Raw genomic sequence first — 127611 nt, forward strand, 5'->3', positions numbered from 1 at the left:
CAATCTTCATATTGTATGATATTTAATAGTTTTCTGTTATTGTCATCGTTGTCATGATAATCTTCGTCGTCGCTGTTGTTGTTCTTCTGGTCTTCACTCCGAAGACTGGTTTGATGCAGCTCTCCACGATAATCTATTATGGACAAGCCTCTTCATCATCGAATAACAACTGCATTCTACATGCTATTGAACCTGCTTACTGTGTGTTCGTCTCTTTGTCTCCCTCCTCAGTTTTTACCTCCTACCCACCCCCAACACATGCTTACCCCCATTACTAAATTCATGACTCCTTGATATCCCAGAATGTGTCGTATCAATTGGTTCCTTGTTTTAATAAAATTATGCTATAACTTTTACTCCCCCAGTTCTATTCACTACTTCACCATAAGTTACTCAATATACCCATTTAGTATTCATCGATCTTATACAGTACTACATTTCATACGCTTCTTTTGTTTTCTTGTCTGGACTGATTATCATTTACTTTCTACTTCCGTATATTGCTACACTCCAGACCAATATCCTCTGAAAGACTTCCTAACATTTGAATTCATATTCGATATTAACAGCTTCTCTTCTACAGAATCGCATTTCTTGCCACTGCTAATTTATATTTTGCACACTGTGTACTTCTGGCATCATCTGCTATTTTACTGCCCATATAACCAAATTCATTTCCTAAGCGAATTCCCTCAGCAACATCTGATTTTATTAAACTACTTTCCATTACGCATGTTTGCTTTTGTTAATGTTTCTCCTTTGAAGAAACTGTCCATTCCGTTCAACTGCCCTTCCAAGTACTTTGTCGTCCCTAACAGGATTAAAATGTTATCGTTGATTTACAAGGTTTTTTCCTTCTCCCTGAACTTTAATTCCTTTCCCAATTTTTGTTTGTTTTCCTTTACTGTTTGCTCTTGTCCTCGGCATGGGAAGCGCATAAAAGGCGCAAGTATCAGCCATGATCAGTAGCATGTGGATATTGAAGACAATAGACACCACTGCATTAATGACATATGATGTGTGTCCACAGGACATGCGACGTGTAATTTGGAAAGTGCCATCATCATACCTCCATTGGTAAAAAATTCCGGATTAGTTCGCATTCGGTTCTCTGGGAGTGGACTGCCAAGGGGGAGGTGATCATGAGAAAAAGGCTGAATAAGCATCGAAAGCATAACGTTATACGAATCGGTGTTTGGAAAGTCAGAAGTTGGAACGTAGTAGAGAAACTAAAAAAACTGAAAAGGGAAACGCAAATGCTTAGTGCACATATTGTGAGGGTCAGTGAAGTGAAATGGAAAGAAAGTAAGGATTTATGGTGAGAAGAATATAGGGTAATATAAACAATAGCAGCAAATAATTTAACGTTGTGGGATTCGTTATGACTATGAAAGTAGGCCAGAGTGTGAGTTACTATGAACAGTTCAGTGACAGGGTTGTTCTCATTAGATTCGACGGAAAACCAACGGCGGCAACTATAGTTCAGTTATACATGCCAACGTCCAAAGCTGAAGGTTAAGGGATAGAGAAAGTATATGAGGATATCGAATGGGCGATACAGTATAGAGGTATATGAAAATCTAATAATCAAGAGGGACTGAAACGTCGTCGTAAGGGAAGGAACAGGAGAAGGGGTTACGGAGAATATTGGTTTTTCAGTAGGAATGCAAGAGTGAAGCCTGGCGAGCATTCATTGATGATCTGGGCACCCGTATCGTAATACTCCGTGGGGCTCCTGGTTACTCTGTAAGGCAAAATTCCTGCCAAGGATTATGTAACCATTTCGGCTGATTAGATCCATTTGATCCATTTGATGGTATCGTAATACTCCGTGGGGCTCATGGTTACTCTGTAAGGCAAAATTCCTGCCAAGGATTATGTAACCATTTCGGCTGATTAGATCCATTTGATCCATTTGATGGTATCGTAATACTCCGTGGGGCTCATGGTTACTCTGTAAGGCAAAATTCCTGCCAAGGATTATGTAACCATTTCGGCTGATTAGATCCATTTGATGGTATAATGTTTGTTCTCCAATGGTGATTCTATCTTACAAGATGGACGGGTCCTGTTCACACAGTTCGCATCCTCCTGTACCGAAAGGATGAGTTGTCGTAACTTCCCTGCGCACCACAGCCACCAGAACTGAATATTATTGAGCGTTTGTGGTCTGCTTGGAGAGAAGGGTGCGCGGTCGCTATTCACATTAATAATCGTTACCCGAATATGGCACAGGACCTGTATTTATTTATACTGAGACGACAGGAAGCTGCTTTGAATGCCAACGGGTTTCTTAACCTTATTAGGCGTGGTAATGTATTCTGTTTGTAGTGTTTCCATACTTTTGTCGGGACTCTTTAACTGTTTCCGATCAATATGTCAAACATCCACCTCAGTTGCGAAATGTTACTGCTCTTTACCCAGGTTTCAGCAAGAGTAATCTAGCCTTCTTCAGAAGCGTAAAATAAACTAATACATGCCAGAATAAGGCACGGTCAAGCATAAAAAGGTAAAGCACCGTGGTATCATGTCAAGCTATGTTACTTAGCTGAGTAACAGCCCCGGCACCGTGGAAAGCGGTAGGTTAGCCACGGATGCTACGTTGGGGCTGACTGTGGCACGCGGATATGTACCAAGCAAGACGGTGGATCTCGCGCCTGCGCGCACGGAAGGTGCCTGCCATTGGCTGTCTTTATGGTATGTACTGGAAATTACCTCTAACGTTAAACCGTAATTTGTGTGAGAACAAGGGACTAAGTAGATAGACTCCCAATGAGCATTAGCTGTAAAACGAGATCTTATTAACTGATAAGAAATTTACTTAGACGTTCAGTTCAGCTTGTTAGATTATGATTGTATGGTACCGCACGATCTCATGAGGAGATGTTTGACCGTGCCTTATTCTGTGATGTATTAGTTTATTTTATGCTTCTGAAGAAGACTAGATTACTCTAGCTGAAACCTGGGTAAAGACCAGTAACATTTCGCAACTTAAGCGGATTTTTGACCGTAATTTATCACAGTTGCTGACAGGGCTGCAACGTGTCAAAAATTCTTATGCTTCCGATTAGGCTGGTAAACCTATCTCTCCCTCATATTATTTTAGTTATTTATTATTAGATGAGTCTTTTTACTGCGGAATTGTCATGGGTGAGAACAAAACGTGTCCCATAATTCTGCAACGTAGTGACATATGTTTGTTGTTTTGGTCTTCAGTCCTCAGACTGGTTTGGTGCAGCTCACCATGCTACCCTATCCTGCGCAAGCTTCTTCATCTCCCAGTACTTACTGCAACCCACATCCGTCTGAATCTGCTTAGTGTATTCATCTCTTGGTCTCCCTCTACGATTTTTACCCTCAACGCTGCCCTCCAATGCTAAATTTGAGATCCCTTGATGCCTCTGACATGTCGTGTTAACCGGTCCCTTCTTTTTGTCAAGTTGTGCCACATACTCCTCTTCTCCCCAATTCTATTCAGTACTTCATCATTAGTTATATGATCTAACCATCTAATCTTCAGCATTCTTATGCAGCACCACATTTCGAAAGCTTCTATTCTCTTCCTGTTCAAAGTATTAATCGTCCATGTTTCACTTCCATACATGGCTACACACCATACGAATCCTTTCAGAAACGACTTCCTGACACTTAAATCTATACTCGATGTTAACAAATTAAGAGTATTTGTGAAGCTGTAGTTGTCACCTCTAAAAATGTATGTTACGTAATTAAATCTTTGTTTGCGAGCTGTTTTTAAGATATCCCTTCCGCTCAAGCCACATTTTATCTCCTTATTTTCAGTTTTATAACTTAGTATCGTGTCCGCTGTTATCATGTAGCATTCAGTGACTCAAGCGGTACTGCAGAACGCACACAGTCGGGAATGAGATTTTAGATTCCATGCTGGCAGAAGGAGCCGGTGGACCTATGGGGTCCTGTACACTCGTCTCTCATAGGGTGCCTGAAGGACGCTGCTCTCACGGATAGCTACACAAGAATTCAAGAAAATCACATTAATGATTTTTATTACAATAAAGTAGACTGGCAGTACTTAATTTTGGTTTACAAGAACGGGCCGCAAGCAATTGGCGACATGCAAATAATCAATGTATTTCGCCATTTACGATGTCCATGCAAGTAGTGGATACGTATCACAAGTCCGGGTGTCCGTCTTCTACTGCCCGGCCGAAGCTGGCAGGAGCTGCGCTCATATTCCCTTCGGCTAGACGCCGCTCCTGTATTGGTGCAGATCTAGCCAGCGAATCATTGGCTGACATTATCTCACAACCTGCTCCGCTCTTGCGTTCTCGATCTTCGTGCCGGCGCTTGTCGTTATTGCGGAACAGGACCACTTGGCGTTTCCAGTGGAAGGTGGCGTGAGCCGCTGTGGCTAGACATGTTACGTCAGCAGCGAGGTACGCAGCAAAAGCGCAGGTATTCTTCCGCGAAGCAAGTAATTTTGCTTGATAAAAATATGCTAATAAAAGCCAATTAGGAGAAGCCAGTACTATCTTACAAGAATATTACAACGCCAGAAATCGATCATCGTAATAAATTAATAATGTTTACGATAGCTAAAATGTACGAGCGGCTAGCAATACCACGAGTGTAAGTACGAGGTATAGGCTGCGCGCAGTAGCCGCCAGTCGCCGATAGTTCTGACGTGAGACTATACTTCCAGGAAGCTGTTTGTTTTCAGTTAATCACTATTAATTGTGTCGATATTATCAGTTTATAGTGTTAGGTAAATAACTACATTATAACGACATCTCTTTTGAGGCATTAAAATTGCTACACCACGAAGATCACGTGCTACATACGCGAAATTTAACCAACTGGAAGAATATGGTGTGATATGTAAATGATTAGCTTTTGAGAGAATTCGCTCAAGGTTGGCGCAGGTGGCGACACCTACAACGTGCTGACATGAGGAAAGTTTCCAACCGATTTCTCATACACAAACAGCAGTTGACAGGCGTTGCCTGGTGAAACGTTGATGTGATGCCTCGTGTAAGGAGAAGAAACGTGTACCATCACGTTTCCGATAAAGGTCGGATTGTAGCCTATCGCGATTGCGTTTTATCGTATCGCGACATTGCTACTCGCGTTGGTCGAGATATGGAATCGGTGGGTTCAGGAGGGTAATACGGCACGCCGGGCTGGATCCCAACGGCATCGTATCACTAGCAGTCAACATGACAGGCATTTTATCCGCCTGACTGTAACGGCTCGTGCAGCCACGTCCCTGAGTCAACAGATTGGGACGTTCGCAAGACAACAACCATCTGCACGAACAGTTCGATGACGTTTGCAGCAGCATGGACTATCAGCTCGGAGACCATGGCTGCGGTTACCCTTGACGCTGCATCACAGACAGGAGCGCCTGGTCAACGACGAACCTGGGTAACGAATGGCAAAACGTCATATTTTCGGATGAATCAGGTTATGTTTACAGCATCATGACGGTCGCATCCGTGTTTGGTGGCATCGTGGTGAACGCACATTGGGAACGTGTGTTCGTCATCGCCATACTGGCGTATCACCCGGTATGATGGTGTGGGGTACCATTGGTTACACGTCTAGGTCACCTCTTGTTCACATTGACGGCACTTTGAGCAGTGGATGTTACATTTCAGATGTGTTACCACCCGTGGCTCTACCCTTCATTCGCATACCTCGCTAAACCCTACATTTCAGCAGGATACTGCACGACTGAATGTTGCAGGTCCTGTACGGGCCTTTCTGGCTACAGAAAATGTTCGACTGCTGCCCTGGCCAGCACGTTCTCAGATCTATCATCAACTGAAAACGTGTGGTCAATGGTGGCCAAGCAACTGGCTCGTCACAATACACCAGTCACTACTCTTGATGAACTGTGGTATCGTGTTGAAGCTGCATGGGCAGCTGTACCTGTACACGCCATCCAAGCTCTGTTTGTGTCAATGTCCAGGCGTATCAAGGCCATTATTACGACCAGAGGTGGTTGTTCTGGGTACTGATTTCTCAGGATCTGTGCACCCAAATTGCGTGAAAATGTAATTACACGTTAGTTCTAGTATAATATATTTGTCCAATGAATACCCGTTTATCATCAGCATTTGTTCTTGGTGTAGAAATTTTAATAGCCAGTAGTGTAATTATACAGCTTCCCGCCTCGCCACTAAGAATCGTAAGAAATAGACTTGCCCTTTACAGAGAACCCTACGGCGCTGATACTGCTTCTGCGAGTGACATAAACTTCGAGAGCTTGTCTGCAAAATAGGTAGAAAGAATCCTAGGTGACGACTCACTAAAGTAGTCCAAGGACGGATTGTCCTTATCTCCGCAAAACTCTGATGGAAAGCACGGCCTCTCATAATGTACTCCTCTTATTACCATCCTCTATGGACTCATTGGTCAAGCTGAGAGATTTCTGGAGGTTTAGAAAACGTGGGGGTTGCACTTGACATTCCTTGCGTGGGATAAGCAGGTAGCATTTGGATAAGTTGCAGTGGATGTATCAGGCATCTTTCGAGTATGAAATGCGATGACAACTGGATAACTTGCGATGGATGAAATTTTCGTGAAGAACAGGACGTGCAATAGCACGGCAAGTGCACCGGAAAAGTAACCGGGAAGTGAACAATGGTAAAAAGTAAATGAAATTGGTGATCTGTGGGCAGCAACATTAAACGAATTGCGTAATGCAGGTGTGTCGCATATCGTAATAAGTTAGCGTAGCGGAAATTACAGTAACGTCCAACGATCACCAACCTTTCGCGAGTGAATATTAACGAACGATCGTTGACAAGGAGTCGTGGTGGAAAAAAAGAGAAGATAGCGACGTCCAGCGTGGCAAGGCAAACCGCGAAACCAGAGGAAATAGCGCGACGCAACAGCGTCGCGGGAGAAGCAGTTGTAACACAGCACAGCGGCAAAGAAAGGGTTCTCTGCAGACGCGCGCGGAGTTCAACGCACGGCGAGATAATGGAGCGATACGTGCCCCAAAGGAGTACTGAAACTTACCCGAAGTAAGTTTAAATACAGTCCGATAAACTCTATCTAATGTTGATTAACGTTACTTAAAAGCGGTAGAGTAAGTCAAAAAATTAATGTGAATGACGTAAATGTAGAACCAAATACGGCGCGCGAAAACTTAGGTTTGTCAGAGAATGATGATACGTTTCCGCTTGCAAAATCTAGGGAAGGACTATTAATAAGAAAGAATGGCACTGTAGGAAACTGGGAGCAGCAAAGGCCACTAGATAGTTTATAGGCAACAGAAAACATGGCTCAGTCAAACACTCAGGCAATTGTCAGTGAGTGCAGCACTACAGAAAGTTAAGCTAACGAAAATAAAGGCATAAAATTTGATATGCAAGAAACGTTTGCAGCTTTAATGAGTAAATAGAAGCGACTAACAACAAAATAGAAGAAACTACTAGGGAGACCGAACAACAGGTAGTTGGGACTAACCAACGACTACGTACGACTAACAATAAAATAAAATAAATTCATTATAATAGTAACACTGCAAACATATTAAGAGAAACATTAGGTCTATGAAATCTGAAATGACGTGTGTTCAGTCCTTGTTAATATTCATTATGCTGCAGGGGCTGGAAATACTGCGCGAGAACCTTGTCAGGCGTGTTGTGACGTCGGAGAAAAGGTTTAAAGAACCGGTGCAGACGATGCAATGCTAATGGCCTCTGATCGGCACAGTTGACTCAGCTGGCTGAATGCCTGAATGGACGCCGGCGTGACGCAGCCAAGGAAGCGTCTCAATACATCTGTTAGTAAACAGATGAGGTGACAGGTACGGAACCCAATGAAGGGATATACACAAAATTTGTAAACACAGCTGTTTCATGTAGGAGATTAATAGTTACTGTTAAGTGATCAATTAAAGAGTAATGTAATGAAATCAGTATCCAACAGACTGGACAATAATTCTACGGAAATAGAGAAAATAGTAGTACTTCATTTAATGAATTAGTTGTTATTCACGGACTAATCAAATGAAAAAATATTTAAACACAAAGAATTTACAAATTGATGCTACTAGTACTTTGAAAAGTTTTATGAATCTTCCAGTTGGGCAGAATAAGAATTATCTTGATTATTCTTTGTATGGGAAATGTAAATTATTGTTCTTATATGGTTTTTAAAATATGTGTTTTTGTTGCACGTACTCATACTAAATGTAACGATAGGTGGAAAGATCGGAAAATTTGGAGCACACATAACCAGGTGACGTACACTGAGGGCCAAACAAGATAAAGAATCAGCAACAAGAGACGCGGTTGGTGGATCTGCGATCAGCAACTTCAACCGACCAATAACGCCGTTTGACGCAAAATAATTGTGTCATTGCCATGAGTTCTCGAAGAACGACCTTGAGTCGTAAATGCTTCTTAAAAAACTGACGAGCAGTAATGCTCCATAGGAGGGCAAAGTCAGATAAATTTCCTGTGTGCATCCTATGTAATGCGTTTGTGTATTCTGTCCATATTGTAACTGCGAAAAAATAGTCCGATGATTATTGTTTGGAACCGCCAACTAGCTACTGTAAAATGCGAGCGAAATATTTTTTATTATTCTGCTAAGAACATGTAAAAACAAACAATATTTTGCTGATGTGCTGAGATGGTTGGATGGCTCTAAGCACTGTGGGCCTCAACATCTGAGGTCATCACTTCTCCAGACTTAGAACTACTTAGACCTAACTAACCTAAGAACATCACACACATCCATGCCTGAGGCAGGATTCGAACCTGCGACCGGAGCAGCAGCGCGGTTCCGGACTGAAGCGCCTAGAACCGCTCGGGCACAGCGGCTGTCGATGTGCTGAGAAAATTTTATGCAGCTAACCAATATTCTCAAATTTATGTTGGTTTCTTTGATGTTGTATTTGAAGTGTTATGTTTGAGATGTTATTAGTGTTCAATGATTTTCTATCTGAAAGGAAAATGGTATTTGATTTTGCGAGAGCATGGGAATTGAAAGGTTAATACAATTAATTGGAAATCTTACAAAAGTTGTTTATGATCCGCAAATGGTTCAAACGGCTCTGAGCACTAGGGACTTAACATCTGAGGTCATTAGTCCCCTAGAACTTAGAACTACTTAAACCTAACTAACCTAAGGACATCACACACATCTATGCCCGAGGCAGAATTCGAACCTGCGACCGTAGCGGTCGCGCAGTTCCGGACTGAAACGCCTAGAACCGCTCGGCCACCGCGGCCGGCGATCTGTAAATGTGACAGTAGCGCATGAACAACTAATGTTTGTTTTTAAAACATCTCATAATGAAATACTAAAATTAATTTGGTGAAAAAATATAAATACATGAAACAAATGGCATAAAAGAATGAACTTATCGAAATTGTACAGGCTGCTCCTAAGGGCTGATAGATCTCATTCCAGTTGCTTTCTAAATTACCATTTTGTTTTAAAAATATCAGAGTTATGAAAACCGAACGTCATGTGTAAGGTACTCCTTTCGTTTAAGCAACATTTGCCTGCCTTGTTTTCCAGTTTTAAAATTTTCTACAGCGTCTGCAGATGTCATGTAGCATTCTATGAGTCAAGCGGCGCTGCATAACGCACGCAGTCGGGAGTAAGGTTTCAGACCCCAGACATGAAGGAGTCGATGGATCACACGACATTGCCAGTGGACGTTGGTGTGTGGCGCTGTGCCCATACAGGAAAACGCCTGTTAAGTCAGAAGCGAGGTATGTAGGGAAAGCAGTTATTCCGGCGTGAAGCATGTTAACTTGCTTAATAATTATTCGCATTTTCCAATACATATATTAGGGGAACTTTCTTACAACAATATTATAGCACCAAAAATCCACCATATTACTAAATAAATGAATGACGTTTAAGATAATGAAAATGAGCGAATAGTTACGAAATATTACGAGTGTAAGTACGAGATACCGGCAGCGCCCCATAGTCGCCAGTCGCCGACTAGATGCCTTGCGATATAGTTAGGTCGTAAGACCATGATCTCAGGAAATTGTTAGTTTTAGTCGTTATTAATTGTGTAGATATGATCCGCTTATGGTGTTTAGCAAATAAAAAAATGGCGTCCCTCTTGAACGTTATTCCCTCTCTGGGCTCGTGACCATATTGATTAGGCTTTAGACGACTGTAAAACCGTGACCTGGTAAAATGAGTCCCGACTTTAGACGGTAAGAGATGATAGTAGGACTTGACGTCACCTGGCCGCAATTGTTCACGATTGGACTGAAGAACGTTCTGGACAATTCAAGCGAATGACTTAGCCACCCAGATCATCAATCCCATCAACCCAATATAATGTCTATGGAACGTTACCGAAAGGTCAGTTTGTGCAAAAACAATGGAACTTTCACAATTATGGACAGCTGTAGAGGCAGCAAGGCTCAATATTTCTTTAGGGGCCCTCTAAGAACTTGTTGAGTTCATTCCACGTCGTGTTGCTGCTCTACGACGCGCGAAAGAATACCCAACATGATATTGGTAGGTATCCCATGACCTCAAAGGTTCAAATGGCTCTAAGAACTACGGCGCTTAACATCTGATGTCATAAGTCCACTAGACATAGAACTACTCAAACCTAACTAACCTAAGGACATCACACACATCCATGCCCGAGTCAGGATTCGAACCTCCGACCGTAGCAGCAGCGCGGTTCTGGACTGAGCCGCCTAGAACCGCTCGGCAGCTAAACTGTCATTCATAGAAGTTTAGTACAAGTGAGACTTCTTGCGAGGTATGTGTCTCTGTTCGTGGTACGCATTCCCATCCCTGTGTCACAGTACCGTAGAAGGGTGATAGAGGAAGAAAATAGCGCGACTACTTCGTAAAGTGGAGATGTTTTGCACCATTCTTTGGTGCCGTTTCTAGTGGCGTGCAACAATAATGTCACACGGGGAATTTATTGTTTTAGATAGTCACTTAGTTGCACATTCCAGAGGTAATTTGAAGTACTTTTTATCGAAAGTATATAGAAGGTGCCAGTCCACAGGATATAAAAGGTACAATAAAAAGTTAGTGCCGAACCCTCAAGCGACATTCTTCACACGTAGAGGAAGAGACTATGTTATATGGACATGGGTCTGGGAAAGTTTAATTTACATGTTACAGCTCAACTCAAGACATTAATCACGAGAAACGCACGGGAGATGTAGGTATCAGTGCAGTATGGAACGCTTTCCTAAACGCAACGTTCCAAATACTTTCGGTTCATACAACTATGAACCCGTCATCGCAAGGAACCATTATCCCGCTGGTGTGTATGTGTCGAAATGCATATTGTTTCACAGCCTGCGGTAACAGGGGCAAGAAGACTGTACATATTGTAGCGGCGTTTCATAAAGATGAGCTCTGAAATGACCTCACAAATAAAATTCTAATGCTGTGGACGTCAAATTTTTGTGCTCAAGAGCCAGATTGATATTGTGGATGACACCTTGGGCTGCAGAGGCATGGGATGCGAGGGGATGGGGAAGGGGAGGGGGGGGATAGCCCACTCAAACGGAAGTACGCTTTTCACCAAACCATAGCTTTTGATAGAAGCTTACCACTTACACATTTTGAATCTACGTATTAAAGGGTATCAGACCAAATATTTTTGGGGGAAAATCAGAATAATTTATCGGATCCCTTGCATTTTTGAAGGCTTACTTTCTGTTTTCCGTATCTAAATGGATAATGCGACCAATGACGTCACAACAACGTCCTACGTTCGTTTTTCAGTTTTTCGAGCCTATGTTACAGGCATCTTCACGCCTTACTGTTTGAAAAAATACCAGATGCCTGCAGCAGACCGTATTCAGTCCGACTTTTGTATTAGGCCACCTGACACGGTTCTAAATAAAACGAGATAATCAGTTGAAAATTGCCACGAAGAGATAGAATAGTGGATGATAACTTCGTATAAAAAAGGGTTTAGAAGTCAGTTTTGTCTGCTGTATTATTCGTGTTTTTTGGAAGTAGCTAACGGTTGTTTGCATAACTGGTAGTGTTACCACTTTTTCCGATCCGACGCCATGTTGACATAAATGATCCACAGAAGATCGTAACAAACTGAAGAAACAGCAAGGAACTGCGTTTGTGGACCAAAAGACGTTGTTCAAACATTGATGTTATAAAAAATTATTACTCTCCATACAAGTGAGATAATGACATACGAGTATTTTACATCGGACGATTCAAAATAAATAAAAGTCTTTGCTAAAAAATAACGAAGCATACTTCCTCTATCAATCTCACTGACAACAATGGCGATGTTTATTACAACTAGAGTACTAATTCTCGGCAGGCAGCAGCGCTTTTGAGGGTGAATAGTTATACAGTCACAGTCCTGGTGAATGTACCACACCTTCTGCTATAAGTATGTTATATTAATTATTAATAGTAAGTGAGCTACGAAACACGACCACAAATGCTTTCTCGTTTGAGCTCGAGTAGGTGAATATGTGGCCCTAGCAAAAACAGTCACTGATAATGACGGCCCAAAACCTGTCACAAAATGTATATTGATGACGTGATCGCACAATTTTGTGACGATTCTCGACAGCCCATGACGCAGAATAGAATTGGATCCAAAATTGAACCCTGTGGGACTCCCTTCGTGATTATCACTTGTCACTAAAATTTTTTCCATTCCAACATTGTTTGAATTACTCAGTAAACTTTTTGCCTACTGTTGGTTAAGGAAGATACAAACCAGTTTTGTTTCCCATTATTACTGTGATCATAAAACAAAGCCGAAAATGTGCTATAACTTGGAAGTAGTGTGTCTATGGGTGGGGAATGTTTCCTGAAAGTTTGGCGATACCACTAATAACTATGGCTGTAGGGACATGCCTGTTCCAGGCGTGACCAAATATGGAGGCAGCCCCGTGTGTTGGGATGAGATCGTGATTCTATGAAGAGAAAGACTGAATGTTATGTAAGAATGAATAGTGATGAGCGCTTCCTGTTGTGGTTAACATGCACCTGTTAATCATAGGACAAGGATTTGTTTCAAGACATACAAAAAAATTTTTTTTATTTGTTAGTTTTATATCCTGTTCTCAGAAGTAGTATATACACTCCTGGAAATTGAAATAAGAACACCGTGAATTCATTGTCCCAGGAAGGGGAAACTTTATTGACACATTCCTGGGGTCAGATACATCACATGATCACACTGACATGACCACAGGCAACAGAGCATGCACAATGTCGGCACTAGTACAGTGTATATCCACCTTTCGCAGCAATGCAGGCTGCTATTCTCCCATGGAGACGATCGTAGAGATACTGGATGTAGTCCTGTGGAACGGCTTGCCATGCCATTTCCACCTGGCGTCTCAGTTGGACCAGCGTTCGTGCTGGACGTGCAGACCGCGTGAGACGACGTTTCATCCAGTCCCAAACATGCTCAATGGGGGACAGATCCGGAGATCTTGCTGGCCAGGGTAGTTGACTTACATCTTCTAGAGCACGTTGGGTGGCACGGGATACATGCGGACGTGCATTGTCATGTTGGAACAGCAAGTTCCCTTGCCGGTCTAGGAATGGTAGAACGATGGGTTCGATGACGATGACGATGTACCGTGCACTATTCAGTGTCCCCTCGACGATCACCAGAGGTGTACGGCCAGTGTAGGAGATCGCTCCCCACACCATGATGCCGGCTGTTGGCCCTGTGTGCCTCGGTCGTATGCAGTCCTGATTGTGGCGCTCACCTGCACGGCGCCAAACACGCATACGACCATCATTGGCACCAAGGCAGAAGCGACTCTCATCGCTGAAGACGACACGTCTCCATTCGTCCCTCCATTCACGCCTGTCGCCACACCACTGGCGGCGGGCTGCACGATGTTGGGGAGTGAGCGGAAGACGGCCTAACGGTGTGCGGGACCGTAGCCCAGCTTCATGGAGACGGTTGCGAATGGTCCTCGCCGATACCCCAGGAGCAACTGTGTCCCTAATTTGTGGGAAGTGGCGGTGCGGTCCCTTACGGCACTGCGTGGGATCCTATGGTTTGGCGTGCATCCGTGCGTCGCTGCGGTCCGGTCCCAGGTCGTCTGGCACGTGCACCTTCCGCCGACCACTGGCGACAACATCGATGTACTGTGGAGACCTCACGCCCCACGTGTTGAGCAATTCGGCGGTACGTCCACCCGGCCTCCCGCATGCCCACTATACGCCCTCGCTCAAAGTCCGTCAACTGCACATACGGTTCACGTCCACACTGCCGCGGCATGCTACCAGTGTTAAAGACTGCGATGGAGCTCCGTATGCCACGGCAAACTGGCTGACACTGACGGCGGCGGTGCACAAATGCTGCGCAGCTAGCGCCATTCGACGGCCAACACCCTGGTTCCTGGTGTGTCCGCTGTGCCGTGCGTGTGATCATTGCTTGTACAGCCCTCTCGCAGTGTCCGGAGCAAGTATGGTGGGTCTGACACACCGGTGTCAATGTGTTCTTTTTTCCATTTCCAGGTGTGTACATAGGTAAGTGATCGGCAAATTACATTTTGGTTAAATTCTTTCATTTAATAAATCGTCATGTAGCACGTCAAAAAGCTTGGAACCACGGATACCCCACATACCACGGAAAGGATTGTATGAAAGTTGTTTGGCGACCGAATAGGTCCTGGGCACATCATTTCTAAAGCAGCGGCAGGAAAGGTGAGATTCGCGTGGTCCTTGCGTTAGCTGCCGTACTTAAAGAGTCAATATGACTTGCCCATGTCTTGTGAGTTATTCGCTGACTAGGGTCCAACGACACAACGACATGTACGAACTTGTGACGTCACACTGGTCGGCTTGCCCGCCACACTTCGCGAGTGTTGTGCTGCATGCAGAGCCTACGAGAAATCAATATCTAATTGAAAATGGACCCACTAAAGGTCTTAACATTATCATGTGCTGTTCAGAACTTGCATGAATTTGAACACGCAGTCAAGAATTACTAAACTCATCTGAAACAGGCACACGCTCCCCGTCGGAGACGGGTGTAACCCGTAGTTACAACGTGCTGTAACGTACCCGCCGTCACCTGTCTTTCTCGTGGGCCTCGGCTGACCAAACAGAGCGGAATGATTCACAAGATGGTGTCAACAAGAACACACCAAGCACCACTATAGACTGGAATAAAAACCAAACTAAGAGCAGTTAAATAAATAAAACCCAACCCGAATGATCACAGTTACCAATAACGTACGCTCACAGCGCAGCACATACAACCACGACTTTCCCGCTCATTTTTATTACATACTAAAATGTTTCACCACATTTACCTTATTTCTTTGCCTAGGGACCCTGGGGGCTATGGGGTTGGATTGTTGTGGGGGAGGAGACCAGACAGAGACCAGACAGCGAGGTCATCGGTCTCATCGAATTACGGAAGGACGGGGAAGGACGTCGGCCGTGCCCTTTCAAAGGAACCATCCCGGCATCTGCCTGGAGCGATTTAGGGAAATCACGGAAAACCTAAATCAGGATGGATGGACCCGGGATTGAACCTTCGTCCTCTCGAATGCGAGTCGAGTGTGCTAACCACTGCGCCACCTCGCTCGGTGGCGACGAGGGGGGGGGGGGGGGGGGGGTATGAAACGTACTTCACAGGACAATTTATTTACTAATCTCTTGCAACGTACAGATATTTGCTGAAGAATGGCGTTTTTATTTAAGAACAAATAATGGGTAGCAGTATGACCTATAGCAGTATGGGTAGCAGTACGACCTATACACACTGCAAAGTGAAGTTCGTTTGCTACGCTTCCAGCCAAATGAATTAATGTGGAATGTAGGAAAGTTGTAATGGAATGCAAAACCTAGATTACTTAAAGTACCAAATAAGCCGCAGTAACTGTATCTGAAGAGAAAACTACACAGACATAAAAACAAAAAGTCAAAAGCAAGACAAAACAATTTCGCAGCACAGAAGAAACCAATTCTGCAATTACTGGTAACTCTGAGCCACAAGCAGTAGGAATCTTCAAGACAGTCTTATTTTAGATAAAATGTGATTACACCAACAAAAATATTCCTGTATTGGAAATTCGAATGAAGTGCAAGAAACTGCGCATAAATAGACTCCATTGTGTGTCGGTGAAAATGGTTACAATTATAAGAACAGACAGCAGCAGAAATACATGTTTCTCATATATGAAATACTGACATTATTCACTGATCAGCCAGAACATTATGACCACCTGCCTAACAGCCATTATGTCCGCTGCGACTCATCGTGGCATGGAAGAAATGAGTCCTTGGTAGGTCGCTGGAGTGGAGTAGTTGGCACGACATCTGCACACATACACACACACAAATTACCTAATTCCCTTAAATTCACAGGTTCCGTCATATCCGAGACGCGTTCGATCGGGTTCAGATCTGGCGAGTTGGGAGACCAGAACTTGTTTTTCTCGAACCACTCCATCACACTCCTGGCCCTGTGACATTACGCATTGTCTTGTTGAAACATGCCACTACCGTCGGGAAAAATGACAGCCACGAAGGAGTGTACGTGGTCTGCAACCAATGGACTATACTCCTTGGAGGTCATGGTGTCTTGAGCGACCTCCGCTGGACCAATGTATGCCCACCTGTTACCCAAAGCGTAATGGAACCGCCGCCAGTTCGTATCTGTCCTGCAGTACAGGTGTCAACGATCTGTTCCCCTGGAAGACGACGGATTCACGGTCTCTATCGGCATAGTGAAGAAGGTATTGAGATTCAACAGCCCTTGTAACGCTCTGCCACTGCGACAACGCCCAGTGCCAATCGTCACGTGCCGATTTCAGTCTTAGTCACCGATGTTGTGGTGTTACCATTGGCATATGCATGGGTCGTTGGCAGCAGATGCCCATCGTTAGGAGTCTACGGTGCACTGCATGGTTAGACACATTTGTACTCCGCCCGGCATTAAGTCTGATGTTAGTTCCGTCACAGTTTGCGGCCTGTCCTGATTTACTAGTCTGCCTGGCATACGACGCTCAACATCTGTAATGACGGGTATCCGCCCGACCCCACGACGCCTGGACGCGGTTCCACCTTGATATCGAGCCTCTTGGCCATCACAACCTGCTTCGATCAAACTCAGGTAGATTGCGCGCCTTCCCCAATGCATACACGGACAGCACCCTCGCTGATACTATGTACACCGTGCGTGTGTCTGACTTGCGGTTATTCTTCGACAGGTGACGTTACTATTACCTGGACGGGTTGTTAGCTGGTCGGTGTGGCCGAGTGGGTCTAGACGCTACAGTCTGGTACCGCGGACCGCTACTGCCTCGGACATGGATGTGTGTGATGTCCTTAGTTAGGTTTAAGTAGTAGTTCTATGGGAGTTATGGCCTCAGATGTTAAGTCCTATAATGCTCAGAGCCATTTGAACCGTCTGAACGGGTTTATAACTATTGTAGGTCGGTGGTCATAATATTCTGGCTGATCAGTGTATTCTTTTGCTTTCAGTGGAGTAAGCTGCAGTCATACACATACTCGAAAGTTTTTCTTCATGACTGAGCCACTTATGCCACCGAGTGAGTGAGATTTAGGCCTTTTTTAATTTATTTCACCACCGTTAATGTCTCTTGATAATTTATTATCGCTTGGGATGCAGAAATGTAAAAACGTTTTCTTTAATTAAGAAGAAATGTAATTAAAAACAAACGTAATGTTACAGCTGGCTTTCTCTCTGCTAGGGGTGCTAGTGTAGTTCCGACTGTCACACTATAACATCTTCCACGGGTATGAGTGTCACGGCTGTATATCTTAGATTTTGGTACGATCTTGGTTTACTGACAAAGAAACGTAATGGTACAATGTAGAATATCTGCGAACATACTGTTTCAGTCATCCACTTTTCGTTGTCTGCCAACGATATTATTCAATGTTCTACATCTACGACGTAAAGGAGAACCAGTATCAAATGGTTCAAATGGCTCTGAGCACTATGGGACTAAACTGCTGTGGTCATCAGTCCCCTAGAACTTAGAACTACTTAAACCTAACTAACCTAAGGACATCACACACATCCATGTCCGAGGCAGGATTCGAACCTGCGACCGTAGCAGTCGCAAGGTTCCGGACTGCGCGCCTAGAACCGCGAGACCACCGCGGCCGGCCGAACCAGTTTCAAGGTAAGCCACACTACAGACCGGTTCGCATTATTTCCCTATCCGCCACACGTTGTTACCGTGTTACATCAATGCAGCTGGATATATACTTAATCAGAGTAGGGAATGTGATCGTCTGTAGTAACCTGGAATGTCTGTTAAGAAAAGTATCTTTGCTCTTGCTGGTGAGGACGCTTACTGTAATTATGGTGGAAGGATAGGCGTGAGGGAGAGACTGCGCCTCTGCAATTTTTTGCAAGCTTTTATATTCTATTCCGCCACTTTTCAATAGTGAAAGCTCTGTGTTTTTCTTATTTACATTAGTCTTCCCTGTATTCGTCACACCAGCGTTAACGCCTTTTTTAACATGCTCACTTTTCCATTTTTTATCCTGATTTCTCTTACGAAATGTAAAACTAGTCCTACACACCGGAAACGAAAGCAACTACTACTGCAACTAGCTTTAAAAGAACAACTTAGCTCAGCTGTTACTAGTAGAAACACTAATAATTTTATTATGATGGGCAAAATTTATAAATAAGTTTAATACTTCATAAGTCTGCTGGAAACATCTGCTGTGCGTTGTGGAGAGAACGTGAGTGGGTAAAAATCTTTCAGTATCCTATAACGCCAATGAACATGGGTTTCCTAGGTGGTAAGGGAAATGCAGGAAGTAAAAACCCCTCTCGCACTTACTACCAAATGGGACTACCTCAGCCCCACTATTAGTATTGCTGGTGTTTAGCCGACATTACCCTGATTCTACTGTGCCGTATCCAACAGCATGGTTATTTTCCGAGGAACCAGCGATCTTGACTATGTGGTGCTGGTACCACGAGAGTGCAGACACTGCGAGACAAGTGACGACGGGAGCACTGCCGTGGCCAAGCTGGGAACAGGCACGGACGGCGGTGGGCAGTCTGCTGGACTCGTATAGAATGGATACATCTCCCGGAAGAAAGTGGCGAGTATGTTGTTGGGGCCGGAAGCAATCGACAGTCAGCATGGGATGTAGTGAACTGTGGCGGCAGCCGGTGGTGGCTGTGCTTACAGATGGACAGTGAGTGACATAGGTTTGCTGGAAAGATACCAAGGAAAGCAATTCTGCAGTAAGCCCAGTCCAAGACCCACACCGAGTTGACCTGCACATGACACGTGATGGCAACGGTTGGTGCAGGTGGTGCTGGTGTGTGGATAATAACCTGTTGGAATGGGAGTTGTTTTGTCTGGTCACACACATGGCATTGTTGGTAGGCGAGGAATGGCTTCAGCAAATTGAAAGGAGCAAAATCAGAGGGTTTTGAATTACTGTTGGTATCGTCATAGCCTTTTGTTCAATCTGAGTCACAGTGTTATATGCAATGGTGCATTCAGTGAAGTCAATTGTAGTTCACTTCTCCTGGAAATTGTGAACGTTAGGTTACGGTTTGCTGTGGCTATTGCGCACTGAATGTTGTGTCATAAAGCAAGCTGGGTCACGTCGATATACATAATACATATTATTGTGCAAAAGTTAAAGATAATTTAAAATCGATGCCCCCAAGGCTCCATTTGCTGATCCTTGTTTTGGACACCGCTACTGAGTCCCTCTTACATCACATAGACGAGGGCTTAGGCACCAACTGTGACGTGAGTAGTGGTTACTGCAGACAATCGATCATCACTAGAGAAGAGAACAAAATTGGTGCAACACAAACATACTCACAATCACAGCATTCAAGACCTTTTGTTGGAATGCAATAAGCTACAGTATATGGAGGTAGACAGGATTCACAACTGAGGAACCAATATTTATGATCCATACCACATCCACCACATCGTCGTTGTCGTCAACAGCTTATCACCATCCTCCTCAAGAAATATGTTAGCCATATCAGTACACAGGTGAGTATTGTTTCCGACTTTGTTGACCACTATCGACAATTTTATGATGATTGAACCTTGGGAAATGAAAATTCCGAGAATGTTCTCTGACGCATCTCACATACTCGACCCAGCACAGACAACATCCTAGGCACTGGCAATTACTACAGTCGAGGTGGCAGACTCTATCGCCTAAAGCTCGCAAATAAATCGCCAGTCCCAGTCGGACTTCCAGTTGAACTCTACCAGGCATTCTGTGACCTGATGATCCATCAGTGAACCGAAATGATCTTAGAGCTACTCTCTCCCAACTTCCCCATGCCAATGCTTTTGTGTCCGTCATTTTAATTCTGGTACACAAACAGTCCCAATGTCCGGCGATCACATACTTTCTCCTACTTATTCTTCTCAATGCAGACTATAAGAGCAATGCATGCCTATTGGTTGCACGCCTTCTCACGGTATTGGCCTCAATCCTTTCACTGGAGTAGTAGCCACATTCGGCCAACCTACAAACAGCCCCCATCCAATGTGCTGTTCTCTATTACCCTTGAACCCCTTATCAGAGACCTATCTCACCTTAAGGACTCACCGTACACAGTCATACCTTCCGTTTCCGGGCATATGTGGACGACCCCCAGCTCCTGGCACATATACCTATTGAAATTCATAAAGCCATAATGGAAAATCCTTGGGAAGCGTCCTTAGTGTGGCCAAACCAACGATTATTAAAATCAGTCGTGGTCTTCAAGACAAAGGGGCACTGCTGCTGCCTACAGTGGACCGACCCATTATCTGCTGTTGTAGTCTGGAAGTGTTCGGTGTCCATACCATCTTTCCCTGCTGTTGGGGGAAGGGGGGGATGGTTGTGTGATAGTGGTGCGGAGACAAATCTCTCCATCCACTCGTCGTTCATTCTGCTGTCCACATGAGGGATGGGTGCTGGTGTGATTGTTGTGCAAGGTTGTTTATCACTGCCACTGTCTGTGACGTTGGAAGGTTCTCATCATCTGCATGTGCAACGTCATCATTCTTGTGCACGACATTGTCACTATTCCTGGTATAGATCTGCACTCCCGCTTGCGCCACTGTGATAAACATTGCCTGTGAACTTGTCCATCTGCATTGGGTTGGGTGGGGGCATCACTTCCCTAAGTTGTAATTGTGTGATCCATCGCTGTATACGTTGTGACCTTAGATATCCTTCCATTCTGCATCTTGAGCAAGTGCAAGCTTGGCTGTTGTACATGATAAGGGCTATGTAGTCCATGATCCAGAGGTAGAAGTAGGGAATATGGCTACGAAGATCGATACACACTTGTCAGACACTATTCAAAGCCAGAAGATATGTCACGAACTGAGCACGTTTCTTGGATAGGGGTGGAGGACAGTTATTATAGCTTTGGCTGCTGGTTCAAAAGAGAGCGCGAAAACTCTGTTTGGATGACGTAACCCACACGATCAATTGTCACAATATGTATGTTGCCCTCCACAAGGCAGAAGTGGAGTCCTTGACTTGTCTCCATGACTGTCTTGTGACGTCATTGATGATCTCACGTAGAATGTGCAGCTCATGATGGAAAAATTTGTAGCTGTGATGTCCGATACTGGTGTCATTATCTCGTGTCTTAAGAACCGTTCCTCTTCGAGTGCATTGGTTTGTGCAAAGATGTCAAAAGGTAAATCAAAGCGTTGCTCTGAGCTATTGGTTCGCCATGTGGCCTTGCTAGTACATCCAGGACGCGTGTAGCGGCCGACATAAATAACACAGGCAAGCTTTGTGCTGGAACGGAACACAGGTACCTATCCGACGTGTAGCACTGCCGAAGGCAGACTGCCATTAGTCTATGAAGAACCCTCTTCTTCCTCGTATTCGCCGGGCGTGGTAGCCGCGAGGTCTGGAGCGCCTTGCCACGGTTCGCATGACTTCTTCCTCCGTCGGGCGTTCGATTCCTCCCTTGGGCATAGATGTTGTGTGTTGTACTTATCATAATTACTCTAAGTCAGATTAAGTACAGTGTAAGCCTAAGGACCAATGACCTCAGCTGTTTGGTCCCACAGGAACTTACCACAAATTTTCAAATTTTCTTCTTCTTCTTCTTCTTCTGCTTCTAATAATAATAATAATAAATAAATAAATTTATATTTTGATTATCAATTACTTGTCCTAATTCAAAGAAAAAGGAACGGTCGCAGGTTCGAATCCTGCCTCGGGCATGGCTGTGTGTGATGTCCTTAGGTTAGTTAGGTTTAAGTAGTTTCTAAGTCTAGGGGACTGATGACTTCAGATGTTAAGTCCCATAGTGCTTAGAGCCATTTGAAGAGAGCCTCGACATCCATGTTTTGAAAATGTTCTTTGAACATAGAAATAGAAATTACGAAAGAGTTAATAATTAATAGAACTAAAAATGTTATGGTAATAGGACGTAATAGTTGTACGGACTGTAACAACCACAGTGCTATTTAAATTGTAATTTATTTAAACAACTTAAAGTAAACAAACAGAAAATCCACTTTGGATTTTATTGGATGACCTTGGCGAGAGCTGCGCCAAGGGGAAAAAGACATGGAAACCAATTTAGTAGCGGTAGAGCCTTCACAGGGTATACGTCGTGTTGTGTCATGTCAGACGATGTATGGCTCGACCAATGCTAACAATGCTTAAAAAGTGCAGCTAATATTCGGGCGGCATCGGCATTTATTTGCTAAAGTCGTCTCCAGAATAGGAAAGCAAGAGTATCCGTTTGTTTCATATGATGCAATCTTGTCGACACATCACCAAGTACAGATGCGTCAGGTTGCATGTCCATCATATATTAATTCTATCACGAGAGACGAGAAGAACCAATTGAAATTATTCTGCAGTAATCATTGGTGAATCACCGAAAAGCTGCTCAAAGCAAGAAACATTTAATTAACATTTCCATCTCAGAGTGTGTGCAGGGTGTTACAGTCACAGTTTTGGTTTGAAACGGAATACATTCTTATTAAACGCATTTCGGACAATCTTTACCTCCAAGTCATCACCATTTCCATGTTTCCTTGTCATTCTGTATAAAATACACTTGTGTATTAAAGTAAATTTTTTTGTTTCAAGAGATATGCAAAATGTACAAAATGAGATCTTCCATGTTACAACTACTTCACAGTCAATAAGAAAATAGCTTTTCAAAAGTGTTGACTAAATATAGTGTAAGTAAGAATCTTTGGTCGCATTCTTAAAATCACTTAAAGTCAAATTTTATGAAGGTTTGCTTCACTCAAAAAGTGAAATTTTGCCAAAGGCAATGATGGAAGCCAACAGTTGGCCAAACAAGTTATCAGTTTGTTACCATATTGTTTCAGAGTAAATTCACTTTAATTCAAAATAATTAAAGCCATTTAAGGTACTGTCAAAAGTCACATTAACTAAAAGAAAGATTCAAAATTGCTCCTTCAGAGCTGTCGACCAAAAACAGTTTTTTAGAAGTAGTTTTTCTTTCAGTGGGTCTCAACCAAGTTAAGGTTTCGTATCTAATGCGGTGTGCTACGGTGGTGGGGATGGATCTAATGCCTGGTAGGCCTTATTGAGTATGAAATTTGTGTGCCCCCCCCCCCCCCCCCCATGAACCATGGACCTTGCCGTTGGTGGGGAGGCTTGCGTGCCTCAGCGATACAGATGGCCGTACCGTAGGTGCAACCACAACGGAGGGGTATCTGTTGAGAGGCCAGACAAACGTGTGGTTCCTGAAGAGGGGCAGCAGCCTTTTCAGTAGTTGCAGGGGCAACAGTCTGGATGATTGACTGATCTGGCCTTGCAACATTAACCAAAACGGCGTTGCTGTGCTGGTACTGCGAACGGCTGAAAGCAAGGGGAAACTACAGCCGTAATTTTTCCCGAGGACATGCAGCCTTACTGTATGATTAAATGATGATGGCATCCTCTTGGGTAAAATATTCCGGAGGTAAAATAGTCCCCCATTCGGATCTCCGGGCGGGGACTACTCAGGAGGATGTCGTTATCAGGAGAAAGAAAACTGGCGTTCTACGGATCGGAGCGTGGAATGTCAGATCCCTTAATCGGGCAGGTAGGTTAGAAAATTTAAAAAGGGAAATGGATAGGTTAAAGTTAGATATAGTGGGAATTAGTGAAGTTCGGTGGCAGGAGGAACAAGACTTCTGGTCAGGTGATTACAGGGTTATAAACACAAAATCAAATAGGGGTAATGCAGGAGTAGGTTTAATAATGAATAGGAAAATAGGAATGCGGGTAAGCTACTACAAACAGCATAGTGAACGCATTATTGTGGCCAAGATAGATACGAAGCCCACACCTACTACAGTAGTACAAGTTTATATGCCAACTAGCTCTGCAGATGACGAAGAAATTGAAGAAATGTACGATGAAATAAAAGAAATTATTCAGATAGTGAAGGGAGACGAAAATTTAATAGTAATGGGTGACTGGAATTCGAGTGTAGGAAAAGGGAGAGAAGGAAACATAGTAGGTGAATATGGATTGGGGCTAAGAAATGAAAGAGGAAGCCGCCTAGTAGAATTTTGTACAGAGCACAACTTAGTCATAGGTAACACTTGGTTTAAGAATCATGAAAGAAGGTTGTATACGTGGAAGAACCCTGGAGATACTAAAAGGTATCAGATAGATTATATAATGGTAAGACAGAGATTTAGGAACCAGGTTTTAAGTTGTAAGACATTTCCAGGGGCAGATGTGGACTCTGACCACAATCTATTGGTTATGACCTGTAGATTAAAACTGAAGAAACTGCAAAAATGTGGGAAATTAAGGAGATAGGACCTGGATAAACTGAAAGAACCAGAGGTTGTACAGAGTTTCAGGGAGAGCATAAGGGAACAATTGACAGGAATAGGGGAAAGAAATACAGTAGAAGAAGAATGGGTAGCTCTGAGGGATGAAGTAGTGAAGGCAGCAGAGGATAAAGTAGGTAAAAAGACGAGGGCTGCTAGAAATCCTTGGGTAACAGAAGGAATATTGAATTTAATTGATGAAAGGAGAAAATATAAAAATGCAGTAAATGAAGCAGGCAAAAAGGAATACAAACGTCTCAAAAATGAGATCGAGAGGAAGTGCAAAATGGCTAAACAGGGATGGCTAGAGGATAAATGTAAGGATGTAGAGGCTTATCTCACTAGGGGTAAGATAGATACTGCCTACAGGAAAATTAAAGAGACCTTTGGAGAGAAGAGAACCACGTGTATGAATATCAAGAGCTCAGATGGCAACCCAGTTCTAAGCAAAGAAGGGAAGGCAGAAAGGTGGAAGGAGTATATAGAAGGTTTATACAAGGGTGATGTACTTGAGGACAATATTATGGAAATGGAAGAGGATGTAGATGAAGACGAAATGGGTGATACGATATTGCGTGAAGAGTTTGACAGAGCACTGAAAGACATGAGTCGGAACAAGGCCCCCGGAGTAGACAACATTCCATTAGAACTACTGACGGCCTTGGGAGAGCCAGTCATGACAAAACTCTACCAGCTGGTGAGCAAGATGTAAGAGACAGGCCAAATACCCTCAGACTTCAAGAAGAATATAATAATTCCAATCCCAAAGAAAGCAGGTGCTGACAGATGTGAAAATTACCAACTATCAGTTTAATAAGTCACAGCTGCAAAATACTAACGCGAATTCTTTACAGAATAATGGAAAAACTGGTAGATGCGGACCTCGGGGAGGATCAGTTTGGATTCCGTCGAAATGTTGGAACACGTGAGGCAATACTGACCTTACGACTTATCTTAGAAGAAAGATTAAGAAAAGGCAAACCTACGTTTCTAGCATTTGTAGACTTAGAGAAAGCTTTTGACAATGTTGACTGGAATACTCTTTTTCAAATTCTAAAGGTGGCAGGGGTAAAATACAGGGAGCGAAAGGCTATTTACAATTTGTACAGAAACCAGATGGCAGTCATAAGAGTCGAGGGGCATGAAAGGGAAGCAGTGGTTGGGAAAGGAGTGAGACAGGGTTGTAGCCTCTCACCGATGTTATTCAATCTGCATATTGAGCAAGCAGTAAAGGAAACAAAAGAAAAATTTGGAGTAGGTATTAAAATTCATGGAGACGAAGTAAAAACTTTGAGGTTCGCCGATGACATTGTAATTCTGTCAGAGACGGCAAAGGACTTGGAAGAGCAGTTGAACGGAATGGACAGTGTCTTGAAAGGAGGATATAAGATGACCATCAACAAAAGCAAAACGAGGATAATGGAATGTAGTCAAATTAAATCGGGTGATGCTGAGGGAATTAGATTAGGAAATGAGACACTTAAAGTAGTAAAGGAGTTTTGCTATTTAGGAAGTAAAATAACTGATGATGGTCGAAGTAGAGAGGATATAAAATGTAGACTGGCAATGGCAAGGAAAGCGTTTCTGAAGAAGAGAAATTTGTTAACATCGAATATAGATTTAAGTGTCAGGAAGTCATTTCTGAAAATATTTGTTTGGAGTGTAGCCATCTATGGAAGTGAAACATGGACGATAACTAGTTTGGACAAGAAGAGAATAGAAGCTTTCGAAATGTGGTGCTACAGAAGAATACTGAAGATAAGGTGGATAGATCACGTAACTAATGAGGAGGTATTGAATAGGATTGGGGAGAAGAGAAGTTTGTGGCACAACTTGACTAGAAGAAGGGATCGGTTGGTAGGACATGTTTTGAGGCATCAAGGGATCACAAATTTAGCATTGGAGGGCAGTGTGGAGGGTAAAAATCGTAGAGGGAGACCGAGAGATGAGTACACTAAGCAGATTCAGAAGGATGTAGGTTGTAGTAGGTACTGGGAGATGAAGAAGCTTGCACAGGATAGAGTAGCATGGAGAGCTGCATCAAACCAGTCTCAGGACTGAAGACCACAACAACAACAACAACAACAGTAATTGAAAATCGAGCCCCTTCATCCACATTGCACTTTGGAAAAAAGCCCAAAGTAAAGGATACTCAAAATTTCATTAGATAACATGGGCCAAAAGTTTGTTATTTGTTGTGGTTCAATTTCAATAACCACATCAATAGCAACGAACAGTGTAAAATCCATACTGGAGTGAGTAAGTTAGCGACAGCATTTTGTGCTTGGGAAGTGAACAGTAGCGAGGCCAGGGAAGTATCCTGACCTTTTTTTTGTGGCATTCCCACGCGTCATTTGGGGTCCCAAAGTAAATTTAGCTTTCGTTGGCACTGCGCCAGCCATAACTTCCTACTCTCAAAAGAAAAAGAGCGTTATTCTGGACACTCTAAGATCATTTATTTGAACTAACTCAGTTATATTAGGAATTTTCTTCCCCAACTACGTTACGGAAAACAGTACGATTGCACGCAGTTCTTACGCTCTTAATTACTATTACGAATCTGTCACGCATCGAGTCGGTGGGTTCGGTTACAAGTCAAGAAGTAGTACTTTGGGAACATCTTTTTGCTTCTGAAGTGAATGATAAACATTAATTCATTTATTACACTCAGTTGTGTTCGTATCAGTAAGAAAAAATAGTTGATTGTTACATTAAGGACATTCTCCACCATTATGGCTACAGACAGGCGACTTATTTCCAACTGACCTGTGTGTCATTCATCAGCTAGTGGAGTCATTTGGATGTCATATGTAGGGGTAATGGTGTCGGCACACCAGTCTCACAGTTGTTTAGTTTTCAGACCTGGAACTATTACAATTCGTTAATACAGCTTCTCAATTGGCATTCCAGAGCTGAGTGGACTCCGTTTGATCCTCTCACCAAGGAAAAATCACTGGAGGTACTGGGAATTGAAAATCGGTCTTCCACATGCCAGCCATTTACACTGATCACTCGGCTACAGAATCAGATTAAGGTTATATTATTCATATTATATGCAGTTTCCCCACAAAATGGAATTCAGTGTCATCTCGAATTTATTAAGGCAGATACACCTGTAAAATCTTGTGTAGCTGGTGTGAAGACGAATAACAGTGTGTAAAACATTCATATGTTTGCAGTGTATGGTAAACAAAATGTCAGAGCAAGTCAAAATTAATTGCGATAATTGTGTATGTGTGCGAATGTGATTATTGTATGAAAATGTAAGAAAAATGTAGTAAAATTTATATATGTAGTATTTTTATTTGGTTATTCATCCTCTCACTCCATCTGTAATATATCATAATGTTGTTGCCTCATTAGAGTAAACATTGCAGAGAGAGAGAAAGACAGAGAGAAAGAGAGAGAGAGAGAGAGAGAGAAAGAGAATTTACTAAGGCAGTACATTGTTTAACACAAATATTTTTTGTGGTGTATAACTCGGATATGCTACATTTACACATTATGATGAGGGTGAGGCACATGTGGAAGAACTGTATATAAGTTTTTGGTGGTGTATGCACATGTCAGATGAAGTTAGGGCAATGCTGTGTGTGTGTGTGTGTGTGTGTGTGTGTGTGTGTGTGTGTGTGTGTGTGTCTGTGTACGTCTGTATATGTATGTGTGTTTATGAAGAAAATGTAAGTAAGATTCCATAGAAACACACAATTCCTGGATTACTTCTTAAAAATTAAATGGTCATCAGGCACTATCGACCTGGAGACCCCATGTATGGTTGTCCGGCCATGTAGTGCAACTCTTTATTTGGTGGTACTTCATTTACTTGTACATTGATGATGATGAAATGGTGACGAGTGTAACACAACATACAGCTGTCAAGCAGATAAGATCTCTTGCCACCCAAGGTGTAACCGTGATAACCCTGTAAATTGATTATTATTGCACTCCACCCCCCCTCCCCCTCCCTGGTGGTGGAATGGTGCCCGTCTTCTAAATTAGCCAATATATATACCCCTCAGAGGAATGGTGCCAATTTATAACATTAAGGTGAAAGTTACATATTTTTATATTCACTACGTATGGCAACAACTTAAGCTCAGAGTAATTATTCTAAGTAAAGGTCAGCAGTCTGAATGGAGACACTGCAACATAATCCATTCACAGATCTGAACGATGGGACCAAAATCATTTGGCCTCAGAACTTGCATACGATTTTAGGGAGGTGTAGTTTCTGTTACATATGTACTCCATACACTGTTATCTTATTACTTCAATGTGTGTGTCTCACAGGTTCGTTCATCATTACTCATAGGATTTTTGAGTTTCCCACTAACTGCAACACCACCTCTCCAGACTTTAATGTGAGAACACGTTTTTGCCGAGAGCCTGGCCAGCTCTCTGTAGCTTGAAGGACTCAGTCTCGCAAGTTTATATGTACGTTGATAGCTATCTTCCAATTAGGAAGGAACGAAGGTTAGCATGTAATGTCCTGTAAACTACGATGTAATTAAAGGAGGAATACAATTTTCGGGGTGGGAGAAGCATGGAAAAGAAAATAGGACGTGTCCTAAAGGTACTGAAGGGAACCACCTCCGTCTTTGGTTTAAGGGAGTTTAAAAAATATCCTGTTTTTTCTGTGACTGTTTATCTATTTCATCCAAGATTTTTCTGTTGACATATCATGACACTGTTGCTATTAAAACCGATTTTGAGTCTCGAGAAAATTATTTTAGAGCTCTCGATCAGCATGAACGCAGCTTTTTGTAACTTAGCGATGTTATCGTCATGCAGTTTCATCATTTTCCGGTGTTATTCATTTTTCAGTGAGCTACCTTCTCTGACCTGAGACCGAAATGGGAACACATACACAGAAAAACGAAAGAAGGATCCTTTATTGTATGATTATATGATTGCGGAACAAACACTGGTAGCAGTTACTTCTGTAAAATATCTGGGAGTTTGCGTGGGAAACGATTTGAAGTGGAATGATCATTTAAAATTGTTGGTAAGGCCGGTACCAGGTTGAGATTCATTGGGAGAGTCCTTAGAAAATGTAGTCCATCAACAAAGGAGGTGGCTTACAAAACACTCGTTCGACCTATACTTGAGTATTGCTCATCAGTGTGGGTTGATGGAGGAGATAGAGAAGACCCAAAGAAGAGCGGCTCGTTTCGTCACAGGGTTATTTGGTAACCGTGATAGCGTTACGGAGATGTTTAGCAAACTCAAGTGGCAGACTCTGCAAGAGAGGCGCTCTGCATCGCGGTGTAGCTTGCTCGCCAGGTTTCGAGAGGGTGCGTTTCTGGATAAGCTATCGAATATATTGCTTCCCCATACTTATACCTCCCGAGGAGATCACGAATGTAAAAATAGAGAGATTCGGGAAGAACGACTGTCTGAAAGCCTCCGTGCGCGCTCGAAACCGTTGGATGGCTTGCGGAGTATAAATGTAGATGTAGATGTAGAAAGACGGAATTATAAAAATTCAGAAAATAAAACTGACGTCTAAAAAAGTGCGACTGATAAGAAACGCAAAATGGCAAATTAAGAATGGCTATAGAAGAAATACAAAACAGTAAACATGTTCATGATCATAGGACTGATAGATCATACGTGCATTATTATTAAACAGACCTTTGGAGAAAAGTGACATGTGTGTAGGAATGGCAGACAAGGCGTAAGCTAAGAAGAGAAGGCAGAAAGCTGGAAGAAATCCATACGGGGAATACGCAAGGCAAATAAAATTGAAGTATAATATTACAGAAACATTCTTCCATGAGTTTTGTGTGCCTATAAGTAGATGGACTGATGTCTTAGTAAGTGGACTAAATTTACATCTACCTATATATGAATACTTCGCAAGCCATCATAGGGTGCGTGGAGGAGGGTACCCGTTACCGCTATAATCAATCTCTTTTCTGTTTCACTCGCAAGTAGAGGGAGGAAAAGAAAACACTCTGCATATGTCTTTGTATGAGCACTAGTTTCTCGTATATTACGTGAAATTTATGTTCGCGGCGGTAGGCTCCTTCTGCAGTCAGCTTCAAATCTCGGTTCTTAATACTGTTCCTCGAAAAAAACATTGCCTTTCCGTCTGGGGTTCCCATCTGAGTTCTCAAAGCATCCATACACTAATTTGGTCAATAGAAATTCTTCTACAAGTCTTTATTGTGAGGGAAACGCAAGTCTGCAGTCTCCTACACGGTTGGGATGAGGCAGTTGCAGACGGGTTTTTTGCTATTGTCCACTGGGTAAGCCTCTCCGGCATATTTTGAAAACACATCTCAGAATGTTTCAGTTTGCAGATTGGAGGAGGTCCAAAACCTTGGCATTCAGTGACATTTAAGCGCCTAGTCCTTCTGAGAAGTGGTTAGACACTGGACTCGCACTCGGGAGGACGACGGTTCAATCCCGCGTCCGGCCATCCTGATTTAGGTTTTCCATGATTTCCCTAAATCACTCCAGGCAAATGCCGGGATGGTTCCTCTGAAAGGGCACGGCCGACTTCCTTCCCCATCCTTCCCTAATCCGATGAGATCGATGACCACGCTGTCTTGTCTCCTTCCTCAAAACCAACCAACCTACTGAGAAGAGTACGACAACTTTTACAGGGCTGGAATGGTTAACAGCTGCCTGGCATGGTGATTGCCTGCGGTTGGTCGTTCTTGAGCGGTACAGCCCCAGAAAAGTGGATAGGGATTCGCGATCTGTGGCGCACTGGCGGCCGCTCGCATGCGACCTTGTGGAGGTGGCCGGAACGTGGGTGGAGGCATTGTGTTGAAACATCCTACTGCCCCTGTAGACTGACGGGTCTCAGCGGGAATAGTTCGGGAGCAATATACCAGAATTGTAAGTGATTTACTTCCATCAGCACGACAAGGCAAACGACAGACAGAACGTATTTAGCGATGGATTTATTTGACGATGGGTTGCCATCTATTTTGGTATCAGAGAAAGGACTACCTAGCCTGTGGGAAGCCACTAAGGACATCACAGAAGCGTCCATAATCGTCACCTGGCGAGTGTAATGTGATCGCAGGAAAAAAATTACTCACCGTGCAAAAGGGACTCTCATGATCAGTTTAATTAATTAGTCAGTCAATTTGATATCAATGACGTGGTGTTTGGCGGGTGGGAGTAGGGTGAGAGTACTATGGATGTACAGGGTAAATCGCAGGTTGGAGTGGTAATCAGGCAGTGAGATCTTTTAACGAAATGTCAACCTCCCACCCACACAGGGCGAGAGGGCCATCGTAATTAAATCGGAAATATTAACAAATTAATGAAGTGGTAAGTAGTATTAACCTAAAATTTACAATTCCTCTGTGCTGCTACCTTGAGAGACTTCATAAGTGACGAGTCTTTTGCCTAGCTTAAGAGAGTTTGAAAGCGAGGAGGCATCCTGTGACAGAGGTAGAGCATGTTCAAATGTGTGTGAAATCTTATGGGACTTGACTGCTAAGGTCATCAGTCCCTAAGCTTACACACTACTTGACCTAAACTATCCGAAGGACAAACACACACACTCGTGCTCAAGGGAGGACTCGAATCTCCGCCGGGATCAGCCGCACAGTCGGTAGAGCATGTTCTCTGTCACGAGCCAAAAGTGAGTTTAATATTCCAATCCTGCGATGCAGGATGTAACAGATGTTAAGCTGAGAAGAACAGATTTTTTACGTGATAAAAGAGTAATTAGACGAAGCGTAGCCTATATAATGCTGTTGTACCGGATTTTCACAACTAGTAACGATAATTTAGCGATTTTCTTCGAAAATAACTTGTATAAAAGGAAGGAATCGACGTTTCACATGGGAAATTTGTGTGGAGAGAAACATCCCCATTTCGTCTTGGTTAAAGTGGATTTCTTTTTTTTTTTTGGGGGGGGGGGGGGGTCTATGACAGGGGTGGAATTGCTGTAAGAACTACCGTACACGTCGAAGTCATAACTGTTTGTTTGCCAATGTGCTGTGATCAGTAGTGGGAGTGGCTACGAGGCTTTGACCGACTGGAAGCCACGGCTTAGTCTTACGTGACCAATAGGTACAAAGAAAAATTCTGGCTAGTCGTCTGTTGCCTACACCTGCATGGGCGTCTGAATAGAGAACTAGCCAGTATGGTGACTGAGCGGCAGCGAAGTGGGCTTGTGTTGTGTGAATTCTCTGATTTTTACATGGAAATTTGAGAAGATTCAATATCGTGAGTGTTTGCGATAGACGAAAATTAACCCCATGTAAATTGATCGGTTGATGGCGAGACGGTAGTGGCGACAGTCTCATTAGCCTCTAAGCATCTGGTGTGGCCCGGATGTGGATATTTGGAGATGGATCTGTAACTGCTGGGGTGGCTGACGCAGGGACCAGCCTCTAGTCCTCTCCCAACAGCCCTGCAGTCGGCTTAAGCGTTGCAATTTTTTATTACAGAGAAGAAACTCCATTAGATGGTAGTGAGTTTTTTTAAGTGATCTATGTGACACCTGTAAACTGTTAAACAATTAATTTGAAGGGGTAGTGCAAATGGACCATTTTAAGCTATTTTTGACACTGCAATTTTTCCAGCTCCCCCTTCGTCCTACTACGTCATGAGTGTGGGTTATTTTTCCCGCCATAAGACAGAGAACTGCAAGCAGTGATGGAAACAAAAGAAAAATTCGGAGTAGGTATTAAAATTCATTGAGAAGAAATAAAAATGTTGAAGTTCGCCGATGACATTGTAATTCTGTCAGAGACAGCAAAGGACTTGGAAGAGCAGTTGAACGGAATGGAAAGTGTCTTGAAAGGAGGATATAAGATGAACATCAACAAAAGCAAAACGAGGATAATGGAATGTAGTCGAATTAAGTCGGGTGATGCTGAGGGAATTAGATTAGGAAATGAGACACTTAAAGTAGTAAAGGAGTTTTGCTATTTGGGGAGCAAATTAACTGATGATGGTCGAAGTAGAGAGGATATAAAATGTAGATTGGCAATGGCAAGGGAAGCGTTTCTGAAGAAGAGAAATTTGTTAACATCGAGTATAGATTTAAATGTCAGGTAGTCATTTCTTAAAGTATTTGTATGGAGTGTAGCCATGTATGGAAGTGAAACATGGACGATAAATAATTTGGACAAGAAGAGAATAGAAGCGTTTGAAATGTGGTGCTACAGAAGAATGCAGAAGCTTAGATGGGTAGATCACGTAACTAATGAGGAAGTATTGAATAGAATTGGGGAGAAGAGAAGTCTGTGGCACAACTTGACTAGAAGAAGGGACCGGTTGGTAGGACATGTTCTGAGGCATCAAGGGATCACCAATTTAGTATTGGAGGGCAGCGTGGAGGGTAAAAATCGTAGAGGGAGAGTAAGAGATGAATACACTAAGCAGATTCAGGAGGATGTAGGTTGCAGTAGGTATTGGGAGATGAAGACGCTTGCACAGGATAGAGTAGCATGGAGAGCTGCATCAAACCAGTCTCAGGAATGAAGACCACAACAGCAACAACAGAGAACTACAGCCTACCATTATCTACCCATTTAATTACTCAATTAAATAAACAATATATTGCCCGAATTTACTGCCCATTTCACGTCATAAGGTCATCCAAAACTAGCAGCCGAAAGCAGACTGAACTCTTCCCACCAGTTCACAAATGGGGGAGGGGGTGACGAACAAGAAGTAACCAATTGAGAGAGACTATGACAGGAAGCGTGTCTGGAAGTTCCTGGTCAACAGAATTGCTTCGTTTGATGCTTTGTTCAGGGCGGAACACACAAACGTTCGTCAACTGAGTGGGTAGACACATGCATCTGCTTAGACCAGTACTGGCATGCATCTTCTATCAGTAGATTGTGTTGCCCCCGACAATGGTTTATCTTTTTGGTATGAAGAAGGACACCTCGCACATTTTCGGTCTCACAGTAGTTACGCTGGCCACCGTGTGGCAGTGATAGTGGCGCTCGCTCGTTCACATAATCTTGGTGGGCACCATTAGCCTGCAGGCTTCCACAGTGAATGAAGCTGTCAGTGCTTGGTGTCCTACAAGTGGCAGTAGCATCTGGCCGGCAGATGCAGATGACAATATGCCCTGTCAATGACCGGCTGACACAAGCATGGGCAGCCCAAAATGGGGCAAATATATCGCACTTCATCCTATTCCTTGATGCTTACAGTTATTACCTCATGGAAAGTGGAGGATGAGGAGGGGAGGAGTCCTCCCTCTGGCAAACTAATTAAATAAAGAATACGCAAATTGATCTGAACAGTGTATTATTATGTCAACTGACAGTGATGTAATCAAGTGTAGTGAGAGCCTTCCTCTCCAGCATCTCAGCACAGACTGACTCTTTCAACCGCCATTTTCCAGATAAGTGATTACAGGGGGAGTGGGGTAAGTTATGGCGAGTGGGGGGGGGGGGGAGGGCGAGAGGGCAATGGAGGATGGGTGAGCAGGGAATTTTCCAGGAGGACTGGGAGAGGGGGCAAGAGTATGGAGTGTTTCTCAGGAGGATGAATTATCCCAAGGGGGATCATAAATCAACTGGCATGGTGTCATAAATGAATCCCAGGGAAATCATGAAGGAATTAATATAATGGTAGCTTAATTTACCCCTGAATGTATGCAACCTGCACAAACCAAATGGCCCAAAATCAGCTTTTCTCCATTATCAATGACAGTCATTATTTTTGCTCCTGGAGGTGTATCATTAATTGTCTTCTGAAGCTGGATATGTTCTCTAATATAACGTGGGAGGTTATTCCAGTGTCAAGTTCCTGCTCCTAAGAAGGACTTCAAGAAAGTGATTGAGTGAGGAAATGAGACAGGAAGAATTTTGCTGTGATGATAAGAGATATTTTCTGCCATGTTGCTCAGACAAGATCGTTAAGGTTGAGCGCAGATATGGTGGACAGCGTGTGTACATACAGAAGACAGATAGTATGTAAATCTCTGTCCTTCTCCGCAACTAGCAAGGAAAACTGTGCATATTATGGTGAAAGATGGTCAAAGAGTCGAACATCGCAGGTACAACGAGCACAGGCATTCATAACCAGTTCCAGGCACCGTGGGCGCTTCTGAGAAAGACCTTGCATGATTACAGCGCTATAATCAGTAATTGGAAATGTAAGTAGTTGTAAAAGTTTCTTTTTCAGATCAAGAGGGAAGAGGTTTTATATTTTTGGAAAACATGGAGAGGTGCTGATGCCTTCATGCACATTGCAGTTACTTGCTTCGAGCATTTTAGAGTTCTATCTTCGCTATTATTACTTCTAGACTCATTGCTGAAGGTAAAAATTTGCTGTTTGCCCCATTTATCGTTAAAGATATTTCGCACCAATGAGCATAGAAGGACCAAGCAGTATTTCTTGGATTTTGGATGGGTTGAGCTACATATTCACGTTCTATACTTTCAGATGTTGTAGGGGGCACTTTGTAGATCAAGTTTTACATAGGAACTCATGTCTGCAAACGTCATCCAACGCTACAGAACGCCTTGTTATAGGCGCCGGCGCCTGTAAACATATGCACATACAGTGTGATTTGTGATGATGTTATCAGCTTTGTAGAATGATGTAGAAGAATAAATGAATCAACCTCAGGTAAGGTTCCGTGTACCGGAAACGAGCGAGTCGGAAGTTGTAAGGTAAAACCGATCTGATACCTCTGACAGTGGAACATATGTAACTGTGGTGTCATTTCTGAGACTATGGAGTAGACAACTTTCAGATGTGGTAGTATGGATCAAAACAAGGAAAAAATGTCCAGTAAACGTGGGCTCTAAAATGCATACCTCCAGAGCTGTGAGCACTTGTTCATCTTCGCTACTGTGGAACACACCTCCTGTATTTTAACCTTGTCGCTCTGTAGCGTCGTTGGATGGCATTTGCAGACATGAGTTCCTGTGTAAAACTTGATCTACCCAGTTTCCTCAACAACTTGTAGCAGGGTGTAACATGAGTTGTGAAACACCCTGCATATACAGTGTGAGAACCAAGTATCTCGAAAACGACGTATCGTACAAGAACAAAAGATTGTTCTAGATCAGGGGTCTCCAAACTTTTTAGTCCGCGGGCCACATTGACTCCTCCACGAAGTCGTAAGGGCCAAGATCTACCTAGTGGGATTAAAGCACCCTAGCACTCCACGATCACCGTAATGTAAGGCTAAAGGAAAGATGAAATCGCAAAAATCTAAGGTTGTGGGAATAGCTAGCATTGATACCAACAACGGTTTTTATTTAATTACATAATTTTGATTGGTGGGCGTATCTTACCGAAATTCTGGCGTATTTTATTCTGGCGAATTTCACCGACAAACAAGTATGTCACTGCACATTCTTCACGAAAGCGTCCTGTTAACGGAATCTCAAAATCATTGTTAGCAACACTATTACTGCAAGACGTAACAGAGGTAGAGTATGTCAACGTATTCTTATTTCAAGCGACGCAACACTAAGTTTGGCTCTGCTACTCGCTACAATGTCGCGGTGTATTGGTCGCGATAGGCCTCGAAACTCAATTGTTGGCAGTATAGGTACCACCTCAAATACATGGTGAGCCTGATACCTGGGATGCCCGGCCAGCTAACGCGGGCCGGTTCGCTGGCCCTCGCGGGCCGGTTTCGGCCCGCGGGCCGTAGTTTGCAGACCCCTGTGCTAGATAAAAAGTTACTGTTAGGAAAGGGGTCATATGTTTGTGCTACAATTGACCACTTCTTAAGCACTCCTGCTGCGTCGGGGTGATCAACTTTGTATTTTCAAAAGGGAATCACTCATGTTTGTCCTTTTCTGATTGTACGCCAAAAGTACAAAGGGTTTACTCAAACCATTGTTTTCTACTCGTGGTAGATGACACTGTAATTGGCAAATATTAAGAGGTTCCTGTTTTGCAGTTAACAATTGAGGCATTTGTTTATGATATAAATGAAAAGCTTTGTATTCTAACGGTTGTATTCACGTGCGAAATTTACTTTAGTGTTGTAAATTTGAAAGTACAGCAAAATATGGTTAGTGATTCAATTTCTGGTTAGAAGTTACGTTTACCGTGATCCAGGAACAGTGTTCTGTTCCTGTAGGGGTGCTTGATATTGGAGACACGGACATTTCATCTTATTACACTAGCTGTAGTTTTCACAGAATGGATTGATTGTCAGGGGCTCGTATTCTTAGCCAATAAAAAGAATGTATTAATATTTAGAAAGTGTATTTGTTGTGCAAACATTGACTTTTTAAAATGGAATAGGGCCTACTGACGTTAACAAACTAAATGTAAATTCGAATTTCGATGGATTTTGTTGTAGGATTGTAGTGCGAGTTGTTTAGGAGATATCGTATTTTGTAAAGTTGTTTGTTCCATTCAATCGGAGCGGTTGCTAGGTAAGTTGTTGTGTTTCCTTACTGCGCACTTGTGTGTTCCTTGAGTACATTGAGACCCTCTAGCCAGAAAGAGTGTGACAGTCCAAGCACAAGGTCGTGAGTGGACGATGGGATTTACCACGCAGAAAAAGCTGACCTGCTCATGGTGTATGGAGAGTGAAGGAAGAATGCAGTTCATTCTTGTACGGTCTACGCGGCAAGATATCCCAACAGACTTCACCCATCTCGGCAATTATTCATCAACATCTAAAACCAGTTACGTGAAAGCGACAGGTAACAGACAATGTAAAAGAAGGAAACAAGTGACGACAGAAGAGGGGGAAGTTAATGTTCTTGCTGCTGTTCCAGTTGATTCCCACGCTAGCTCCCTCGCAAACGCTCGCGGAAATGGCATGACTCTGAGGAATGTCCTACACTTTCTCCATCGACAGGGTTCCATCCCTATCACAACTCTCTCCGTCAAGAGCTGCATGGAAACGAATATGAGAATCATGTTAACTTCGGTATACAGAGTGTTACAAAAAGGTACGGCCAACCTTCAGGAAACATTGCTGACACACAAATAAAGAAAAGATGTTATGTGGACATGTATCCGGAAACGCTTACTTTTCATGTTAGAGCTCATTTTAGTTTCGTCAGTATGTACTGTACTTCCTCGATTAACCGCCAGTTGGTCCTATTGAAGGAAGGTAATGTTGACTTTGGCGCTTGTGTTGACATGCGACTCATTAATCTACAGAACTAGCATCAAGCGCATCAGTACGTAACATCAACAGGTTAGTGTTCATCACGAACGTGGTGTTGCAGTCAGTGCAATGTTTACAAATGCGGAGTTGGCAGATGCCCATTTGATGTATGGATTATCACGGGGCAATAGCCGTGGCGCGGTACGTTTGTATCGAGACAGATTTCCAGAACGAAGGTGTCCCGACAGGAAGACGTTCGAAGCAATTGGTCGGCGTCTCAGGGAACACGGAACATTCCAGCGTATGACTCGCGACTGGGGAAGACCTAGAACGACGAGGACACTTGCAATGGACAAGGCAATTCTTCGTGCAGTTGACGATAACCCTAATGTCAGCGTCAGAGAAGTTGCTACTGTACAAGAAAACGTTGACCACGTCACTGTATGGAGAGTGCTACGGGAGAACCAGTTGTTTCCATACCATGTACAGCGTGTGCAGGCACTATCAGCAGCTGATTGGCCTCCACGGGTACACTTCTGTGAATGGTTCATCCAACAATGTGTCAATCCTCATTTCAGTGCAAATTTTCTCTTTACGGGTGAGGCTTCATTCCAACGTGACCAAATTGTAAATTTTCACAATCAACATGTGTGGGCTGACGAGAATCCGCACGCAATTGTGCAATCACGTCATCAACACAGATTTTCTGTGAACGTTTGGGCAGGCATTGTTGGTGATGTCTTGATTGGGCCCCATGTTCTTCCATCTACGCTCAATGGAGCACGTTATCATGATTTCATACGGGATACTCTACCTGTGCTGCTAGAACATGTGCCTTTACAAGTACGACACAACATGTGGTTCATGCACGATGGAGCTCCTGCACATTTCAGTCGAAGTGTTCATACGCTTCTCAACAACAGATTCGGTGACCGATGGATTGGTAAAGGCGGACCAATTCCATGGCCTCCACGCTCTCCTGACCTCAACTCTCTTGACTTTCATATGGGGGCATTTGAAAGCTCTTGTCTACGCAACCCCGGTACCAAATGTAGAGACTCTTCGTGCTCGTATTGTGGACGGCTGTGATACAATACGCCATTCTCCAGGGCTGCATCAGCGCTTCATGGATTCCATGCGACGGAGGGTGGATGCATGTGTCCTCGCTAACGGAGGCATTTTGAATATTTCCTATAACAAAGTGTTTGAAGTCACGCTGGTACGTTCTGTTGCTGTGTGTTTTCATTCCATGATTAATGTGATTTGAAGAGAAGTAATAAAATGAGCTCTAACATGGAAAGTAAGCGTTTCCGGACACATGTCCACATAACATATTTTCTTTCGTTGTGTATGAGGAATGTTTCCTGAAAGTTTTTTGTAACACCCTGTATGGACATTAGGATACTCCAGATGTATCATGTATCTTGTTTAATGTCGAAGCCACTTTTAACAGTAATGAGCAAATAGACCGCCGAAACATGCACTGTTGGCCTTTTTACAATTCCCAATCCCCCGATGGAATGGAAACGTTTGGCGTGGGTTAGTGAGTCATCATCTCATAGAGCGGCTATTACACACTGATAAGCTAAAGAAACGGGCACACTTGCTGCATGTCGTGTGGGGCCCCATGAGAACGCTGAAGTATCTAACACGAAGTGGTGTGGACTAGACTAATGTCTGAAGTAGTCATGTCTAGACGTATCAGGGGTCCCATATCACTCCAACCGCACACGTCTACATCTACATCTACATCTACATCTACATCCATACTCCGCAAGCCACCTGACGGTGTGTGGCGGATGGTACCCTGAGTACCTCTATCGGTTCTCCCTTCTATTCCAGTCTCGCATTGTACGTGGAAAGAAGGATTGTCGGTATGCTTCTGTGTGGGCTCTAATCTCTCTGATTTTATCCTCATGGTCTCTTCGCGAGATATACGTAGGAGGGAGCAACATACTGCTTGACTCTTCGGTGAAGGTATGTTCTCGAAACTTTAAACAGGCTTCCACCAGCCTGAACAGTCCCCTGTTGACTTGCAGGGTCCATGGATTCATGAGGCTGCCTCCATACCCGTACACGTCCATCCGCTCGATAAAATTTGAAACGAGACTCGCTCTACCAGGCAACGTGTTTCTAGTCATCAACAATCCAAAGTCGGTGTTGAGGGGCCCGGACGAGGCGTATAGCTTTGTGTCCTGCTGTCATCAAGAGTGCGCGAGTGTTCCTTCGGCTCCGAAAGCCCGTATCGATGAATGGTTCGCAGGGTGATGTTTGCTGATGGCCCAGAAACGAAATCTGCAGCAATTTGCGGAAGGGTTGCACTTCTGTCCCGCTGAACGATTCTCTTCAGTCGTCGTTGGTCCCGTTCTTGCAAGATCTTTTTCGGCCGCAGCGATGTCGGAGATTTGAAGTTTTACCGGATTCCTGATATTCACGGTACCTCACGAACTGGTCGTACTGGTACACAGCTTCCTCGGAGATGCTGTGTCCCGTCGCTCGTGCGCCGACTATGACACCACGTTCAAACTCTCTTAAATCTTGATAACCTGCCATTGCAGTAGCAGTAATCGATCTAACGACTGCGCCATGCTCTTGTTGTCTTATATAGGCCTAGCCGACCGCAGCGCCGTATTCTGCCTTTTTATATATTTCTGTATTTGAATACGCATGCCTGTACCAGTTTCTTTGTCTCTCCAGTGTAGATGGACGACTGAACGAGCAAAAGTACCGCAACCTTCTAACCGACTATCTTTCATTGATCCTTGAAGACGTTCTCCTGGAAGATAGTTGGAAACTGTGATAGCAACATGATGACTGTCCAGCCCGTAGTGCTGCTTGCTCGCACATCACCGCTGAAATACTAGCACGCGTGCAGCTGTCGTTCCATACCAAACTGTAAACGTGCATGGCACCTGCCGGTGGTCGTTTTGAACACAACCTGTGATGGTTAGTTGTGTCGTTACTGGTCAGAATTCGCATAACTAGTGTATCTAATTGTGCTGTTCTTTAGTGTGTTCTACCAAAGGTATTATGCAAGTGTGGGTGTGGGAACATTTCAAAATACGATATCTCGCAATCGACTGGCAATAGAATCCTACAACAAACAGCACTGACATTCTAAGTTACCCTACTTATAGTGTGTTAATGTCAATAGGCATTGTTCCCATGAAAAAAAAGCCGGCTGCGGTGGTCTTGCGGTTCTAGGCGCTCAGTTCGGAACCGCGCGATTGCTACGGTCGCATATTCGAATCCTGCCTCGGGCATGGATGTGTTAGGTTAGGTTAGTTAGGTTTAAGTAGTTCTAAGTTCTAGGGGACTGATGACCACAGATGTTTAGCCCCATGGAGCTCAGAGCCATTTGAACCATTTGAACCATTAAAAAAGATGTATGTTTGCAAAAAAAAGGGAAAAATACGATTTGTGCAAAATTTCTATTAGGAACGTGTGGACAAATCGGTTGAAATCATTAGTATAAAGTATATGGGAGTGACCTCTCCTGCTGTTACAACTGTGAGCCGACCGAGGTAGAGCAGTTGTTAGCGCACTGGCCTTGCATTTTGGAGGACGACGGCTGAAATGCACGTCCGGCCTTCGTGATTTACGTTTACAGTGATTTTCCTAAATCACTCCAAGCGAATGTTGTGATGATTTCTTTGAAAGGAGACTGACGATTTCCTCTCCCATTCTTGAAACATTTCGAGTTAGTGCTCTGTCTCTAAGGAAATCGACGTCGGCAGGACGTTAAACTTTCTCTTTTTGGATCTGTGGGGATAATAGTGTCAGTGACAGCATTTGGCGAAGCTTCAATCTGATAACGGGTGGCATTCAGACAATTCAGGTTCGATATTAATATTCCAATCATAAGACAATAAGCCATGAATAGAAATTCCCAGTTTTCTGTTAAAACTGACTGAGAGGAGGAACATAAAACAGCACGTAGATCTCTTAAACAGTTCTTGTTTCAATTATATACAAGCGGAAACAACATTCACTGCCGGAAAAAATTGCAACACCAAGAAGAAGCTGTGTGACGTAAACGAAAGTGGAGAGGCGTGTTCCTACACCTGAAAGATGATATCTATTAAAATTTCACTCCAGTCGTGAAAGAGTGGCGCTAGTAGCTCCACCATGAAGATGAAAATTAGGTTTTGCCATAAAGACGCGCTGTAACGGTCGTGAGCGTTAGTTACATTTGAGATTGGAAAATGGCTCTGAGCACTATGGGACTTAACAGCTACGGTCATCAGTCCCCTAGAACTTAGAACTACTTGAACCTAACTAACGTAAGGACATCACACAACATCCAGCCATGACGAGGCAGAGAAAATCCCTGACCCCGCCGGGAATCGAACTCGGGAACCCGGGCGTGGGAAGCGAGAACGCTACCGCACGACCACGAGATGCGGGCTTTGAGATTAGACATAGTTAGTTGGTGGTTGTCAAGAATGACAAAGACGCCGTTATCAACCCTTCACTGACTTTGATCGAGGTGGTGTAACAGGGCTACGAGGAACCGGATGTTCCTTCTGCGATACTGCAGAACGAGTTGTCAGGAATGCAGTCACTGTCGTCATTGCTGCTAGGGGTGATCACGGGAATGTACGATCACCAGAAGACCCCACTCAGGACAGCTACGTGGCACTACTGGGAGGGAAGACCATCGTGCTCCGTTTATGGTTGGCTGGAGTTGAAGGGACCAAACATAATGATCATCAGTGCCTTGTTTTAAATGTGGTCCATTCCGATAGAGTGACATCTCAGAAAAGTCAGAACGATAAAGAGGAAAAGGCCAAAAAATGTAAAAGGGCAGTCATGTTGTCAACGGTAAAAACAAAATGAGGTAAGTCAGCAAGAGAGCGAACCCAACGCTATGCTAGAGGCAGGAAGTATCCCACCTCTGAAGCAGCAGAGGCAAGACCACCTGCTACTTAAAAGGTGCAACCGCTAGAATGTAGAAGTGCGTATGGGAAAAGGAGACTAACCAACCCTAAAAAATGATAAAAGTGGAGTAAAAGGGGAAGAAAGGAGGATCTCTGTCAGGGAGGGGAGTCGGGAATCTCCAAACACAGCTTACAGTGGGAGATACCCCAACACTCACCGCCCTGCCCCAACACCAAAGAGAGATTAAAAACCTTAAAACTGAGAATATAAACCATTTTACCGGAGGACACCGAGAACCAGTCCGACCATCCGGGAATCGTCAGCCAACATCAAAGGTAAAGTGCGGGGGAGTCTGTACTTAGCACGCAGAGCCAAAACAAGGGGGCATTCAACCAAAATGTGGGATACTGGCTCGAAGGCTTCACAACCACAAAGTGGGGGTGGCTCATCACCCAAAGGAAAACCATGGGTCAGCCTGCTCGGCTTATGGCTGTGGTGAATAGTACTGCATCTGCAGCAGCAATCTGAGCGGCGGTTAGCACCGCAGTGACACGATGAATTGTTATGAATCGGTTACTTCAAGGACAGCTCCGACAGAGACGCCCTGTGGTGTGCATTCTACTGTCCCAAAACTATCGGCATTTGCGACTTGAGTGATGTTAACGACCCCTCATTGGAGGGCAAAGTCGAGACTGTAGTGTTTTTTCATGACAGCTGGTTCTGCCTCGGTGTCAGTGACGGCTGTGTGCTGGATAGAAGGACGAAAATTGAGGGCCTGCAACCATTCTGTCAGCGTGATAGACACACTTCAGCTACATTTGGAGTTATGGTCTGGCGTGCGAATTCGTATGACAACAGGAGCACCCTTGTGGTTATTCGGCGCAGCCTGACTGCAAATTTGTAGTGAGTCTGGTGATTCGACCTATTGTAGTGACATACATGAACGGCATTCCACGGGGTGTTTTCAGACAAGATATGTTAACCAACGTACCGCTGTTGTAACCCAACATGCGTTACCGAGTGTTGAAATGTTACCTTGGCCTGCTCGCTCACAGACCTGTCTCTATTAGAGCGCACTGCGGCGGCGCGGTTCTTTCCGTCCCTTTACGACGTATCTGCACCTACCTGTGAAAATGTTCTCAGCATATCATCAGTAGGGAAGCCGAGCGAAACCTACTGTACTTCGACGTGAACCAAGCTGCAATTAAAGTCACTAATCTACGTTTCGGGAGAAAGTTTTCACACGAAATGAAAGGTTGAAAATTTTGTCCTCAATTAATATTTCTGAAACATAGGTGGACAAGTATCACTGGCAAGCTCGTTCTAGTCTTAACACAGTCACTCACAATCCCTTTCACTCACGTTAGCAAGTTTATGGTGTTGCATTTCCCGAAAACGTAATAGCTACAAAAATACTGATTGTTTTTGATTGAGAATGCTTGCCAAATATTAAGTCTGTCGGAACCAAATGCAGTCACAGTTTTTAGCCACCGACCTGCTCAATACGCCACGCGGAATTTATGTCTTTTCTCTTCACAAAATTCACTTAAAAATTCCGAAATTTCTACACACCCATAGGCATTATTATGCCATCACTTTACCACACTTTTGATGTATGAAACACTGCTAGATCCGGCAACTTATCGTTTCCATAGGAGTTACTACTACTCACGTTCGAACTGTTTCACGGCTAGGCTCCGACTCTTCTCTAAAACACTCTAAGTCTTCTCTACCAGCAGAGAAAAGCGCGAAGAATATTGCTTTACCATTGGTCAGTTTACTCAACAGCCAATATCAAAACAACATTCTCCAGCGTCAATCCGAATTTTTCATCAATAACAAATCGCAAAATAGTAAACCTGACTACTGCACTTTTTACCGACGTAATTATCTAATATGCTGAAGTTTTGATGCTATTTACTATTGTTATTTATACCTGAATTAACATTCGCTGCACCATAAACTTACTTTACTAATCTATTCTACAAAAATCCCCTTTGTCCACATCCATACTTCTTCGAAATGTTCCCACACTAAATCCCACTACATAATTCGTTAAACAATTATCTTCATATTAACCTTAAACCACACTCGCGCATCATTCATACTGCTAAAACACATTTATAACATTTTACATACACAAAAAGACACAATAACACTATATGAAAATACTAGAACAGTTTATGATAAACATTCTATTACTTTAGTGCACTCTAGTGGGCACAATCGAAACGAGAATCACAGACCCCCTATCCAATATTGTCCGCTGTCGGCTGATACATAAACTACGTGCGCGTCCAGTCTCGCGTCACCATCTGTCACTATCCAGCTCTGAGACACATCTCCCACTTAACCGCCTCCACGGCAGGATCGGTATGCGGCGCTACGCCTCAACATATAGGACATCACCGGACAACAATTGCAGCGTAATCTACAAACAGCGTTAACTGACCAAGTGCAACAGGCATGGACTCCATCCCACAAACCGACATTCAGCAACTGTGCAACAACACGCATGCAAATCTTCTATCGTCGGAGTCTAATTATAGTTGACCCGCCTCGGAGGTGATGGTTGTCCTAGTTGGTATGATGTGGAACGGCGTCCATCGCTCACGACAACGCAACTCTGTACCTAGTAGAAAAACACAAACTCCTCGCGTGGTTTGGTTGTATTTCAGATACCGTTTGTCGCGATTAATGTCAATATTCAGATAGAGCAGCGCGTCAGAATGTGTAGCCGCTCTTGCTTCTTCACTGATAAACGTGGCAATTACACCCCTCGATGACGAGATGAGTGGCTTGACCTGAAATTGTGACCACCAGTTTCCTATCGTTGTGAGACCGCGACAGAAATTTCGGCTTGCGTGAACTGGCTAATTGTAGTTCTTCTTTTTATTATGGCCGGTTAGATAATGGATACTGAATATTAATAATATAAAGTCTTGAATCTTCAATCCATCATCCAAGTCGTGGCCACATTATGGAATTGCGAGGATGTTAAGTTGATAAATTGTTATTCCGTCGTCAAGACAATCGCTACGTAGCGTGTTCAATAACTACTGACGTAATTCCAGAGATAACATATACTTAAGCAATGTTCGGAATGCGTCGTATCTTGGGACAAACCGATGACTGTTCACTGTTAAATAATCATGAATTCACTTTTCACTTTATAATATTATGATAGTCAATTAATTTTGACTAATACGCCTGATAATGTCTATTCAGTAATGTAGGCGACACGAAGAATTAAGTTTTAATCCGATTTTATTGTTCCTTGTAATTAATTGTCCCTACACTGAGCACGCACACCGATTTCTCACTCAGTGAATTGCTTCCGTTTGCATCAGTAATCCTGTTGTTGACGACAACTTCTGACAACTCGGGAAATTTTACGTTCTTCGTGTAGGAGTTTGTACTCGAGGCTAATACACCATTGGCCATTAAAATTCCAACACCAAGAAGAAATGCAGATGATAAACGAGAATTTATTGGACAAATTATACTAGAACTGATATGTGATTACATTTTCACCCAATTTGGGTGCATAGATCCTGATAAATCACTACCCAGAACAACCACCTCTAGCCATAATAACGTCCTCAATAAGCATGGGAATTGAGTCAAACATAGCTTGGATGGCGTGTACAGGTACAGCCGACCAAGCAACTTCAACACGGTACCACAGTTCATCAAGAGTAGTGACTGGTGTATTGTGACGAGCCAGTTGCTCGGTCACCATTGACCAGACGTTTTCAATTGGTGAGAGATCTGGAGAATATGCTAGCCAGGGCAGCGGTATCAAGAAAGGCAACATGGGGTCGGGCATTATCCTGCTGAAATGTAGGGTTCCGCAGGGATCGAATGAAGGATAGAGTCATGGGTCGTAACACATCTGCAATGTACCGTCTAGGGTTTTGGAGCATATACTGTATTCAAACATTATGAATCACCTCGAAGGGAACGATCTATTGACACGTAATCAGCATGGCTTCAGAAAACATCGCTCTTGTGCAACGCAGCTAGCTCTTTATTCGCACGAAGTAATGGCCGCTATCGACAGGGGATCTCAAGTTGATTCCGTATTTCTAGATTTCCGGAAAGCTTTTGACACCGTTCCTCACAAGCGACTTCTAATCAAGCTGCGGAGCTATGGGGTATCGTCTCAGTTGTGCGACTGGATTCGTGATTTCCTGTCAGGAAGGTCGCAGTTCGTAGTAATAGACGGCAAATCATCGAGTAAAACTGAAGTGATATCAGGTGTTCCCCAGGGAAGCGTCCTGGGACCTCTACTGTTCCTGATCTATATAAATGACCTGGGTGACAATCTGAGCAGTTCTCTTAGGTTGTTCGCAGATGATGCTGTAATTTACCGTCTAGTAAGGTCATCCGAAGACCAGTATCAGCTGCAAAGCGATTTAGAAAAGATTGCTGTATGGTGTGTCAGGTGGCAGTTGACGCTAAATAACGAAAAGTGTGAGATGATCCACATGAGTTCCAAAAGAAATCCGTTGGAATTCGATTACTCGATAAATAGTACAATTCTCAAGGCTGTCAATTCAACTAAGTACCTGGGTGTTAAAATTACGAACAACTTCAGTTGGAAGGACCACATAGATAATATTGTCGGGAAGGCGAGCCAAAGGTTGCGTTTCATTGGCAGGACACTTAGAAGATGCAACAAGTCCACTAAAGAGACAGCTTACACTACACTCGTTCGTCCTCTGTTAGAATATTGCTGCGCGGTGTGGGATCCTTACCAGGTGGGATTGACGGAGGACATCGAGAGGGTGCAAAGAAGGGCAGCTCGTTTTGTATTATCGCGTTATAGGGGAGAGAGTGTGGCAGATATGATACACGAGTTGGGATGGAAGTCATTACAGCATAGACGTTTTTCGTCGCGGCGAGACCTTTTTACGAAATTTCAGTCACCAACTTTCTCTTCCGAATGCGAAAATATTTTGTTGAGCCCAACCTACATAGGTAGGAATGATCATCAAAATAAAATAAGAGAAATCAGAGCTCGAACAGAAAGGTTTAGGTGTTCGTTTTTCCCGCTCGCTGTTCGGGAGTGGAATAGTAGAGAGATAGTATGATTGTGGTTCGATGAACCCTCTGCCAAGCACTTAAATGTGAATTGCAGAGTAGTCATGTAGATGTAGATGTAGATGTACTGTTCAAAGTGCAGCCAGTGCGAACAAGAGGTGACCGAGACGTGTAACCAATGGCACCCCATACTATCAAGCCGGGTTATACGCCAGTATGGCGATGACGAATACACCCTTCCAATGTGTGTTCACCGCGAAGTCGCCAAACACGGATGCGACCATCATGATGCTGTAAACAAAACCTGGATTCATCCGAAAAAATGACGTTTTGCCATTTGTGCACCCAGGTTCGTTGTTGAGTACACCATTACGGGCGCTTCTGTCTGTGATGCAGCGTCAAGGGTAACCGCAGCCATGGTCTCCGAGCTGATAGTCCATGCTGCTGCAAACGTCGTCGAACTGTTCGGGTAGATTGTTGTTGTCTTGGAAAGGTCCCTATTTGCTGACTCAGGGATCGAGACGTGGCTGCACGATCCGTTACAGCAATGCGGATAAGATGCCTGTCGTGTCGAATGCTAGTGATATGAGGCCGTTGGGATCCAGCACGGCGTTCCGTATTACCCTCCTGAACCCACCGATTCCATATTCTGCTGACAGTCATCAGATCTCTACCAACGCGAGCAGCAATGTCGCGATACGTTAAACCGCAATCGCGATAGGCTACAATACGACCTTTATCAAAGTGGGAAACGTGATGGTACGCATTTCTCGTCCTTAAACGAGGCATCACAACAACGTTTCACCAGGCAACGCCGGTCAACTGATGTTTGTGTATAAGAAATCAGTTGGAAATTTTTTCTCATGTCAGCACGTTGTAGGTGTCGCCACTGGCGCCAAACTTGTGTGAATGCTCTGAAAAGCTAATCATTTGCATATCACAGCATCTTGTTCCTGTCGGTTAAATTTCGCGTCTGTAGCACGTCATCTTAGTGGTGTAGCAGTTTTAATGGCCAGTACTGTATATCTTACTAACGGCAAAGGTGACTTTGCTTCAGCCTACATCGCAAAATTTTCGAACTTCCGATTAGCTTAAAACAATCTAGTAGCGATTACATGCATGCTACGATCGCAATACTACTAGAGAGCGACTAGATAGCAACTGAAACTAACAAGCCCATTTCCGAGCTACACTGTAGTCACATCGGAACTTCCTTTTCGATGCGGCTACAACTCTATTCTACGGTAAATGTTATCTTTGGCCAATTTACGAACTGGGCTTTAACCGTCGTTATTAATTATTTTGCAATGTTTTGTTGCGTATTGTATCATATTCTTTAACTCAGTCTCTATTTCATACTAAATATTATTACTCACATGACATTCCTGTTGATCAAATTATCACAAGTGTAAAATTTGTCGTCAGTAGCTGCTGTTACCGTCGGGATGACTGATTTTCCTACTTCTTTTATAACAAGATGTTGTTTGTTAGGGCTTCTGTAACATTCTGGCGGTTATACCACTCACTACTGTTCCAACATTTCATATTAGCAATGGCTTGCTGTATGTTGTATGTTAACCAGGGACCTAGAAACGACGGAGAGGCTCCGTCAAAGCCGCAGCAGCAGTGGTCCACAACCCCACAACGACTACCGCGGTCCACTTCACCCCTCCGAAGCCCCACACTGAACCCTGGGTTATTGTGTGGTTCGGCCCCCGGTGGGCCCCCCAGGTAAAGTCTCACACCAGACGAGTGTAACCCCTATGTTTGGTGGTAGAGTAATGGTGGTGTACGCGTACGTGGAGAAGTTGTTTGCGCAGCAATCGCCGACATAGTGTAACTGAAGCGGAATAAGGGGAACCAGCCCGCATTCGCCGAGGCAGGTGGAAAACCGCCTAAAAACCATCCACGGACTGGCCGGTTCACCGTACCTTGCCACAAATCCGCCGGGCGGATTCGTGCCGGGGATCAGGCGCTCCTTCCCGCCCGAAAAGCTCTGCTTTAGATCGCAAGACCGCACGGCCAACTGGGACGGCCTTAGCAATGGCTTACTCGCGCTTACATTAATCTGTGATGTTATGTTACCTACACAGATGAATTCGCGAAATTTCGTTACTTATCGAGATTATTTTTTGATGTTGCGACTTTTTTCCGTCATTGCACCGGGTGATCAAAAAGTCAGTATAAATTTGAAAACTGAAGTAAATCACGGAATAATGTAGATAGAGAGGTACAAACTGACACACATGCTTGGAAGGACATGGGGTTTTATTAGAGCCAAAAATTACGAAAGTTCAAAAAATACCCGACAGATGGCGCTTCTTCTGATCAGAAAAGCAATAATAAGCATAACAAAGTAAGACAAAGCAAAGATGATGTTCTTTACAGGAAATGCTCAATATTTCCACCATCATTCCTCAACAATAGCTGTAGTCGGGGAATAATGTTGTAAACAGCACTGTAAAGCATGTCTGGAGTTATGGTGAAGCATTGGCGTCGGATGTTGTCTTTCAGCATCCCTAGAGATGTCAGTCGATCACGATACACTTGCGACTTCAGGTAACCCCGAAGCCAATAATCGCACGGACTGAGGTCTGTGGACCTGGCAGGCCAAGCATCACGAAAGTGGCTGCTGAGCACACGATCATCACCAAACGACGCGCGCAAGAGATCTTTCACGCGTCTAGCAATATGGGATGGAGCGCCATCTTGCATAAAAATCGTACGTTCCAGCAAGTGTTTATCAGCCAGGCTGGGGACGATGTGAGTCTGTAACATATCGGCGTACCTCTGTGCCGTCACGGTAGCAGTTTTGCTGTCCAGCGCCATCTGTCGGACATTTTGTGAAGTTTTTTCTTCTTCTTCTTCTAATAAAACCCCGTGTCTTCCAAGTACGTGTGTTAATTTTTACCTCTCTATCTACATTATTCCGTGGTTAATGTGTGAATTCAAACCACGCCTAATAGATACTGCTGCTAAGATACGTACGAGAAATAAGATTATTCAAAAGCTCGCCAATACTAGCTGGGGAGCTAATGTACATACTCTGAAGATTTCTTCTGTAGCACTGGTTTACTCTGTTGCGGAATGTTGCAGCACTGTTTGGCTTAACACTCCACCACCTTGGCTTCCTGTTCTCTACAGTATAGCTCCACCATATCTTAGGCGGCAAACCGCTTTAGTTAATGAATGGCGTAAAATCTCCTCCAATGCCAACCTTCCAATCCACCAGGACATTGCCCCAAATCTTTCCCGACTAAGATCTAGAAGACCACCATGGAGAACAGCTCAAAACCTTATGGCTATGTCTTACGATGCTATGGATTCATGGAAAAGTGAATGGTCTCAGGCCGGACTATCCAAGAACTGCAATGAAATACCACCTGGTGGAAACCTACCCGGTACAGACCTGCCAAGAAGATCTTGGGTTATACTCAATAGACTCAGAACTGGTCATGGCAGAAGTGGCGAGATGTTCTGTAGATGGGGCATCCGAGACTCACCACAGTGCGGTTGTGGACATCCAGAGCAAACGATCCAGCACATCATTCAGGAATGCCCTAAACGTGCGTTTAAAGGATACATTGGACAACTTTATGCAGCCTCCCCTGCAGCAGTCGAGTGGATGGAAAACCTAGACATAAAACTTTAAAGAGACTCAATAGATTCCATATATGTGACTGCTGAATGACCTTATGGCACCAATTTCTATATGATAATTTTATCTTATCTATGACAAGATACCTTATTGTAACAACCTGTGTATGCATACTTTATCCTTATTTGAATTTCCATAAGACGAGACTTTATTTATGTGTTATAATGTATGTTGATTTTATTTTTATCTGTCTGTATGTATTTAAACATGAAACAATTTGTACTTGAAAACCACATACGCTAAATAAATAAATACACTCCTGGAAATGGAAAAAAGAACACATTGACACCGGTGTGTCAGACCCACCATACTTGCTCCGGACACTGCGAGAGGGCTGTACAAGCAATGATGACACGCACGGCACAGCAGACACACCAGGAACCGCGGTGTTGGCCGTCGAATGGCGCTAGCTGCGCAGCATTTGTGCACCGCCGCCGTCAGTGTCAGCCAGTTTGCCTTGGCATACGGAGCTCCATCGCAGTCTTTAACACTGACAGCATGCCGCGACAGCGTGGACGTGAACCGTATGTGCAGTTGACGGACTTTGAGCGAGTGCGTATAGTGGGCATGCGGGAGGCCGGGTGGACGTACCGCCGAATTGCTCAACACGTGGGGCGTGAGGTCTCCACAGTACATCGATGTTGTCGCCAGTGGTCGGCGGAACGTGCACGTGCCCGTCGACCTGGGACCGGACCGCAGCGACGCACGGATGCACGCCAAGACCGTAGGATCCTATGCAGTGCCGTAGGGGACCGCACCGCCACTTCCCAGCAAATTAGGGATACTGTTGCTCCTGGGGTATCGGCGAGGACCATTCGCAACCGTCTCCATGAAGCTGGGCTACGGTCCCGCACACCGTTAGGCCGTCTTCCGCTCACGCCCCAACATCGTGCAGCCCGCCTCCAGTGGTGTCGCGACAGGCTTGAATGGAGGGACGAATGGAGACGTGTCGTCTTCAGCGATGAGAGTCGCTTCTGCCTTGGTGCCAATGATGGTCGTATGCGTGTTTGGCGCCGTGCAGGTGAGCGTCACAATCAGGACTGCATACGACCGAGGCACACAGGGCCAACACCCGGCATCATGGTGTGGGGAGCGATCTCCTACACTGGCCATACACCTCTGGTGATCATCGAGGGGACACTGAATAGTGCACGGTACATCCAAACCGTCATCGAACCCATCGTTCTACCATTCCTAGACCGGCAAGGGAACTTGCTGTTCCAACAGGACAATGCACGTCCGCTTGTATCCCGTGCCACCCAACGTGCTCTAGAAGGTGTAAGTCAACCACCCTGGCCAGCAAGATCTCCGGATCTGTCCCCCTTGAGCATGTTTGGGACTGGATGAAGCGTCGTCTCACGCGGTCTGCACGTCCAGCACGAACGCTGGTCCAACTGAGGCGCCAGGTGGAAATGGCATGGCAAGCCGTTCCACAGGACTACATGCAGCATCTCTACGATCGTCTCCATGGGAGAATAGCAGCCTGCATTGCTGCGAAAGGTGGATATACACTGTACTAGTGCCGACATTGTGCATGCTCTGTTGCCTGTGTCTATGTGCCTGTGGTTCTGTCAGTGTGATCATATGCTGTATCTGACCCCAGGAATGTGTCAATAAAGTCTCCCCTTCCTGGGACAATGAATTCACGCTGTTCTTATTTCAATAGCAGGAGTGTAAACTCCGTGGTTTATTAAGTTTTCAAATTTATACTGACTTTCTCATCACCCGGTATATAACGATCACATTCCGCATGATAAACCACAGTACTAGAGGAAAGGGTGCGACTGCGACTGGTTTGGCGAAGGTTGTTCTTGTGCAGCAACACCACAGATTTGGAGATGAGCTAACGCAGCAGGTTATGTTTGCGTCAACCGCCGGACGCCAGTGACATTGACCTCCAGACACCAAGTGGCGAGGAGTAGGAGGAGGACGAGGTCCGGGGCTCGGTGGCAGCCACGGGAGGCGGTGGCGCGACGCGGCGCTGCTCCATTGGCCGCAGCACGGTAAGATTCTGCGGCGGAGTTACCTTGAGACCTCGCAGCGCGCGAGCAACTTATAAAAGCGCGCGCGACGCGCCCGGGGCGCACAGATCCGCAGCCCGCACCATGGCCACACGCACGCCTCGAGCCGCCGCCGCCGCCGCTTTCCTACTGGCGGTCGCCGCAGCTGCAGCCGCCCCAGCACAGCTCCGTGAGTTCGCAGCCCCCTCTCACCCAGCCGCGGCAAACAGTCGCAGCATATCGCAACTCAGTCACTGTCCCATAAGGATTCGCTCCTCTGGTTCTATAGGCTGTCAGGTCGCGTCATTTTCTTCGTCTCGACTGTCTTTTCACACAGTCGATGTTTCCATGCATCCGTGTCCGCAGCTCGTGGCCGTGCGGTAGCGTTCTCGCTTCCAGCGCCCGGGTTCCCGGGTTCGATTCCCGGCGGTGTCAGGGATTTTCTCTGCCTCGAGACGACTGGGTGTTGTGTGATGTCCTTAGGTTAGTTAGGTTTAAGTAGTTGTAAGTTCTAGGAGACTGATGACCATAGATGTTAAGTCCCATCGTGCTCAGAGCCATTTGAACCATCCCTCCGCTGGGATCTTTTTAAGGACCTTTTGGTGTTCCCGGACAACCGAACTCTGTCAAAGAACAGTTGTAGCAGCAAGTTTTGCCTCGCTTGTTTTCGAGAAGTGGAGTTATTTAGCCAAATTTTTGAAGTCACTATTGGTGGTCCATCTTCATTGCTTAGGCAGCAAAACAGGCAAATCGAGATGGGGGGAATGTTTATTCATTCATTTTTTATTTTAGATTTTCGCTTTCTGTTCGTGCCCATGCAGCCATCTTAGTACTGATAAGGCGATACGACAGTTTCTTGGAGGCGACTTCCGTGTCATTAATGACAATGTAATACCTAATCCCCGAGCGGGGAAAATCTGCTACACGGCCTGCAACCGAACCCAGGCCACAGGAATGAGCGCAATATTGGTGGGCCATCTTTATTGCTTAGGCAGCAAAACAGACAGATCGAGATAGGGGGAATCTTTATTTATTCATTATTTTACTCCAGGTTTTGGCTTTCTGTTCGTGCCCATGCAGCCACATTAGTACTGTTAAGACGGTACGACGGTTTTTTGGAGGCGACTTCCATGTCATTAATGACGATACGAATGTAAAGGGCAATGCAACACCTAATCCCCGAGCGGAGAAAATCTGCTACACGGCCTGCAACCGAACCCGGGCTCATCAAGGAATGGTTTATTAATACCTTCTTGTGGTGCCGTAATAGTTTTGTGTGTTCCTCGAGCACCGTCGCCGCGTATTTACTTCCTTCACGAAAGATACAAAAGATACTGGCTGCGAGCGGGCAGTGATTGAAATCATTCGGGAAGCTGAAAATTTGCTCCAGACCGGGATTCGAATACGGGTCTCCTGGTCACTGGGTAGATGCCCTGGCCACTGAGTCATCCGGACACCGGGCTGACACTCTTAGGGGAATCGGCGAAATGCTAAGAGCAACGAAGATAATGGCCACGGAGCATTACGTTAGTGATTGAAAATTTGTACTCCGTGCAGTAGGAATGACCACTGTGTCCGGATGCTCAGTGGTCATAGCATCTGCCTAGTAAAAGACCAGGATTCAAATCACGGTGCAGCACAAAATTTCAACTCTCCCCATTGATTTTAATCAGTGCACACTTGCAGTCAATGTCTGTAATTCCTTTGCCTCTAAATTCATAATGGCTGCTGGATCAAACTGATTTCTATTTTTTCAGACATGTCTGAGAGAACAGATACCATATATGTGGAACCCTGTAGCAGTCATCTACACATATTACAAAAGTAAACTCCCCTGCACGTTTTTCTGTTTGTGTATGAAGCCTAACCTTAGGAAATTCTATAGGAATGTTGATACAGTCTTCACTTATAGATAGAATGATTCATAAGAGATACTTCTGTACACAGTTCATCAATATGATTAATAAAGTCACGTGCGGTGTTTTTCTGTCTGCGTGTGAAGGCTAATCTAAGGAACTACTGTAATCATTTAGGTATGATTTTCACTAAGATAGAAGTATTTATGAGTAAAAACTTTTGTGGACTGGGTGTGCCAAGAAGAATGGTCAGTATCCAGGGATATTACAGAACCGATTATTCAAAGGAAAGTAGTCTAATAAGTATGGATCCTAAAATACAGACCTTCTTCATCTTTGATACTGTGAAACAAATCTATTCTACTGCGGACTCTGTCTTCCACATTTTGAGAGCTCATAGTATGGACCAAAACAAGAAAAACTGTGCAGTAAACATCGCCTCTAAACTAGCACTGTGAGTACTTGTTCACCTTCACACATCTCTTCCACTGAACAGGTGCTCATAGTCCTTAAGGTGCGCATTTTAAAGTCCATGTTTACTACACAGTTCTTTTCCTGTTTAGTCCGTACTACCTCCTCCGAAAACATGGAAAGCAAAGAACTTGCTGCAGAAAAGATGTGCTTGACTCAACCGGAGGTGAGGAAGTGCTCATAGCTCTTAACGTTTGCATTTTACAGCCTATGTTTTCAAGACTTCTTTGCTTCGAATGATCTTTCCTGTCACTTCCCCGAATATTGATCATCCCTTCTGAGCTACCATCTACAGTAACTTACGAACATTTCGAGCAACATGGCGGAATAATGATGAGTTCAAATCTAACGGCGAATTTTTCTGTCTGTATGTCAAGGCCATCCTCAGAAACTTGTGCAGAACCGACCAATGCTGAATGCACTCTGGAGAGATCGAAGAATAAATCGTTACTTCACTCTTGTCAACAGCAAGTACCGTGAATGACTGGAACAAGTGTTTTAGAACAAGACTGACATTGCTTATTGTCGATATTTGCAGTGTTATATAGATATTTTCAATGCAGTGCCGATACGGAGATAAATGAGGGCAAGAAATTGATCGAAATGCAATTATCCTGTAACGAGGGACGGGATATCACGGGTCCATTAAAGCAAAACATTCGGAAAATATCGATCCATAATCTCCGAAATTTTGTTGGTAAAGATTTGGTTCACCCTGTATAATCTATTACCTTTACCTCAGACAAGACTTTGTTGCCGTAGGTATTTAGTACTACACTTCCAAAGTCGCCGTGGGTCGCTAGCTTATACCTGAGTAATATTCGTTCCTACAAATCTCCAACCCTCCTCCGACTTTCCTTCTATAAACGTTGCATTCGTTGGCTAGCACTTGTACGTTTTTCTGATTTATACCTCTCCGCTACTGCAAATTTCACAATTTGTTTAACCGCTTTTGAATTTCGAGGTCTTAATTTAGTTGTTTTGCTGTCCTGTATTCATTTTGCTACAGTCATTTATTTTACTTTGTTCTTGCTGAAGTAATGGTCTTCGTACCTATTCTCCGAATATTTCTGCTTTTGTGGTCGGCGATTCCAGAAACGAACGGTAACTTACCACCATTTTTTTCTCACAATAACGGAGAAACTCCCTTTTATAAGTGAACGCAGCGCTACTTTTGGACCGTGTTCAGTTAACTAGGAACACAAAAATGGCGTGAAAAATATTTCAGCAAGGGGATCGAAACTTGGATTGTGTAAGAAGAAATTGAAGAAGGAGATAATGGGACTAACACTCCCGCACATTTTACCTTCGATGGCAACGATCACGGATGCCTAAAGACCTGAGTAGTTTGCCTCTTTGTTCAAGCCATAACTGGCTCCAGGCACGAGCACGATGAAACTTCAACACCCTTTATTTAGTCAACGATTCAAGGTATCGAACCTTGTCTTTCGGTAAGTGGTGCTTTGTCTAAGATTGACATGGTGAGACCGTGAATACGTGAAAAAATCACAGGTTAATTCTTACAGTAAAATGAGTACAGCAGCAAGCAAATGTTATTTATGCTGTTTATTAGGTACAAGTAGCACCGTTTACTGGTTTCGGACAGACAGGTCCATCCCAAGGCGACTGTTCACATTTGATATTACTGTACGATATGCATGTGATGTTTTCCGATTGTGTTCAAAATTTCACCACTCTATGGAATTTTCCTCATAAGCAGCCTACATTACATGTGCATCAAAATGTGATTTCAAATGTGAACAGCCGTCGTAGGACGAACTTGTCTGTTCGAAACCGGTGATGGCGCTGTTTATCTCTAACAAATAGCGTTATTAACACTGGGTAGTTGTTTTTTCTGCTTAATGTAAGATTTAATCTGTATTTTCGGCAAATGATACTGAGGAATGGGTTCACGGGTAATCATGTTAACAACTGTATCAACCGACATACTGAAGGAAGTGTCTTTCTTTTAATGGAACGAATTATATTTTAACGCTATTCTAGATCTCTTGGAAACACCAGTCCAGTGGTATAACGCTTGCTGCTGATGGAATCGAAACTTTTAGGAAAAGTATCCGAGAATTAACCAAAACTGAAAGATGAGGCTGGTCGGAATCGGCTGCTGTGTTGTAAACACTGCCAATTGTGTTTCCAGTGCCTGTCTCTGTCGCTGTCTGCGACAATAAGACGAGTCTACACTACTAAAGAAATACGTATTTCTGTCTGGCTCTATTGTGCAACGACATAGCTACAGGATCAGCTACTACTGTAAACAGAACTGCATGCTAACTCCTAGCGTATCGGAAGGTACACAGTAAACGATTTCAACGGCGTCCTATAAAAACAGCTACCAAGTACGGACTTGATGAAATTATTCTTAAACACATTTCATTGTTCCTTTGCATTACCGGTTTCGAATGTTTCGTTTACCATCAGACGGCTGCGTTGCATCTAAAAAACGAACCGTTGATCAGCTGTTGAATACTTTGAAAGCCTGTTGAATGAGTCCTTGTTGTCGTGAAGGATTGTTTCCCTTGTAACACGAAATATTGCATTAAAAGTTCGTCGTATGATACAATGCAGTCCTCTGCTGTCCGAAATGTTCTCAGCTAGGGGTGGTAAGAAACAATAACATGTGTTAAAGACAATACCCTCATGTTAGTGGTTGCTAGCTGTTTCTGTAACATGCCGTGTAATGCAGCTACGGAAGCCAAATACCTAAGAAATAGTTTTAACTCGGAAGTGTGTACATCGTCACGTCAGACTAACAGATTTTGTGGAAACACGAACAGGCGAAGCTTGATAATCGACAAAGCCTGGTATGAGCGCCCATTTGCTGATGTCTGCATCGCAGTCGCGGCCGCCTTGCCTTATTATTTCAGCAGGTTTCTAGGATATTTTTGCGAAACGTTTTTGCAGCATCACCTACCACCGTTATAAATTATACTTTCGTTTTCAAGATCTTTCGAATACCGTTAAAACAGTAAGTGTCTCCATTTTGGAATAAGAAACACGCATTTGCTTTTATATCTGGGTTGATAGCAAAAATAATTTGTCCCTCTGCGTACTACCATTTTCTCATTTTCCGAAAACCCTGTTTCAATAACCTGAACCGTAGACGAAATAAAATAAGTACAATTTTTGATGTGATTCGCCCTGTGTATGCATCTTTAGAAGACTGCAAGTATTAAGCACTGCATGTCCTTATCAGTAATCTATCTGTTGTTGAAGTGTATTCAGGTTTTTGGATGAATATTTCTCTGTTTTCTGGCCATGTCACATTTGTCTGCATCCTCCAAGAATTCAATGAGATCTTCGTCCACAGGATTAACTGTCGTACTAATAGTCCGTGTGATACTTTAGTACGTAGTTATCTGAATTGTCAAGGAGATGCCACGAAGCCACTGAACTTCCATACGATGCTAGAGATTACTTGGATGTCTGTGACGGAGGAACATCAGTAGCGTAGGTGTTTCCGTTCTTTTGTACGTCACTCAGATTATTCCTCTGTAACCTTTCATGATCGACTGTACGACGCCTTGTTTCACTATGGATACATCCACAGTCCCGGTTCTAATTGCTCATTCTCATACCAGTGACTTTTTTGATGATAGAATTCCAGTTCATAGATGCGTGGGATAGGATTTTCGTTTCATCGAACATAATCATATGTTCATTTGCGACAGAGATCTGTCAAAGTCGCGATATCTGGTATGGCGTCGGTGGTGTGTGCAGCGTCCTGAAGTCGTACTTATAGAGTGACCAATGTAAGTGCTACATCATCCAAGAGAAATTTTTTGAATGTTGGAAATACTGAGACCAACGCTGCCTCTGACTGGGTACCGTAAATAAAAGAGAACCCGAGCGCAGAAAAAGACGTCCTTGGCTGCAATGTCCTGGGAGTAAAAAAAGCGGCAGAATTACTTTGGTCAGGCTCAGTGCTGACATTCTGCAGAGAAAAAAGCTAACTGGCCTCTAATGGAATGAACGTCGCTGCTGATCTTCCACCGTGACAGATAAGACATAAATTCTAGGAAGGCACAGAGTTCGAACATCTCCATGGTATCCGTTACCCAACTACGTACGAAGGTAGGAAACGACTTACTAGTACGATGACGATGGGGAAAGAAGTCGTCCGTTCAAAGCTTGAGCATACAAACAAATCTGATGCACTATATAAAACCGAGAAACATTTATCGTAGAATATCGCCGCGAGAAACAACGTTATCATACTCTGCCTTCTGACTCGGAATTTGCCGTTACCTTGCGAGGTATTATTTAATGTGGAGAAATGTTTGCTCACCGAATAGTGTGAAACGATTATTTTCTCCCGTAGCATTTGCGTCTTTGACATGAAAGCACACGACAGTTAATCACTCAGTTTTCAGGGGGAGGGGGGGGGGGGGGGGGTGGGAAGAAAAAACGTCATAAATGTGCTTTAGCGCCAATATAAAAAACATTAATGAAATGATATAGTTTCAGAAACTTTACTGGTATCATACAGATTTAATTGTATGAATAAAGACTGAAATTTGCACTCGCCGCTTCAGTCTATATACGTAAAACCATGTCTGTATGAAACCAGTAAAGCCGGGCGGTGTGGTCGAGCGGTTCTAGGCGCTTCAGTCTGGAACTGAACCGCTACGGTCGCAGGTTCGAATCCTGCCTCGGGCATGGATGTGTGTGATGTCCTTAGACTAGTTAGGTTTAAGTAGTTCTAAGTTCTAGGGGACTGATGACCTCAGATGTTAAGTCCCATAGCGCTCAGAGCCATTTGAAACCAGTAAAGGCACTAAAACTGTCATTTCATTCATGTAAGTACCTGCTCCTGGGTTTCAGGTTGGATCCCCCATTTACGTTCCAATCCTGAGGTGCTATTCCACAACATAGAGAGCCTCGGCATTTCTGTTCGTGTGTAATGAGGAATTTAAAGTAGACTAGGGCGGCTGAGGAAATATGGATCTAGGAGAGAGGCGTGTTAGGGTTTATGTGTAGTTATGTGAACCGCTGTGCAAAGGTAGCTTAGTGGCTAGTGCACCTGCCTAGAAAGCAGGAGTACCCAGGTTAGTTACCCGCCTTGGTACAAATTTTCACTCGTCGCTTCAGTCTACGTACATAAAAGTATTAATTTTGCACCACATGTAAAGCAATTGCCTGATGATTTCGGAACTTAAAATTGCGAGTTAATAATTGTTGAGTTCTCTCAAACGAAAGACACAAACAGTCCTGTGTGAAAATGAATTACTATGTACATAAAATTATTTCTGTATAGACCAGTGAAGTATCTGAAATTGTGTCATTTCATTTGTATGAGTAACTGCTACTGCGTTTCAGACTGTATCCCCCATTTACGTTTGATGCTGAGGTGTTATTCCAGACTGCTGCTGCGTTTCAGACTGTATCCCCCATTTACGTTTGATGCTGAGGTGCTATTCCAGAACATGAAGAGCCTCGCCATTTCTGTTCGTGTGTAACGGGGAATTTGGATAACTGTAAACCGTGCAGTAGTATGAACCATTGCGGCGAGGTGGTTTGGCGGCAAACGCACCTGTCTGATAAGCAGAAGAACCTGGCTCGATTCCCTGCCACTCGCCGCTTCAGTCTACGTACATAAAAATATTGCTTTTTCACATCATGTAAAGGAATTTCCTGACGATTTTTGAAAAAAATGTAAATGTCGTGTGACTAGGGTCTCCCGTCGGGTACACCGTTCGCCGGTTGCAAGTCTTTCGACTTGACGCCACTTCGGCGACTTGAACGTCGATGGGGATGAAATGATGATGATTAGGACAACACAACACCTAGTCCCTGAGCGTAGAAAATCTCCGAACCAGCCGGGAATCGAATCTGGGCCCTTAGGATTGATATTCTGTCGCGCTGACCACTCAGCTACCGGGTGCGAAATTGCAGGTTAATGACTGTGAAGTTCTCTCATATGAAAGACACAGGCTGTGTGAAAATGAATTACTATACGTCCTTTGATGGCCGATCAATTTTTCACATTATATATAGAGAAACTCAACTAGAATTACCAGGTCAGTAACCGGCATACACTTTAATAGTAGACGGAATTGTGTTAACAACATGCAGTGTTTAATATGTGGATGCAGCCACATGAAAACGGGTGTTTAAGCGTGAAACCGATTGTGCACAGAATAAAGAAGGAAACCGTAATAAACCAGTGACTTTTTCATTTTCTTTCAATATACGGTGATTACAACCCAAAAATTATGTTAACTGTATGTGATGTTGATTTGCATCTGTAGCGGCATAAGTTATCTGCTAGGTGTACTGCACCTTTATATTCCTGCATAGTCCTATAACAATTACGTCCTCTGGCTTGTAATAATCCTTGAATGGATTATGTCAGAGTTTGGTGCACTTTCTACCACATTATATACGCGTTGCAGATGTTTTTGCATTCATATTAGTTCCTTTTCTTATACTCTTTGACACCATTTAAAATTCGTCTCATACCATTCAGTTCCTTCTTCTAGGAGATCCAGTCGCGTAGGAGACCTGTTAGCATTTTATGAATACTGAGCACGTCCTTCTCACCGCTTATTGACCGCTAATAACAAGAGTCCACTTGTTGTTAAAGCTTTATTTATTTATGCGTTTCAGACATGTGCTATCATCGGAGTATCAGAGGATTTCAGCCGTAATACTAGTGCTCATCTGGAATGGAACTTCACCAGTTGAACGCCAATGATAAGTTTGAAGTCATTTGACACGATACTCTGTATTAAATTCTAATACTCTAATACTCTGTATGAAATTCTACACAAATAATTTATCAACAAGTGACCGCTCATATTACCAGCCAAAAAGCGATGATTAGGGCATGTCCGATATAGAGAGAGTATATTCGTTCGTCTAACTTTATTTAATGGTGCTGCATACTCATTCCTTTTTCAGTTGGCACTGTTGCTTCTTGTGAGTAGTTCAATCTATTGGTACAAGTTTGTTTTAACTTTATACCTTAAGAGCCTGTTAGTCATGGCTGCAGTTGATCTCCGACAGGGATATTTTCGAGTAGCTCAACGGTCAGGTGTAAATCTTTAAGTGGACTCCACTTACCTTTTCCCAAGTTATCCATCTTGGGAAATGGGGCTTATACTTTAAGGTGAAATTCAAAGCCCGTGTCATTTATGGTGACTCTCCAAAAGCTGAGATGTGAAGACTAGATTAAAATCGTAGACTGAACATTTCAGTGGTCCACCGGGTATTCGATCAAGCGAATTGCTGGTTTCGAGGCACGCGCTTTACCACTAGAGCACGAGCTCCTAGCACCTGCGACAGGTGTGGTGCAGAGTTGAATACACTGGACTCGTATTCCGGAGGATCAGCTTTTAAATCCCGTACAGACTATTCTAATTTACTTATTCTGTCACTTCCGTGCACCGCTTCAGTTAACGAGTGGATGGTAACTTCGAAGGAATCGCCGACAATTTCTTGCATAGAGTGAGCAAGCGGTTCTCTTTAAAAGATATCATAGCGTTCCACTGTTAAAATTATTTATTTTTAGTTTTTTTCGGTTTTGCTACTCCTCCTTGAAGAATAAATGCTGCTATTTTGATGTAAGGACGTACAGCGACGTGGTTTCTATCAGTCACGGTTTACTTCGAGCAATTCATCTATTTGTTAAGGCACTCAGACCAAGAGAGGCTTAAGTACGACTCGGCGCTCTTATACTCAACCTACCCATCCTTCAAACTTGAACCGTAGTTAAAACTCGTCTTACACATATATGAAAAAAGATCACAGGCTTTTTGCCATGGTCAATATTAAAGTATCACTGTTGTTGTTGTTGTCTTCAGTCCTGAGACTGGTTTGATGCAGCTCTCCATGCTACTCTATCCTGTGCAAGCTGCTTCATCTCCCAGTACCTACTGCAACCTACATCCTTCTGAATCTGCTTAGTGTACTCATCTCTCGGTCTCCCTCTACGATTTTTACCCTCCACGCTGCCCTCCAGTACCAAACGATCCCTTCTTCTAGTCAAGTTGTGCCACAAACTTCTCTTCTCCCCAATCCTATTCAATACCTCCTCATTAGTTACGTGATCTATCCACCTTATCTTCAGTATTCTTCTGTAGCACCACATTTCGAAAGCTTCTATTCTCTTCTTGTCCAAACTAGTTATCGTCCATGTTTCACTTCCATACATGGCTACACTCCAAAAAAATACTTTCAGAAACGACTTCCTGATACATAGATCTATATTCGATGTTAACAAATTTCTCTTCTTCAGAAACGCTTTCCTTGCCATTGCCAGTCTACATTTTATATCCTCTCTACTTCGACCATCATCAGTTATTTTACTTCCTAAATAGCAAAACTCCTTTACTACTTTAAGTGTCTCATTTCCTAATCTAATTCCCTCAGCATCACCCGATTTAATTTGACTACATTCCATTATCCTCGTTTTGCTTTTGTTAATGTTCATCTTATATCCTCCTTTCAAGACACTGTCCATTCCGTTCAACTGCTCTTCCAAGTCCTTTGCCGTCTCTGACAGAATTACAATGTCATCGGCGAACCTCAAAGTTTTTACTTCGTCTCCATGAATTTTAATACCTACTCCAAATTTTTCTTTTGTTTCCTTTACTGCTTGCTCAATATACAGATTGAATAACATCGGGGAGAGGCTACAACCCTGTCTCACTCCTTTCCCAACCACTGCTTCCCTTTCATGCCCCTCGACTCTTTTTACTGCCATCTGGTTTCTGTACAAATTATAAATAGCCTTTCGCTCCCTTAATTTTACCCCTGCCACCTTTAGAATTTGAAAGAGAGTATTCCAGTCAACATTGTCAAAAGCTTTCTCTAAGTCTACAAATGCTAGAAACGTAGGTTTGCCTTTTCTTAATCTTTCTTCTAAAATAAGTCGTAAGGTCAGTATTGCCTCACGTGTTCCAACATTTCGACAGAATCCAAACTGATCCTCCCCGAGGTCTGCATCTACCAGTTTTTCCATTCGTCTGTAAAGAATTCGCGTTAGTATTTTGCAGCCGTGGCTTATTAAACTGATAGTTCGGTAATTTCCACATCTGTCAGCACCTGCTTTCTTTGGGATTGGAATTATTATATTCTTCTTGAAGTCTGAGGGTATTTCGCCTGTCTCATACATCTTGCTCACCAGCTGGTAGAGTTTTGTCATGACTGGCTCTCCCAAGGCCGTCAGTAGTTCTAATGGAATGTTGTCTACTCCGGGGGCCTTGTTTCGACTCAGGTCTTTCAGTGCTCTGTCAAACTCTTCACGCAGTATCGTATCTCCCATTTCGTCTTCATCTACATCCTCTTCTATTTCCATAATATTTTCCTCAAGTACATCGCCCTTGTATAAACCTTCTATATACTCCTTCCACCTTTCTACCTTCCCTTCTTTGCTTAGTACTGGGCTGCCATCTGAGCTCTTGATATTCATACAAGTGGTTCTCTTCTCTCCAAAGGTCTCTTTAATTTTCCTGTAGGCAGTATCTATCTTACCCCTAGTGAGATAAGCTTCTACATCCTTACATTTGTCCTCTAGCCATCCCTGTTTAGCCATTTTGCACTTCCTGTCGATCTCATTTTTGAGACGTTTGTATTCCTTTTTGCCTGCTTCATTTACTGCATTTTTATATTTTCTCCTTTCATCAATTAAATTCAATATTTCTTCTGTTACCCAAGGATTTCTAGCAGCCCTCGTCTTTGTACCTACTTTATCCTCTGCTGCCTTCACTACTACATCCCTCAGAGCTACCCATTCTTGTTCTACTGTATTTCTTTCCCCTATTCCTGTCAATTGTTCCCTTATGCTCTCTCTGAAACTCTGTACAACCTCTGGTTCTTTCAGTTTATCCAGGTCCCATCGCCTTAATTTCCCACATTTTTGCAGTTTCTTCAGTTTTAATCTACAGGTCATAACCAATAGATTGTGGTCAGAGTCCACATCTGCCCCTAGAAATGTCTTACAGCTTAAAACCTGGTTCCTAAATCTCTGTCTTACCATTATATAATCTATCTGATACCTTTTAGTATCTCCAGGGTTCTTCCACGTATACAACCTTCTTTCATGATTCTTGAACGAAGTGTTAGCTATGATTAAGTTGTGCTCTGTGCAAAATTCTACTAGGCGGCTTCCTCTTTCATTTCTTAGCCCCAATCCATATTCACCTACTATGTTTCCTTCTCTCCCTTTTCCTACACTCGAATTCCAGTCACCCATTACTATTAAATTTTCGTCTCCCTTCACTATCTGAATAATTTCTTTTATTTCATCGTACATTTCTTCAATTTCTTCATCATCTGCAGAGCTAGTTGGCATATAAACTTGTACTACTGTAGTAGGTGTGGGCTTCGTATCTATCTTGGCCACAATAATGCGTTCACTATGCTGTTTGTAGTAGCTTACCCTCATTCCTATTTTCCTATTTATTATTAAACCTACTCCTGCATTACCCCTATTTGATTTTGTGTTTATAACCCTGTAGTCACCTGACCAGAAGTCTTGTTCCTCCTGCCACCGAACTTCACTAATTCCCACTATATCTAACTTTAACCTATCCATTTCCCTTTTTAAATTTTCTAACCTACCTGCCCTATTAAGGGATCTGACATTCCACGCTCCGATCCGTAGAACGCCAGTTTTCTTTCTCCTGATAACGACATCCTCCTGAGTAGTCCCCGCCCGGAGATCCGAATGGGGGACTATTTTACCTCCGGAATATTTTACCCAAGAGGATGCCATCATCATTTAATCATACAGTAAAGCTGCATGTCCTCGGGAAAAATTACGGCTGTAGTTTCCCCTTGCTTTCAGCCGTTCGCAGTACCAGCACAGCAAGGCCGTTTTGGTTAATGTTGCAAGGCCAGATCAGTCAATCATCCAGACTGTTGCCCCTGCAACTACTGAAAAGGCTGCTGCCCCTCTTCAGGAACCACACGTTTGTCTGGCCTCTCAACAGATACCCCTCCGTTGTGGTTGCACCTACGGTACGGCCATCTGTATCGCTGAGGCACGCAAGCCTCCCCACCAACGGCAAGGTCCATGGTTCATCACTAAGAAAAATAAAAACTAAATTGAATAATTTTCAAAATCAGTGTGATGGGATACGTGTGTTCCATGAACCTAACTAGGTCCATTTCTCATTCGTACCTAGAATTGTCAAAGTTAATTTTTTTGCATCTAGTGACATTTTATTACCATGGTATATAATCAGTACCAAAACATATTTAACCTCATTAGGATAAAATGTAGATATTTTCATATAAAATTTGAGGATGCCTTTGACATATCATATGCTGAATGAAAGAAGTTTAGTGTTGCGTCATAATCTGTTTATTTCCATGACGCGTTTCAAAGGTTCAGACTTCAATCAGCAGCTGTATTTATGTGGATTAAAACGACACATACTCTTACGTTTGAATTACGACTTTGGCGTGTCCTGTGTGCTGTCTGCAGTAACTACAAACTCCCTTTTCTGTAGCGTTACAACACATAAATCATCACACTTTATAGAAACTGGAAGGACCAAAGAGGGCGTCTCATGATGACAGAGGTTTAAACCTCTCTTCGTTGAAATAAAATGTCACTGGTAACAGCACACTTTTTGTTTCATTTGATATTAATGGTAGTCACGGTAAAGTCTTGTCTACAAATATAAATACCCATAGTATTACCAACTAGTGTAAAAGTGTTTCAGAACTTCAGACATTTTTGGAACGCAGAAGATTTTCGTGAAACGGGAGCGCATACCAGCTCTAGACACATGCCACTCAACCTGGTCATACGTAGCCTTCTATACTTCCAGCCCATGGTCCGCACTATTTTTTCCAAATTCCAAAAGTTATTACTTCAGTGGGACATATTTGTCACATCAAGGGGTAACAGGATGGGTTAACAGAACAAACGCTTAACAGGACATCTTCCTCCTCTTCATGTCATGACGCTTTCTCCCTCGCTTTCCAAGATCTTGTTCGGGTTCCCCTCGTCAGCTTCTCATTCGCATGTCCTTTCCAAAACTCTCTCGAACAACCTTTTGCACCTACTGTATCTCACAAGGGAAGTATATACACATCGGGTATCAATTTTGCTGCTTAACGTACGATGGTAGTACAAACGGTGCCCCAGTAACAGGCGTTTCCTACACTTCTTACCACGAAGGCTGCTTTTTCCCACCTGTGATTAGTCGTTAAATGGAAACCACGGTGAAAATAAAAAGAAAGTTTGGTTTGCAACATTTAGCTACACGGTCCAGCTACTTCCAACGCACAGTCGCTTTTTTGAGTTAGACATTCCAATACCCTGTGCTTTCCGCCAATTCCCTACACTGGTCTGCAGCTCACTGTTTGCGCCAAAATGCTGTCTTCACAGCCAGAGGTTCACGTGAGCGTAGAGATGAAGATCAAGAGGAGTCTGCCAGAGCATCTTCATTGCAAATGCAGTGTGCAGCTGAGCATTGTCAAGAAGAAGGAAACATGAGACAAGGCGGAACCTTTCTACAGGCACTTCACACTTAGCGGTAGACGCTAATGATCCAAGCATCTTTATGCGTTCACTATGTGCTCAGAAATGAAAAGTTTGACGTGACCAAATCGACAGGCGTACTAGAGACACTGTGCAGTATATCAGTGCAAGCTAAATCGGGTTTTCACTGTGAGTTTAATTTCACGACCGATCAGAAGTTGAAAAAATATAGCCCTTGTATTAGCTGTTGCATGTGCTGTTTTAAATTTTACAAGTATTGTCTGAGCTATTAACAGTTCAGAAGCACAAACTTTCAGAATCATCTGTAAGGGTTCAGGAATCTGTATGTAGCTAGGAGAAACTATGTTATACTTTTTAGTTAGTTTTAAAAAGGTGTTAGATTAAAATATTTCCTTATTTAAATAGTCTTGTGTGTGTGTGAAATTTTCAATGGATTTACTTATTCATATAGTCTGGTTTGTGTGAAATTTTTCAATCGATTACACCAGACATATGGTAAATTTCAGGTTTACATCAGTTTTCTTCGTCTGAAATAAGCAATATCTTACTCCCCCTACGTATTTCTTGTAAAAAGATCATGAAGATAAAAATGAGAGAGAAGCGAGATCATACGGAAGCTTACCAGCAATCGTTCTTACCGCGAAACATTCGCAACTGGAACGGCCAAAGAAGGAAATAACGATGGTACACAAAGTAACCTGCTTCATCTTAAAGGATTTTTTTTTGCTAATTCCCAAACTGGTCTTAGGTATTGCAAATCTGTAATATTGTCGAAATTGTGGAGAATTAAATATTGTCATTAATATATAATCAATAATAATTCACCCAGGGCGTTTAGGTTCCAGTTATTTGTTTTATAACATTGGTTCAATGACATTACTTTTCAGAACAGTCATTAACTGAATTTTGATATTTCATCATAAATTCTCTCGTTGATTCTTGACACATTTTTTTTTAGAAATTATGCAATGCAGCAGGTCCTCCATGAAACATGCTACCCTATTATGGTATGTAGTCGTTATAGATCGTCAGTTTCCGCGCGGAGTGGCATGCCGGTTAGAGGCGCCATGTTCGAGTCCTCCCACGGGCGTGGGTGTGTGTGTTGTTCTTAGCATAAATTAGTTTAAGTAGTGTTTAAGTCTAGGGACCGTTGACCTCAGCAGTTTGGTCCATTAGGAATTCACACGCATTTGAAGAATTTTGTAGATCATCAGTTCATGGTAGCGAAATATGGGGTGCTGAATTTAACTGGTTTCAACATTCAAGATATGGACTTCTTACGTGAATCCTAAAATACAACTTCAGAAGTATTGTACGGTGTCTATGGAATCAGGAAGCAACTATAAATGCACTGCTGTTGTTACAGATATGTCTTATGTATAAAATGATACGTGTTATCAATATAGGTTAGGGTCAAAGACTCTGTTGTAAGTCGACCTGATAGACTCTGATAAATAATCAAATGATAACATCATATAGCGTATTTATTTTTTTATCATGTTATAGTGCGAAGACTACGATAAACATGCATTTCAAATGTTTACCAAACAGCAAAAAATATTCCCTTCGTCATAACATTCGACAGAGAGACAACTCCCATTGATCAAACAAACCGCGTTGTTATTGGCATGCAAAACATTGAGTCAAAGATAGAACGGAATCATGAGAACTCAGATGCCGTTTTACCATTCTTGTTTTTACGTGGCAGCCACTGCGCAACAAGCAGCTGTGCTAGCTGAATGTAAATGAGTTTTCTCTGAAAGAGCTTCAAGTGTCGCTGAGATTGCTGTTTGGAAAATACTTCAGCTAACAAGTTTTGGGCGTATCAACACATCTTCAAGTAAGACGTGGCGCTGACGCGCTTTAACAAGAAACCACAAACAGAATACTGACAGCAGCGTCATGAAGGTCAGGCTTAAGTAAATTCTTGAGTAATACATGTGTGCAAACAAACACGAGGCTTTGAACTGAGCTGTTTACTTGCGAACTACGTCCGGAGAAATTATTTCCTAGTCCATTTACAATGAATGTGTGTAGCATTTATCTTGTAAGAAGATATCTTTTATTCATCCGATGTAGGATGGCGATAATTTTATACAGGAATGGCTTCGGTAGTACACTACGTTTCGTCATCGGAATAAATAACACGTTTGTGGGTAAGTTGCGTTCTTTGGAAGTCTGCCGCAAACTGTACACAAAAAAAATGTGTGTCTACATCACCCATATTTCAGAACCCAGCTTATAGCGTGTGGAGGAGGGTGCTTCGTGTACCTTTGTCGTTCCCGTCATTCACGAATGGCGCACTAGAAGAAGGACTGCTCACGATTCTCCATAGGGGCTTCAGTTCCCGTCCTGGGAATTCCGCGAGGAATGTGAGACGATTGACTTTCCTGGTAAAGAACGTTCTCCGTGATGCCCAACGCCTCCCTCGTAGAACCTGCTGCTTTCTCACTTACTAATCGAACCCGCGAAGAAACGTGCCGTTATGGTTCATATCTTTGGACGGCGACCTACAGGATGTTTTTGGACCTACGGATGTGATCTGCACTCGTACCTCCACCCCGTATAAATTCTCAGATCGCTTCGCAGGTGTCATCTAAGATGTTCCAAAAGTGCCCATAAAAAAAGGACTCTTTCGGAGTTCATATTGGTGATAGAAAGGTAGGGTCAAGGGTTTTGGGTACCTCTTGGACCACAGACCATTTGTGCAATCTATATAAGGCTCGTGTTAGTGTCACTATCCTAACAGTATAGGGTCAAAGCATAGTTTAAATCCTGCTTTGGCAATGAAGCAAATCGATTGGTTCCTTTTGGACTTGATGTGATGTGCTGTGGTCCTTAAGTGGCCCAAGGAAGTACCATTAGCTCATGGGCGGTTCATTAGAAAGGTCCAAAAAGGGTTGTAACAATATTTCCCCACGACAACCGGGCCGAGTATTCCAAGACGGCTGTAAACAGCAAAACATGGAGATTTTTCTTGATATCTTTATCTGTTTCTGAGATACAAAGGTTCAAATAATCCTAATTCAACACATAAAATACGCATGTAAAATCCGGTATGAGGCGAAATCTAAATAAAAAATAACAGCGACAAGTCGCTCAAATTTTAACGTTATATTCTCTATCTATAAGCATTTATCTAGAAGTTCCATTTCTCCGTTTTTAAAAATTCTTGGGGAGCCGTAGATTCTAAACGGGCATACACAGCAAAGGAGGGTAATTTTTTCGATATATTCCTAAGATGCCGATCTCCATGAAAAGTTTCTTGGTATCTTTATCCGTTACCGAGGTACAGAAGTTCAAAGTTATACGTAAAATCCGGTGTGAGGCGAAAATGTTGTTTATAAAGTGACGTAGCACGATATATAGCGTGTTCGTTATCTGGGAACCGCATGTTGTAGTATTCAAGTACATAGAAAAATTTTGTGCACGTAACTTCTGGTCTCTGATGATTGTAAAATTAGTTTTGCGTTGTTTAAATTTCATATGTATAAACTATCAATATTTTACTGGCCCATAAAGTTCTTCTCATATGAGTGAGAACCAGCGAAAAAATGCTCCAATTGGAGTACGAAACAGGCGAATTTGTTACTGTTTAAAAGACTGTGGCTGAAAAGTGGGGCACTAGCTGCCTCATTCCACCTTCCTTGCACATTTAAAATTTCTCTCCAAAATTTTTGAATGTGGTGAGTAAGATACTGCGAGGCAGCTGCTAGCCCACTGCTCAGTCAGTCTATTAAACAATAGCATATTTGCCTTTTTTTCGCTTCGATCGGAATATTTTTACGCTGGTAGTTTTATGTTCAAAAATGCTATCTTCCTTCAGTCAGACCTCAAGACAGTGTAGAGATTGTAGGGAATACTGAGAGGACACCCAGAAAGTATTTGTTCCGGAACCAAATACTCTCTTTTTAAATGGCAAATAATCTGGGAAAATATTCAAGTGTCGACTCTGCCATCAGGAGTTAAATCTACATTGTACAGAATACTTAACAGTAAATTAACGAATAATGACAAACTGCTCATTGGTATTCACCTCGCGCCATTGTATGAAAGTGATAGCTGTGAGCGAAACGCGGAACATTCTACTAAGTGTGGAAAAATAGCGCTCAGTGAAATAAAAAGAACGTAACCGAACAGAATACACGTCAGCATAGTGATAGAACCCTACTCTAATCCTTATGAGCTCAGCTTGAAAGAAGTGTAAGTACAGGTCGCGGCTCGTAGAGCTCACGAGATTCTCGACTTGTGGTGTAAGCACCAACTCAATTTCCTAAACTTTTAGGAACTCTACTCAGATTACAAACCAATAACTATGTGATGGAACAATAGTACAACCTAACACTAACTTTCTCTAATGACCAGAATAAGCTACGAGACTCACATTACAAATATTTTACCAGCATTATTTAAACCTCTGCATCAGGAAGAGGAATCAAATGGCCTGATTTTCCTAATTTTATCGACGAACGATAAAACTACGTACGGTGACCTTCCTCTTGCGATATGAACAACGATAACATCTTCAAAGTGTAATGTCAGGGAGGAGAAAGTGAAAAGGAGAAGTGAAGTGAGATAAACGTTTACCATTTTAGTTAAAAAAAATAAAAGACTTACGCGGTAATGTGGAGCAAGAATGTAATGCTCCTATTCAAAGTGATAGATAGGTCTAAAAACAAAGAAAAGGTCTGGAATGTCTGACAAACGGTCATGGAGATAACACGAAATGAAGCAGGAAACATCTACATCTACATCTACATGGATACTCTGCAAATCACATTTAAGTGCCTGGCAGAGGGTTCATCAAACCACCTCCACAATTCTCTATTATTTCATTCTCATATGGCGCGCGGAAAGAATGAACCCCTATATCTTTTCGTACGAGCACTGATTTCCCTTATTTTATCGTGGTGAACGTTTCTCCCTACGTAGGTCGGTGTCAACAAAATTATTTCGCACTCGGAGGAGAAAGTTGGTGATTGGAATTTCGTGAGAAGATTCCGTTGCAACGAAAACGCCTTTCTTTTAATGATTTCCAGCCGAAATCCTGACCATTTCTGTGACACTCTCCCATACTTCGCGATAATACAAAACTTCCTGCCTTTCTTTGAACTTTTACGACGTACTTCGTCAGTCCTATCTGGTAAGGGTCCCACATCGCGCAGCAGTATTCTAAAAGAGGACGGACAAGCGTAGTGTATGCCGTCTCCTTAGTAGATCTGTTGCATTTTCTAAGTGTCCTGCCAATAAAACGCAGCCTTTGGTTAGCCTTCCCCACAACATTTTCTATGTGTTCTTTCCAATTTAAGTTGTTCGTAATTGTAATCCCTAGGTATTTAGTTGGATTTGCGGCTTTTAGATTAGACTGATTTATCTTGTAACCGAAGTTTAACGAGTTCTTTTTAGCACTCATGTGGATGACCTCACACTTTTCGTTATTTACGGTCAACTGCCACTTTTCGCACCATTCACATATTTTTTTCTAAATCGTTTTGCAGTTTGTTTTGACCTTCTGATGACTTTATTAGTCGATAATCGACAGCGTCATTTGAAAACAACTAAATGCGACTGCTCATATTGTCTCTCAAATCATTTATACAGATAAGGAACAGCAAAGGGCCTATAACACTACCTTGGGGAACTCCTGAAATCACTTCTGTTTTACTCGATGACTTTCAGTCAATTACTACGCACTTTGACCTCTCTGACAGGAAATCCCAAATCCAGTTACATAACTGAGAGAGATGGTCATGCGATGACTAGCGGTGTTTGCTACCAATAAAATGAAAAACATATGGGAAAAATAAACAATTTAGTAGTTGCATAGACGAATTTCAAATACCTCGAGTAATTACTATATCTATTCATTCCATGTGGGAATAAACGAAAAATTTTCCCCACTCGAAAATCTTTCTACGCTGTTTTGCTATCAAAGACCGATCATGTAAGCAATCACATTATAATTTTGAGAATTAATAAAAAATAATAAGAAATGTAAAACAAAGGCACGGAACACTGTCCACGCTTTGTTAAGTGTTCTGACGATTAAAATCAGATTCAAGAGATTCGCGAGGAATCGAGATTGTTCTATGTGTGCGTGAAATCCTGCTTAACGTTTGGGAATTTCGTGTAGGATGCCATTCTATCTGCTCCAGTCATCCCCTCCCACGCTCTATTTCTTCTTTTCATTAACGTGTCACATCATTACACAGAAAAGTCAACTATGGACTTGCCCGAATAACGACGCTGTGATATTTACGACCAAGGCAGAGATAGAGACGGACTCAGTAGTTAATTAGTGGCATGACAACTTCTACGAACAGTTGGAATGCTTCACCATTGGCAGTTCATTTCATCCAGCGATGGCCATCTTCTTCATGGAACATTTAGAAATAGAGGCGATAGAGCTGGCACAATGTTAACGTAATATGTGGTATGGGTACACTGACGACACCTTCGTGCTGTGGCGCCGTGGTGAGGTACAGGGCGGTGGCTTCCTTAGACGTCCCAGTCCCAGTAAAATTCACTATGGAGGTTGAAAAGAACCAACACCAACAGCATGTGATGGTTATGAGGGATGCTTGGAAAATGGGACACAGCGTGTATGTAAACAGGCACAGACGGACGGATATCTGCACAAGCTGTCAAATCACCACCCGAGCTAAAAAATAGGGGTGATCAGTACACTCGTAACGCACGCAAGACGAATACGTGAGCTGCAGCACGTCAAACGAGTTGTGAGGAGCAATAGCTACCACCTGTTACATTCGATGTGACATTCGGCGAAGTGACTCATCGGAAGAAGAAATGACGGTATGGTCTTTCTGCTACATATTGCCAGGATGACGGACGGAATAGGCCGTTTATTGAGACCAAACGGCTTAGAGACTATTCATAAACCAACAGAGTAGATCAAGGACTGTCTTAGATCGCCAAAGGACAAAAGGCACTCATCACAATGCAGGAGAAATACAACATACCTCGTACACTTGGAGAAGTCATATTGGTATGACTGGACGATCAATCAACACGAGGATCTCCGAACACAATCGGGTGAAGCATGCGCTGTGTGAAACCGACACCAAAACGCACCGACACGGAAATTCTTGCTGTGGACAAGTGCTGAGATACACCCGCTTGTTCAGGCAAGCCATAGATACCCACAAAAAATGACAACAGCTTCATCAATAAAGAGCCTCAAGGTGAAGAGATGCTCGATTCCAGTGCTGGCAATGAACAATCATTGCAGACAGCAAGGAGAGAATCAGTGGGGTAATGGCCAGGGAAAAGCCCTCGGACTTTGGGGCGCTAGGTAGATAGTGATTCAGCTGCCCCTACCGCTGTCGTTTTATGCAACCCGCATTGTTATAAGTAGCTTTCATAAACATGCTGCACATTTTCATATTCTCTTGCTCGCTACGCACGACCTATTAGTCCTACGGGAAAACCATCAGCAGGACTTTATTTTGTAAGAAATTTAATGTAGTTAAATTTGCTGGAGGCCACAGTTTTCAAGTTACTCAAGAAACACGTACAAAGGTGACCTTCAAACGCACGTCCACGTTACGCTCATCCCTTACCAACAAGGATTTCTAATTGCTGCTCACGGCATTCCCTTCTGCCACTGTTAAAAAATTTCTGACTACACGAACTATTTCTTATATTCGATCTTCTTTGTCTCTTTTAATTGGTCTGTTGCGACACCAACAGTCAGTTACTTCATAAACATTCTTAATTTAAACGTGCCTGTCAGGGTAATGAACGAAAACCGGCTTTTGTAAACGTTACGCTAAAACTTATTACGGTGACAATTCGATCCAAATCGGTTACTGAACAAAGGATTCGTAGTCAGAGCGCCTGACGAATAACATGAATTAACTGATTATTTTAGGCTGTGAAAATTCATAAAACTGTTAGGTAAAATTTACTAAACGGCAGTTTCAGATTTTTCATGTGTTCGGGTAAGCCGGAGGCATAATAACAGCGGTTAGTGAAGACCAAAACAGATCGAATGTAGGAAACATTTCGTGAAGTCATAAATATTTGTACAGTGCTAGGACGGAATTCCATGAACAACAGATTAGAAATCCTGACTGGTGAGGGATCAGTGGGGGAGTGGCGGTGCGTTTGATGGTCACATTTGTACGTACTTTTTTGATACAACGAAAACCACGGCCTCCAGCGAAAACGGATACCAGTAAAAAATTTAACTATATTAAATTTATTACAAAAAGACTCCGTTGATATTTTCTGAAGGATTAATAGTTTGCGCGTAGCGAGCGTGAGAATATGACAATCTCGCACGTGGTTTATGAAGGTCAGCTGTAGAACTGTGTGTTGCATAGCACCACAGCGGCAATTGTCAGCCACCTGTAATGGAGGGCGAAACTTTGACAATGCCAGCCACGCGTGCTGGCGAAACGACAGAGAAATCGTCAAACAAACGTCGTCCGAAGAACATGAGACAGAAGCAAACTATAATTTTGTCTCTTAATTAGCTGTGCAGCTGATCACACACAATTACTTTGAGAGAGTGAGACTGCAGACTAAACATACAGAGATCATCAGAAACGCGGTTGATAGAATGATAGTTTACATCAAAATAAGAACAGAATTTTATGTAATAACGCCCTAAATTCCTTCGTTACTGGGCCAGTAATGTAATTCTACAATTCAGAAACTCATAACTAAAGTTCAAATAGTCACCGCATTGTTTCTAGACACGAATGAATTCGTCGGATCGTTGTCTTTTAAACACCACCCAACGTTGTCGAAGGGTTTCGCAGGCATTCATGACACAATGATGTAGCGTTTGTGCAATTAGAATGATAAAAAATGTTTCAAATGGCTCTGAGCACTATGGGACTTAACATGTGAGGTCATCAGTCCCCTAGAACTTAGAACTACTTAAACCTAACTAACCTAAGGACAGCACACACACCCATGCCCGAGGCAGGATTCGAACCTGCAACAGTAGCGGTCGCACGGTTCCAGACTGAAGCGCCTGGAACCGCTAGTTAGAATCACAGAAGCACGGGACAATAGGCAGTAATCCAAAGGATTGGAGGAACGTGTGGACCATGAAAATTGTCCTATACTATTTTTAAATGTGTCTTTGTGAGTGTCAGCGTGTGCACAAAAATACTGTGCCTGAAATGTGATACACCACTATCTTCCTTGCTAGCAAATCTGGAAGAGCATTCTGAATAAATTCCTTGCACATTTCATTTGTTAAAATTTGCTGGAAGAACATATGGCTCCGCCAGAGTGACCTGGGATTCCAACTGCTACTGATATCTACTATAAATTGTAACACGAAGGTTTTTATCCTATCACAAATTTTGGGAGAGGGAATCCGTACTTGGAAGGAAGTTGAGGCTATACTGAATATTTTTTTGCCTTCTGTTCTGAGAACTTGGCGAATTACTATTTCTTTAACGACTCATAGCATAGGATCTTCCGACGTAGAGTATGTTGATATGGTATTTTTACGCTTGTTGCGCAGAAACGAACTGAATTCACTCGCAAAATTTCTACAAGTGTTAAGGATATGAAAGTAAAATGTGATTTTTCTAGACGTGATCATATGAGGAATAAGTACTAAAATCGTCACAAAATGAAAAAAAATAGCTGTTCAGGTAAATACGATTACATTTACTTAAAAAATCGGGGTATAGTTTCAAACCCATAATCAAAGTGTGTAAAATTAAACCCATACACTATTTCTGAAAACGCATAGAAGGCCTGTGTCGTGCATATGACGAAACGCGTGTGGCCTAGAAAATATGAACATTGCATGGTGAAAGAGCAGTTTTGTTTGTGAACGAATTAAGGTACAAAATTGATGGTTTAGACGAACCGTCAACAGCGAGCACCGGGCTCATGATAGACAAAGCAGCAGTTTAGTTAGAGAAGCAAGTGAGAATTTATGATTGGTAAACCTAAAGACTGTAACGATATCAAGGAAGATCTGCAGAGGATCGGCGATCGGTGCACGTACTGGTAGCTAAACCTGAATTAAATAAATGTTACGTATTACGGATAAATAAGCGAAGAAGTTTACTATTGTTCGGTTAGAACAGCGGTAAAAAAAAAGAAAAGAAAACCCCTGGAAGCAGTGGCTACGGTAGAATAACTAGAAGTAACCATCGAGACAGACGTAAAGTGGAATGACAGTATGAAACAAATGGTAGAAAAAGCCGAAGCCAGGCAGTGATTCACTCTCGCTTGACACCACTGAAGTCGCAAATGGCGATGGCCTGCGGTCAGTGGTATGCATATTAGAGGGCGTTTGTCCTTGAAGTAATCGGTTTGTAACAGTTCGTTGTTTCACGGTGGTGCCAACTGCTGCTCAAATTGCTGCTGCAGATGTAATACGAAGCACCAGAGCCATGACCATCCTGCGCCCGTCTTCTTCTGACCGCATATTCTCGTGTCAACCGCTGTCAGCAATCATGTACAGTGGCTACATTCCTGCCAAGTCTTTCTGCAATATCGCAGATGGAACAACCGTCTTAATGACCTCGTTCAAAGCCAGGGAGTTCTTGACAATGGCGTCTTCGTCATCTTAAAGGCAGTCTTGACTAACATCAACTCACCACGTCCAATCTCAAAGGTAACTAAAGCCACCACCGTTACAGAGTGTATTTAAAACGAACTTGATTTGAATCCTCAAAGTGGTGTTACTAGCGACACGCTTATGAGACTACCAACTTTTGTTTATGTTGCACAACTCCTTCCTGGTGATGCGATTTCTTTTTCCGCCAATGTATTTGCCAGAGTTGAAGATACACTACTGGCCATTACAGTTGCTACACCACGAGTATCACGTGCTACAGACGCCAAATTTAACCGATAGGAAGAAGATGCTGTGATATGCAAATGATTAGCTTTTCAGACCATTCACACAAGATTGGAGCCGGTTGCGACTCCTACAATGTGCTGACATGGATAGTGTAGCCACGTCTCGATCCCTGAGTCAAAAGATGAGGACGTTTCCAAGACAACATCAATCTGCACAAACATTTCGAAGACGTTTGCAGCAGCATGGACTATAAGCTCGGAGACCACGGCTGCGGTTACCCTTGACGCTGCATCACAGACAGGAGCGCCTGCGATGGTGTACTCGACGACGAATCTGGGTACACGATTGGCAAAACGTCATTTTTTCGGATGAATCCAGGTTCTGTTTACAGCATCATTATGGTCGCATCCGTGTTTGGCGACATCTCGGTGAATGCACATTGGAAGCGTGTATTCGTCATCGCCATACTGGCTTATTACCCAGCGTAATGATATGGGGTGCCATTGGTTACCCATCTCGGTCACCTCTTGTTCGCATCGACTGCACTTTGAACAGTGGACGTTACATTTCAGATGTGTCACAACCCGTGGCTTTACCCTTCATCGATCCCTGCGAAACCCTACATTGCAGCAGGATAATGCACGACCGCATGTTGCAAGTCCTGTACGGGCCTTTCTGGATACAGAAAACGTTCGACTGCTGCCCTGGCCAGCACATTCTCCAGATCTATCACCAATTGAAAACGTATGGTCAATGGTGGCCGAGCAACTGGCTCGTCACAATACGCCAGTCACTACTCGTGATGAACTGTGGTATCGTGTTGAAACTGCATGGGCAGCTGTGCCTGTACACGCCATCCAAGCTCTGTTTGGCTCAATACCGAGGCGTATCAAGGCCTTTATTACGGCCAGAGGTGGTTCTTCTGGGTACTAATTTCTCAGGATCTATGCACCCAAACTGCGTGAAAATGTAATCACATGTCAGTTCTAGTATATTTGTCCAATGAATACCGGCTTAGCACGTGCATTTCTTGTAGGCGTAGCAGTTTGAACGGACACTAGTGTATATTAGTACCAACCGGGCATTGATTCACAGATCTTAGAATTTGTTGTTTGACACTTGCTCACTAAGTTATTGAGTCAGGCCGTCCATAATACGAGTGCAGCATATTTATGACTACCGAGCGAGGAGGGGCAGTGATTAAAACATTAAGCTTTCGTTCCGGAGGACTGTCAAACTAGATTTAACTTACCTGTGCTTTCTCAAGTCGAATACGAATATTTAAATGCTTCCTTTGGAATGAGAAAGGCCGATTACTTTTCCCGATCTTGCATATTTCAATTTGTACTCCGTTCCTGAAAACCTAGCCTTATATCGTCGTCTTCTACGCGACGGCCGGAGCATCTGTACGTTGCTGTACATCGCGGCCAAGTTTATTACAAAAAGTATTATAAACTAATATAATATCGTATTTACTGAACCGTGACATTTCTCGCCTTGAATTAAATGGAATATTTTTGTGCGCAGAAGCTCCAGGCTCTTAATTTTCTTAAAAGAGAAGCGATTTCCGTTTCCAAAAGAACATTTCTATGGGCACCTCCCTCGAGCACCATAATAGGTTTCAACTGCAAGCCATATGACAGTTACGCCCCTGAAGATAACTGAACAGTGGAAAATGTCAACGAGTCACCAGAATCAACATATTTAATTACTCGTTTTAGTGTCATACTCCATCTTTTACTTGCGTTGCTCATTGTATTTCTTTTAGGCATCCAAAGGAATTTTTTTTTTTGGGTCATCATTTTTCTGGATGTGTTGAAGCGGCCCACCACGAGTTCCACTTCTGTGCCAACTTTTCCATCTCAGAGTACCACCTTCAACCTACATCCTCATTTATTTGCTGGATGTATTACAATCTCTGTTTTCCTATACAATTTTTACTCTCTATAGCTCCCACGGTTGTTATTTCGTGATGCCATAACAAATGACCTACATTCCTGTCCCTTCCTCTTGCCAGTGTTTTCCATATTTTCCTTTCCTCGCCAACCTGTGGACAGCGTCCTCATTCCTCGCCGTATCAGTCCACCTAATTTTCAACGTTGTTCTGTAGCACCACATCTCAAACGCTTCTATCCTCCTTCATTCTGGTTTTCCCGCAGTCCATCTCTCATGCTATACAAAACAGTTCTCCAAACGTACATTCTCAGAAATTTCTTCCTCAAAGTAAGATCTATGTCTTACACCAGTAGAATCAAGTTGGACAGTAATTCCCTTTTTGCCGGTGGTAATCTGCGTTTTATGTCCTCCTTGCTCCGTCCGTTATGGGCTATTTTGCTGCCTAGGTGGCATGCGACAGTATGCTTACTTAATATATTTAAAAACGCCGAGCATAAAAACGAGATTTTCCGATGATCATACCTTGGATCCTGTTGGTTATATAAAAAGTAGGATTAAGTGTTTTGGATAGCCTTTGGACTAGGGACCATTTGTATATCCAACATAAATATTGTCTTAGTGCCACTACGCTACACTACAGGGTCAAAGCATGAATATTACACGCTTCCTTGTGCTTAGAGAAGTGCAGGAAATTCACTTGGTAGAGCACTTCCCTGCGAAAGGCAAAGGGCATGAGTTCGAGTCTCGGTCCGGTACACAGTTTTAATCTGTCAGGAAGTTTCATATCCGCGCACACTCCGCTGCAAAGTGAAAATCTCATTCTGGAAATATCTCCCAGGCTGTGGCTAAGCCATGTCTCCTCATTATCCTTTGTTCCAGGAGTGCTAGTTCTGCAAGGTTCGCAGAAGAGCTTCTGTGAAACTTGGAAGGTAGGAGACGTACTGGCGGATTTAAAGCTGTGAGGGTGGGTCGTGAGTCGTGCTTTGGTAGTTCAGTTTGGCAGGGCACTTGCCCACGAAAGGCCAAGGTCCCGAGTTCGAGTCTCGGTCCGGCACTTAGTTTTAATCTGCCAGGAAGTTTTATATCACCACACACTCCGCTGCAGTGTGAAAATCTCATTCTGGATACATCATTTTTACTAACCAATATATTTCTTTTCGTATGAGTTACATGCCCTGCTGCAACACTGAAAAGAAGGGAACCGGCGGAAAAATACTCCTAGCGGAGAAGAAGAAATGCGAAAAATGCATATATGTTCCTGTTAATTTAGAAGACTCTGACTGAAAAGTGGTATGCCAATTGTCTCTTTCTATCTTCCTCAAGACTTTCAAAAAACTTTCCCAAAAATTTTGGCGCGTCAACATATTCACTATTTGTTTAATGGTCTCCCTCTAGCCTTGAAACAGAGTTCTGTGGGACAAAACCTGTGCAGTTTTCGCAAAGCTGATATTTATTCATACTGTTCGCAATAGGTAAAAATTGCCGCCCGATAATACATTTGTGCATATAGCCAATCAGATACTTATTGTGAGCACGTCGTTTCTCCTCCTTTTGTGTAGAAATCAGAATTCCATTTTTTTTTTTGCTTCTCGTTCCTTCTACCGTAATTTCCAAACCATGTAAAAGCTTAGCATTTTCGTGGCAAATTTAACCACGATAACCGCAAGCCGTCGCGTCTGCCCACGAAGGCATTTTATACCCTCACGTTCCATGCTTGCACTGCGACGTAGAAAGGCGCATTGCTTTAATACGAGTTTGGCTGTACCTAGTCACGTGACTAATTTAGTTGCCGCTACGGCCGCATTACCACTTCGCCTTGCCTGGTAAAACCCCCTTATTGTTCACATCATTTTGTTGTCTCTTGTAGGTTTAGCTAGTGTTGTAACCAAGTGGCTAATCAACTTCTCTCATCCATTTGTTTCAGCCCCTGAACTCAAGACATGCAAACAGACAGACCCTCAATACAACGACTGCTTGAAAAATGCATTGCAGGGGGCATTACCCTCGCTATCTAAAGGTAAGTTCCGCATTTGGTTTAATACTACGAGCAAGCTGACAGACATAATCTTATCGAGATTTTTATCGCAATAGCACTACTTTATTTTTAAGGACAACACCAAGTGTTGACAACCTAGGCCAAGTACACCTGCTTTAACTATTCAACAAATATTGAGAACATGAAAGTGCTATTAATGTGCGGTTTTCACAGAATGGATTGGAAGTCAGGGGCTCATTTTGTTAGCCGACCAACAGATGTAATAATATTCAGAAAGTGTACTACTTGTGCAAACATACACTTTTCTAAACGGAAGAATCTCTATTGACACTAACAAACTAAAATCACAGTACAATAGAATATCAATGGTGTTTGTTGCAGGATTCTGTTGTCAGTTGATTACGAGATAGCGTATTTTGAAAAGTTCCTGATATGGTTGGGAGCAGGATACAGGGGCTGCTGGAGTGGAAGGCTGAGCAACAAATTGAGGATAGAATATAAAATTTAATTTATTACGCAAGAAAATTCGTGCAAGGTACTGGTAACAACATACTGCAATATAACTTGTTCAATTTAAATGTGTATCAGCTGATTTAACATGAATCATCAACAAGTTATCTAACATCAAACAATATGCAAATATGAGATTTAAACCTTTCCCAAAATTTTTATGCTCGTAAAATGTTATTACGAAACACAGAAAATTACCAAACTAATCACTGTATTTAAGCGTTACATAACCTAATGGGCACAATGTCTTACAGGAAATAATATCCCAGACTTATAGCAATATCTTCCCAGTACAGCACTGCCTTACGTGACCTTGTGTGCCACAAGGATTGACAGAACCACTTATATAGTTAATTGGTAAATATTACCCACAATGGCGCTTGCGTTATAATCTTACGTAGCACTGTTTTACCAAGACAATGGAATTAAAGCGAAGGACAGTCTGGTCCAGAATAACGAGTGCCCTAGCACTACTCAGAATCAGTAATGAACTGTTTTATAAGGCAAGCACATTCAGTTGAGACAAGTTAACAAGACAGTGGCTCCATCTAAATTTTACCACAGAAATCCAACAATAGTCGTAGGCCAGACGGTGACTAGAAAAGGATTGATAACAAGTTACCGCACTGGCGGTTGGCACTAAACCCCTGGCGTGCGATAGATGTGTGGGCCACAAACCCCGTTGCAACAGGAGCCATTAAAAACAGTACCCACAGAACTCTTTCAAAAAACACACCGTGAAATGACGTCATAGGGGTTTCCAAAACAGTTTAACACTCACTAGCAGTGGGTAAGAGAAAAGCACAATAAAAAAGCAAACAGACACGGCACTTACAATTAGCCTTGAATTAGTGAGTAAGAGAAAAGCACAATAAAAAAGCAAACAGACACGGCACTTACAATTAGCCTTGAATTATTCTTAGCTGTGGTTAAGATTGAATTAACTTTAATCCAACAGGTAAACAGTGGTGTAACAGTAGACTTATACTTTACTTGACTAGCGTGACAATTTGGGCGTCTCTTAACTGACATAAGTTCATTAACAAACTGAAATGCAATTTAAAGACACTCAAGTAAGGGTATTGTGGAACACTTCATCAACAATTTAAGCAAACACACCCACATAGGCACTCCAGTTCATGCGTAAATCAACCAGGGCACAAGTCAGTATTTCGACACGCTACGTGGGAACACTCACTGCTCAGTAGCGCAAGCCAGAATACGACAGAAAGAAATCTCGCTGTGACTCCACCAGATGGCTCAGAGCACTATGGGACTTAACTTCTGAGGTCATCAGTCCCCTAGAACTTAGAACAAACCCAAGGACATCACACACGTCCATGCCCGAGGCAGGATTCGAACTAGCGGTCGCGCAGTTCCAGACTGAAGCGCGTAGAACCGATCGGCCACCCCAGCCGTCCACCAGATGAAGATGCACCAAAGTAATAGCTCACCTTTGACAACATCAGTCGGAATGCCGCTAACAAGGTAAAGGCCAGAATAACACCAGCCCGTAGCCGCAGCGTGAGGAAGGTTGAACTCGTAAACAGAACTAACGGCAGCGAGTCACTGCAGCACCTCCAGTTCCGCTGCTCTGTCGGCCCCCATGCAACTGCCACCCCCACGCCACTTCCCGACGCGACTTCCGCGATATTCCGGCGTCGCTCCACCCAGGCCCGCTCGTCTCTCTCTCCACCCGAGACTCCCTTTCGGCGTCCCGCACGGAGGGCGCACCAACCCGCGCACCGCAAAGCGAATCGAAAGAGATCGGACACACTACACCGGAACAATCAAATCGCAGGAGCACACGGCACAGTTCCCACATCGACACTTTTACAATATCTGTTACAGCACACACTTAATAACACAACAAGTGTATACACTAATTATGCGAATTCTGACCAGTAATTAGACAACTGACCATCACAGATTGTGTTCAAAATGACCACCGGCAGCTGCAACACACGTTTAGTTTGGTATGGAACGACTGCTGCACACGTGCTAACATTTCCGAGAAGGCAGCACCACGGGCTTTAACAGCCATCATGTTGGTACCACAGGTTCCTTCTACTCTGCAGAAGCACGTCTTCTAGCATCCGTGGAAGGTGGTCTGTTAGGAGGCAGCGATACTTGTGCGCCTTTGAGCTCATGGCTCACTATCCCACACCACACGTTCCATCTGACGAAACCGACAGGGATAGTCAGCAGACGAATAGTGCATGTTTCAGTGGTTTACCTGGCCATGATTAGTAAAAGTGGCTTCATCACGAAACGATATGCATGTACATCTGGATTATCCTGTCTTAATGCTCATGTACAGCAGTAGATCCAAATATCATAAACGTTTCCACGGAGCTCTTGATGGAGGGAGATGACATTATAATTTACCATATTTTTAATTTGGTAATGTCAATAGGCATTATTTGATTTAAAGACGTGTATGTTTGCACAACAAATTCACTTTCTAAGTATTATTAAAATCTGTTGATTGGCTAACAATACGAGCCCCTAATACCACTCCATTCTGTGAAAACCGCGCAACAATAGCGCTTTCCATTTCCACAATATTTGCCACGCAAGTTATAGGTGACTCATCCTTGATATATTTAGCTATAGTGCGGAATATGATACTTCTTTTTGTTGTCAAATTTTATACCACTGAAAACTCCTTTGTTTAATGTTGGGATGAAGAGCTTTTCAGTTGTGAAAATCCGTCTTGTACTCCTAGTTTCTGCACATAAAGTGAGAGAAATTAAATATCCATTACGTATGCAAAAAATTGTGATTTAGAAACAGTTTTACTGTCATTTTTCTGATTTTTATAAAAATACTGCCACCTGTTGACGTACAAGAATGTTCTTGGACTAATGAAATTTCTCTCGAAATGGAAAGACATGTCTCTATTACAAACAGAAGTACTATCTACATTCAAAAAAGGTGTTTACATTTAATGAGGAAGATATTGTGATTGCAATTTGTTATAATCTTTGCTTGATGTGTGTGTCGAAGAGAAAGTAGATAAATGTTCCAAACACGAATAAAGTACAGTGGAAAGAGTTGTAAAGTCCTATGACCTTTCAGTTGAAGGCTGTGAGCAACTGTTCGATGTAAATGACGCCCTTATTAGCAAGAAATTTTATGTGAGGAGAAATAGAGACAGAATTTTGGATCAGTAGAAGTGATTAAAAATTAGATAGAAATTCTAGTTGGAAAGAATGATTCAGAAAAAAATGTTTTCGGGAGCCTTGAGCCAAATTTAACACTTCTGTCTCGCACTGGGGAAACTGACAAGTTTCAAAGAAGTGACTACTTAATAATTTTTTGTGCTGTAGGAAGTACGTTTTCGAAGATGACTGGATCAAAGAACAAGTGAAACATAAGCTGGCATAGACGTAAAAAACCTCTTCGGGTGGAAACATATGCAAAATCTGGCTTCCAATTGAGGACAAAAATTCTGAGTCAGTGTCACTGGACAAGAGAACTGTATGGAAGTGAAAAGTTGTTAATGGGAAACTCAGAAAACAACAAATAATAAGCATCTGTAATGTCAATATATAGCAGGACACTGAAAATTAATTTTAGAAGTAAAGTGCCGTGTTAGAAAGTATTAGACAGTTTGGACACGGAAAGAAGAGACCACACTATTCTTTTGGGAGATACAATTGTGTATTTGCTGTAACAAAACTTAATTGGCTAGAGTTTGCTGCAAATAGTCTTACGCCTCTTACTTTATCTGTATCGCAACCAACACTTCAAGGAATTCTGGAAAATACTCTGAAAACCCGAAAAGGATTACGAAACAGGTTTCATACAGATCGATTGAAAAGATCGAAACCTTAGAGATTATCCTGGAGGTAAATCTCCTGCGGAAAGTCGAAGGAAAACGTTTACAGGTTCTTACACGAAAAAATTATAAGACAGCTACGACTCTTTGGAGGAAAATACTCCAACTAGCAGTCCCACTATGTTAACAGCGTGCTTTTATCTGTCCAGGAATCCGAAGCCTAGAGGCACAGCCGATTGACCCTCTCACAATCACGTCGCTCTCCATCTCTGAGGAGAAGGACAAACCAGTGGCTATCAACCTTGACTTCAGCAACTTCCAGATCACAGGCATCTCCAGTGCCATCATCGACTCTTTCGAGTGAGTACAAATTATGTGTGTCACATTTAGCTGTTAAGGGGCTAAGGAACCAAAACTGCGCTTCTTCAAGAAAATTATTTTGCCACCTACGGTTCTTAAACCAATGCACCCCACTTTGGCACTGGATTAAGAAACACTTTGGCCAAATACGCAGTAAGTGTTATACATTTTCAACTATTACATATTCAGTTATGAACAACTTCTTCTGAAACACTCAAATAAAAATTACATCTTTAGAAAACAGAAAACTGTCCTATTTTTTTGTTGTTGAAGTACCTGAAACCGATGAAATAATATTTTGACGTCTCCTTCTTCTTTATGTATTTATATATTTCCTTAAAGATCTATACATTACCTTAAGGTTGGATGTAACAGTTGAAGTAAATGGAAGTTGAACAAAAAATAAATCGTAACACTGAGATGTTTTACTAAGATAAATTCCACGCTTTTGTCTTAAATGAAAATGTCTCCTGTTGAGATCGTTAGTCACTGTCATAGAGAATGCTTCTTACTACAGGTAACAGTACTTTTCTAGCCTATAGCCTATAATTTGGCAAAGGAAGTTTGGCCATGGGTTCAGTGTGTGGTCATGAACTCCATACTTACGCTCGACACGCTTCCTAATGTTGCTCTGAATGTGTCATCCGACAGCTAGTCTTCGCTGGAAATTTGTTACACCCCTCAAGGCTGCAGATATGTGTAACATCGAGTGACAAGAACCTCTCCGGTGTCATTTTGTATCAAATGAATGAGAAAAAGCTCTGAAATATACAGGGTGAATCACGTAAGACTTGCATCGCAAATATTGCGGAAATGGAAAGTGCTGTTGATGTGCGAGTTTCATAGATTGGACTGATAGTCAAGGGCTCGTATTTTCATCCAATCAATACATTAAAAATAATAGAAAGTGTATTTGTTGTCCAAATATACACGCCTTTAAACAGAATAACGCATATTAACACAAGCAAATTAAAAATATTGAAAATTAGAATGTCAGTGACGTTTGTTGCTGAAATATAATGCGAGTCGTTCACGAGAAATCGTATCCTGAAAAGTTTTCACAATGACACTTAACTTGTGTCATTCAATCTGAGTAGTTGCTAGGTGCGATGTTTTTATGTTTGCTTACAGTATCGTTGAGTATTCCTTGTGAACATTGCGACTGGCTATTCAGTTTGTGACAGTATAAGCAACAGGTCTGAGGGAACGATGGGATTTACCAATTCAAGGAAAAAAAAACATGCTCATGGTGTTTTAAGAGTGTAGGAAGAATGCAGTTCGTCCTTGTACGTCCTTGTACGAAGTATGCGGGAAAATATCTCAGTAGACGTCAGCCATTTGGGCACTTATTTATCAACCTCTTCAACCAGTTACACGAATGTTGTAGTGTAACACATAGACAAAGTAATAGAAGGAAACAAGTGACGATAGAAGAGGGAGCAATTAATGTTCTTGCTGCTGTTGCAGTTGATCCGCACGTTAGCTCCCGCGCAATGGCACGAGGATGTGGCATGAGTCAGGCAAATGTCCTACACATTCGGCATCGACTTAGGTTCCATCCGTAACACATCTCTCTCCATCAAGAGCTCTGTGGAAAAGCTTATGAGATATGTGTCAACTTCTGTACATGGGCATTAAGTCAGGATAATCCAGAGGTACAAATATATCGTTTAGTCATGAAGTCACCTTCAGTAATCACATCAGCGTCTATGAGTGCAAACGTGTGGTATGGGATATTGAACCATGAGTTCATAGCCCCGTTTTTCACTGACCGCTCACAAGTGTCGCAGCCTCCTAAAAGACCATGTTCCACGGATGCTAGAAGACGTGCTTCTGCAGACTACGAGGAACCTGGGGTACCAATAAGATGGCTGTCCAGCCCGTAGTGCTGCCTGCTCGCACATCACCGCTGAAATGCTAACAAGTGTGCAGCACTCGTTCTATACCAAACTTTGAACGTGTATCGTAGTTGCCGGTGGTCATTTTGAACACAACCTGTGATGGTCAATTGTCTCGTTATTGGTGAAAATCCACACAACTAGTGTATGCACATGTGTTGCTCTTTAGTGTGTGTTGAAACAGGTGTTGTACAAGTGTCGTTGTGGGAACTTTTCAAAATTTGATATCTCGTAATCGACTGCAATAGAATCCTACAGCAAACACTGCTGACATTCTAGTGTGCCCCACTTTTTGTTTGTTAATGTCAATAGACATCGTCTCGTTTAGAAAAGTGTAGGTGCAGAAAACACAGGCTATCTGTTTAATATTATACTCCAAGCAGATGAGATTCTTCTGCTGAGGTGAAATCACTGATGGGGTTCCACAAGGCTCTATCTTAGGTCTACTACTTTTTCTCATACATGTAAATGACTTTCCATCTAATATACAACAAACAGAATTAGCTTTTTCCGGGTGACACCAGTGTTGTAATCAGTCCAAACAATATAAAGCAACAAAAGAAATGGTAAATGTACTCAGAAGTAATGAGTGGTTTACTGCAAAGGGGCTCAGTCTCAGTTTGAAAAAAGACGCAACACATTCAGTCCTGCACATCTAGAGCTACAACTCCAACGATAACAGTAGCACATATCAAGGACAAAATAACTAGGGTAGAAATTTATGAGTGTCCATATTGATCAGAATATAAATTAAAAAAAAACACAGTTTGGTACTCCTTAAACAACTTAGCTTAGTCATGTTTGTACTTAGAATCATTGGAAATCTTATGGTGAGACAGAAGTTCAGCATTTTGAATACTGATTCATAGTGTACTGATTCTGTCATGAAGTTTTTGTAAATAATCCATTGCAGTTCAACAGGAAGAGTGATAAACATAATTACGATAACAGAAAAAAATTGGCATTCATTTCTCCACACTAAGGTTGCCTTTACCACACAAAGGGCTGCACAGAGCTAAAACTAAAATTTTTCATTAAGTATCCAATGCTACAAAATGTATGAAGACAACAAAGTTAAATTCTAAAATGGACAGTTTCCATAGAATAATTTATTTATTCGTAATCTGTGAAATGTTATGCGTGTTAATATATGAATTACTAACCCTCTCTCTCTCTCTCTCTCTCTCTCTCTCTCTCTCTCTCTCTCTCTCTCTCTCTGTCACACACACACACACACACACACACACACACACACACACACACACACACACACGCACACACACAAACAAAGAAACAAACTCACACGCACACACACAGGCGCACACGACCTGCAAACGGTCACCATGTGGCCATATTTACAACCGACTATATAACATGAATGCAAAATGAACCGTTCCGTATCACTACGATTGATCGGTGCACATGATCTATGGTGCATAACACTAACCAACATACTAACTACATACAAACGTTCACAGAATAAAAGGGCTAATGCTTTTTACGCGATTCTACGTGCATATCAGAACTTAATAAAAGTCGGCCCTCCTCTAACAAGCTGTTTCCGGATTGCAGGATGACGCCTGGCAGTTACGACATGAACATCAAGGCACACACGACAGGACCACTGACGCTCACTGGAAAGTACAAGATCGATGGAAAAGTCCTCGTGCTGCCCATTCAGGGAGAGGGCGACTGCAAACTCACTATGGGTAAGCAACTCGTCATACATATTTCGATAGCTGACAATGGAGAAACTGTGTTAACGGCATAACTTTCTCAAAATACAACATCAGTCAAAGATCGAAATTTGAAAAAGTTTCACGTGCCAAAGCTGACGTTTATCAGAAGGATGAAAAACAAAAAGTATCTCCGCTCTGTGCGAAACTGATTTTTACCCAAAATATTGAGACGGTACTCTGATACCACTGGATTATGATGCTAACGGCATCACTGAAAATAATAATGATACTTACTAGAAAACTAATACTTCATGAAGACAGTTCTGAGTACTGTATCAGGAAACTGATAGGTTCTAATTGCCAATTAGAAAGTTAGTACAAGTTCATTCCTGAAAAGAATGAAACAGCAGCTAATCACTGTTAACAAACATATTTATTTCACAAATAGCATCGTTACCTGCTACTTACCGATCGGCTCGTCTATAGATATCTATTCACGTTCATATTACTTTTGTTGTTACCATTAGTAGTTGCGTGTTTTACTCAACAACTAATGTAAACAACTACGTAATTGACAGGTAATAGCCAGGTAAGTGGTAATGATCCAGGAATAATTTTGACAACAGTAATAGCACAATATTTATTTACCTTATTCTTCTACGAAAATAACAAACACACAGTTTCCTGAAAAACATACATCATCATTTAACTGTAAAAGAATAATTACTGAATTCAATAGCTCAATAGTATCTGTGAGATTAATAAGAATAACGACTCACAGAATGAAGTAAACAGCTTTTGATTCTAGACAATGACATACCTCTGGTTCACTGGTACTGATGTAACCCAATTGAAGGCTTCGAGTAATAATAACATTTATTCAGTATAAATAATGCACAACTCTAACACAGAGAAACAAACACAATTAAAAGTGAGAGTTCAGATCGTTGAAACAACACTTTAAACAAGGCCTTGACACAATTAAAGGTTGTTGTTGTTCTTGTCTTCAGTCCTGGGACTGGTTTGATGCATCTCTCCATGCTACTCTATGCTGTGCAAGCTGCTTCATCTACCAGTACCTACTGCAGCTTACATCCTTCTGAACTTGCTTAGTGTATTCATTTCTTGGTCTCCCTCTACGACTTTTACCCTCCACGCTGCCCTCCAGTACCAAACTGGTGATCCCTTGATGCCTCAGAACATGTCCCAACAACCGATCCCTTCTTCCAGTCAAGTTGTGCCACGAGCTCCACTTCTCCCCAATTATATTCAATACCTACTCATTAGTTATGTGATCTACCCATCTAATCTTCAGCACTCTTCTGTAACACCACATTTCAAAAGCTTCTATTCTCTTCTTGTCCAAATTACTTATCGTCCATGTTTCACTTCCATACATGGCTACACTCCATACAAATACTTTCAGAAACGACTTCCAGACACTTAAATCAGTACTTGATGTCAACAAATTTGTCTTCTTCAGAAACGCTTTCCTTGCCATTGCCAGTCTACATTTTATATCCTCTCTACTTCGACCATCATCATTTATTTTGTTCTCCAAATAGCAAAATTCCTTTACTATTTAAAGGTTACATGAAAATATTACACGGTCCAGTCAAATTAACGTGACTACCATCTATGTTCAACGTCAACCTGGAATAACCATGGCGGACGCAGGTGGCAAGACTAGTAGTGCAGGGTATATAAAACGTGTCTGAAATCAGCGCAGTTTATCTGATGATCTTTGGCTTTCGGGTTAAGTGTAGAAACATTTCTAAACGGCTGAATTTGTAAAATGTTCGAGTGCCACCATGGTTCAAGTATACCGTACGCGCAAAATGGTGCTATCCAAAAGCGGCACCGAGGCAACTGTGGTACATCACAGGCTACAAATGACAGGGATGATTTACAGCTACAGAGATGCGTACAGGCCAAAAGAAGGGCAACTGTTAAGCAACTGACCGTCCAGATGGATTAAGGGGGCCAACAACAGTATTTCCTCAACGAATTTCCAGTGAAGCTTGCTTGCCTCCGCAACAGCCACCTGGCTCATGCTTCCATACTGACTGCTTTCGATCGGCGTTGAAGGCTGGAACGTATGTCCAATACCGCAACTGGACGTCCAGATAGTGGCAACGGGTGTCCTTTTCAAATGAATCACATTTGAGGCTCCGAAACGTCTGAAAATAAGCCCCTAGCAACAATCGTTGGAAGGGCTATGGTTGGGGAATGTTTTCGCGTGGCGTTCTGTCGGTGATCTCAATGTGGAAGGCGCATTGGATCAACACAAGTATGCATCTATCCTTGAGGACCACGTACACCCCTGCATGCTGTTTATTTGTGTGCCACGCACCTCGCAGTGTGCGTGCGTGGTTCGATGAGCAGTACTCACCAGGCCACCAAAATTGCCGGGATTTAGACCCAATCAAGAATCTGCAGGACATCCTCGATCGCGCTGTTCGCACCATGAATCCTCAACCGAGAAACCTAGTGCAGCTGGCCAAGGCGCTGGAGTCGGCATAGCTCTACATCCCTGTCAATATTTACCAGAAACACATTGATTCTCTTCCTGTGCGTCTCGCAGTTGTCCGCACTGCACTACTAGGCTTCAAATAGGTGGTCACGTGATTGTGACTGGACGGTGTAATAAGAGGTAATTGTCGAAACTTCCTGGCATATTAAAACTGTGTGCCCGACTGAGACTCGAACTCGGGACCTTTCCCTTTTGCGGGAAGTTGGTCTACATCTTTTGTTTTTTGCTCTACACATTTGTTTTAGCATTAGGGGTCTTTTTTTTTCATTGAACACACTGAGAGTCATATGTATATATACATAAGCAACAGTTCTTCAAAGTACCAGTTTAACATATACAAATGAGTGTTAGGTTAACAAATTATTAGAGTAACATTAAATACAACAAAATATAACATATCCTGTTTTCTTTTTCTTTTTTGTTTCGTTTTTTTTTTCAAAATTTGTATTGAACAGACTAAAAGTACATATATATTCACTATGCAAGAGTTCTTCAAGGTACCATATCATTTAAACATATACAAATGACTGTTAGTTAAACAAAAAAATAAATTAATTAATTAAAAAGAAAAACATTAAATACAACAAAATATAACATATTCTGTATTTTTTTTGTTCTATGCATGGGAACGTGGATAAGGGTGTTGCATTATGTGACAGGTAGGCATGGTACACCCCAACTTTGAGGGTGGTCAAGGAAGACGCTGCGGAGATAACCGGCAAAAGTTTGTCGGTAAGATGGTTTTCGGGTGAGGGTGCTATGCGCGGTCACAACTTTGTAACAGAAGTCAAAGACTGTATGCGGACCACTTTGAAAGAGGTATTCTAAAGTCTGTCCTCGAAACCAGATGAGGGTATGGTGCTTAGCAAGAGGGTAGTGAAATGTCTGGGGCAACAACAGGAAATCCGGGGTTACCGTCGTTGGCGGGGCACGGAGGTAAAAGCCCACGATTCGTTGGATGAGGAGCCATACGTTTTGTTTCAGGGGGCACGTGAGACGGTGCTCGTCGGTGTCTTCGAGCTGACAGTCAGGGCAGAGTGGGGAGGTGGCCAGTCCTATGCGATAAAGTCGACTTTTAGTCATGAATTTTCCATAGGCTAAAACGTACCAGAGTGCAGACACAGACGACGGTAAAAAGGGTGCATGCACAATAATGGAGAAATAGGTGCCACATTGATCGGTGGATCGAGAGAAGCGGGTCGGAGGATATCTAAGAGACTGCGTGTTAAGGACGGAACCGTCCCCTGCCAGTGCCGCAACAGAGTGTGGACAACGAGTGCAGAAGATCGTGCCCGCACGTTGACGAGTCCGAGGCCACCTTTTGCAGGAGGCAATGTTAGAGTGTTGTAGCGGACTTTGAAAAGAGCACCTGCTGACACGAAATATCCAAAGGCTGATTGGATGCGGCGGCCAAGGAGTAACGGCATTGGGAGGATCTGGGCGACGTGTACCAGTTTAGGGGCTACATACATGTTGACATATGACACATGTTGGAGTTGGTTTAAGTTACGGTGCACTTGACCGTGGACATGGTGCCGAATCGACTGCAAAAGCCACCGGTATGCCAGGGTCACTGTGCGGTGTGTGGAGCTCGTAAATTCGATACCCAAGTAACGAAGGGTGGTACTGACTGGGAGTGCGTTCGGCCCCATAGCCGGGAGGCCGCGCCCAATGTGCATCATAGTCGATTTACGGACATTAAGAATGCTACCAGAAAGACGTCCATACTGGTGGATTCATTGGATGGCGTCATTGAGTTCCGTGGAGGAGCAGGTGAGAAAGAGGAGATCGTCCGCATAAGCCCTACAGTGAAAGGTGTAGTCTTCTTTGCGAAGAAAGTGGACCGCTGCCGACGGTTCGAGGAGCCAGACGGAGCGTAGATATTGATGACGCGCGTGTCGAAGATGGTAACAGCCATGCCTCTTCCACAAGGAAGGATTGTCGTGTCCTTGAGTGGGATTCCTTCGCGTATGTAGAAAGCCACTCCACGCCCTGATTGATCACATGTGGACGTGTATGAGTCGTAGCCGTAGACTGGTGGTAGTGTGGCAACGCGTACTACCTGAAGAAGGGCGACGTCGACGTCAGAGGGCCGAAGCATGTCACATAGGAGTCGCAGCTTGGGTACAGTGCCGATCATGTTGATGTTCAGTGTGAAAAACCGGTACGTTTGTTTCAGCGGTGGTGGACGCGCATCTACCATCACCAAGGGAAGGAAGAGGAGGGCACCGACAGGAAGTCCCGTCCCATTAGCTGCAGTGCCTTGCTTTTGATGTTAACAGGCAGCCTTGTCCGGCGGAGGCAACTCATCCGGAGGAGGGGGCGTATCTTCCTCAATCTCGTCGGCCCATGCTCCAGTTCCATGGGTCCGTCCAATGTCATTGGGAATTGCGTCGTGGTGAGAGAGATCTGGAGTTGTCGGCGGGGAGACAGGCGTCTCAACCGGCGCACCGATCGTTACATTGTGCGTGGCGACCTTCATAGTGGTCCCGTCCTGCGAAACGTCTTGTTCATCGTGACAGTTATCCGCCGACCTATGCGTGGATATGTCGGCTGGTTGGGTGTCGTCTTCGTCGTCGCGGGTGGTGACGCTTTGAGAGCCCGTGGGTGAACGGCGACGGCGACGGCGTTTGCGCACGTGTTCCTCAGTGTCGGACGACGGCAAGGAAGAGCGTCGACCTGGTTCGAAGGCGTCGGTGGGTACAATAAAATTGTCAAACAGGTGTTGTGAAGAAGTACTGTTCTCCTCAGCGTCCGGTGCGGGAGCCTGTTCCGCGGCAAGGTCGTCAGTTGGGACGTCCACACCGTCCGCAGGTGACTGGGACGGTGGGACGTGCCGATGGGAAGGACCGGGCGACGGACTGGACGAAACTGTAGACGTGGCAAGAGCCGCTGCGTAAGTGTCCTGTAGGGCGGTCATCGTGGGTGTGACGGACGCTTCCGACAACGGGAGCTGCGCGACACGTCGTTAAATGCATTCAGACGGTAGGTGACCTTCTTTCCCGCAACCGGAACAGGTTCGAGGTTGGCCGTCGTACATTATAATGGCACGGCAGCCTCCGATACGTAGATAGGAAGGAATGTGTTTATGCAGCTCGATGCGGACCTGTCTAACACCGTTTAAAACGGGATAGGTCTGAAATTGTACCCATCGTTCGGCAACATGTTCCAGAACGTTGCCATAGGGACGAAGCGCCTCGATGACGACGTATGCAGGTAGTTCGAAGATCCTTATCGTCCGTGTGCCGAGACCTGCTTGATCGACGGTAACGGGTCCGAAGTTACTGTCGGAATGACAGAAGCGCAGTCCACGTTTTGCCTCTTGAAGCACCTTGTCGCACGCCGCATCGTTGATCATTTTGACGTAGACGGTACTGCTAACTATCGACAAGTGGATACCAATTAGATCCGTTGGTGGTATTTTAACATCATCGCGGATAAATCGTTCTACCTCCAGGGCCTTGGGTAGGGCGAAGTCGGAACAAAAGTTGAAACGTAATGTCTTTTCCGATAGTTGTGCACCATGGTGGTCTAGAAGGGAAAACGGCACTTACAGCGGCCGAAGTAAACACAAACACACTGTGCGCGCCTCGCTCGCAGCGCTCTATCGCGTGACCGCTTCGCAGCACTGCCGGCGGCAGATTGCCCATCTGAGCTACCGAAGCACAACTCACGCCCGGTCCTCACAGCTTTACTTCTGCCAGAATGTTGTCTCCTACCTGCCATGAGACGAGATACTGGCAGAAGTAAAGCTGTGAGGACCAGGAGTGAGTCGTGCTTCTGTAGCTCAGATCGTAGAGCACTTGCCCGCGAAAGGCAAAGGTCCCGAGTTCGAGTCTCGGTCGGGCACACAGTTTTAATCTGCCAGGAAGTTTCATATAAGCGCATACTCCACTGCAGAGTGAAAATCTGATTCAGGTAATTGTCGTTAACTGCTGAGCACACCTAAAACATTAATCAAAGCACCTCAACTATTCCATCTCCAGCATAGAGCCGGGAAGACGGGAGAACGAAACGGACGGTGACTACAGGCTCCTCACTGTCTGTCTTCGCGTGTAGACAACAATGAGTACATATGAATTGTCATTTCTTGTTGCAGACAACATTGATGTCCTCCTGAACCTGAAGGGCGTACCGCTGGAGAAAGGCGGACAGACATACGCTGACATCAAGGACTTCAAGTTCTCCTTCGATACTAAGAAAATGACCTTCGACTTCAACAACCTGTTTAACGGCGACAAGGCATTAGGTAAGAAATTTTCCTTAATTTCGTAACGCACAGAACTGGAATTGCCCATGGAGATCAAGCATTACTAGATTTTGCCATTATTTTCACCTCTAAATTAAAAGCAGAAAACTTGTTGTAACGGACAGAACTGAAAGTGCACACTACAGTCAGACGCAGTAGAATAATCCTGAGACGTCGAGTGATACTTTGCCCCTAGTCACTGCGCATCGTTCCATCATTTAGTGAACACCCGATCCGAGTATGATGGAGCCACTGACCCTATCTTGCCTGAGGTACGCCATCATATCGTCTCCATCTAGCGTGATAATAGTATGCCTTCCACGGAAATTGATAATGGTTTATGCCTACAGATGCTAAAGTAATTGTTTTTTTAATTCTCTCTCTCTTCAGTGATGCTGTCGCTTCCATTTCATTTCAGACACCAATCTTGTAACTGTATGTCTCATACGTAGTCTAATAGTAGTCGGAAAAACCTGGTCTCTTCTCTTGTCTTTCAGTCTTAAACCTCACGTCGGAATACCATAAAAGAAAATTGGTTAAGAGGTAGTGTATTGTAATCTATTGCCAAAACAAGAAATGTTGACGTTATTTTCTCGGAAATCACCCTAAACATTTTTTGATGAATTCACTGGCCTTATGATAGTTACTTCAATTTCTCTCCTGATTACCCCCTGTCAAGTCTAAATCTGTATCATATTTTTGGATCGACTTAATACAACACACGTTTTGAATGAAGTCATTCCCGCCATTTAATTGTAATTTTATTGTTATTATTAAAATCTGGCGAACTCAGGACAATTTGAAGCAGATGACATATGACGTAATTTTTCCCTTTTTTTTGACTTCCCAATATACCTATATTATTTCCGTCTGTTATTCTATTCTTTCTCCTGTCTCCTTTTGTGTTTTCTTCTGGAAAGCACTAACTCTTGATACTTTTTTTCCTGAATTCATTTATGTTTTGCATGTCTTTGTATGTCATTTCCCACTCCTGTAGATCTTTTTTAAGTTACATAAACCATGAGATTCGTGTTTTTGGACTTTTTCAGAGCAGATGAAAATTTTATTTGTCAGCCTCTAGTTATCTAATGTTTTTAAGTGGTCATAAAATGTAATTATTACTGTTCTCGTTGTATCTATTATAGTCCCAGTCTTTTCAGACACTTACTTCTTGCTTCTCAGTTTCCAAACACTACATTTATATTTTCGTCCCAAAGTTTTCGAATAATTTTTCGCAAGACCTCAGTTTTGAATTAAATGATAAGAATCCTTTAAGGTATGTGTTCTTTGTTCAGTGGAATGCCATAGTCTTTTTGGCTCAATTTACGTTGGCTGCTTTGTCGAGAGCATTTGACTACATTATCTCTGTCAAGTATTTAAATTCGGAAACTTGCTTTATTTTTCCATGTTTCGATTCCATATGTTTTGGCACACCTACACTGTTTTCTCAAACGAAATTAAATATTCAGTGTTTAGAGTTAGCTATTGGAGAATGTTTAAGTGTCGTTCCATTTTGCAGGTGCTCAGCAAAGGCTAAGCGGTCAGACAAAGGTTTTCTCTCTCTCTCTCTCTGTCCTCCAATTTTCATTTTATTTCCTCTCGTCTTTCGTTCTTTTTATACATTGCCATACTACTTCCTCCAAAAAGCAATTGAACGACAGTGGAGAGAGTCCCCCCCCCCCCCCACCTCCCCAAAGCATCGATGTTTCGCCTAAAAATTTAACTTTGTAAAATCTAATACTCAAAGTTTGCCTAATGATTACTATTGTTTTATTGTCAGCTCCAGATTTTTCTTGAACACTTAATATGTTATATCTACGGAAGAATCGCATGTGATCTTTTTAAAAATCAACAGAGGATAAGTTAAGATTCTGGACCCGAAGCTTCTCTAATCTGGCCAAGGGCTTGAGATTTAATATCTGTTCATACATGATATTCTTTGGTAAAAATTTTCATTAGCCGCTTCATTCTGCATGTATACATCATAGATGTTTGAGATTTCGAACCATACAGTTTTATTTAATCTGCTTACTGTTCCTACATATGGTTTTTTAATTCATTTTGCAAAGATTTCGACAGAATAAATATATAAGAAGTAGTCAAATGAAAACGAGACAAATGGAAAAAAGTAAATAGAATATTCCAAGTTTCAAAGTAGTCGCCATAATTGTTAATTCGTTATTTTCATTGTGATACAAGATGGTCAATGCCTTCATGGAAAAGCGATCGCAGTTCCCTGCAGAATCATGACTGTAGCCAGGTGGGTACCTCTTCGTCCGAAGCAGATCGATGGCATCGAATGCCTTTCTTAAGAGCTCAAAAAATGTGGAAATCGAATGGGGAGAGATCGAATGTATGCGAAGGACGTGTCAGGGCTTCCCAGGGAGACTTCTACAGAGGAGTCGGAACAATACTGGCAACATGTGGGCCAGCGATTTCCATATATTTAGAGACCTGAAGGAAGGTATTCGTGGCCCATGATTTGCTTCGTATGAAGATGATCACGCCTTGGTACAAACATGGTTCCGTAGGCAATAGCAAACATTTCCCCATGAAGGCACTGACCAAATGGCTCTGAGCACTATGGGACTTAACATATGTGGTCATCAGTCTCCTAGAACTTAGAACTACTTAAACCTAACTAACCTAAGGACATCACACACATCCATGCCCGAGGCAGGATTCGAAGCTGCGACCGTATCAGTCGCGCGGCTCCGGACTGAGCGCCAAGAACCGCTAGACCACCGCGGCCGGCGAAGGCACTGACCACCTTGTCTCATGTTATGATAAATTTACTAACAGTTATGCTGATTACTATTGAGATAATGAACAGTTTACTTACTTTGTTTCCATCTCTTCCGTTTTCGTTTGACTTCCCCTTATACTAGTTGAGAGACGCAGTCCTGCCGAGGTATTTATCTTTAGTTCTGCCGAGGCTTTCTATGCATGCGGTTCATTTGTGGCGTATAAAGCTCCTTTGCGTACAGTGTTTGAAGTACTGTGATTGGGGACATGAACAAAGAGCTTGTTTGATTCACTGACACTGGAGACAGCTACATGGAGCTGCCCGTGTAAAAATCAGCTGACACTAACGTCCGGGCCCGCGACATACAGCGTCTGGCCTCATGATGATGACATAACATAACATAACACCGTGAATTATACGCGTCTGAAGCGAAATGGGAATAAAAATTCGTTCATAGGCATCACTTTGCATAATTTACGCTTCTATGAATTTACATCGCTGAAAAGTAGTTTTAAGCACCGTAGCATTGCACAGTTTCGGTAGGCTTAAATTTTGCAACAGAATAATCAGGATATTGTTTTTCAAATTAACTTTTTGTGACTGAACGCCGGCTGCGTTAAAATTCGGCACGAAAGTTGGTAGAGCCATCTTACTCTACAACTGTGTTATTAGGGATGTACCCTACATTTTCTCCCACAAGCAAGTATATCCGAATTAATTTTTGCATCTTCATCGTTTTGGGGTATAAGCATTTCACAAAACTAAGAGTTTTCATAGGTTGTTGTTTGCATTTGATCAGCGAGAATGGAAGAAATGTGGTCTTGAAATGAAAGTATCTTACGGCATAAATTACCTCGCAAAACGATTTGACCGCGTTCTTTCGGATATGCACCCTTGTTACTGTTCAACAATAAATTAGAAACCTCGTGCGTATTTGTGTTGCCTCGTATATGAGGCTGCATGTACACTGTTAAGAGCGTTGTTACGTGCATCCGTGTGATGTGTTGTTACAGATTTGAGCTCTTCAAGCATGCTCATGCCTCACTCACCCTTGTTCCCCGTGGTACCACTGGTAATGCACGCCTCTAGTAGCCATAAAAAAGGATCGCAACGATACCTATGGGATCACGATCTGAATCTGAGGATTCAATCAAGCGCCTCTTTAGTTTTTCGATAACAATGGTGCACTCGCCCCATATTATTAAGCAGCACTCTCGTAGAACTCTATGTTTGTCACTGTTGCTAGAGATATCACATACTGTGTGTTCACCATTATCCAAATCTATCAGGATTTTAAACACTGTATGAGCTGTTTTACTACTGGGTGATAAAGTGGCTGCTGTTGTTGACGAAGCCGCAGTAAGAACTATTTTTCCTTGGCCCAAGATTGTGTCAACACTGGCCCATGATCGTGTCAAGACGATTGTAGTGAGGAATATCTCTGGTGTCCCACCAGGTGTATTCAAAAACAGAAGTTCTTCCATATTGCCGTTGACACCCTGACAAACACGTTGGAACACTGTGCGCTGTTCTTCCATTAGATTCTGGATGCCGTTTTGCAAGGCTTCCGCAAGTTCTGCTGGATTGTGCGAAGATGCTGAGAACTTTAGGGGTTTTCTCTGTGAATAAAGGTTTCTGAGGTGCGAGATAAAGTTTGACACTTTACGCCAGACCTACGTCTCACCTCGCTTCCGGAAGGAGTTCTGAAAGAGCAAGTAAACGCATGGTGTTCTCGCACCAACGAAATCTCGCCTCACGGTCTTCATTGGATTCTTGAAACCGCAATGCCCCCAGTCGTTTAGCCGTTTTAGTGTTTTTAGAAAGACTCGACCTTTCTCAAGGCATTTTTTTTTTTGTAAATCCTGTAAGTAGGCACCAGTACCACGAAGCGAACTCAATCAGTGCGGTTTTTCCTAGCTAATATGTCAAATACAAATAAAACTTATCGAAAAAGCAAAGAGATTTCGTTAAATTTTTAATAGACACAGCGAAATCAGTAATTCCTTACATCGTAGCCAAATATATTCATTGTTAATTTGTATTCGTATGATAAGATTTCCGGTTGCTAATTCTGTCACCAACGTCCATTAGCGAAATTATTTCTGTTATGAAGGTAAGAAACCTAACAGTGGCATCTGCTAGTGCTTTGACGTAATACCCTATGATAGTCGTGTCACTGAGGTAAAAATTCGAACTACGAAGCTGAGCAGACTCCTAAAGCAAGGCGGTCGGAATTGGAAACTGCGGTGGAAATTCCTAGCAGTGAAAGCGGCTATTGCCGTGTAAACGGCGCCAAGAGAGACTTTCATGCCAGACATCTTTGTTACGAGCAACACGAAGACTACACTATTAAGATAACACATATTTTCTCTTCGTTCCCTCTCACGCCGGGGCGCATACATAGCAGATCAGCTACTCCTTTTGTAAATGGAACTACACTATCTGCGTCTACATCTATATAGATATTCCGCAAACCAACGTATGGTGCGTGGCGGAGGGTATCATGTGCAGCTACTAGTCATTTCCTCTCGTGTTCCTCTCGCAAATAGAGCGAGGGCAAAACGACTGTCTGTATGCCTCCGTATGAGACCTAATTTGTCGTATCTTATCTTCCTGTTCCTTATGCGCAGTGTATGTTGGCGGCGATAGAATCGTCCGGCAGTCAGCGTCAAATACCGGTTTCCTAAATTTTCTCAATGGTGTTTATCTAAAAGAGCGTCATCTCCCCTCGAAGATTCCCAATTGAGTTCCCGAAGCATCTCCGTCTCACACTTAACGTGTTGTTCGATCCTACCGGTAACAAATCTAGCAGCTGGCCTTTGAACTGCTTCGATGCCTTCTTTGAGTGCGACCTGGTACGGATCCCAAACGCTAGAGCAGTACTGAAGAATACGTGGCGCCTACGCCCTACATGTAGTCTCTTTTATAGGTGAACCACTCTTGCGTAAAGTTCTCTCAAAAAACGGAAGTCGATCATTAGCCTTCCCTACCAGAGTTCTCACATGCTCGCTCCATCCCATATCAATTTGCAACGTTATGCCCAGATATTTATATGACTTGACTGGGTCAAGCAGGACACTAATAATACTGTTTCCGAACATAACAGGTGTGATGTCCCTACTCATCCGCATTGGCTTACATTTTCCCACATTCAGGGCTCGCTGCCATTCATCACACCAACTGGGAATTTTGTCTAAATCGTCTTTATCTTCCTACAGCCACACAACGTCGACACCTTACCGTTCAACACGGGATCATCAGCAAACAACCGTAGACTACTGCCCACCCTGTCCGCCAATTCATTTATGTATGTAGAGAACAACAGCGGTCCTATCACACTTCTCTGGGGCACTCCTGACTATACCCTTGTCTCTGATGAACACCGACCGTCGATGACAACATACTGTGTTCTGTTATTTAAGAAGTCTTCGAGCCACTCGCATATCTTATGAAATGTATCCGAACACCTATTAGAGGACATTAACATGGGCGGTATCAGCGTTTTGCCACCTCAAATTCTATCTTGGACACTATCAGTGAGGTACCTTAGCGTCTCTGGATTAATGACAGTCCATTATTCCTCAGAAGCCTAAGTCAGAGATGTTTGGGGGCTTGGAGCGATGTCTACGTTCTAATTCATCCCAAAGATCTCTTGTTCGGTTTAAATCTGTACTATGGATGTGCCAGTCCATTTCAGGAATGTTGCTATCCAGAAACCACTGTCTTACAGGTGCTGGTTTATGCCAGCATGCATTACCGTACAGATACAATCACCGTCTCCGAACTTTGTACGCAGCAAGCGGTACTGTAAAACGTGTTCCCATCCTTCCGCTTTAATGGTTTTCCTCAGTGCAATAAAGGCACCATATCCTAACCTCGAGAAACATCCCCATACGGGAACAACACCTCCTCACTGTTGGCTCTACATGTGTTGGCTCCAGAAATTCATCAAACCCAAATCGTTCCATCGGATTGACAAAGGTTATGGCGAGATTCATCACTTCAGATAACTCGTTTCCAGTAATCCACTGAACTACATGTCAAGTGTCGCTTGCCGATGATTACAGGAATGTTTACCTTATGAGGATCTGCTCGACTACTGTGCTAGCTTCACTTTGGTAGCATTTCGGAGTGGTTCCTTCCGGCAATGCTGTGCGACTTTTCACAACTGTCCTGTGCAACGCTCGATCGTTCCTGGCCGTCGGCGCATGAGGTATGCATGGTCGAAACTTTTGGCTATGGTTGTTCCATCACGTTTTTACTTCACAGTCACGTCACCAACAGTCGATTCGGGCAGCTTAGGAAGGGCTGAAATATCCTTGATGGGTTTGTCACTGAGGTGGCAACCAATGATTACTACACGTTCGAAGTCTCTGACCCCTGCTGACCGATTCATTATGCTCTTACTGTGCTTCTCTACTGTCAACATAGTACTCCGCGCCCCCTTTTATACTATTTGGTTCGCCTCTCATGACGTCTAGTGGAGTTTCGCGTTACATAGATGTATTCGGATACATTTGATGGGACATAGTATTTACTTATTGTAGTATTTGGAATAAAACCCACATACTGTGGGGTCCTGCCCAAATTCTCGGAATGTTGTACAACATTAAATAATTTTTATTACAAATAGGAAGAATGACAATGTTTTACTTGAATTAACAACAGGTGGTCGCGAGCGATGGGAGACATACAAATGCTATATACAATGTTCATGCAAGCAATTGATACGGATCACATGTTACTGTGATCGTAGCACTCTCTGCTAGGCCGTGCTAATACTGTCGGAATACTGCGCTAATACTGAGCGGTCTACGGTGGCAGCAGCGGCGTTTATATTCTCCTCTTGTAGAGGGCGCTCCTCTCGTGGTGCGGCCGTAATCAGCGCACCATTGGCCGACGTCGTTTCACCGCCTTCTCTTCTCTTGTGTTCTTCGTCTTTGTTCCGGCGCTCGTGGTTACGTCAGAAAACATACAACCAGGAAATTCTTTTTGAAAGTGGTTTGGGTGTAAAAGTGTTTCGTGATTTTCTTCTTGTGTGGGAACCATAGCCTTAATACAGTTTTTGAAGGAAACCGCTTCCGCCATTTGATTGTAAGTTTTTGTTATTTGTTTATTTCACTACCTCAATATTGGTTGTAGTGCCATTTTCAAGTGCAGTGGTGAGAAAAGGTCCGTAAATACCAATCTTACATAAGTCCACACACGTTTTGTAGTGTTTCGGCGTCGACATGTTTTCCAGACATGTTCCATATTTACTGACTTTTTTCATCATTGAAAATGGCTCTACAATCGAAATCATGGTAATATAATAAATAAATAATAAAAACTTAGAGAAATGTGTTTCAAAGATGGAGAAGGAATGCTAGTCCTGAATAATCCCGAAAATAGCGGAATAACGGCAAGATGCTTTCAGAAACTTCTGAGCCATGAAGAATGAAAAAAGGAAAAAAAAGAATTACCCAAGGAAATTCTATCACTGAAGCTGGAAGATTCACAGCCACCAAACCTTCAGAAAATTGAAGACAGGATTGTTGTTGCGAACTTGTCGAAACCTGTGGATGGTGGGATTGTCAAACGACTACAAAACGCAATCAAAAGTATCTGGATGTCTAAAGAAATGCCAGAAGATTCAAACACAGCGCTTAGTCATAAATTGCACAGAAAACCTGGTAAGTGTGAGTGGGACTCGTACGTATGTAGATAGTTCCTCGACAGCGTTATAATGAATGAGTTTGCAAGTATCCAAATACGAGTGGCTAATTCTCTGACATAAATGTCAGTAACGCTTTATTACATTAACGCAGAAGCTTAAATTACTCTACCAAGGGACCGTAATATTTGACACAAATTTCAACTTCATGTCTTTATCCGTTCGTGAGAGAAAGGGGTCTTAACAAACGACCGTATCTTATGACTCAGGGGTGTATGGTCAGGTGTCGAAGTTGAGTGACTGTAGGAATATACAAGACGACTTAGACAAAATTTACAGTTGGTGTGATGACTGGCAGCTATTCCTAAACGAGGAAAAATGTAAGTTAATGCGGATGAGTAGGAAGATTATACCAGTGATGTTAGGATACAGTATTACTAGTGTCCTGCTTGACAGTGATGTTAGGATACAGTATTACTAGTGTCCTGCTTGACAAAGTAAAGTCGATAGCGTTGCAAGGCTACACTCATGCTCATAAATTAAGGATAATTGCAGAATGTGGTGCCACACGAAGTGGCACTACACAAAACTGGCGCTAATAGCATGGGCACATAGGGAACACACACGACACAGATCTGTAAGTCCACCGTATTTGTGATAAGTTGAGAAAACCGTCACGAAACACATGTGCTACAAAACGCCACTGTTTCCTGCGCATGTACCCCGACGTCAATGTAGGATACGATCACCATGCACACGTACACCGGCCGCACAACGGGTTAGCATACTGTGGATCAGGTGGTAGAGCAGCTGCTGAGGTATAGCCTCCCATTCTTGCACCAGTGCCTGTCGGAGCTCCTGAAGTGTCGTAGGCGTGTGAAGACGTGCAGCGATATGTCGACCGAAAGCATCCCAGACGTGCTCTATGGGGTTTAGGTCTGGAGAACAGATAGGCCACTCTATTCGCCTGATACCTTCTGTTTCAAGGTACTCCTCCGCGATGGCAGCTCGGTGGGGCAGGGCGTTATCATCCCTCAGGGCAAAGGTGGGGACCTACTGCACCCCTGAAAACGCGGAAAAACTGGTGCAAAATAACGTCCCGATACATCTGACCTGTTGCATTTCCACTGTCAAAGACATGCAGGGGCGTACGTGCACCAATCATAATCCCACCCCACACCATCAAACCACGACCTCCATACAGGTCCCTTTGAAGGACATTAACGGTTTGGTATCTGCTTCCTGGTTCACGCCAGATGAAAACCTGGCGAAAATCACTGTTTAGACTGTACCTGGACTCATCCGTGAGCACAACCTGGGACCACTGTCCCCATCACCATGTACTGTATGTATTCTTGAAACCAGGCTTTACGAGCTCTCTTTTGACCAGGGGTCAGTGGAATGCACCTTGCATGTCTCCGGGCGAATAAACCATGTCTGTTTAGTAGTCTGTAGACTGTGTCTGGAGACAACTGTTCCAGTGGCTGTGGTAAGGTCCCGAGCAAGGCTACATACAGTACTCCGTGGCCGTCTGCGGGCACTGACGGTGAGATATCGGTCTTCTTGTGGTGTTGTACACTGTGGACGTCCCGTACTGTAGCGTCGGGACACGTTTCCTGTCTGCTGGAATCGTTGCCATGATCTTGTGATCACACTTTGTGGCACACGGAGGGCCCGTGCTACGACCTGCTGTGTTTGACCAGCCTCCAGTCGCCCTAGTATTCTACCCCTCATAACGTCATCACTATGTGTTGTTTGAGCCATTTTCAACACACGGTCACGATTAGCACGTCTGAAAACGTCTGCACACTTACTCGCTGCAACGTACTCTGAAATGCACCAACACACCTCTGTGTATGCGGTCTGCTGCCAGCGCCCCCGTGCGACGACCGCATCTCAAATGCACCGCATGGTCATTCCTCGAGGTGATTTAAACCCGCAAACCACCCAGCAGAGCTTTATTTTACCACGTACCAGCATCATCCTTAGTTTATGGGCACGAGTGTATATGAGGTGGAATAAGCATTTGAGAACTGCTGTAGGAAAGGCGAATGGTCGACTTCGGATTATTGGGAGAATTTTAGGAAAGACTCGTTGACCTGTAGAGGAGACAGCATATAGGGTGCTGGTACGACCTGTTCCAAAGTGCTGCTCTAGTGTTTGGTATCCGCACCAGGTCGGATCGAAGGAAGACATCGAAGCAATTCAGCTGCTAGAGTTATTACATGTATTACCGGTAGGATCGTACAACACGTAAGTGTTACGGAGATGCTTCGGGAACTCAACTGGGAATCCCTCGAGGGAAGAGACTTTCTTTTCCAGAAACACTCATGAGAAAATTTAGAAAACCAGCATTTGAAGATGACTGCCGAACGATTCTATTGCCGCCATCATACATTGCGCATAAGAATCACGAAGACAGGATACGAGAAATTAGGGCTCATACGGAAGCATATAGACAGTCGTTTTTCCCTCGCTCTATTTGATTACGCACCACCGCGCGCCGTACGGTGGCTTACGGAGTATCTCTGTAGATGTAGATGTAGATGTAGATGAGTGTAGTTAGAAGCTTAATGTTTTTTATGCTGCCAAGACAGCGTAGATCGTACTATGTGATATGTTTAAATTTGATAATTCATCCCACTCCTGAGAAATATAGGTCCTAATAGACGTACGGACAGAAAGACGGATAACAAATGAAAAAATTGCAGATTAACAACATTCGGATTTTTTCCTTTACGTATACTGTGAAATCTCACTTTTCGCCAAATTTCGTTACTCTAGGCCAACGGGAAGTATCCTATGGGTTTTGATGAGTGAGTTTGCATCAAAATATGGAACATAAATGGCAGTATCTGAGAAACGTAAATTTTTTTGCTGCATCAAGGGGCCATAGACCTTATCATTTGACATAAATATCAGTTCTATACTTTTATACTTGACACCGAAAATAGTACATCGTTTCATTTTAATAAATATACTTCCTTATCTTCCTTATCTCCGAGGGGCATGACAAGGAAGCACTGATTGAGAAGGGAGTGAGACAGGGTTGTAGCCTATCCCCGATGTTACTCAATCTGTATACCGACAAATGTAGTAAAGGAAACAAAAGAAAAATTCAGAGTAGGAATTAAAATCGATGTTGTTGTTGGTGTTGTTGTTGTTGTCTTCAGTCCTGAGACTGGTTTGATGCAGCTCTCCATGCTACTCTATCCTGTGCAAGCTTCTTCATCTCCCAGTACTTACTGCAACCTACATAATTCTGAATTTGCTTAGTGTATTCATCTCTTGGTCTCCCTCTACGATTTTTACCCTCCATGCTGCCCTCCAATGCTAAATTTGTGATCCCTTGTTGCCTCGGAACATGTCCTACCAACCAATCCCTTCTTCTAGTCAAGTTGTGCCACAAACTTCTCTTCTCCCCAACCCTATTCAATACCTCCTCATTAGTTACGTGATGTATCCACCTTATCTTCAGCATTCTTCTGTAGCACCACATTTCGAAAGCTTCTATTCTCTTCTTGTCCAAACTAGTTATCGTCCATGTTTCACTTCCATACATGGCTACACTCCAAACAAATACTTTCAGAAACGACTTCCTCATACATAAATCTATATTCGATATTAACAAATTTCTCTTCTTCAGAAACGTTCCTTGCCATTACCAGTCTACATTTTATATCCTCTCTACTTCGACCATCATCAGTTATTTTACTTCCTAAATAGCAAAACTCCTTTACTACTTTAAGTGTCTAATTTCCTAATCTAATTCCCTCAGCATCACCCGATTTAATTCGACTACATTCCATTATCCTCGTCTTGCTTTTGTTGGTGTTCATCTTATATCCTCCTTCCAAGACACTGTCCATTCCGTTCAACTGCTCTTCCAAGTCCTTTGCCGTCTCTGACGGAATTACAATGTCATCGGCGAACCTCAATGTTTTTACTTCTTCTCCATGAATTTTAATACCTACTCCAAATTTTTCTTCTGTTTCCTTTACTTCTTGCTCAATATACAGATTGAATAACATCGGGGAGAGGCTACAACCTTGTCTCACTCCTTTCCCAACCGCTGCTTCCCTTTCATGCCCCTCGACTCTTATGACTGCCATCTGGTTTCTGTACAAATTGTAAATAGCCTTTCGCTCCCTGTATTTTACCCCTGCCACCTTTAGAATTTGAAAGAGAATATTCCAGTCAACATTGTCAAAAGCTTTCTCTAAGTCTACAAATGCTAGAAACGTAGGTTTGCCTTTTCTTAATCTTTCTTCTAAGATAAGTCGTAAGGTCAGTATTGCCTCACGTGTTCCAACATTTCTACGGAATCTGATACTCCCCGAGGTCCGCATATTATGGAGAAGAAATAAAAACTTTGATGTTCGCCGATGACATTGTAATTCAGTCAGAGACGGCTAAGGATCTGGAAGAGCAGCTGAACGGAATGGACAATGTCTTGAAAGGAGGATATAAGATGGTTCAAAATGGCTCTGAGCACTATGGGACTTAACATCTGTGGTCATCAGTCCCCTAGAACTTAGAACTACTTAAACCTAACTAACCTAACGACGTCACACACATCCATGCCCGAGGCAGGATTCGTACCTGTGACCGTAACGGTCACGCGGTTCCAGACTGCAACACCTAGAACCGCACGATATAAGATGAACATGAACAAAAGCAAAACGAGGAGAATGGAATGAAGTCGAATTAAATCGGGTGATGCTGCGGGAATTAGATTAGGAAATGAGACGATTAAAGTAGTAAAGAAGTTTTGCTATTAGGGGAGCAAAATAACTGATGATGGTCGAAGTAGAGAGGATATTAAATGTAGACTGGCAAAGGAAAGGAAAACGTTTCTTAAGAAGAGAAATTTGTTAACATCGAGTGGAGATTTAAGTGTTAGGAAGTCGTTTCTGACAGTACTTGTATGGAGTGTAGCCATGTATGGTAGTGAAACGTGGACGATAAATAGTTTAGACTAGAGGAGAATACAAGCTTTTGAAATGTGGTGCTACAGAAGAATGCTGAAGATTGGATGGGTAGGTCACATATCTAATGAGGAGGTATTGAACAGAATTGGAGAGAAGAGAAAGTCGTGGCACAACTTGACTAGAAGAATGGATAGTTTGGTAGGGCATATTCTGAGGTATCAAGGGCTCACCAATTTAGTATTGGAGGGCAGCCGGGAGGATAAAAATCGCAGAGGGAGACCAAGAGATGAATACACTACCAGATTCAGAAGGATGTAGGTTGCAGTAGGTGCTGGGAGATGAAGAAGCTTGCACAGGATAGAGTAGCATGGAGAGCTGCATCAAACCAGTCTCTGGACTGAAGACCACAACAATAACGTCTCCGTTGGTACAAGATTTAAGAGTATGATCCATACCATTAAGTTACGTACTTTTTTGCGTGCGTCCTAGGATTTACTGAAAAAAATTTTTTTGCTCTTTTAATCCGTTCACGAAATATAGGTGTCCATCGTTTTGTGATTAACCTTGTATACAATAATATAGCCTTGAAGTTTTTGGACACCTTCCTCAGAGTTAGTTGAAGTGACTAATTACCTACCTCATGCATGCCGCTACATCGCAAAATCTCGTGTATTTTCCCGCACATGACTTGCGTCTCAATGCTGCACTAAGTATTCTAGTCTGCAAGTTGTGCCCGTTGTGGGCGTAACTTTCTCGATGGTGTGGACTCGGTAGCCTTTGTTGACCATGTCTTCCACTTTCTAGGCGACAACATGAACAAGTTCCTGAACGAGAACTGGGAGGAGATCTTGAAGGAGCTGAAGCCGAGCATTGAAGAGGCGTTCGGACTGGCATTCAAGGATATCGCTAACAACGTGTTCCACAAGGTGCCCTACACCGATGTCTTCCCAACCAACTGAAGACAGCGTCTTCGTGTCACTCATCAGAATAGCGCACCACTGCTGCTCCATCCACATATCTGTCAAACCACTTTACTTGTAGTATACACCACAAATAAATAAAACTGTGTGTACTTAATGTGTTTCCTTTCATTCTCCTGATGACTGCTCAGTTCCTAAAGAGACGTTAAGAGTTCTCGTATGGCCGGATGAGGCGTACATAAGCACTTGCAAATTTATAGTATATGATATACTAGGATAAGTATCACCAAATCCTCAATTCCAGAACTCATCGTTGCAAAACGCGTAAGTAATTTACATGCAGAAGAATAGAGAGCCAAGCAGAAGAACAGGCAGGGGAAGATCAACGTAGTTTCTGGAGAAACGCAAGGAAATATGAGGTAATATTAACCTTAAGACTTATTTTAGAATATACGTTGTAAAGTGACATAAATATCTTTATACACTGAAGCGCCAAAGAAACTGGTATAGGCATGTACTCGTATATTCAAATACAGAGATATGTAAACAGGCAGAATATGGCACTGCTGTCGGAAAATGCCTATGTAAGATAACAAGTGTCAGACATAGTTGTTAGATCAGTTACTGGTGCTATAAACGCAGGTTATCAAGATTTACGTGAGTCTGTACGTGGTGTTATAGTCGGCGCATGAGCATCTCCGAGGTAGTGATGAACCGGGGATTTTCCCATACGAGCATTTCGCGGGTGTACCGTGAATATCAGGAAGCCGGTAAAACATCAAATCTCCGACATTTCTGTGGCCGGACTGAAGAGAATCGCTCAACGAGACGAAGTGCAATCTTTCCGCAAATTGCTGCAAATTTCAATGCTGGGCCATCGACAAGTATCAGCGCGCCAACCATTCATCGAAACATCACTGATATGGACTGTAGGGGTCAAAGGTCTACTGGAGTACCCTTGATGACTGCACGGCACAAAGCTTTACGCCTCGCCTTGGCGCCTCAAGACTGACATTGGACTGTTGATCACTGGAAATACGTTGCTTGGTCGAACGAGTGTCGTTTCAAATTGTATCGAGCGGATGGAGGCGTGCGAGGTGTGTGCAGTTGGGATATGGGACTTTTGATATGTCTAGATTCGACTCTGACAGGTGACACGTACGTTAGCGTCCTACCTGATCACCTACATCCATTCATGTCCATTGTGCATCCCAAGCAGGACAGTGCGACACCTAACGCGTCCATAATTGCTACAGAGTGGCTCGAGGAACACTCTTCTGAGTTTAAACACTTCCGCTAGCCACCGAACTCTGCGGACATGAACATTATTGAGCGTGTCTGGAATGCCTTGCAACGTGCTGTTCAGAAGAGATCTCGACCCCTCGTACTCTTACGGATTTTTGGACAGCCCTAAAGGATACACGGTGTCCGTTTCCTCCAGCACTACTGCAGATGTTAGTTGAATCCATACCACGTCGTGTTGCAGCACTTTTGCGTTCTTGCGGGGGCTCTGAACCATGTTAGGCATCTGTACCACTTTATTTGGCTCTTCAGTGTATTTAAAAGTATACTCTGTTCACATTCCTCATACACATTGCGTGCATGAATAAACAAGTAAATATTTCCATGAGATAAGCACACACATACACGCACACACACACACACACACACACACACACACACACACACACACACACACACACACACACACTTACTTACGCTGTGATAAAAGGGTCATACTATTATGTACTATTTACATCTAGTCTCATCCTCTTTGACTCAGAGTCCTCCATCCCCTCTCTCTCAACAAGTGAATAGTGTGAGTGTGAGAGAGTTTCATCCCATCACCACAAATGACCCTTTTATCGTTTTGAGGTGACAGGCTGACTTTTGATTGCAGCACGTGTACACCTCATATCCTCCCAATCAAATACTAGCCTGCTCCACCATATACTGCAGCTGTGACATTGCACCGTGAAAACCACTGTACAGGCACTACGAACAGTCCTCGATAGAAAGGTCACTCGATACCAAATAATGCACAATGTTAGTCCAAGTCTGGGTACCACCTTGCAGTGTGCCATATTATTATATTTTTGGCTCGGAAACTTACAACTCCAAACTCCTCGTCTTTTTTTAGGCCAATAACCATTTTGTTTTGAGGAAGAATCTCACAAGAATTATTAGTTGTGTATGAACACATGTCGAATTCTTTACTATGGCACCTCATGTGTATTGCAGTTCTTCACCCAGTAGATGAAGCTGACTGTATCCATATAAAGCAATTCAGGACCAGGGAAACGAAACCTCATTTGCTGGAGTTTGGACAGGTCTAGTATGCCCACCCCCACATAGATGCAACTGCAGCCTTCGCAATCTCCACAGCAACAAGCTTCGCAATGAACATTGTGATCCAATTAAAATTTGGTTGAGTGATTCATTTTATTACGGCATAACTCCCATCTCATTCCGTTGTAATCAACATTTCGTGATGCTCCCTCAAATTCTCCGTGTGTTAGTCGTTAACTGAATTATTCATTAATTAAAAAAAATCTTTTCTCAGTCGTACATTGCGAAAGCCCTCACAGCGTATTCAAATCAACATACTCGTTCAGTCTGGGGGATTGCTCGAACGCGATAGCCTGGAAGATTCTAACCAACCTCATCCAAAATCTGAGACATCGCTGCAGATTGTGATGTTGAATAACGTATCTCCTCTTATACCCCAGCAATGTCATTAGTTATAGGGTGTAGCCTGCTCTTGGAACTAGTTGCTTTGGACACAGTGCCAAATCGATGTGCAGATCATGCAAACGAATAGGATATGTTAGTTTAGCCCTCACCACATACTTCACTTGAGAATCAACTGCTATACTCCTGATTTTTCCACCTAACCCCTTGCATTCTTATTTTGGAACCCATACAACCTTGTCAGTTGACAGTGATTGTTGCATGGTTTACTCCTATAGGTTACTGCCATCCCAGTATATAACCTAACTAGAAGCAAGGGATTCGTTGAACCTCTCACCCATACATGGGTTATTTGAATTTGTGTGCCAATGGACACAATGAAAAAGTCCCCTATGTATCATTTGCTCGAAGAAAACAAGCATGTCAGCATCCGTCAATAGTTCGATGTCCAGCTTGATTTTATTGGGCAAATGGTGTTCGTGCTTTCTGTGTGCTATTCGACACTGTAGTAACAGAATTATTGTGGCGGTGGTGCGACGAACCCTCTGCCAGACACTTAAGTTTGATTTGCAGAGCATCCACGTAGGTGTAGATGTAGATGTATATAGCGTCCAATGACAACCCAAGTCCTGTGTAATAAAAGGCAGGATCCAGAGAATATGTGGTCATTCATAGACCTGGATTTCTCGAAAACATACACGAGCAAACACACGTCTGTATTCATGTAAAGCTGTGCATACTCTCTTCAGGTGGAGTATTCCCACCAGATATTCACAGCATAAGTTAAAAGTTTCCACCACGAACAATCTGTTAAGAAAATTGGTCGGATCACAGAGGGGCAGTCAACACGAAACCATCCAAATCTCTTCACTTGCATTAGCCTAATCTGTAGCAGAATATGCTTGTCCCGTGTGGTATAATTCGTCACATGCCAAACAGGTAGACGTAGCTCTCAACGACACCTACAGAATTACAACAGGTTGTTTTAAATCTACTCCCATGGAATGGATTTACCCTGGGAAAAAACCGCATTCGCACCGATTTGATTTAAGGAAGAGTTTTCTTATAAGATCAAAGGCACTTACAATCATTGCTGAAATTTCCAGGATGCAACTTTGGAGGGATTAGAAAAGATGATTAGAAAAGAGTTTCTGAAGCTTAGCCTCCAGGACATGAGAAGGAATGGATGACCTGGAAATCTCTGAATAGTCTGATATCATAAGTGGGTAGATCAAGGTATAATCTGGCAAGAGGAGGCTACAGTACAAAAAACAGTATTAAGTGTGACTGTGGAGAAGTTCAGACAGACCAGTACATGCATCACTGCCAACTGTGTCCATCCTCCTTTATTGCAGAAGACCTCCATCAAGCGATAGAAAATGGGCTGGAAGTGAGCAAATTTTGGTCAAAGACTCTGAAACGTCCCCTTAGAAAAATTATTGAATTACTGTGCTGGAAACCCCTTACGTTATTTGATTTTCAAACAGCTGAGCACAACTGAACGTACTCAGACATTTCGCTCTTTACTTATTCTGATCAACATTAAACTGACACACAATCGCCCTGACTAACAATAACCTATACCTTTCATGAATCACTTACCTCACAAAATCTTCGTTACTCGAACTACTGAAATACAGCGAGCGCCACTAGTGTCAGCTAAATAGATCTAATCTAATCTAATCTGGTATTGGTGGCTCATCAAAGTTGCAGACCCACTTCAGTCCTTGTAGAGACGGCCAGCAGCCATATGTTGCGACTGTGCAGGTGCACAATCACCATCGAAGAATCTTGTACTATATGCAAGTCCATAAACCACCACTTCTGCACCCACAGACTTTTTGGTATGTCCTTAGAAGTCTTGAGGCAATATAGCAAGTCCATAAACCACCACTTGAGCACTCACAAACTTGTTTGTGTGTCCTTAGAACCAGCAATGCTGTTAACCAGGCCCTTGCTGAATTATCAACACACGTGTGTGCACTAACAGACCCTTTTTTCATTTATTGTGCATATACTATGACCAACAGAAACGTGTGCATTGAAATGTAACTTAATTTGATGTCAATTACAATTTGGTGTCAATTACAATTTTATAACATGAGAATACAATCACAAAGGTACAGAACACATCATTAAAAAACACAATAATACAGATTACATTTGTAGTAATACAGTCTTTACATGAGAATAGAAATAAACATGTACATCAGTGTTACAGGAATTATGACATAAATAAATAAAGTAATGAGAATAGTTTTCGGAACATTAATTTCACACATGAGCATTGAAACAGAACAGAATAAATAATGTCTAAACACTTTTACAAAGTAAATAACACATTATTAGAAAAATTCTACAGCATATGTCTTATCAGATAAACACACAAAGACAGGAAGAACGCAAATACACAAGGGTACACATAGGACCTACCTACCAATATTCTTCAAAACTTCTACTGGCTCTGCCGTGGGTTTGCTCTGTTGTGGCCCATTACTTGTCTGAATGTCAAGAATCAGCATTGTCTTTCCGTTCGAAGGACAACACTACTTCTTCAAGACTGCATGCAAATCCACTACTTCTGTGTGCATTTTCTTTTACTGCTCAGACTTTGAGAAAAAAACTGCAATTACTATTGTGATGAATGATCAGGACCGTCTTTATGAGAACAATTTTTGCTTCTGACCAACATTGCACCAATAAGTGTGTGCATTTGGTATCTTTATTATTGTAATTATAAAATTTTTTTCCTAATCTCTATTGGCCACGGCCCAAAACAATTTGTAAAATTTTTTGTGGGGAGCATGGGGGCTATGTAAGTAGGCTGTTTAGGTTTTTATGTATGAAAATCACTGGCTGTGCTGTGTGCAGTCTGTAGCTGGTTTGCGCTGTTGGAATTGGCTATTGTAGCGTTGGGCAGTTGGCTGTTAACAGCACGTAGCATTGCGCTGTTGGTAGTAAGCCGCCAGCAGTGGTGGATGTGGGGAGAGAGATGGCGGAGTTTTGAGAGCGGACGATCTGGACGTGTGTCCACCAGAGACAGTAAATTTGTAAGACTGGATGTCATGAACTGATATATATATATATATATATATATATATATATATATTACGACTTTTGAACACTATTAAGGTAAATACATTGTTTGTTCTCTATCAAAATCTTTCATTTGGTAACTATGCCTATCAGTAGTTAGTGCCTTCAGTAGTTAGAATCCTTTATTCAGCTTGCAGTATTGGAACATCCTGTATTGCAGTATTTTGAGTAACGACGATTTTTGTGAGGTAAGTGATTCATGAAAGGTATAGGTTATTGTTAGTCAGGGCCATTCTTTTGTAGGGATTTTTGAAAGTCAGATGCGTTGTGCTAAAAATATTGTGTGTCAGTTTAGTGTTGATCAGAATAGGTAAAGACCGAAATTTATGAGTACGTTCAGTTCTGCTGAGCTATTTGAAAATCAAATAATGAAAGGGGTTTACCAGCACAGTAATTCACTAATTTTTCTAAGGGGACGTTTCAACTCTATGGATGTGAACTGTGCACGTATGACTTGACGATAACAATAATAATCAGCCCTATCTTTAGGAAGCTTGATATAGCTGGACCCATCATTTACTGATTTACAGACATGCTTAAGGAAGTTAAGGTGTACTATTTGGCTTAGTGCTTTAGCTGACCCCCTGACTTCCATCTCAGAAAACCGGTCCAGTACGGTACTCAACATAGACACACGATACCACTCAGGAGTTGATGTGCTTTGCAGTAACACACCATGTTCTCCCACTTTGCCTGTTTTGGGAGGATGAACAGCACAACACTGCATTTAATGGTGGGATACTGTGGATCATTGACAACCATGAGGAACTCCGTTTCCAGAACAGGAAGGCATGCCTTCAGAAATCCTACAGCATCTCGGTACCCTCCTGCTGGGTTCTTGATCTTAGTGAAAGCGATTCGCTCCCCAAAGATGTGTGCAACCACCAAGTATTCTAATTCCCATAGGATGTTACTAATCTGATATCCTTCATTAAAAGAATGGGGGAGGGAACTGCTGCTAGCCACAGGATTTCTACTATTATAGTAACTACAACTGGTTGACAATGATGGTGATGGTGGTTGCGACAAGGAGAAGGCATTGCACGTTGATTGCAGTTTGGGTGAGAACATGGTGTAGGAGATGGTGTCTTGCCCCATTGTGAGCAGCCTGACTGTGGTTCTGTCTATGGAGATGGTTGTTGCCACAAACGTTAAGGCATGTGCCATATGGAGAGTGGCCTATAGATGCCAGAGCAGAGCTGATGAGGGTGTGGCAGTGGTGGGGCAACTCCAGCTGCTGAGGCTTCCTGCACAGCAATGTGTGACATTTCAAGTCCTCTGTACTTGTGCCACAGTGTATTGTGGTGACCCACCTGTTGGAAGGAGAAGAATAACTTGTTGCTGCAAATACATTGATATAAACACTGGTTATGTGTAACCAGTGTGAGAGTGTATATAAATGACCTGTATCACTCTGGTTCCATTACATATCCCTCAAGTCACTGTGAATCACCTCCAGCATCTCTTTACGCTGACAGTTCTGGCATCTGATCATTCTCGCCTGTACGACAATGGATCCATAAATCCGGCTCAGTGCAATCATCTGCAACATACTGACTTAATAAAATAAAAATGTATGTACACACAAAACTAAGAAAACTTTTTTAAGAATATGCACTCACAGGATATCTGTAATGAGGAAGGCATCACGGCCTTTACCCTTCTCTGCTTCTATTCCTCAAAATCATTTATCACACAAAGGAATATGTCTGAGCCAATATTGTATTACGTATACACACAGTGCTATGATGAAATTTTTGAAAGAAAGATATTTTTTAAAGAATATGTCTCAGATGTTACAGATGCACACAGTACTATGCTGAAGAAGAAAATATACACTGACAATGCTACTGCTCCTGCCAGTGCTGCCTCTCAGCTTCCAGCTGATCCACTATTTGGTAGATAATTGCCAAAACAATAAGAAGGAAGACATGTATTCAATATTACGAAACTCTTAGTTTCAGAATAATGGAAAGAAAAAGAAACAAGTAAGTTACTGATTGTAATATGTACTTACTCGGTAATTTCTACTCATCTACTTAGGGTGTTTGCCGCTGGTATTACTCCTGTTTGCTGTTTCTGCCTCTTTCATCTTTGCGATAGCTAACTAATTAAAACAGATGAGTAACACAGGAGGAAACAAATGAATAATGGAAATGCTGAGAAGCATACAAACAACCTGATGCAGCCACAAATGATATCAGAATTAAGACGACTGGGGATGAGGGTGGGCTTTATATAGGTGTAATCAATAGGAATGGTTTAATCAATAGGAATGTGGGAACACTGACAACAGTTAAAACAAGTCAGGAAATGAATGCTGGATCACACACATTGTAAGTCTTTGTCCTACAGGCAGTAACCTGCTGAGCCTTCCAATGTGCAGGTGTTCACATAATCTTTGACAAGCAGCGACCTGTAGACTCCTTCTGAGAGATTTGAAACCCTTTCAGGTAGATTTCTAGTGAAACAAAGTGGTGTGTTTCAGATACAACTATAGGTTCCACACAGAGGAGGAGATAGCTGCATACTTTCATTGGTGCTCCTTTGTGAGGGGAACAATTACACAGTCTTTCTTAGAAGGAACCTTCAGTTTCCTATCATCTCTGACAGTGATATATTTTGCTCCATTGCAGACAATGCTATAAGTTGCTCTCAGTGGGGAGAGAACTGCTGCCACGCAAAGGAGACAGCTGAATACTTTTCCAGACTCCTCTTAGGAAGGATTCTGTATAGTCTTTGACATCTACAGATATTGTTATGTTCAATTCACAAGTGGGGGAAGGCAGGGGAAGTGGGGGTGAGGGGAGGAGTGGGGGGAGGGAAGGATGGGAGATTTATCAGGAGGGGAAAAAGTGTCTCAGAATTTAACTGGGGAGAGGTGACGAAAAAATGTGTCACTGTTTCCATCTCTTCATTGAGGTGGGGGCGGAGAAGGGGGAGAGGAGGGAGATAATTCCTCAGAAGGAAAATTTATCCCAGGTTACCATACATCAGTGAGCATAGCAATAGGTTAAAGTCATAAATAGTTCAACTGTCACTTTTTATTTAATTAATATACCAATTCGATATAAAAAGTGTGCCAGAACGAATTTTGTCCCACTACCCATACGCACAGTTCGACTAAAACAAGCGATAGGGCGACGAAAAACATTCTGAGGTATCAATGATGGTTAAATTGCTAAGGAAAGGAACCATTGGTTATAAAAACCACATTGGGTTGATGAGACGATACGGAAAAACAGGCATATTAAGGTGAGTGATATTACAGAAACAATGAACATTAGTGTTGTATCAGTTACATTGTTGATGAAGTTCTAATGTTCAGGAATGTGTGTGCGAGGTGGATTCCAAAACATTTGACAGTAGAAATGAAAGAACGACGCATGGATAGGTGTAGGGAGATCAGAAGATCGTGTGCTAGCCACCCCATCCCTTATCCCGCACATCTGCCACTTTCATTTTGTAACTTTTATATCCCACTGAAAAAAGCTATCTGTGGCTCAAGGTTCGCTAGTGATGAGGAAGTCTGGGCAGCAGTGCATAAATTCCCAAGAATCATTTGTAAATGGAACTGTGCAGATGTCCAGCGCTGGTGTAAGTGTATAGAACTTGAGGGGGATTATGTTGAAAAATAAATAAATGTTGTATTCAGTTCTCGGTATAGATTCTTTAAAAAATCCTGTTTTTTTTTCCTTCGAATAACCCTTGTACTAAGCAGGTTCAAATGAACGTAGGATGGAGCAGATTTGCAGAGATGAGACTTGTACGTGGATGAGTGCCGTGTAGAGCTGCAGTGATCCAGTTTTCAGACAGCTGATTACATCCATTTTCTATGCAGATTGTGTAATATAGGCATTATCAACAAATAATGTAAACTTGCTGGACAGATTCGAAACAGATAACGGTTGTAGGAGAATATCACTTTACATGCCTTGTCGTAACAAATATGTTTAATTACTCGATCCGTGGACAGGCATAAAAATTTATGAAACATATTTTATTAAGTAACAAAATCGGTGAATACCTTCCACAGCTCCTACCTGAAACACAAACTTGGCAGCGACTTTGGATGTTCAGTATGAGTCCTATCTTTAGGAAATCTCATTTCTGAACATGGTGTCCACTGAGGTCTCGATGAGCCCTTGATGATGGGTGAAAGGGTGCAATTCGTGCTTCCAGCGAATCCAGTAAATGTGTTTCGAAATTCAGGTTCAGAGACCTCACCGGACCGTTAATGGTGAGGAAATCTTTGCTTGTAAGAAACTGTGATACCAGTGCAACTCTTCCTCGTCAGACATTGTTTTATCTGAAGCGGAAGTATGGCACAACAGCTCTTTTGAAATGTCGCACATAGCGTTGTAAGTGATTGATAGTGAATAAAAACCGTGAGTGCAGGACTTCGTGCGTCAGGCGAATAAAGTATTTCATGTGGTGAATATTTTAAAATTCTATCGCCTCGTTACTAGGCCTAGAACTATATCCTAAAGTGGAACGGACGATTTTGATGTTGGTAAAGGTAGTTAACAGGGTAGTTAAGCGCCGTGTTTCACGAGGAATACTTATTTTGCACTCGAAAATTTTGTAGTGACTTTACTGTGAAACAACCTGCAGTCTGCAGCTCGTAGAAAAACAATACGTATCGAAATTTTTGAAAGACATTTTCGCATCTCCGGCGTCACACGCTAGGGGTCCAGGATTACCGTTTATTAATTGCCACTACCTCAATTCAACTCATACCCGCGACGAATGCTCGTAAAATGTATTTTAATTACTTCAAGCTACTCTAACTTCCTGACATAAAGATACAATCGGCCTCCACGTACGTGCACTCTTATCCGCTTTGCAATAACTTACTTACACCAACAGCAATGCTCTAGGAATAGTACTCGTTAAAACTATAACTGAAATATTTAAAGGAAAATTGCAGGCTGCAATTTGGAATCAAAAGAATATAAGTACTTTAAACGATATAAGCTGTATTGCCATCTAGAATGAAACAATATTCATTTACAAATATTTTTCTATGTTTACAAATTCCAGCAGGCTGTCTTGTATTCCACCTCGCTTTAAACATTTCATTTTCTAAAAAAAAAAAATTATGTGTGTGAGCAAATCTCTCTATCATTATTGTGGATGAGTCCGGAACAACTCTTCCTCTACCGGAAAGACGGAGAGTTAATAATAATCATGTTATTCGTATAAAGGACAATGAATCATTATATCATAATAATTACATGGATACAATTCACATTTAAACGTGTCCAGTCCATTTGAAATAATGGATCATATACTACCAAACGTATGAACTTAACTTTATTCCTCTACCGGTTTTGGTTCACAAAACAAAACCATTATCACTGGAGGGAAAGCAGGACCTAGAACATTGATCGTATTTCAAGTTTGTGATCATGATATTCTGACGTAAGTTTCTGTGACGATTAGCAGCTATTATGTGATCGAAGACAGAGGCAAGTTGATAGTGAGCTGATAGATGTATACAGATCTCTAATGTCCAGCTTTTCCACCAGCGATGGGGCGGGGGGGAGATGGAATTGTGGAATTGATAGACGAATAAAGACGAGACGACACAGCTGGTGGTTTAAAATGCGTTAATTCAAGTACTTGACTGCTGTAGTCTGCTGCTTCAAGAAAAGCTCTTTGACCCAGTTTACGTTCTTTCACTGACTCACAGAAGTTACTCTCGACTGTCGCTCTTTCCAGTTCTCCATATTCCCGACAGAGGGAAATACCATTGTCCGTCACAGAGTGTCTTTCAGTCTGTCTGCAGCGTATATTGTAAACATTTGGTTGCGGTATGAAAACGATAAAACAAAAAATTATCTACTGCTCCATCCTTTTCTCATATGGTTTTAAAAACATTTTACTTATATTTCATTTGTATGCTGCGAGAAACTACACAGCCTGAGAACGAAAATTTCATGAAAAATTGGCCCCTTACATGGCCTCTTGAGGAACAGTTTGAGAACAGGAAGCCATAGCATGAAATCACATACAACGACTCAACACAGTGTAAAAGCCCTGCGTTAGGGCGTTCCTAAACGCGAGAGTCTATATTGATGGGCCACTAGCGGAACTTTCAGGACCTTAGGTGACATCTAAACGACACTGGAGGCTACATATGGCAGCTGTGGTTGAGTACAAATTCACGTTTGCTGCTGAATAGGTGACTGAGAGACAGGAATCAAAACATGCGTAACTTTTCGATGTTAGTCGGTTTCGTTAAACTCGGTATATGCCCGATCTACGACTGTGAATCCATCCAACATGACGCCTCCTAACAAGAAGAGATAAACATACTATTGCGGCCACATGTAGTAAGCGTTGCTACACGTAATGGAGAATGGCAAAAGAGAGATGCACGCCGGCGACCGAGGCGTCGCGAAGTAAGCACGCACAGATAGCCTTGCTGACAGCACCAGTCTACCAACAGACTGACGCAAGGACACACACAGACCGAACGCCAAGCGAAGCCTGGAGAGTGCTGAGTAAGGGGAAGTGAGGCGAGCACGCTCAGTTCCGCTGCAATATACTGCGGGAGTAATAACAAAAAGCTACCATCGAGGGTAAAAAACGTTCTCCTGCCGGATATAAATAGTGGAGCCCTGGAAGCAACGGTCAGAAGCCATTAGGAAGCAGTTTGGTATCAGAGGACAGATGTGGTCCATGTCCGAATGTTCAATCTTCGTAGGTGACGATTCCGGAAGTCTGTTCCAGCTCGCAGGAGTCATCCGTTCGCCGCTAGATGTCAACTTCAGCTCTGGGGGTCGGCCCGCGTTCGGTCGGCACCATGGCTGACTATCTACAACGAGAACTTCCAGCAGGACCGGCCGCAGCGCGGTCTTGGGTCACAGGCGCCGCCAGGGACTGACGCCCGGACTTCACAGCAACCAGGTCCCACGGCGCATGGTCCGTCCATGATGGGACCTCGTGGACATCGCGACTGACGGCTTCCCAGCCGCCGGTGCAGCAGGTGTCGGCAGCTGACCTCACAGCGACGAGTTCATCTCAACCACAGGGCATCCTGGGTTCAGCGGAGCACTGGTGGCCTGAGGCTCCTGAGTGCGATCAGCGGCGGGCATTGCGAGCCTTGTCGGAGAATCTACACAGCAGCAGCCAGGCGCAGGGATCCTCAGGGCTGGGCAGCGACGATGAGGAAGAAATTGTAAAGAAAGTTCAATAAATAACTGTAAACTCACGCCGTATCAGTCTTTGACGCAGTCACTGTGTCTGCTGCTAACAAGTGGTGCAGAAGTTGTTACAAGTAGTGTCTGGCGCAACCACGCCACGACTTTGACTAGCACCGTGCGGAGCAACCGAGAAACACCGAATAGGGTGAGTCCAGCAACTGCCTTCTCTCTGTGTTTTCTGTGTAGCTAGAGATGTCGAGGGTAACGTTAAGGGATGTGAGAGTGTCATTTGAAAAGCCTAGCAGCCCTGTAGACTTATCGCAGTTTCGTGGGAATGATAGTCACGTTAACTTAGTACCATCTAAATGTGTAGTGTGTGGATTAACAGGTCACGTCACTCCTTGCGATAAATTTGTACCAAGGACGTGTGATGTGTGTGGCTTCTATGGTCATGTAACGGGGCAATGTGGTCAGTCTAGACAGCTTGCAATTAGACGTGCTAGGAATTAACTTGCTTCTGGGTAACAGAGTTTTATTTTTGTAAGGTGAGGTATACCACACGGAAAATGCCATAGACATGTGCAACCGGGACAAGTGACGCCGTAGTCGCATTGACAGAGCAAGTTAAGAAACTGACTGAAGAAAATAAGTTGCAAAAGCAGCACATGCAGAGGATGAAGCAACAATTGTTGCAAAATACCCAATCAGGCTCGGGAAGCGATAGTGTAGAATGCAAGCGTACTGTCTTTTCCGGTGTGGCGGATTGTTCTGCGGCTAATTTGATACCTTTCTTCTCGGGTAAAACATCAGAGGATGTGAATGTTTTCATTGGTGACGTACGTACGGCTAGACTGTGTGGCTGGTCGGATGAAATGTGTTTTGCGAATGGCGAGGTTACGATTAGTAGGTAACACAAAGACTTATGTGGTATAAAATGAAGGGTTAAAGGATGCTACTTCGTTCACAGAGATGGCTGAAGGGTTATTGCGAAGGTTTAGGAAACAAACAGTGCCACAGTTTTTACAGAAAACTTGGGGAGGATGTAGCAAAAAATGGGTGAAAGGGCAGAAGAATTTTCAGACAGAATTAGGAGAACGAATGCGCACCCATGAGTTAACGCAATATGCGAGTGCAAATGAAGTTCTATTGAAAGAAGCAGAGAATAGAGCTTTATACGCATTTTTGCGAGGGGTTACGCCGGATTTATCACGCTGGATACGGATGGAAAATCCAAGTGACTTATCAGCAGCATTGCGCGTAGATACACATTTGCAGGAAGTGGATAGCGTCACTAGAGGTCTCAATGACAAGAAAATTTTTTCGTCTTCCAAAGAGAGTTACTGTTGTGGGAAGCAAGGTCATTTTAAGGACAATGTCAGGAACCGCAGTGTTTCAGTTGTCAGAAAATAGGGCATAAGGCACGGCAGTGTAAAGCCAAAAAACGGGTTAATGATACAGCAGATAAGATACTGTTAAACGAGAAAGGGAGTGTTCCTGCCGTCGGGAGGCATTCCCAGTAAAGCGACACGCG

General features: G+C 43.0%; 1 protein-coding gene and 1 pseudogene across 1 annotated transcript; one reads left to right on the top strand and one right to left on the bottom strand.

Moving 5' to 3' along the window:
* Positions 1-32307: 32307 nt before the first annotated feature.
* On the bottom strand, positions 32308-32465 carry LOC126285643 (U2 spliceosomal RNA; annotated as a pseudogene).
* A 21943-nt stretch (positions 32466-54408) lies between these two features.
* Positions 54409-113299, top strand: LOC126284605 (protein takeout-like). The gene is made up of 6 exons (XM_049983652.1): positions 54409-54571; positions 83808-83900; positions 88383-88533; positions 92004-92140; positions 98743-98892; positions 113027-113299. The coding sequence occupies exons 1-6, from the start codon at positions 54487-54489 to the stop codon at positions 113179-113181; spliced, it is 771 nt and encodes a 256-aa protein (XP_049839609.1). The 5' UTR covers positions 54409-54486; the 3' UTR covers positions 113182-113299.
* Positions 113300-127611: the final 14312 nt, after the last annotated feature.

Source organism: Schistocerca gregaria, chromosome 8 (assembly GCF_023897955.1).
Source record: "Schistocerca gregaria isolate iqSchGreg1 chromosome 8, iqSchGreg1.2, whole genome shotgun sequence".
NCBI lineage: Eukaryota > Metazoa > Arthropoda > Insecta > Orthoptera > Acrididae > Schistocerca > Schistocerca gregaria.

Coding starts and splice junctions, on each gene's coding strand:
- LOC126284605 (XM_049983652.1), top strand. CDS start 54,487: ATGGCCACACGCACGCCTCGAGCCGCCGCCGCCGCCGCTTTCCTACTG. Junction 54,572..83,807: donor AGCCGCCCCAGCACAGCTCC/GTGAGTTCGCAG, acceptor CATTTGTTTCAG/CCCCTGAACTCAAGACATGC. Junction 92,141..98,742: donor CGACTGCAAACTCACTATGG/GTAAGCAACTCG, acceptor TTCTTGTTGCAG/ACAACATTGATGTCCTCCTG.